The 142,941-nt window shown below is 39.9% G+C and overlaps 8 protein-coding genes and 4 long non-coding RNA genes across 23 annotated transcripts in view; 3 read left to right on the top strand and 9 right to left on the bottom strand.

Annotated features, from left to right (window-relative positions):
- The window catches only part of mgat5 (alpha-1,6-mannosylglycoprotein 6-beta-N-acetylglucosaminyltransferase), a 45,356-nt gene extending 41,579 nt beyond the window's left edge, over positions 1–3,777 (bottom strand). Inside the window, exons 1-2 of the mRNA XM_077512476.1 lie at positions 3,612–3,777; positions 1–23 (exon numbers count right to left, since the gene is read on the bottom strand). The exon at positions 1–23 is cut by the window's left edge and continues 442 nt beyond it. The gene's annotated coding sequence lies outside the window, so the exon portion shown is untranslated. The remainder of the gene's footprint in view (positions 24–3,611) is intronic.
- Positions 3,778–5,196: 1,419 nt separating this feature from the next.
- On the bottom strand, positions 5,197–15,389 carry LOC144013508 (chloride intracellular channel protein 5-like). Of its 2 annotated transcripts, none has more exons than XM_077512474.1 (6): positions 14,664–15,389; positions 8,388–8,497; positions 6,610–6,735; positions 6,416–6,522; positions 6,153–6,322; positions 5,197–6,078 (listed from the first exon to the last, which is right to left on the bottom strand). In XM_077512474.1, exons 1-6 carry the CDS (start codon positions 15,234–15,236, stop codon positions 5,914–5,916), a joined length of 1,251 nt encoding a protein of 416 aa, XP_077368600.1. In that variant the 5' UTR covers positions 15,237–15,389; the 3' UTR covers positions 5,197–5,913. The 2 variants fall into 2 exon arrangements, with proteins under 2 accessions (XP_077368600.1, XP_077368601.1); XM_077512475.1 differs by lacking the exon at positions 14,664–15,389 and adding an exon at positions 9,425–10,376.
- A 1,649-nt stretch (positions 15,390–17,038) lies between these two features.
- Positions 17,039–28,205, bottom strand: LOC144013506 (chloride intracellular channel protein 5-like). 5 transcript variants are annotated; one of them, XM_077512471.1, is made up of 7 exons: positions 28,156–28,205; positions 22,735–22,831; positions 19,378–19,487; positions 17,781–17,906; positions 17,588–17,694; positions 17,328–17,497; positions 17,039–17,253 (listed from the first exon to the last, which is right to left on the bottom strand). In XM_077512471.1, the coding sequence occupies exons 2-7, from the start codon at positions 22,771–22,773 to the stop codon at positions 17,089–17,091; spliced, it is 717 nt and encodes a 238-aa protein (XP_077368597.1). In that variant the 5' UTR covers positions 22,774–22,831; positions 28,156–28,205; the 3' UTR covers positions 17,039–17,088. The 5 variants fall into 5 exon arrangements, with proteins under 5 accessions (XP_077368597.1, XP_077368598.1, XP_077368595.1 ...); XM_077512472.1 differs by lacking the exons at positions 22,735–22,831; positions 28,156–28,205 and adding an exon at positions 21,840–22,072; XM_077512469.1 differs by lacking the exons at positions 22,735–22,831; positions 28,156–28,205 and adding an exon at positions 21,840–22,072 and having other exon boundaries at positions 19,415–19,487.
- On the top strand, positions 20,843–26,121 carry LOC144013505 (apelin receptor B-like). Of its 4 annotated transcripts, none has more exons than XM_077512466.1 (3): positions 20,843–21,082; positions 21,695–21,919; positions 24,850–26,121. In XM_077512466.1, the coding sequence occupies exon 3, from the start codon at positions 24,901–24,903 to the stop codon at positions 25,960–25,962; it is 1,062 nt and encodes a 353-aa protein (XP_077368592.1). In that variant the 5' UTR covers positions 20,843–21,082; positions 21,695–21,919; positions 24,850–24,900; the 3' UTR covers positions 25,963–26,121. The 4 variants fall into 4 exon arrangements, with proteins under 4 accessions (XP_077368592.1, XP_077368591.1, XP_077368590.1 ...); XM_077512465.1 differs by having other exon boundaries at positions 20,843–21,370; XM_077512464.1 differs by lacking the exon at positions 21,695–21,919.
- A 671-nt stretch (positions 28,206–28,876) lies between the features above and the next one.
- On the top strand, positions 28,877–36,809 carry enpp4 (ectonucleotide pyrophosphatase/phosphodiesterase 4). Of its 2 annotated transcripts, none has more exons than XM_077512462.1 (8): positions 28,877–28,996; positions 29,507–29,753; positions 31,534–31,827; positions 31,909–32,013; positions 33,299–33,497; positions 33,588–33,761; positions 33,835–34,104; positions 34,937–36,809. In XM_077512462.1, exons 2-8 carry the CDS (start codon positions 29,508–29,510, stop codon positions 35,035–35,037), a joined length of 1,389 nt encoding a protein of 462 aa, XP_077368588.1. In that variant the 5' UTR covers positions 28,877–28,996; position 29,507; the 3' UTR covers positions 35,038–36,809. The 2 variants fall into 2 exon arrangements, with proteins under 2 accessions (XP_077368588.1, XP_077368589.1); XM_077512463.1 differs by having other exon boundaries at positions 28,893–29,009.
- Positions 36,810–44,463: 7,654 nt separating this feature from the next.
- xkr6a (XK, Kell blood group complex subunit-related family, member 6a) lies at positions 44,464–55,860 on the bottom strand. The gene is made up of 4 exons (XM_077512461.1): positions 54,790–55,860; positions 48,920–49,116; positions 47,583–48,000; positions 44,464–46,003 (listed from the first exon to the last, which is right to left on the bottom strand). The coding sequence occupies exons 1-4, from the start codon at positions 55,362–55,364 to the stop codon at positions 45,499–45,501; spliced, it is 1,695 nt and encodes a 564-aa protein (XP_077368587.1). The 5' UTR covers positions 55,365–55,860; the 3' UTR covers positions 44,464–45,498.
- Positions 55,861–57,458: 1,598 nt separating this feature from the next.
- LOC144014926 (uncharacterized) lies at positions 57,459–64,918 on the bottom strand. The gene is made up of 3 exons (XR_013282646.1): positions 64,678–64,918; positions 58,063–58,168; positions 57,459–57,732 (listed from the first exon to the last, which is right to left on the bottom strand). It is a non-coding gene; the product is annotated as an uncharacterized LOC144014926 (long non-coding RNA).
- gckr (glucokinase (hexokinase 4) regulator) lies at positions 59,163–68,986 on the top strand. Its single transcript, XM_077515225.1, has 19 exons — positions 59,163–59,177; positions 59,321–59,470; positions 60,671–60,739; positions 60,816–60,884; positions 61,236–61,309; positions 61,406–61,472; positions 62,605–62,658; positions 62,737–62,831; positions 63,129–63,234; positions 63,332–63,450; positions 65,236–65,334; positions 65,429–65,526; positions 65,639–65,715; positions 66,892–66,988; positions 67,056–67,159; positions 67,312–67,389; positions 67,580–67,720; positions 68,665–68,799; positions 68,866–68,986. Exons 1-19 carry the CDS (start codon positions 59,163–59,165, stop codon positions 68,977–68,979), a joined length of 1,761 nt encoding a protein of 586 aa, XP_077371351.1. The 3' UTR covers positions 68,980–68,986.
- Positions 68,987–70,285: 1,299 nt separating this feature from the next.
- rp1l1a (rp1 like 1a) lies at positions 70,286–87,936 on the bottom strand. Of its 3 annotated transcripts, none has more exons than XM_077512458.1 (8): positions 87,775–87,936; positions 81,933–82,185; positions 81,411–81,803; positions 80,954–81,218; positions 76,914–80,860; positions 75,936–76,808; positions 74,046–74,924; positions 70,286–71,643 (listed from the first exon to the last, which is right to left on the bottom strand). In XM_077512458.1, the coding sequence occupies exons 2-8, from the start codon at positions 82,164–82,166 to the stop codon at positions 71,422–71,424; spliced, it is 6,813 nt and encodes a 2,270-aa protein (XP_077368584.1). In that variant the 5' UTR covers positions 82,167–82,185; positions 87,775–87,936; the 3' UTR covers positions 70,286–71,421. The 3 variants fall into 3 exon arrangements, 2 of the variants coding, with proteins under 2 accessions (XP_077368584.1, XP_077368585.1); XM_077512459.1 differs by lacking the exon at positions 87,775–87,936 and adding an exon at positions 84,604–84,776; XR_013282267.1 differs by lacking the exon at positions 70,286–71,643 and adding an exon at positions 71,651–73,064 and having other exon boundaries at positions 73,167–74,924.
- Positions 87,937–106,415: 18,479 nt separating this feature from the next.
- LOC144013498 (uncharacterized) lies at positions 106,416–112,157 on the bottom strand. The gene is made up of 2 exons (XR_013282264.1): positions 109,300–112,157; positions 106,416–107,196 (listed from the first exon to the last, which is right to left on the bottom strand). It is a non-coding gene; the product is annotated as an uncharacterized LOC144013498 (long non-coding RNA).
- Positions 112,158–112,431: 274 nt separating this feature from the next.
- On the bottom strand, positions 112,432–115,010 carry LOC144013500 (uncharacterized). Its single transcript, XR_013282265.1, has 3 exons — positions 114,710–115,010; positions 113,712–113,757; positions 112,432–112,649 (listed from the first exon to the last, which is right to left on the bottom strand). It is a non-coding gene; the product is annotated as an uncharacterized LOC144013500 (long non-coding RNA).
- Positions 115,011–134,581: 19,571 nt separating this feature from the next.
- LOC144013497 (uncharacterized) lies at positions 134,582–137,661 on the bottom strand. The gene is made up of 3 exons (XR_013282263.1): positions 137,589–137,661; positions 136,628–136,673; positions 134,582–136,535 (listed from the first exon to the last, which is right to left on the bottom strand). It is a non-coding gene; the product is annotated as an uncharacterized LOC144013497 (long non-coding RNA).
- Between the last annotated feature and the right edge of the window lie 5,280 nt (positions 137,662–142,941).

Raw genomic sequence — 142,941 nt, 5'->3', positions numbered from 1 at the left:
CTCAGGCTCCAACCTTCTTTATTCTGCAACAGAAAAAAACAGAAGTGCTGCCAGATTAGTTGATCGTTGACAAAACAGTGGCAATATCAATCATTACGAGGAAATTGTGTGTAAAGTGGACTCTGCTATTTCCAGGGGATAGAGACCAAGCCCGATCATGAATAGCAAATTCTGCAGATTTGACACTTATTTGCCATGGGAGAAAAAAAAATAAATAAATCTGGAGAAAAAAAAAAAAAAAAAAAAAAAAAAACGAAAGTAAGCAGAGGACTGGGTAAAAACACAAGGGTGGGGGATCCACTCGCCATCTTCTCCCCCCTCCCCATCCCAATAACATGATGATGGACATGCATGTGATAACTTGATGTGCAACTTAAGCCATAAAGGAACACTATCAGCAACACATGCAACACAGCGACATGTACAGCACGAAGATGACGTTGCTTGTCTTTCACCCATGCTGAATCCCGGGGTAACGCCCAGTCATAGCAGCCACCAATGGACGCGCAGTGAGTGTGTGCGCAAGTCAACATGATGCTATTTTCGTGTCACCAACGGAATAAAACGAAGCTCTGCGCCTTGATGGCGGCCAACTTCGTAAGGGAGGCGAAGTGCCCACACTGCAATCAAAGCGACACGCAAGTGGCTGTTTGTGCCATCATAAACTAGCAGTTGGTATGACAAACAGTACCCTAGCTAGCAAAGCACATCAAAGCTTACGTTGTGAGATAATACTAACGAGGAGAGGATACAATCATTCGTTTCATCGCCAGCAAGTAGCATACAAACAGGTCAAACAACAGTCGCAATAGTTGCCGACTTAAATCCTACGCACCCCGACTTGAAGCTGTACATCAATGAGGTGTTGAAATTGGCGAATTCTGTAACTGTGGCAGGAGTTTATTCTTATATCTCACAAAGCAGAAATTACACAACGGTAGCAACAGCATCGCTTATGACACCACAAGCTAGGCGAGTGTCGGGGCACGATACGAACTATCAGCTACAGCAAATCAAAACAATCACAGGCAAGATGGCAATGGTTGCTGACACACATTACGCACCAGTGGCATGCACAGACATTTTGGGGGGCAAGTGCTCTGGGGGGAAAAAAAGGCACTTTTGCGCAAATGGAATAACTTAAAGAAGTGTAAATTAAAAAACAAAACAAAACAAAAAAGAAAATTAGGACAAAATAATAGCTAATAATATAGCTAATAATAGCTTCATATCTGCTGATTCAGTACAAACCACTTAAAATTAAATGTAAACAGATTTAAAGATTCCAATAAAATTAACATTAAGGAGCAAATCTATATTAAAATAACAGCTTTAAAAGGCGCTAAACACTAGTTAACGTGACTCTCTCTGGCCTTGACTCTGACCTTTCATCCAAATGTGACTTTGGTTTCATCAGAGAGCAGAGAGGTGCTTCCCTTAGCTACTTGCTGTAGCTCCTTTTCTTTTTCTCTTTTCAACCTCTCCTTTCTAGGCTTTATGCTCCAATTAGTAGATAAATAGAGAATAGACCAATAAAAAACCAAACAGATCAAGGACCTGAGAATGAATAAGACTGACAGTTGTCTATTTTTCACAGGCAAGTGACAAATCCAAACATCCAGGCATTTCTGATATTTCCACAATGCAACTCAGTTCAAATACGGCTTGCTTTTGCATGTGACTACTAGCACAATACAAACCAGACACAAACAACAGTTCATTACATTTTGAAATCAAAATAATCCCCACAAATCAAATTAGAACGATCCAAAGTCCAATGCATAGTGTAAATGAAAGTGGCGCGCCACTACCTTATCTTTAGCGTAGTCTAAACAGTGCTGTAAGCTTCTGTTTCTGTCACATGGACTACCAGCACCAAGTCTGGCAGGTTCCCTTTAAGGCCTGCTTATTCTTTCACTGTTTATGTTTGAAAATGTCTGTAAACAATCAGCCAAGGTAAAGTACCTATTGTTCAGGTGTGCGGAACAAATAAATGAATGCCGAGATTTATGAAGAACCAAGCTTCTTTCAAGTTGAGTCATGGTTTACAGCTACAATACTTCACAGATAATGCAATCATCTCTTAATTTCATACCTCAGTTGAACCTTTGTACTATAACGGCCCTGGCAGTGATCACACCGAGGATAAAATCCATTTATTTAAGGGATCAGTTCACTTAGTTTGAAGGTGCAGCAGCCCCTCTATAATTATAGAAGTGAAAAACGGGTGCATTTCTGACTTAAAGTGAGAGAACAGCCCTTGAATCAAAGAAAAGCAAAGTGTTCCACATCTCTACATGGATTCCATCAGCTCAGCCAAGTCCTCTGCCCCCCTCATTTCACCATCTTACTGCTCCTTCTGCCTCACCAAGCTAGCCCACCATACACACATGCGCACCCTGCTATGATTTCTTGCCAGTGAGGCATGCCTCTGAAGCAAAGCTCCTTTTCCCCAGGATTTATAATCCCAAGTGCTTCGGCAAAAATGCCACTGAAAGAGCACTTTGTAAAACCAGGAGTGCTGGTGATGGCGGCTCACCTCTGGATGTTCATTACTCTCTGCATTAAATTCCAGCCTGCAGCTTATAGCATCTTCTGGGTCACGATGAATGATATAATAGCACAAACCATTTAACCTACAAATGCTCATGATATATCACGAGCATTTGCTCATGTTTTATTATATTTTTCATTAGATGTAGTGTGGCTAACCTAGTACTCTAATATGCTATAAACGGCTCCGAGCAGGAAAACGGTCACACCACCCGCAGTTGAGATGAGATGCAAAAATTCTATGCAAGTCACTCCACTATCTGTCTTATCCCTTTTATATGATCATGAGTTTCGTGTGTTGCTGTTCTTGTAGGTTCTCAAACACGTGGTAAGCATTGCACGCAAACCAGCAAACAAACAAAAAAATATATATATATGACTGTCATAACCTCTCGGGCAGGTTATACATGGACTAAGCTAACATGTCTAACAGCCTACCTGGATGGTGACAGCAAATACATATATCTGAACTTTCTTTCCAGTTGTGAGAAGATGTAACAAGCGAAATATTACAGGGAGGTATCACGTCAATTGGTGAATCAAATAGCACAAGCTGTGCAAAGTGTCCAAAACAGGAGAACACCTGGTTTGCTTACACTGTAACCATACTGTAGCCGTTACAGCACAGTACGGTTGGTTTCAAGGAAAACGATACTCTGAAAGGTAACGTGACATGAGCACGGTGATACAGGGCTCCCTGCGACAAGATGCTACTGCGGGTGAATCTACAAATATGCTACGTTAGCTAATACACCTGCTGTATTAAAACAACGTGAACCCTTGCGCGCGACGCCAAACTGAGACAGACCGGGAGTAAATACGAGCTGGTTGGTGTTAACGTTAGCTCGACGGTGGTGTAACCCCTAGTTGTGCCGGCTGCTGGTTACTGAAAAGGCGTGCCAGGCCAGCTACAGTACAGCCTCGTCTAGGACGACAACAGCAACGTCTGGGGCTGTAAAAGTGGCCTCGGTCGACCACCGCGTACTCCTCCATGACGAAAAAGAGTACCCCCGCAATGACAAGTCAACAAGCGCAGAAGGAGCAGGTCACGAACTTACCCCATGTGTCACTTTGTGCTGGGAGTCGATTGCAAGGCGGCTCAATCGGGAATTGACGAAACATCCATAAGGAACGTAATGAGGAATTGGCTGCCTGGTTTGTAATTCCAGATACAGCGCACGAGCCTCCCTTTACTTGCTCTGCCCACGAGCAAAAATCGAGTGGAGGAACCGTCTACAAGTGTCAACCTCCCGCTGAAGCGTAAAACGACATAAAACAGCAATAATATTTGTTTCCTCTAACATTTATTCAACCTTTATCTTTTAAAATATTTTATCTGATTTTAGATTCGGAAGAATTTGTTTACCGTGTGTATTAGAGATGCAATCTGTTCAACATAAAATTGGGGACAAAAAACAAGAGACGCTCTCTGAGAATACACTCAATAACTGCTTTGTTTTCACTGCCACCTTCTGTTAGGGAACAGACTACAACCTGCACGGAGCAGAGAAGTGGGCCCTCTTGCGTTTGAAAGCAAGGATAAAGAAATGATTCTCGACTGGTGTCGTAACTCGCAACCCAAAAAATGGGTGTCGGGGACATTTTTTGTGTCCAGCTATTAATTAATTAATTATTGTTATTGTGTTACACACAATTGTGTGTTTAAGGCTTAAAAGTGATTTTCATGCAAATATTTAGATTCTTAACTTCTTAAAAAATAGATAAATAAATAAATAAATAATAATAATAATTTTTAAAAAAAAACGTTACTGGCACACAGACTAATAGCGGGCCGGGGGATATACTGTATAGAAATATATATTGTAGTATTTTATTTTTAGTTTGTTTTCATTAGCATACTTGGTTTTCGAGTGCTGGTAATCCAAAGTAATCAAGTTAGATTACTTTAATGTTATGGTACCTGGATTACATTTAGTGCTGTCAAAGTTAAAGGTTAACTCATTAATTAATCAATCACAAAAATGATTGCATTAAGGCAGATCAATCACATTATTGATTTTGACCGCAGATGATCCTTTAGCTTGACATAACTGCATGCTTTAAAGTAAATCATTTAATAAATGTTGACATTCAGAATATTTGTTCTAGTCAAAATATATATATTTTTTTCTTTTTAAATTATACAAGTAATTACCTGATTACAAAAATAGAATGAGAGCGTACAGTGGATAAAAAAAAATAAATGTGGAAGACATCCTTATAACATTAAATGTAGCAAGAATTAACACGTAACTTTAAATGTGGCAGACAAAAATGTTGATAAAAAAGCCTTTTTAATGAAGTGGTTCTAAACTGATTAATCTGATTAGAAAATGTAATCGTTTGACAGCTCTTATTACGTTACTAACTACATTTTTGACAGGTATTTACTGACTGTTTTGGAATACATTTTAAAAGTACCCTCCAACCATCCACTCATTTTCTTAGGGTTTCATAATGAACATTTGTGGTATTTCAAAGTAATATATGGCACAGCAAACACAGTCTGACTTTAGGGGGAATGAATTTCCATTAATAAAAATGTGGCAATGCTCATCCTTAGTGTTGTTTATCTGTTTTCAGTGTAAAACAACCTCTTTGACAAAATAGATGCATTGTTCAAATATGGGACATACAGTGCACTACATTTTGCAATTTTAATGAAAAAAAGATTTATAACAAATTACAAGCATTTAGCTACAAAAATTTGTGTTACTGTTGTCATGCAGAAGTTAAGACATGCAAAATTCACATTCATGTATCATTACATAATTTGCTGTACAATAGAAAAAGGGAAGTTTGATGTCCATCCAGAAACAAAAGAGGAAAAATGTGTTGCAGTGAGAGCATGAACTTGTTCATTTGGTTGTGTGCAAATGTTGAATAGATTTATTAGTTCAAATGCAAATTTATAAGTGGCTTTATATTGCCAAGTATGTCAACTATAAAAGTGTTGATTGGGATTTGCAAGTGGAAGTCATTCCATGTGGAGACCAAAAAAACAAAATGTGCCTCATGAAAATGAGAGTGGGGAAGAAAAACAAAACAGATTAGGCTACTTTGGCTCCAGTATTTTATCATCTAGTATTAATGTTACAATTTTGCTAAATTATAAACAAAGTAGTCACAAGCTAAAAAATGATGGAATAATTCACAAAAATAATCTATCCATGTCATTGTTTAGTTTATCATGAGAGAGCAAGGATATTGTAAGTTGTTTTCTTCCACGAAATAACATGTAACAGACTTGCACGTCTGTTTTCAGAAGCAGCAGATTTACGGTAAGTACAACAAGGATTCATGTTAGATGCACAATTAATCGTTTTAACAATTAAAAAAGCAAGACGGGGATTTTGCAGTTCATTTCCCAAGTGTTTGAGCAACGTCCTTATAGGCTAGCTCGATCTCCACATCAGCTGCACACGTGTTGGTGAATTCATCTCTGCTGTAGGCGTTGTCAAGGTAACGCCACACACCTCTGTATTGGGAGGGGATGTTATAATTGCGGTATTTCTTCGCCACCACCTGTAAATTAATTGGAGAACCACATGGTCAATAATGAATGCGGCAACCAAGGTAGGCGCGTCACTACTAATTACCTTGACAACATGAAGTTTGGGAAGGAGGTTGCAGTCAGCCAGCGTCAGCTCATCACCGTCCAGGTATTTGCGTGCAGATTCTCCATCAACAAGGTGAACCTCATCGGGCAGCGGGCTCAACAGATACTCGTCCAGTTTCACCAGAGCCTTGTTGAGACTCTGCTCTAATGCTAAAAAAAAAAAAAAACACATGCTCCAAGTTGAAGAAGATAATAGAAACAGAGGGATTATCAATGCTTATAGAATTCATTGCTTCGACTTACCCTTATTCTGAGCAGGGCTTGTGTTTTTAATGTAAGCCGAGAACCTGGCAAATACATCGTTTCCCGCTGTGTTGGATTGACGGTTCTTCACTGCGAGTTTGGGATACCTGAAAAGCAGGTCGGTATGACTTGAGACTTTTTCTTTTTTACCTAGATTAGAACTTGGAATATGACCACTGTGTGTGCAGGCCTACTTGGGTGGAGCCAGCATTTCCTCCAAGTACTCCTCTATTTTATTGACATCAGTCAGCACCTCCCCCTGGAATGTGAGGAAGGGTGGATGTGTCCCTGGGGCCAGGTTATGAAGGTCAGCTGGTTTCCTAATCAGAAAAGAGAAACTTCCTTTACACTGTGTTGTTAATTGTGAGGCATATTGTTTATTGTTGTAAATACATTAAGTTCTATTATGGAATTTTGTGACCAGATACATATTTTGTGTGCATATGTGTTCATGTATATGCAGTATAGAGGGGGGAGGGAGGGAGGGAGGGAGGGAGAGAGAGAGAGAGAGAGAGAACAAAAATTATATTTTTGCTTCCTTTTTTCTTTTAGCTGTGGACTCAAGGGACTAAAACGTTTTTTTTACATACACAAAAGGCCATTTCCCTCAAATATCGTTCACAAATCTGTGTAAATCTGTGTTCGTAAACATAATCTCCCGCCTCACAGGTGTGGCATATCAAGATGCTGATTGACGCTGGTGTTCTTTGGCAGCATATCATGATCAACTGTATCAAGTGCTACACTGAGCTCCAATAAGACTAGCACTGACACCTTCCCTGTGCCAAGGTTCAATTTCAACACATTTATTACTTTAATGTGAGATTTTTGTTTGTTTGTTTGTTTTTTGTGTGTTTTTTTTTTATTTTTTTACTGTGATGAGGTCACAACCCTGATTGCAATGTATCACAGTCCATTTGCCAAAAAAAACAAAAAAAAAATAAAAAAATAAAATAAAAATATGTTGATTAGAAAACACTTCCAGTGTAGGTTTGAGATGGGTCTATATCGGGGGTCTCCTAGTTCGGTCCTCGAGAGCCCCTATCCAGCCTGTTTTCCATGTTTCTCTCCACTAACACACCTGATTCATGACGGGGATCGTTATCAGGCTTCTGCAAAGCTTGCTGATTAGCTGATCATTAGATTCAGCTGTGCTGAAGGACGGAGACATGGAAAACGGGCTCGATAGGGGCTCTCGAGGACCGAACTTGGACACCCCCATATCCATCCATTGTCTGAATCGCTTGTTCCTCACAAGGGTCGCAGGGGGTGCTGGAGCCTATCTCTGCTGGCTATGAGGCTATGAGGATGAAAGGTCAGAGTCAAGGCCAGAGAGAGTCATGTTAACTAGTATTTAGCGCCTTTTAAAGCTCTTATTTTAATATTTATTTTTCTTTTATTATTGTTTATATACTACATAATTATTATTATTGATATTTAATATTATCTGCGTAGTGCATAACCATGATAAGCCAACATTGGCGTTCTGAAGCATTTGACCCAATTAAGTCTCTCACGAGTCTGAGTTGCGATTTGCGAGGCTCCACCTCTGCATGACATCCACCACACATATCCGTGGAGTGCTGAATGTGTCTGCCAAATTCACCAAAGTCGCATCACACTACCTACGCCAATAGTCAGATGTAAAGTTAAGTCGACATTCAGCCACCAAACTGTCAAATGCACGAAGTGCATGTCAGTGGAAACGCCCTTTGGTACGCCAGATTGCCCACCATGGCCCAGAGCTGACTGCCAAATTTCCAAACAGGCAAAATGAGGCTTGCACTAACACCAAACTCATGATGTGCAAGTTTTTACGCTCAAGCGCAGCAGCACCATCTACAAATATACTGTGTAGACTAGTAGAGCCCTTAGACTTAATCTTTAAAATGCAGGAGACATTAACAATGGAGATATTTTTCAGCGCTGTACTGTAATAGATTGATAGTGTGTCATCATGACTACTTACTACCTTTTGAGGTCAACTGTGGTGACATTGAAGACCACACCTTTCAGCCATAGGACCATGAAAAGACGTTGTGAGAATGGACAATTTCCAATGCTCTCCCCATCGCTGCCAGCCTGCGCACATACACAAATGGAACTTTACAGTTACCGGTACAAACAAAATTCAGGCAGTGCCTTCTTTTCACTGATACAAACGGTTGTCGCACAGACTCCTCTTCAGGAATTTTTAGAAAAGAATCAGTGCCCTTTTTTTGCATGAGGGAAATTGAGTGGTGTGTGTATGCGTGTGCTTGAGTGTGTGCAACAGGACACGTAATATGAGCCTAAACCCAGCATGAATAATCCACATTGCTTCCATTAGTTGGCTGAATGCTCATTGGGAGCTACCACTTTTTCTTGTGGTTTTCTATTAATGACAATTTGCTACTTTTGCTATAACCTGACAACATCCATTGCTTCTTCAGTTTTCACTCAAAATATGAACTGCTGTTATATATCCACAGCATTAGGTACATAATCAAATAACATCCAGTTAAAAAACTATCAGAATAGTGATAATTATTGTCATTCATTGTTTGTAGTTTGCAGCAGTATTTAACGGAACTGCATTTTACTGATATCGACTTTGTATATAATACTTTGCCCCCTTATGTAGCTTGATGCCGTTTACTTATCTTGTCCTAACTTATTATCAAGAAAAATAATCCGTTGAAAGAAACAGGGGTCAAGGTGATGAAGTTGTTGTCTAATCATTTTTCTTTTGTGGTAAAGAGCCAAACATCACTATTTGTGGGTTTGGAATTGAAAAAGAAACACTTGCTAAATCTTAATTTGCAAAAGCCAAGGCCATTTCAAGCTGTAGCGCTCTACAAAGAAAATAGTCCGCTAATAATTCAGTGAGAGGGATAGAAAGTGATTGTCCATGCATGTTGGTGTCAGGTTCACCCGAGGGGAAATCAACACAACAAAAACATGTCCTGTACAGAGCCTACATTAGCTTTTTATTTGCAGTGTTGCACACCACACTTATCAAGACCCCACCTTGACGAACAGTTCGATGTCTGGGTCCTTATCTTCCTCTGCTGCAATATCTGTCATAGTCAGTCAAACACAAAAATGCTGCTTGTGCGTCTCCGCTCCACAAGTGTGTATTTGTTTTTGCAAATTATACTCCGGGTCCATTAAGTGTAGCCTGTTTGGCGCTATAGTAGCTCTGTCACAGTCAGCTGATAAGCGCCAGGGATGTGTGTGTGACAGATTCGAAAGAGGGCTGGTGTTTGTGTGCGTGTGCATGTGAGAGAGAGAGAAGGAGAGAGGTGTTCAGTGTGTACCCATGGGCTCAGGCTGCAGTGTGGCATGACGTATCAGTCAAAAATAACCCGGCGAGTTGGGCCAGGTTGGGCCTCAGCCACCAAAAGATGAGCAGGTGACACTGAAATGTAGTTGAATGAATCCTCATCAGACTCACGTACTGTATGCCTCACCCATCCAACACTCACCATTTTGCTACACAATGCTTTGAATTTAGCAATATTGAATTTAACGGAACGGTCTTCTGTTTTCATTCAGGAAAATGCACTATATAAATACAGGATTTATACCCATGAACTCCTTCTCAATCTACACCTCTGAGCTTCTGTTAATGTGTATTTACATGTGTGAGTGAGTGAGTGAGTGAGTGAGTGAGTGAGTGAGTGAGTGAGTGAGTGAGTGAGTGAGTGAGTGAGTGAGTGAGTGAGTGAGTGAGTGAGTGAGTGAGTGAGTGAGTGAGTGAGTGGGAAAAAAAAAATCCATGCGTGCTGTCAAGTTGCCGCGGGAGTGACGTCATGCGGCCGACAAATTCGCCCGGCCCCGTCTGCGATTGGCTGTAGGGGTAAACAGCTGTCTGTCCACAAAAAAAACATCCCGCTGTTGACAAAACAAACACAAAATGGCAAAATACAGGCTGGTGGGGGTAGGGGGGGTTTGGAAAAAATCACCACCACACATTAACAGAAGCCCAGAGGTGTATATTGAGAAGGAGTTCATGGGTATAAATCCTGTATTTATATAGTGCATTTTCCTGAGTTAAAATGGAAGACCGTGCTTTTAAGAACATGCAGTGATACCAACAGTACAAGTACGTGTAAGTCACCTTCACTCTTGTGCAATATAACCTCCTGTTATATGACTTTAATTTACAACACTGGAGCGTTCAAAGTGTGGGATTTATAAGCCCTATATACCGCGGCGCATTTGGACTTTAGCGTGGAAAGTGCTGAAGCTACAATGACAGGAATTAGTGAGTCACATGGCTCTCATGGCCGCTGAACAGGAACCTGTCTACACTCAGTCAGAACATTCTCACCAGTTCAAGTTATATTTGGACTCATCGCGACTCCCTATGATGAGAAACACACGCACACACATATGCCTCTCAATGTGAAGATGTCTGACTGGTACAAGATTAGCTACAAAATAATGAGAGAGAGTCAACCTCAGAGGTATGAAGGGTCCATTCACACAATCTAATAAGATCCAATAGAAGTACTGCAACAGTTTGCCTATCAAAAAAATAATTAAGCTTGCTTTTGATTGGCGTCATTTTAAATTATTACTGTCATTATTAATATGCATTTTATACCCAAGTCCTGTAATTGGCTGGCGACCAGTTCAGGGTGTACCCCGCCTACTGCCCATAGCCAGCTGAGATAGGCTCCAGCACCCCCCGCGACCCTTGTGAGGAGTAAGCGGTTCAGAAAATGGATGGATGGATAACTAGGTATATCCTTGCATTCATCCATTTTCTGAACCGCTTATTCCACCTAAGTATAAAAGAATTAAAATATAACAAATGTGCTTCATTGTAATTCTATATGACTGCAAAATACATTCATAATAATAAGCATATTGTTTAATATGCTGATAGGGGTCTTAATAATTGGTACCACTTAAGGGTTTATAAAACATTATACATAACTTATTAATCAATCAGTATTTTACAGTTATCAACCCTAAAAACAAATATATTGCATAACATTTAATGAACTCATAATTAATTAAACTTAATATATTCAACTTGGTGCCCTGCGATTGGCCGGCAACCAGTCCAGGGTGTCCCCTGCCTACTGCCCAGAGCCAGCTGAGATAGGCGCCAGCACCCCCCGCGACCCTTGTGAGGAATAAGCGGTCAAGAAAATGGATGGATGGATGTTCAACTTGGATTAACTTAATTTAATCGTGTGTTAACAAATGAAGCGATTTTTTTTTTTCTAAAGTTGGTGAACAATTCAATTTGTAATCTTAAACTGGTTCAACAATTCTCTTTTTAGAGTGAACTTCAACAAACCTGCTCAAGAATAGCTAGAATGACTTCTTGCATGCAGAATAGTAAGACCACATTTACTTCAAATGCTTTTCCCCTTTGTTTGAAACGGTATTTAGTAGGGGTGTGAATTGCCTCGTACCTGACGATTCGATTCGTATCACGATTCACAGGTCACGATTCGATTCGATACCGATTAATCCCGATACGAATTTATAAGTCGATTGTTGCGATTTTTTTTCATTCATATTTAGAAAATACTAATCAGTAAGCTTGTAGAGTGTAAGATTTATATGAAAATGTATTATTTATTTATCTGAAATTTCAGTCTTATAGAGGTTGTAATCTGTTTCATGTTTAAACAGCATTAAAATAAAATATTAAGGCTTAATGTTCCGTTCATATAACATTCTTCCATGCTTAAGGTGTGAATCCTAAAAAAAAAAAAAAAAAAAAAAATCGATTTTGCCTATTATTGAATCGATTCGAGAATCGCGCGATGTAGTATCGCGATATATCGCCGAATCGATTTTTTTTTTTTTTAAACACCCCTAGTATTTAGTTGCTTGAGGGCCCACATTTTTATTCCCAGCGCGAGTCTAGCGCAAAGCACGGCTAGCTATGTGAGCATGGCTGGAGTTTTCTTTCTTTTGGTGTTTTTGGTCGACATGCACATTTAAAAACTTGTGTTTGCACGTTGTGGGAGTGAACACAGCCGACTGAGGTTGCTTCCCAGCCAATGGAGGCGGCTCTTCTCATTTTGTTTAAATTCAGTGCAGTACTTGCTGGAGATTAATGTGTATAAATTGCGTTTATAAGGAGGTGCAAGAAGATCTCCACTTGTGAATGATGTAAATTCGGCTCAGCAGCTACAAAGTGGGTACTTGGAGACCGCATTCTACACTCAATTGTGCATCTGTGTGTGACAACCCCGCTCACCCTTGGCAGTGCAGCGAACAAGTCTAGTCTACTTTCAGCCACCAAATAGTCATGTGCACTGTGAGTGGGTAAAAAAACAAAACAAAAACATGCCCAGCATGGTGCAGCACAGTCTGCCAAATTCCCAAACATGGTGAAGGAGGACAAAAAATTAAGGTGGGCCTTAAGCTTATATTTTGTTATTTCCTTATAATGAATGGAATGGATGCCAATAAAGCAGGGGTGGGCAAACCTTTGTGAAGTGGCCACATTTGATTTTGAAATGATGGGCCTGGTCATTCGTGAGTTGGTAAAATAGATGAATATTGATGCTTTTAAATGGTATTATTTATAATGATTTAAATTACTAGGGGTGTTAAAAAAATCGATTCGGTGATATATCGCGATACTACATCGCGCGATTCTCGAATCGATTAACTCATTCACTGCCTTTGACAAGTATACTTGTCAATTGTATTTTTTAGAGCGGTGCTAAATGGGGGCGAATCTGAGCATGCTCCACTGTAAATATCAAACTTGGAAACAACTTTACTGATGCCCAACCACCGGTAGATGACATCATTGCCCCATTTTATAGGAAATAAACACAGTTTCAGAGTCCATGGGAGAAATGGCTGTATTTTGGCAAACCTACATTTTTCTGCTGTCAATTATAAAAGAACGGGACGGGACAAAAAGTAGGGAGTCTATTCTGTTATTTGGTAGATTCGGTTTATATATAATTATTGAATGTAATATCACGTGAGTATTGGAAATGTAAAAATTTTCTATAATGACTGGCAGTGAATGAGTTTTAAAAAAAAAATCTTTTTTTTTTTTTTTTTTTTTTAAGAGCTCAGAATTGTTCATTCGGTAGTCTTACCGATTCAACGTCTTATCATCATTGCCTTTTTTTTTTTTTTTTTTTTTTTTTTTTTGTGTGTGAATCGATTTTTAAACTTCCATTTTTAATGGAAAAATATTCAACAAAACGTCTGACTTCGGGTTAGGATTCACACCTTGAGCATGGAAGAATGTTATATGAACGGAACAGTAAGCCTTAATATTTTATTTTAATGCTGTTCAAACATGAAACAGATTACAACCTCTATAAGACTGAAATTTCAGATAAATAAATAATACATTTTCATATAAATCTTACACTCTACAAGCTTACTGATTAGTATTTTCTAAATTTGAATGAAAGAAAATCGCAACAATCGACTTATAAATTCGTATCGGGATTAATCGGTATCGAATCGAATCGTGACCTGTGAATCGTGATACGAATCGAATCGTCAGGTACTAGGCAATTCACACCCCTATAAATTACAATTAAATTTTCCACATTTTTATAAAATAAATACAAAAATATTAAATGTATTCTGAATTATTTTACTAAGAAGATAATCTATTAGTCATAATAAATAAATTCCAATAAAATAATGTTCAATCTATATGTACAATTGAATTAAATTGAAAATGTTTATTTTACTAATCATTTTATTACATTGCTTACCACGATTGACTTAAAATTCTTAAATGTAAAATGGTATATTTAACTAATGTTTTTATTGTTGTATTTTCAAGGAATCTATCAAACAAATGACTACAAAATTAATAAATGGAAAGAATAAATGCATTATTATTATTTTTCTAATGCCCACACCTGCTATAAAATGTGTCACTAGTTCCAATACAGCGAACCAACACGTATTGCTGTAACAATAATATTAATGTAACAATAATATTGTCACCCTCTTAAAATAATGGTCAGTTATTTTGTCAGATTTTTAGAAAACATGAAAAACTAAGCTATATTCTGATTATATAATATGTATTAATAATTTAATTTCAGGGATACAAGTGAATGTTCTGTTTAAACTAAGAATGTAGCTGATTTTAGCAGATAGATAGATAAACAAATAAATAAATAAATAAGGTCTAAATGACTTAGGCCATTATTTTAAGAGGCTGAGATTATAGTGGGAATCAATCTGGCCAGCCATGTGTACCACACAAGTGGCCTATACAAGTATCAAAAATCCTCATACTTACCTTAGCAAACAGGGTAATTTTATTTTTGTCCTCAGGCTCTGGGTTCAAGTTGGGTCTCGCTTGCCGAGATGAGGATGCAGATGATGATGATGACGACGATGAGTCTCTACGCTCCAAGTTCCCATGGTCCACCTCCGTCTTTGGAGACTCACGCTCCCAATGTGACTGTTTACTACTCTCTACAACTTCCGTCTTTCCCTCACTACAGCACGTGTTATCCTCGCTGTCTTCGTCGTCAGCATGTGAAGAGGAAGATGACGACGAAGAAGAATTTTTGCAGAATTCCTTGCTAGGAGGAGGGGGTGCCGGAAACAAAGGGGGGGTTGGTATTTTTCGAAAGGCCGATCCAGTGTTTTGGTAGTCTGGTGTTTGACTTGAGGGCTCATCGTAAGGCATCTCGTATATACCTGATGACTGGTTCTGGTAGATGATTTCTGGGTTCTCATATGCATTTTCTTCAGAAGGATCCATGCTGAATGACGTGGACGCAAAACAAGTTGTCCCGTGTCTGTCAAGGTCCACAATGAAGTGCGAGTGTGATGCCAAGAGTTTACCAACATTATCACATATCATCCCGGGACTTTGGACCCAAATGTAGACAGGTACTGCCAACTAAGGAAAACAGTCATCCTTAAAGGAGAATGCAGCTTTAACATTCGCTATTTCTTTTTAACTAGTGGATGGTATGTGCTGCTTTGAACACCCCCATTTTTCTTTTATCGCTCAATTCCTTTATATGTCCTCAGTGATGTGTAATGTTGCGCTTGTGCCTCTATGAGGCGCTCGAACACTTTTCTTTTATCCTCCTTTGTTCTTTTATCTTCCTTTTTCTTTGAGCCTGTAGGCTGTTGAGTGCAGACGTGTTTGTTGTGCTCCGCAAATAAATACGCCATACTTGTTCATTACTCTCTGCATTAAATTCCAGCATGCAGCTTATAGCATCTGCTGGGTCACGCTGAATGATATAGAGCATTTTCACTGACGTCACGAACTCAGCAGTAACCCGGATGCGCAGCCATATTGGAGATATTGACGTAAACAAGCTAACGCAAGCTAATGGAGAATTACAATGAGAATTGTTTGACGAGTCGTTATCGATGTCAAAACAACTTCAAAAGCTCGGCAAAGCCCACCAAAGATGCTAAGGCATATAGGGACGGACTTGGCAACAGGAAAAAGCCCGCGATTTGGAAAAAAATACGTCTTATCAGCGGTACAGATCCGTATGAGTTGGCCACCTCTTCTTGGATCCACGACGACCCGGCGATTCTTCCTTCAATTACATGCCCCGACATTGTGAACTAACTACCTGATTTTCTCGCCGAGCCTGTACACAGCAGAATACCTTCAATCGTACAAAGGTTTGGAAGCTTACAACCAAATGGTGTGTGGATGAGTGAGGGAGACACATTACCAAGTCATCAACGTACCATAGTCTGGATTAAAAAAGGAAAGAAACCTCTAAAGTATTTCAGTCAACTGTGTGAAGTTTTGCACTTCAGACGGTTTACTTGTGGTTTGAAATTATGTTGAATTAATTTATGTATATATTTATTTTTTCAATAGTTTGAAGAAACGTTTGTTATGCCATAGCATAATTTATAATACACTCTTATATACACTGTTGTATTTATAATGGCTTTCTTGAATAAATGTGTGAGCTGCTGAGTGACATTCTGTATGTTGTCTTCCATAACCATATAGTAACAATGATTACTATAAATAGCAAATCTTTTAGAAATATCTTGAGGCTACATATTTGCAGTCCAGGCAAGTATATGCAACAAAATGAATGGATGTTCTCACCACTAGAGACCGCTATTGTATTACTATTATGTTTTCATTCTGATTGTTGAATTGTAACAAACTTGTGTCATTGCCTTTACTGAAAACAGCTCACTAGGTATAGACCGGATAGTTGCTAATATTAACACAGAAACACCCTAATCAAGCTTGATGCATTTAGCATTTAATCTGTTTTTTTTTTTTTTATATATGTTTTAGTTACTAAACAAAATAATTGCCATCTATTAATGATTAATGGTATTTTATTTGCAAAGTGAATATGGAATACACTTTAATCAAAATCAACATCTGATGGACAAAGGTTCACCATTGTCCTCAACAAAGTTCTCTGTTGTGGTGCGGACTCGGAATGTGGACAACGGAGTATCTCCAAAATGGCTACTTCCGGGTTAATGACGCGCCGAATGACGTGACGTGAAAACGCTCTTATAGCACAAACCATTTAACCATTGAAAAAAGATTCATAACAAATTACAAGCATTTCCATGAAATAACATGTATCAGACGTGCACGTCTGTTTTCAGAAGCAGCAGAGTTACGGTAAGTGCAACAAGGAATCATGTTAGATGCACAATTAATCGTTTTATGAATTAAAAAAGCAAGACTGGGATTTTGCAGTTCATTTCCCAAGTGTTTTAGCAACATCCTTATAAGCTAGCTCGATCTCCACATCAGCTACACACGTGTTGGTGAATTCATCTCTGCTGTAGGCGTTGTCAAGATAACGCCACACACCTCTGTATTGGGAGGGGATGTTATAATTGCGGTATTTCTTCGCCACCACCTGTAAATTAATTGGAGAAGCACATGGTCAATAATGAATGCGGCAACCAAGGTAGGCGCGTCACTACTAATTACCTTGACAACATGAAGTTTGGGAAGGAGGTTGCAGTCAGCCAGCGTCAGCTCATCACCGTCCAGGTATTTGCGTGCAGATTCTCCATCAACAAGGTGAACCTCATCGGGCAGCGGGCTCAACAGATACTCGTCCAGTTTCACCAGAGCCTTGTTGAGACTCTGCTCTAATGCTAAAAAAAAATAACACATGCTCCAAGTTGAAGAAGATAATAGAAACAGAGGGATTATCAATGCTTACAGAATTCATTGCTTCGACTTACCCTTATTCTTAGCAGGGCTTGTGTTTTTAATGTAAGCCGAGAACCTGGCAAATACATCGTTTCCCGCTGTGTTGGATTGATGGTTCTTCACTGCAAGTTTGGGATACCTGAAAAGCAGGTCGGTATGACTTGAGACTTTTCTTTTTTACCTAGATTAGAACTTGGAATATGACCACTGTGTGTGCAGGCCTACTTGGGTGGAGCCAGCATTTCCTCCAAGTACTCCTCTATTTTATTGACATCAGTCAGCACCTCCCTGTGGAATGTGAGGAACGGTGGATGTGTCCCTGGGGCCAGGTTATGAAGGTCGGCTGGTTTCCTAATCAGAAAAGAGAAACTTCCTTTACACTGTGTTGTTAATTGTGAGGCATATTGTTTATTGTTGTAAATACATTAAGTTCTATTATGGAATTTTGTGACCAGATACATATTTTGTGTGTGTATGTGCATGAAAATACAAATGTATATACGAGAGAGAGAGAGAGAGAGAGAGAGAGAGAGAGAGAGAGAGAGAGAGAGAGAGAGAGAGAGAGAGAGAGAGAGAGAGAGCAAAAATATTATTTTTGCTCCCTTTTTTTTTTTTTTTTTTTTTTTTTTGGTGCTGGACTCAAGGATGTAAAACATTTTCTACATACAAAAAAGGCCATTTCCCTCAAATATTGCTCACAAATCTGTGTAAATCTGTTTTAGTAAGCATAATCGCCCACCTCACAGGTGTGGCATATCAAGATGCTGATTAGACAGCATGATTATTACACTATTACACTAATTAATCGCACATTTTTCTGTAATTAATCGCGATTAATTTTCTACTTCTGCTTCTACATTTTCCTTCTAAACTTGTAACAGATATTTACTTCAGTAAAGTCAAAACAGACCACCGATTCTCAGAACTTCTCGCTTACAGGTTTAGTTCTGCTCATGAGCATTGGTGTGGCCCCGTAGAGGTAACTTGAGCAGGGAATTTTGCTCTGAGAAGATGCACCAAAAGCATACAACTAATAGGCAGTTTTGGGGAATCAAGGTCCTTCGAGAGCAAACCCTGAAACAGTTTGACTTTAGCCACAAGTGCTTCTATGAGCTCGTTTACCTGTAAGTAGAAGCACCTGTGGCTAAATAACTTTAAAAGTTCTCCAAGAAGCAGCAAGCAAGTAAATCAGGAAGTAAAACTACATATAGTCCAAGTTTATTCATCTTCCCATCACTGACTCTTCCAAGTATGGCTGCACAGTGAGTTAACTGAGTTAAAAAAATAAAATAAAAATAACGCTTTAATGAATATAAATTAATCTCCAGAGTTAACGCTTTAAATTTGACAGCCCTAATTATCATCAACTGTATCAAGCGCTTCACTGAGCTCCAATAAGACTTGCACCGACACCTTCCCTGCTCCCAGGTTCAATCTCAAAACATTTATTACTTTAACACATGAGGGTAATGAAAAACAGATGGACACAATCAGGAATCAGTGTTGACACTGACACCACATGAGGAAGGTCAAGTGACCTGAAATGAGAGGAGAGTCAAGATCTTCAAAAATAAAACAGGATATGACAAGAAAAAAAACCCAGACAGGACAACCTCACCGCGGTGTGACAAAGGCTTGCACTAACACCACAATCAAGATGTGCAAGTTTTTACGCTCAAGCGCAGCAGCACCATCTACAAATATACTGTGTAGACTAGTAGAGCCCTTAGACTTAATCTTTAAAATTCAGGAGACATTAACAATGAAGATATTTTTCAGTGCTGCAATAGATTGATAGTGTGTCATCATGACTACTTACTACCTTTTGAGGTCAACTGTGGTGACATTGAAAACCACACCTTTCAGCCGTAGGACCATGAAAAGACGTTGTGAGAATGGACAATTTCCAATGCTCTCCCCATCGCTGCCAGCCTGCGCACACACAATTGGAACTTTACAGTTACTGGTACAAACAAAATTCAGGCAGTGTCTTCTTTTCACTGATACAAACGGTTGTCGCACAGACTACTGCAACGGGACACATAATATGAGCCTAAACCCAGCATGAATAATCCACATTGCTTCCATTATTTGGCTGAATGCTCATTGGGAGCTACCACTTTTTCTTGTGGTTTTCTATTAATGACAATTTGCTACTTTTTCCATAACCTCACAACATCTGTTGCTTCTTCAATTTTCACTCAAAATATGAACTGCTGTTATATATCCACACCATTAGTTACATAATCAAATAAGATCCAGTTCAAGAACTGTATCAGAATGTCTGGCTTAATAGTGATAATTATTGTCACTCATTGTTTGTAGTTTGCAGTAGTATTTAACAGAACTGCATTTTACTGCTATCAACTATGTATATAATACTTTGCCCCCTTATGTAGCTTGATGCTACGTTACAAACGTTCCGTCCTCGTCGCTTTTGTTCACATGGAAGATGACCCGGAAGTGTTTACGGCGCAGCTAAGGTGACATGGTAGGCGAAAAAAACAAACAAAACAAAACTTTGCGTTCTCTCGCAAAGATTGCGAGGAACGCAAAGATGTTTGCAAGGGAACGCAAAGTTATTATTATTATTTTTTTCTACCACGTCACCTTGGGGGCTCCGTATGTTGCCATTTTCTTATCTTGTCCTAATTTATTATCAAAAATAAATGATCTCTTGAAAGAAACAAGGGTCAATGTGATGCAGGTCTGATGCTGTCTAATCATTTTTCATTTGTGGTAAAGAGCCAAACATCTCTATTTGTGGGTTTGGAATTGAAAAAGAAACACTTGCGAAATCTTAATTTGCAAAAGCCAAGGCCATTTCAAGTACTCCGCTAATAATTCAGTGAGAGGGATAAAAAGTGATTGTCCATGCATGTTGGTGTCATGTTCACCCGAGGGGAAATCAACACAACAAAAACATGTCCTGTACAGAGCCTACATTAGCTTTTTATTTGCAGTGTTGCACACCACACTTATCAACAATCCCACCTTGACGAACAGTTTGATGTCTGGCTCCTTCTCTCCCTTTGCTGTCATATCTGTCATAGTCACACACAAAAATGCTGCTTGTGCGTCTCCGCTCCACAAGTGTGTATTTGTTTGCAAATTCTACCCCGGGTCCATTAACTCTCTCAATACACATGACGTTTATATACGTCATAAGGCTTTTTATGCAAGAGTGTAAAAGGAGGGTCTGACACAGTTTCTGAGTGAAGGATCAGGCTTGACTGCGATGTTAACTACAGCCAGCGGGTGGCAAAAACTATAAAAGACAGCCACGATCACGTAAAGATCATGTTGTAGAAGAAAACAAAACAGGAAGTGTATGCGTTGGCCGGGTGGAATAGTTCGAGCGTGGGACAGAAAAACAAAATAGTTAACAGTAGATGAGTTATTTTCGGCTGAAAAAGCATCTTTATCAAATGATGATGGCGGCGATCAAGTTTCACGTCGAAGAAACGCGTCAAATAAGCAGCCGTTGCCCACTGTGCAAAGACACGTTGAAAGGACGTCTTTTTAAGGTAATTCTTGTACGTCCAATCTCGGTCCGCTGAAGGTGCAGACTGTGACGCCAGATGACGTCTTTTTTTCAACGTCTTCTGGACGTTCCGTATTTACGTCTTTTGGACGTTTCGTATTTACGTTTTCAGGACATCCAAATGAGGACTAATGTAAGTCCAAATTAGATCATTAAAATAAAAATGATTTTAGATTGTTCTTGAAGGCTAATTTATTGCCTGACTTCATGTGTGTGACACAAACATCATCTCCCTGACGGGGAAGCGAACCCCACACCACCTGCATTGAAGGCAAGTGACGTAACCACTCCACCACCCGGAAGCACCTAAAAGCTTTGTCATGTTCTTATGTGAATACCTGCATTAGATATATAATTTAAAAAAATAAATAAATAGCAATACATTAGTTTTATCACAGAAAAAATAATACTAAATTGATTAAATAATATTGATAACAATAACATTGATATTTGTGACGTCCAAAAAAGTCACGTATGGTCCAAATGGGGTCATAATTAGACGTCCAAAAATGGACTTAATTTGCACGTCGCTTAGTAGTCCAGCACTGGTCTTCGACCAACCGACGTAATACAGACATGATCTGCACGTCCACAGGACGTCCAATGTTTAGTGGGTGAGCGACGCTCCGCCGGCCGCGTCAAGCGAGGACGACTACCGGGAAACCGGGAGGAGGACCGATCGTTTCGACAATTACACCGATTTGGAGGAGGACGAGTAAAAGCCAGATTTGGATCCTGACCTTTCAGATGAGCGTGTGCCTTCAGATTGGAGTTGAAGGCGCGTGGTAGTCTTCTCCGAACCCCGCTCCAGAACGGGGAAGTAAGGCCCGCTAACTTGCTAAATTCCCCTTCGTAGTTCATACCCCCAATGCAGTTATATGCATCATTTTGTCCTACCATAGAATAAAGTTGCCAGTAATATTAATAATACGCATGTACAAGCCGTGCATCGTGTCAATGTAGTGGACAAATATATGGGTGTATGTGTGCAGAATCGCTTGGTTGATAAGACGGACTTGTGTATAGTTGTTTTAATTATAGTCGAAGTTTTCGAGAGAGGTTGGGGAAATGTCAATATGTAGCAACAAACAACAACAACAACAACAACAGATCGACTTGTGAACCCTGTGGTAATTTTACATATATATATTTTCATTTATTGTCACTAGTTCACTTGCAAAATAGTGAACCAACGCGTATTGCTATTAATGTAACAATAATATTGTCACCCTCTTTAAATAATGGTCAGTTATTTTGTCAGATTTTTCGAAAACTTGACAAACTAAGCTATATTCTGACTATTTTATATGTATTAATAATTTCATTTCAAGGATACAAGTGAATCTTCTGTTTAAACTAAGAATGTAGCTGATTTTAGCAGATAGATAGATAAATAAATAAATAATTGTTTGAAAATCCCTACCGTTCTAGAGCGGTTGTTTTAATCAAAGGATCTGTCGGACACATAACTACCAGCTAGATTGGACAAATTTAAAGTTTTTTGAGGGGGTAAATTTGACCAATCCGTTTTTAGGGTGTAGTCAGTGTAGAGTTAATATACAGTAACAGTGTCAATTAAGTTTTCCCTCAAAATAAGTCAAAGTACAGCCATTAATGAAGAATACTCAGCCTCACCAGAGCAGGCTGGTCTGTCCTAACCAAGCCTTGTTGCATGAACTGATGACATCTTCCAAGAAAAACGGAGAAGTCCAGTTAGTATTGAGTCAGTGCCCTGGAAAAGAAATGACCAAGATGAATGCTATCCACATGCATTTACTACACTAACTTAAATTTAGTTAAAAGTTTGCCCCCAATTGGCCCAACGCTGGTAAAAGATGCAAGTTTTCTCCAGTAGAACATTCATATTTGTTTTGGTCCTGTCCCAGGCTTGCCAGATTCTGTCGTGAAATGCCTTCCAATAAAGAAAGAAAAAGAACTTTTAATTGTGAGTCACATTTATTTAGAGGAAATTGTGCTGAATCTTTCAAGCATTCTAACTAAACCTTCAAGGAACTGATGCTTTGACACATTTTCCTGTCATTACTAAGAAATGGAAATGATTAGCAGATAAGAAAAATACTTGAAACTAAAAGTGACGAAATGGACACCACAACGGCAAGCTGTAATGAATCAGCCTTGACTTGTGGTTTTGGTCACCAAAACAAACTGATCAATTCTGACCTTATTTATAGCTTCCTTTTCAAATGACCAGGCTGGGGGTAGACATTAGATTTTCAGGTTTAAGATAAAGACCTGATATCTACTTTTTAACACAAAATGTAGCAATCATAAAATGTCAAAACAAAATGAAACCACAAAAAGAATTGGCGCCGGGGGTGCAGGAATGGCCCATTTTTCACTCAAGTTTTTATACGTTTTGTTTTTTGTTATGCTAGAACAAACATAAGGCTTTGATGCAGCCTCTCAACTGCAAAGCACGGTTGCAGAAATTATAGTTATTACACAAACGGCCAGCAGGTGCCAGCAGAGCAAAGGAGATCAACTAGGGCCATGTAGAAAAAAGCTCAATTACAAGTTTAAATAGATTTGTGAAAACTGATGAAACTTAGTCTCTTCTAATGCTAATTGCAAAACGGAAACAGACAGAAATATACTTCTTTTTTTTTTTTCCTGTTGAAAGAAGAGACTTTAATCTTTCTTTTGATAGGTTCCATGCGTTTATTTCAATAGAACACAATATTCTGTGGGCCTTGGAAAATCAGTCAAAATCCAGTAAAACAGCTGGGAGCGAATGAGATTGCATCTGTGAAAATGGCTGGCAGCGAATGAGATTAAGGGGGGCATAGTTTGAACCTAGCCTAATCATCATGCAAGCTGAGAAGAAGGCTGCAGCTGGTATTCACAAAAACACAGGGAAGTGACTTCATTTGCAACAATTATGCAATAGAATCTGCCACTCCTGTATTGGACTATATAGGAGGCAGCACAAACGCACGCACGCACGCACATGCACACATACAAACTTGCACTAAAAATTAATACTACAAAGTATAAAGTCGTAAGTATGAGACTAAAAATAAATAAATAATTCCCACATTTATGAGAAAATGTAATATTAGATAAGGAGGAAAATCAATACTACAAAAATAAAGTTATAATATTATGAGTTAATATTAAGAGAACAAAGTTGAAAGCGTTCAATTTCAACATATCAGTCATGTTTCATTGTAATTTCATATACCGTGAGCCCATTGAAAAAAAGATACAATGCTGCCATCTGCTGGCCATAGCTAGTGGGTGTTTTTGATTCCACAACCCATTGAGCAGGCAGTGCTGCACAAGACGTTGCACTGCCCATTGAGAAAAAAAAACAAAAAAAACAACAACCTTAGTAAACATCAATTAATGTTTATGGCAGCATTTATTAGGATTTTAGCATACATCATTAAACGTTTTTGGCAGTCAAAGAGTTAATAACAAAAAGTCGGCGAGTGAATAAATACATATTTAATTAATAAATAGATAAATAAATAGAATAAACATCAGAAAAAAAGTCCTAAATTATACCAAAATAAAGTAATATTGCAAGACACAAGACAAAAAAAAAATAATTATGAGAAAAAGTAATACGACAGAAATAAAGTCATAACATTGAGAGCAAAGTCACAAAGCTGTTTTATTTTATTTCATACAGGTGTGGTTGCATTGGTCGAGGATGTTTTGTCATGCGTAATTCTGCAAACCAAATCAAATCAGTATTTTACAAATGAGTGAATGTGTTTCCACTAGGAATGGGGAAGTGGTGTTGCGAAAGGCGCTCAGAGGCTTGTCTCATATCACATGAGCAGCAACCCACGCAACCCCGAGCCTAAAAGAGAAAAGCCACAGAGAGCCGAGAGCCGTCACGACGACGACTACGAGATGGAGAACAACACCACATGCGATTATTCCGACGATTGGATGGCGACCCCGCCGTTCGTCCAAGTAACCTTCATACTCATCTTCATCTTGGGCCTGTCTGGCAACAGCGTGGTCCTTTTGACCGTGTGGCGGGCGAGGGCAAAGTGGCGGGCGGCCACCATTTATATTGGCAACCTGGCCCTGGCTGACCTGGCCTACATCATCATCATGCCCGTGTTGGTGGCGTACTTCATCATGGGTGGTCAATGGCGCTTGGGGTTGTTCATGTGCAAGATGACCAACTTCATGTTTCCCTTCAGCGTGCTTACCAGCGCCTTCCTCCTCACCTGCATGAGCTTCGACCGCTACCGGGCTATCGTGCGCTCGCCGTCCAGTACCCGCCCGCGCACTCGCCGTCACACACGCGCCTCCCTTGCCGCCGCCTGGACGCTCTCGGGCCTCCTGTCTCTGCCTAACTTCGTGTTCTTCACCACTTGGCAACACCCCGCAAGCAACCAAACTTTGTGCATCCCGGACTACAGCCTGGTGGCGAGCAGTTTTCAGCAGATGAGGCTGTGGTACGCAGGGTTTAGCTTGATGTTGAGCACCGTGGGCTTCCTGCTCCCCTTCCTGGTCATGATGGTGTGCTACGGGTTGATTGGCTATACCGTCATGCGCCACTTCAACATCCGGCACAAGGGGGACAAACGCAAGTGGAGACTCTTGAGGATTATCACCATTGTGGTGGTGGTCTTCACCGCCTGCTGCATGCCCTACTATGTGTACCGAGTCATAGGAGCCCTCTATGACCTGGACCTGCTCCCGTTTTCCTGCGCTTTTGAGCACTTCATGAGTCTAACATTCCCGTATGTCTTCACCCTGGCATCTGTCAACAGCTGCCTCAACCCCTTCCTCTACGCCTTTTTCGATCGGCGTTTCAGGTCACAGTGCCTGGGCCTGTTTTGCCTCAAGAAGTTCCGACAGACATCCACCAAGCTCTAGCGTTCCTGCAGGACTCAATCAACGCTAGTTGCATCCCAGATAGCAGGCTAGGGTGGCGAGACGTCCGAATTTTAGGGGGGGCAGTCCTAATTTTCAGCAGTGTGTCAGTGAAAAAAAATCTTGTATATCATTGGTTCAATAAATGTAAACAAAGCTCCATGTGTGGATTTCTGATTACATCATCTCCTCCCCGTGTTCTTTGACTGTAGCCCGCTATACAAGCAAAAAAAAAGCAGCACTAGCGAAAATGCCAAAACGCTGGACATCGTTCAATATTGAAGGGATGAAAGAGGCACGGTGGATAACTGGTTAGCACTGTCGCCTCCCAGTTCTGAAGACTCGGGTTTGAGTCCAGGCTCCGGCCTTCCTGGGTGGAGTTTGTTTGTTCTTCCCGTGCTTGCGTGGGTCTTCTCCCACATTCCAAAGACATGCATGGCAGGTTAATTGGGCTCTCCGAATTGTCCCTCGGCGTGCGTCTGAGTGTGGATGGTTGTTTGTCTCTGTGTGCCCTGCGATTGGCTGGCGACCAGTCCAGGGTGTACCCCGCCTCCTGCCCAAAGCCAGCTGAGATAGGCTCCAGAACACCCCGCGACCAACTTCCTTGCCAAATGCAGTCGAGACTTGTTTCACGATTTCTGCACGCTTTGCCAATGTGATGTGGCCGTGAGCAGTCGGGGGAAAGCAGCCATAGAACGACAATGTTGAAATCCGTACAAAAATCCACATATTATTTCGATTATTATTATTATTATTATTATTATTGGAGCAACGTTGAATCAATGTTATGTTTTCCTTCCCCAAATAACAAAGGATGTTGGATCAATGTGGAATCAATGTAAAATCAACCTTCCCCACATTGATTCAACATTGATTTAACAGCTTTTGCTATCTGGGTGACACTATTAATGCTTCAAATATGCCTATATTAACAGGTCCTGCTTTATTTACAGACATGAGGAGAAACAGCTAGGCTGACTAATAAAAACTTGGCTGGATTTCAATTTATTTTTTAAATAAATAATGATAACTGAAACCTTCATTATTTAAAACTTGAGCCTCCTCAGTCTGACGGACTTCTGTAGTGCGACCCTTATTGCCATGTAGGCCTAACGGTGCCACTTTTGCACAACAGCAGCAGGTGTAGCCTACTCGTGTCCAATGCCTCCGTCCCCATCTGCCTCTTCAGTGAATCTATACGAGCAAAACGACATTCACAATTAATTCACATAATGCAATTCAAGCAGATCTGTCTTTTATTTTAATTTAATTTAATTTATTTACACTCGATTATGCAATAATCAACGAGATTAGCGCTTGTAGCGGCAATCCATTGCCAAACTGCCATGTAGGGTTTGGAAGAGATTTCCAAAGCCTTGTGCAATGCAAAAAACATGGTCCGCCAATAAGGTGTGTTTAACAGTTTAATTTGTCAGTTGTAAAAAGCTTTAACAAACACCAACTAAAGGGTGGGTGTCAAATGACTAAAACACAGCTCATACAAAAAAAACAAAAAAGACAAAAAGTGCTTAACACTCATTCAGACAGCCACATACACGCACACACTCAACTATGTGGCTACTTGTTTTTTTTTTTTTTTGTTTTTTAAAAGTGTGTCCTCCTTTTCTATGATGACTGGTTGATGACTTTACACCCGACAGCTGTGCAGGTAACCCTAGCAACCCAAGTGCCTCGATCATCAAATACTCACACATACATCCCACACACAAATGCAGCACACATGTAAGCTAAATTGGCTACAACAGATTGGAAAAATAATTGAGTTTGCCTGAACTAAGTGCTACACAGCTAATATCCAATTAGCTAAGTAGGCTGGCCTTACAAGTAATGTCGGTCCAGCAACTTTTTACAGGTTGTGTCAGGCAAAGCGTTCTAAATACAAGTAATAATGACAAACACGATTAATTCTACTCTGCTGTTAAAAACCCCGAAGAAGCGCGACAGGCTTACCTTGAATACGGAGCCTGAAATAAAACGTTTGCAGTGGAATTCTTTAATTGGGCTCTCCGAGTTGTCTCTAAGTGTGCTTGTGAGTGTGGATGGTTGTTCGTCTCAACCAGTTCAGGGTGTACTGCCCGAAGCCAGCTGGGATAGGCTCCAGCACCCTGCACCCCCACGACACTTGTTGTTTTATTATTATTTTTTCCCCACTCACTCACACAAACACAAACTTACATGGTCTCCCAGGCGAACCCACGCCAACCGGCACCGAAGGCAAGTGACGGTTCCACTCCTCACCCAGAGCCCAAGAACCAAACTCAGCTTTATATAGAGAGCTGAACTGTAATCCCATTTAATTGAACCAAATTGAATTGCTCCACTATAAAAAAAATAAAAATAAAAAAACAAATAAAAATAAAACAGTCCTTAAATTCTTCTTCTTCTACTACTACTACTACTACTACAACTACTACTACTACTACTAATAATAATAATGATAATGATAATAAATAAATAATTTTTGATTAATATTATTCTTGTTGTTTAATATATTTGTGCGCCCGATTAAGACATTGTTCAATTTAATTAAATCCCACAAAATTTGGCTTGAGGTGTAAAACGCTTAGAAAAGTAAGCAAATGAAGGAGGTGCCTTCACTGATCACTTAGCTGTTCCACATCCAATATGGCGACGATGTCGACGTACATCTACTCCTGCACTTGGGTCTCTCTATATGTCTGTGGCTCATGAACGGCGCAAGTGCATTGAAAAGTCGTTTGGTTTTGCCCATTTTGGCTTCAGTTATCATTCCAATAATGTAATAATGTATTGTCTCGTCTTGATTGTCAACAATCTTCGGCGCAAATCTGAACTTGCGAGTATAGTTGAAAAAAACAAAAAAAACAAAAACAACGGTAGCTATTTATTCTGAAAGGTGGCACCGGAAACAATTGACGTGATTGTTTGCTTGTATCATTTCAGGAAACCCCCTCAGTCGTAGTTGGATGATAAGACAAACATCAAGAGCAGACTATTGAGCGCGTCTTTGCGGAGGACTGCCGAACGGGTTTGCAAGGTAAACTTGTGAAGTACGTCAGCAAATAGACTCAAATGTAAACAACTCACGTGTCATCGCTAATATCGATAGTAAGGTTGTTTAAATGACATGCTCCAACTAAAGGCAGTCAGTCTGTCTTGGGGCTTGCACCTTTCAGCCGGTTGATCGAGACCTGGATACGTTCATTTGTAGTCAAAAGAAGTGATGTTTGTTTAAATGGCGTAAATAATGCTCGGGAAGATTAATATTAGACGTAGCCAAAACTGATCATTTCAGTCAAGTTGGATGAGAGCCTGCAGTCTAAAGGAAGTCAGCCAAGTCACGCTATCGCTATTTGTTCTCTAATGGAATTTACTCAAATTTAATCTCCCGTTTTTATTGGAAGATTCCATCAAATCACATTTTTTCTTGGGAACTTGTTCTTTGCCGTTTGAAGAAGACATATTCTCCTTTTTTTGTGCTTTACTATACATTCCAGCCGTAGCAATGGAACGCCGTTGTCAACAGTAGATGTCTTTCTGTTTTCAGCATGTTCCCAACAAGAATATTTGTCCAGTTGGGCCTCCTGCATGGTCTTTGGGCTCTGGTTACTGGAAACACTGCATGCCAGCAGCGTCCTCCGCCGTTGCTGCTTGTATCGTTTGATGGCTTCAGAGCTGACTACCTCCAGAGTTACCCAATGCCCAACCTGACGCTCCTGTACAGCCAAGGGGTCCTGGTGGAGCAGCTCACCAACGTGTTCATCACGAAGACCTTTCCTAACCACTACAGCCTGGTGAGCTAATCTTAATATGAATAACATAATAACAAATAAAAGTGTAGTGATGGTGTGAAAGTAAGCACAGACTAAACAAATACAACAAACATTGCATGTGAGTGAATAAATGAATAATTGGTATAAGTTTATCAAAGAAAAAAACATGTATGAATTAAAATGATAAATTCATTACAAGCCAGTCTACAAAAATGTATGCCTCGCGTTTAAAAATATGAACATTCTGAGCAGCTCTCAGGTCCTCAGGAAGGCAGTTTCACAGACATGGGCTGTATATGCTATATATAACGGGCAGCTGCCTCACTGCAGGTTTTGGTTCTCATTTCTCTATCTACGAAATATTAAAAGGACAGAAGGAGGGCACCGCAAAAGGCTCACATGGTAAAACAAGGTCTGATAATTAAGGTGGAACAAAACTATTAAGGGCTGTAAAACCCAGTAAAATGTTCTAAAGTGTACAGGTTGCAAGTGCAGAAACGTTAAAGGGGACATTTGGAAGATTGACTTTTTTTTTTTTTTTTTTTTTTAAATACACATTTTTGGGTCCCTCGAACAGTGTTGGGAACGTTACTTTGAAAAACTAATTAGTTATAGTTACTCATTACTTGCTGAAAAAAGTAACTACATGCGTTAGTAATAATTGGATTACTTCATAATTAAACTAACTCATTACCAGGCAAAGTAACTAGTTTTTTAATTTATTATTATTATTATTATTATTATTATTATTATTATTATTATTATTATTATTATTACTACTACTACAAGGAATTCAAATTATGTCCTAGCTATAAAATGGTGTTTTCATTTCATTTATGTCAGTCGCACAAATCCCTCACTCCATAATAATAATAATAATAATAATAATAATAATAATTATTATTATTATTATTATTATTATTCATTAAATGTGTAGTGGTGATGTATGTTCTACGTTACTACAGCAATCATAATAATAATAAATTAATTAAATAAATAAATACTGGAAATATATGGTGATTTGTGGCACATAACGTCATCTATAGGTAATTTGTAGACAGTCCTAGCCAGTCCCTCCAGGATTTTGTGGGCATTTTTCATGATTGTTGTGGGCTAAAATAATCAATAATATATATAAGAAAAAGCCAATGCTATGAAATATGCAGTGGTTTATGCTATCATGGCCAAAATCATTGCCATAACTACAGCTTCCACTTGATCTCTCTGACAAACATATTTTTGTACACTTTCAATTAAGAGAGTATTGTGATACATCTTCAGTTTATAATTTTACATATTTAAAGACTTGATTGCTGCTTTCAGTGCATCATAAAGTAGGGTTGAGCAACTAACGGAAATGTAATTGTGATTTTGATTTTGGCTTCTCACGATCATAAAAGCATAATTAGAGAAAAACGACTAATGTGCCAAACGACGCTGTGTATATCTTAACAACTTCCTGTTGTGGGAAATAATCACATAACATGTTGGCTATGAGAGTGGGAAGTTCCATCATTTACTGAAAGCACAGGTTCTAGAATTGCCATGTGACATAGGCATCATATCATATCTCACAAGGATAGCATTTATGCTAGCAACAGGCAGCAGTCACCTTTGTGCTGACATGTCTTGTACCAGTTGGTGGCTGCTAATGCTTTTGTCAAACTCGGCCCTAGTTCAGCATTAATTCTTTCTCCATATTCACCCACAGTTTTGGCATCATTAAACCCCCAAACAAACAATACCTTGAGAGTGAGTGAGTTCAAAAGTAATTGTTGTGCTGCCCCCAAACCCCTCCCAGGTGACGGGACTCTACGCAGAGTCTCACGGTATCCTGGCCGGCTCGATGTACGACCCCATCAGCCGCAAGCACTTCCACGTGAGCAACAGCAGCGACCCAATGTGGTGGAACGAGGCGACGCCTATCTGGCTCTCCGCGCATCAGGCAGGCTACAAGACGGGGGTTGCCATGTGGCCTGGTTCTGAGGTGGCTATCCACAACCAAACGCCCACACACTTCCTTCCTTACAGCCCTGATGTGACCTTCCGGGAGCGTTTGGGCAACGTGACAAACTGGTTGCTGGGAAGTGAGGAGGTAGGCTAGCGACATGTTACTCTGCTGTAAGGAAAGTGGCACGGAAGTTCCACTTAATCTGTCGGACTTGTCTCATTCCAGGAGGAAGGAGCGATGTTTGCAGCTATCTATTGGGAAGAGCCAGACCGATCAGGACACCTATTTGGACCTGAAAATACTTCGGCCATTGGAAAAGTACTGAAGGAAGTAGGTGCCTTTCTTAATTTGCTCACGTCATCATAGAAATTCGATTGAGGAACTCGTATGTCTTTTAGATAACAGTCTAGATCAGGGGCCGGCAGCCTTTCCTGTCTTTAGAGCCATGTGAGGCCACATAAATTACCAAAAATCTGCCTGGAGCCGCAAAACAGCCTTTTCGCTATCAATGTTCTGACATTTTTCCATTTTTGGTAATTTTGTGCACATTTTATGGTAATTTGGGGGATTTATTTTTGTTTTTCGGGCATTTTATGGTTACTTTTTGAGCATTTTCTTTCTGACTTTTTTTTTTTTAAATTCAATTCTCTGACATTTTTGGAAATTTCATGGACATGTTATGGTAATTTTCCATTTTTGTAATTTTTTGGACATTTTAGGTATTCAAAAACAAAACTTTTTCGTCTACCTTTCGTCTTAACTTAACTTAACTTAACTTAACTTAACTTAACTTAACTTAACTTAACTTAACTTCTTAACTCCCAGCCAACCCAACTTAATTCACTTCCAGCCATTTGCATGAAGCAACCCCCTTCGCTCCCGGCTGTTTTACTGGATTTTGACTGATATTGCAAGCCCCACAGAATATTCTGTTCTATTGCTATAAAAACATGGAACCTACCAAAAGATCATCAGGAAAAAAAAGTTTATATGCATCTGTTTCTGTATTGCAGCAATTAGCATTAGATTATAGATAAATGTAATAAAAAAATTCACATTCCTGGTGCAACCACTGACAAAAAAAACTTGTTGCAACATGGCCCATGCTGCTCTCTTATACTCTGCTGCCACCTGCTGGTCGTTTTTTAAATAACTACCATTGCTTTAAGCCACCTATTCATGGTATAAGCTGCATCAAAAAAAAAAAAAAACATAAAAAAAATGTGTAAACATATTTGGGAGTGAAGGACAAAGTATTAAATATTTTTACATGTATGTTTTGGGGTTTGAATTAGTTAAAATCTTTGACTATTGTTTTTATATTTAATTCATTTTTTAATTTAATCATTAATTTATTTGAAGAATATTTTGTCTAAAAAAATATAAATAGATATGTTCAAAAAATCATAATAATTTCTTTTTTTTATTTTTATTTTTTATTTTTTTTATTTTTTTATTTATTTTTTTAAGAAATCCACTGGAGAGGGACAAAAGCCATATGTGGCTGCAGGACCGCAGGTTGCAGAACCCTTGTCTAGATCATGTGATTATAATGGCATGGATACGTCAATATTTCTCACATGGAATCAAATTGTGTGGTACTTCTCCCACTCAGGTTGATGACGACATCGGCCTGCTGATGTCCGAACTGAATCGGACCGGGCTGTGGGGTCGCGTTAACATCCTGTTGACCAGCGACCACGGCATGGCTCAGTGCTCGGCCGATCGCCTCATCCGATTGGATGATTGCTTGCACCCCGACAACTACACGCTGGTGGACCTCACGCCTGTCGCAGCCCTCATCCCAAACAACAGTTAAGGAGCCAATTGGCGCGTTCGACGCCACCAAGCAAAGCGTTGCGACTTGTTGCTGGCATGACCGTATCTTGTTCTTGTTGTTCTAGAGCCCGAGGCTGTCTTTGCCTTGCTTAAGAAGTGCCACCCCAACATGACCGCCTATTTAAAGAAGGCCATCCCAGATAGTTTGCACTACCGCAACAACAATCGCGTCCAGCCCATCATACTGATTGCTGACGAGGGATGGACTATAATACGGCGGGGGAACAAACTGCCGAGACGTACGGCACGATTCCAATCGCGAGGTGAGAACCTCGACTCGGCTAAGCTTCACCTCTTTGTTCCTTCCCTCAGTGGGTGACCACGGCTATGACAACTCCTTACCCAGCATGCACCCCTTCATGGCGGCTTGGGGGCCCAGCTTCCGCAGTGGCTACCGACTGAAGAGTTTGCAGAGCGTGGACCTTTACCCGCTCATGTGCCACCTGCTAGCTGTGCCCCCGCAGCCCAACAACGGTACCCTGGCCAACGCTCGGTGTATGCTCGCGGCTGAATGCAACCAGGATATGCTGGTGATCGTCGGTCTGGCCATGGGTATCTTAATCGTGCTGGTTACGTTACCTGGTAGGTGTGAGGGATGTCACGAAAGGGCAATTCTGTGATATTGCGATATTAAAACTGCCACAATATCGTCGTCGTCATGTTCACAATATTTAATAGGAACACATTTGTTAAAAAAGTTAGGTTGATTTCCATTTGTGCAGTTCTAGCACCCCCTAGTGGCTAGTTTATTAGTGCAATTTAATTTTGATTAGGTATGTTTTGGCCTTCTATGTTTAAAATCTATACTAATTGTTAGATAAAGAGGAACTTAATTTGCTTGTGAAGTGATCAATGTGTGCTTGCATTAGCAAGTAAGTGCCTCAATATTGTTATTAGAGATTGTAGGTGGTTTATATGCATTGCTGTTATGTACAAAAGCACAATATTGTGCTTTATTTTTAGTATGAGATCTCATTTTTTACAATATTGTAATCTTTTTAAATATCGCCAACGCCCCCACAATATCGTGATAATTATCGTATCGTGATGTTTGGATACCGTTACATCCCTAGTAGGTATGGGTTGTGGTGGGAAAATGAAGCTTCATGAACCACTTACAATATATATATATATATATATATATATATATATATATATATATATATATATATATATATATATAATTTTTTTTTTTTTTATTTATTTTATTTTTTTTTTACTCCTCTCAATGGTGCTCGTGGTTTAATGATACAGTGGAGATTTAGAGGTAAAAAAAAAAAGTGTAAATTGTTCATTAAGTTTCATTTTCTCATCACTAGCGTGGTTAGTGATCTCCGTATGCTACGAGCATGCTAATGAGATACTTTGCAAAGCACAGAAAGTGAAATGCCATGCATTTTTTCCCCCCATACAGTTCTGTTCAAGCTAAGTGCCCGCTTGTTTCGGGGATCTGCTCCCCAAGACTTCCAAAGACTTCAAGTTGATCCCGATGAAGAGGAATCCCTCCTGGAGTAAACTCCCTCAAGCTCTGCCTGCTCATGCACTTGACGTTACCCACTGAGGTGGGACAAGCGAATGTTTTTAGATCATGTGGCACCTCGAAGTTTTTTCTGGAGTTGTACATTGTTACTTGAAAATCTTGATTGAGGAGACCTGTTACAAGAAGGAGTTCCACCTCTGTCGGCAGATCATTTGACTCTGCTGTAGAAGCCACTTTTAAACCAGTCAGTCTTCATAGTCCAAATCCAGCTCTGTGTGCTTTCTTCTGCTTTTAATACAACCTAATTACCGTAATTATTCCCTACCCTTGTGAAAAAAGGAAGAAAAAAAAAAGATCTTGCCAAACAGGCTTCCAAGATGTAGGGTGTGACTAAAATACACAAAATGGCATGGATGATGTGATGATCAATCATCTAAAGAAACATTTGTTTTGTTTATTAATCCACTGCAAATATTTTTTTTTCTTTCACTCTGTTTCCATCTTACGTTTGTGTCTGTCATACTACTTTTAGCCAGCAGAGGGGGTCAATTCAATATCTTATTTGCACAATGTGTTGATGTATTGCCGAGTAGCTTGATAGTATTTGATGAGTTGCACACTGCAGTCATACAATAATGAAATAACCGTGGCACGCGTTAGGCGATTTTGCACAATAGAAAAGCGGTACGCAGAAGTAGCACCAACAGGACAAACTGGTGATTTGAGTGATTTTTATTTTCTATGCAAAACTCTACTCAACTAGTTTCTCAGGGTTAATTAAGGTTGTAATCGACACTGGTTACCAAAGTACATTTAGCAGGGAAAAAAAAAGTAATATTTCCTTGTGTCACAGTGGCTTTGTTTTCAATGCTTTTTAACTCTTTGACTGCCAAAAACGTTTAATAACGATCAGTAAAATCATGACGTATGCCGCCATAAACGGTAAATGACGTCAACTAAGTTTTTTATTTATTTTTTTTCTCAGTGCAACGTCTAAGTGCAGTGCTGCCTGGTCAATGTGTTGTGGAATCAAAAACACACACTAACTATGGGCAGCAGATGGAAGCATTGTATCTCTTTTTGTGAATGATGAAAGCATTTGTCATATCAAAGTTGTTTTTTTTTGATAGTTTGGCAGTAAAAGAGTTAAAGGGGAAGTCAACACAGAATTTTCCTTTATAATCAGATAATGGATGTAAAGATCATGGATGGACAGTACCGTGGTCTAAACGTAGTATTGTGATTAATATTGAGTTTGTGCAATATGACTTAAGCAGCAAAAGTTACCCATATTTTGTCCATCTCGGGGCAACCATTTTGTCACTTGCTGTTGACTGAAAATGACATCACGGTTGCTCAGGTAACGATCAATCATGGCTCACCTGTTTCCTGAAACTCGGCTGTTGTATTTTATTGTTGATTCTCCACGTGCTGCATAGAACATTTTACTATGAAGAAAAGTTTTGTGTTGACTTCCTCTTTAAGTTGAATATCATATTTGTGAAATCCTTTAAGCAGAGTCAGACACATCAAATTAGGCTTCTGGTTACATTTACCATCCTCAAGTTACTGGATGAACCTCATCCTGGTTTTGGTAAGATGGGATGGATTCGTTGGTAAAACAATAGTTTTGAATGTGTGTCTGCCCTTTCGTTTATTCTGTTGTGTCTTTTCTTATGCTGCATGTTCACACATTCATTTACATTTATTTATTTTTTCTTGGTGCGTTGGAAGGAATTTGCAGGTCTGTAAGAGATTCTTGTAATGATTTTTATGTTTGCATGTGAATAAACACTGGGATTTGTAAGTTGTTTGTTTGGTTCCAAGAAAATGAAAATAGACACATTTGGAAAAATTAATTCATAATTCTTTATTATATATATTTTTTTCTCCATTGCAGTCACAACAAACAATACTGTGTAACAAAAGGGAAGGACTGTATATAAAACAATGCTGACATACATACTCTTGTTTTAAAATCCAAGTGAACCGTTTCCGTATATTTTACATTATTCAACGTGTCACGACTTCTCTACATCATTGTAAATCTTTGCAGATAAATAGACTTTTATTTTCAGGAGGTATTGTAAGAAAAATAACACAATTTCTAACACTGGCCACGGTTGAGCCATTTGTGAAAAATATTCAACTCTTCCCAGAATGATTTGACACTATTGTAGAGACAGTACATAAGGAAACCAGCGATACACAACACATGCTTGTGTCCGGTTTCCACTGAGACATTTGGTGTGAGTTTGGGGAATTCTCCCCGAAGACAGGTTGGTTCCTGGATAACTGTGCGGTGCGCATACGTTCAACGTCCCTGGTGATGGCGACACCAGCTAAACTTGCTTCTCCATAAGTAACACTGCAGGAGGCTGTTTGATTAGATAAGCTCTCACCTGAACCCTTCCATGAAAATGGACTTGGACAAAATGATTTTATTTCTTTGCATGTGAACGAATAAACCGGCCGCCACTTTGGCAAGATGTAATCGTGTGCAACAGACACGTGTACCATCTATCATTGTGCTTCTACTTTAGGACAACACGTTGCACAGACTCCTACAAAAACACCTGTATTGTATTTTTTCTTCTCTCATCGTACATTCGGGATATTTATAGAGAACATCTACTAGCCTTGGAATGAGCAATCCAGACGTAAACTCTGCCAATATTGAGGAAACTGATGAGTTTACACAAAAAAAAGCTATTCACAATCAAAATGCCACAAGAAACCAAAAGCTACTTTAGCACAGTTTCTACAGCTAGTACTTATTTTTAAGCTAACTACCACAGTAGAAAAGCATGACTGCCCCCCACCCTCAAAAAACTAATCATTTTTACCTGATAGAAGGTGATAATACTTTCACAACTATGAAACAATCTTTCTTTTTAAATTTATCTTAATAAAATGTGATGTGACAAACACGCACACATCGCCTCATATAGGCATCGTATGCTTCGCAGACCCTGATAGTAGAACATTTAAGTACCTAAAAGCCCCCCAAAAGTTTTATCTTCATGATAGGATGCACATTCCTAAGTCGGGGGAACCGAGTCTTCTCAAAATTATGTTTCACCATTTTAACCCCCCCCCACCCAACTCATTTGAAAACATTTCAAATGGGCTCTTTGCACTAATCCACTACATTTCCTGTCTTTCATGAGTGGACGAGCTGATTCATCCAGGTGTGCCTGACCTCAGTAACCATGACGACGACAATGGTCAGACACGCCTGGATTAATCAGTTTATCCAATCATGAAAGACAGGAAACAAAGGAGTGGTGTTAAATTCAGGAAGTAGTCGAGCTGAGCAAAGAGTCCATTTAGTTAGCTGTAAAACAAATCAAATAGGTTACAGATGCACACTAATTTATCCTCTATTGCACCGCATGATTAATAATAAATAAATAAATAACTTAATAAATACATAAAAAAGGCAAACAAGTGAAATGAAAAGCGATGGTGTTCAGAACCTTTGTGTGTAATCTTGCATAGTTGTGAATGTGAAGCCATACAACAGGGGGGGAAAAAAACACACAAAAAAAACAACCCGCTGCACTGAAATGAAGCTGGGACCTTTGCACGTACAGTGATGCAGAGTCGCCTGTAGCGAGACACAAGCGATAAGGAGGAGATACCTGAGGCTACAATCAAGTCTGAGCACCACACATGCAAAGCAGGACACTTACAGTTGGTCAGAAGTATTTGGACATTGACTGTTTGTGCCTTTAGAATCCAATACAATTGAGCTTGTATTTAAGAGGTTTCACAAATTATGACATTTTACCATTGAAGGATTACATACATTTTATTTTATTTTTTTAGTTTTTTTTTTGAATGTATGTACAGAAGCGTATTGCATTCACTTGGGAAAAAAATCCTGTTTTTCTGACTAATTTTTTGGGGGAGTTTTTTTTTTTTTTAAAGTAATATTTTTTCTGTTTTTCTGAATATTTTTTAATATTTAATATAAAAATATTCCGAAAAAACAGAAAAAAAATTACTCCGAAAAACAGGGGGAAAAAAAAATATTCCCAAAAAACAGAAAAAAAAAATATTCCAAAAACAGAGCACCAAATTCTGTTTTTCCAGAGTAATTTTTTTGGACCTCTGAACTCCAAATGACTTGGTGCAGACCTGTATATATGACCGGATAGCCGATAGCTCATACACGCCAGTGCAAGCCGTTGAAGTCACAGTGCGGCCATCTTGTTACTCCCATGTCGCGAGCAGACTACTGTATAAATTATACGGTATATGTACAGGTGAGACATATACAGCAGGCGGGGTTTGGGGGTGTTGTGCCGGGGTGGTCACTAAGATGGCCGCCCTGTGACTTCAAAGGCTTGCCCTGGCGTGTATGGGCTTTCGGCTATCCAGTCATAAATACAGGTCAGTGGTCTGAAACAAGTCACTTGGAGTTCAGAGGTCCAGAAAAAAAATTACTCCGAAAAACAGAAGTCGGTGCTCTGTTTTTCGGAAGAAATTTTTTTTTTTCTGTTTTTTTGGAATATTTTTTTTTCTGTTTTTTTAAAATAATGTTTTTCCCCCTGTTTTTCGGAATAATATTTTTTTTCTGTTTTTTTAGAATATATTTTTTTATGACAGAAAAAAAAATATATTCAGAAAAACAACCAAAAAAAATTACTCAATAAAACAAAGCTCCCAAAAACATTAGTCAGAAAAACAGGAGATTATTGTCTTTTTTCAAGTGAATGCAATACGCTTCCGTGTGTATGGGACCTCTATTATACAGAAGACAACCAATGTGAATGATAGCAGAGGGAAGCAATAAACAGCAGTTGTAGATTTTTGTCAAAATGTACAATCAAGAGGTGCCTTATTGTAATTTTCCCGAATAGCGACCCTAATGTAAATAAATACAGAAATACAACATAAAACCCTCTGGAATCAGATGAAACCAACGTCAATTTGTATCCAAATGACGGGAATAGAAAAATGTGAAGAAGGAAACGATCCGAGGATCATCACCTGAAGCAGATGCCGTACCACATCCTGTTGTCGCGGCCATGTACGCTATAGCTGCCAGTGAAAGTGGGTCACTGCTGTTTACTGACGATGGGAGCTGTAGAGCGTTTATGCACCACATTACACTTTGTTCTCAAGCCATGACCGTGTGGAATGTCAGTTTTCCAAACACTTGTAAATTTGATATTCTCTCCTGTAGTTTGTGAATGGTAAATAATGATTATATTTTTGTTTTGGTGAAACCACTTAAATTGAAGCTGAAATCTGACAGTACTTTTTGGTTGCGTTTGACCTGAATTGGCTGTGAAACACTTGATTGGAACTCTGGATTGAGCGGAGTGGTTGTAAGGGCGGTTGTTTGGGATGTGAACAGAGCACCTACAACACTTAACCGTAAGCAATTCGCACTCATGAATTCCTGGCCGTGTTTTTGAGATGGCAGATTATGATGTTGGGTTAGCATACGACGACTCATTGTGTGTGTAACACTGGATTTTTCCTTAAAAAAAAACCCCATCCATATCCACTTCAGAGTGTTGCTGCTTAAATGTGGAGCGCGCAAGACATATTTGGCTCAATTCTTCATCTCACTGTTACAAAATCTTCACTTGATAGCACCATTAGAATCTTTTTTCCCAAATTGTAAAGGGGTCAGGAGTTACTGTATCCGTTTGTGTGTTCAAGTAGTGAGGCCGGGATGCATCCCCGTCCCGTGTTATTATTACACTACTGTTCACTGTATGCACGAACAAATTAGCACCCTGCTGCAGAGGACAAAACTGGAGTGAGTCAAGTGTGTTAACTTAGCACATCTCCCTGCAATGAGAGACTTGCATAGCAGTGGTCTGTCCGTGTGGCGGCAGCCTTAAATGGCCACTAACTGAAGGCAGTACTCAAGTTGCACCATAGAATCCAAAGTGACAATCTGCCCTTTTGCACCTTAATGACGCATGTGTTACATATTTGCACATGAACATATGACTCTATTGCATCTTCACACTGACTAATCTACTCGTCTGTTGGCAGCAAATGAAGTGTAGCACCACAGAAAGTAGTATGAACTAACTAACTCATTGGTAGTTTTTGTCCTTAAAATGAGTTGCGCAATCCCATCTGTACTTTTTCTTAAAAGGGATCGTTCGGATTTTTTTGACACGAATCTCTATTTCATCCTCACCTCCAGTGTGTGCGATCAGCACTGACTTATTCCTGACAGCGTTCTGTGACACGAGTTCTGGTCCGGTGTTGGACAAGAAGAAAATAGTCCGGCGAGTTGGCTGGGGTCACATAAATAAAGCGTTTTTCTTCTAAAACAATTTGCGTTCAAAAGAGTGATACATTTGCATCACAATACTCTCTCCTGAAAAAAAAACAACTAAACCTCAGACGCCATTACCACCGGGCACTACTTTTCTGTTCGTTCGTATCACTGCGCGGCGCCCCGAAAGCAGCTGATAGACGCGCACTAATCTACAAGTTGTTTGTCTTTTCGAAGGCGGAAGGCGCGAAGGGCGACGCGCAATGATATGAAGGGAGGCGACGTCGCTCGCTCTTCATTCATTTCCTATGGAAGCAAGACGAAAATCGCCTTCCTCCCTCCCCCTCGGCGACACGCGACATTCGTGCGTGAAAAATTGCGCGTGTAGGTCCGCGACACGATACTAGAGGTTTTTTTTTTAATTTGTTGAAACATTTGTCGCGTCGCCGAGGCTGTCGCTGAGGCTTCAACCAATCAGCGAAGATTTCATTTGACGAGCCAATGAACGCAGGGCATGCTAGACAGTGCGATACCCGGCAAAATGGGAGGATCTAATTTTTGCAGTGTCCGACCATCCAGTTTTGTACGATACTTCACGCAATGATTTCCGTGACGTGGACAGGACACTTGGCAACAATAGTTCAGTTAATTCAAGTAATATATTGTGAAATCTTCATCCTCGAACTATGTGTAGTGGAACGTCCGTTTACAATGATTCCCTCCAATTTAATAGCCAATCAAATCTGTTGTCAACAAGCCGCGCTAGAGGGTGACGTCAGTCGCTGCCGCCGTCGCAACTGCTTGTCGCTCCCGGTGGGCTTTTGATTACAATTTTGTACCCCCCAAAAAAAGAAAAGAAAAAAAAAGTCGCTTCCGGTGTGCGGCGACAAGTACCTCGTCAGCTACCGTGTGTGCAGTTTGACATGGGAGGCGACGCGATACGTAATTCGCCGTCGCTTGTCGCCTACCGAGCCCCTAGTCAGTGCTGATCGCACACACTCGAGGTGAGGATGAAATAGAGATTTATGTCCAAAATTCCGAACGATCCTTTTAACAATGCCCCTATAGGACATATAACCATATTTGGCAACATAAATGTATAAGGCAGTGTAGAACGGTAATAACAATGAAAGAAAAGTGCATTACATCATCATAATGAATATTGCAAATAATTACAAAAACGTTTGAAAAAAATATATAAAATCATAAAATACTACTATAATTTGTATTGGAGAGATTGTGCAATTTTCAAACTACTCCAAACATTTTTCCATACATTTGGTCAGTTTTAGTATTTGTAAGCAACACATAAGCTTCAGGTTCATCATCAACATTCCGTTTTCATTTTCTCCTCTCATTTGATCTCTTTTACGTGCAATGCTCCCCTGTCTGTATGTGTTCTTCACACTTGCACCATGTGTAATGGCGAATGCAAGAGTTGACCCTGTTTGATGCCAGAAGCACTCCCCAACCAGTCCCACCCCTCAGCGGTGGTGGCCACGGTGCGTTCATGCGGCCGGCACCCCGACCACACGTGCTCAAGAGATGACTAATATTCTGTATACATGATTCGCCCTCCTGCCAATGTAACAGCTTGGAGGAGAGGGATAAACAAACCGGGAAAAATAAATACAAATCACAGCTTAACTTGTAGGTGGCTTCGACGGTACACTCATGCGTCAAAGGGAGAACATTTATACAAATGAAGAAAAACATGCTTACATTTGCTCATGTTGAAATTCTAGTTCCTTTTGGTCATTGTCTAGCATATTCGTCAAACATATTTGTTTGAAGTGGATTTATGTCATGTCTTGTGTCAGACATGGACTACGTTTACATGCAGTCAATCAATAACCCCTTCAAAGCCTGAATAATGACAACATTCAGGGTTCGAAAGGTCAAAAACCCGAAGATGCTATATTTTTTTTTTTTTTTAAACCAGTTACCCCTTTCCTAACCTGAATATTTGGTCATATAAACATGATCTGGGTACCTCCTTTGAAGTCAAATTTGGTTTGTGTTCTGTGCATGCTCTATTTGCAAGGAATTTGATCTTCATGAACTACCTGGATATGCGGCGGCCATCTTACGTTGCCACTCGAGCCTAAAATGAATACATTGATTTCTCCACAGCATTTTCGCGTTATTCTTTTCTCTACGGCGAAGAAAGGAAAGTAAGAAAGAAGTGTGCTTTTTCCAGGAGGAGGCAATATAACTACAGATGATAAATAAGTTCGCAGATGTCTTTAGGCCTGGACTGTCACCAAGTATGTAAAATTTTGTAAAATGGCTCAAGTTACAGCAGCGTTTATTGTTACAGTGAATGATCAGAATTTTTGGCAATGTAATGGCCACGCCCTTTGCAGAAAAGTCACGATATTCGGTCTGAGGCGTGAGCAACATCTTGAGGTCTTGCTGACAAATGTTCAACTGGATCCGTTCAACAGGCCTGCCAATTTTCGTAGCCCTCGGTTAAACTTGCCGGGATTGTTTTTATTTGTCCACTCTAGGGGGCGCTATATGTGGTTATGACAACTTCATAATATCGCCGGCCTGAAAAGTGTGCAAAGTTTGGTGAGTTTTCATACATGTTTAGGTCCCCAAAAATGCGACTGACTTCGGAGAAAAATAAAGAATTTCTAACAGCCTAAGTTTGAAGTCATAACGCCCTCCAGTCACACATAAAAACAGGTTATCCCGAATGTTTCAGAAACCAGAATTTTGACCTTAACCCGAATATTGACTGCATGTAAACATAGTCATCGTCTTAAACTGACTTCTCTAAGGATAACAGAGAATAGAGAACAACTTGTCTCCCTTTCTCTCCAGTTTGTGATTATCTACAGTACACATTCATTTGCAGGAAATAAAGTATTGGCTCAAGTTACAGTCTCGTCAATGGAACTTTTCACTCACATTTTCACAACGCCATATGATTATTGTTTTTACACAACCCGATTGTTATTTTTTATTTTATTTTTTTTTAAACTATCGAGGACCTGAACCTGAATCCCTCCAACAATCCAATTCCGTCCAGCTTAAAGGGATACTTGACTCATTGAGCTATTTTCAGCAGTAAAAACTTAACATTTTCTCCAGAATTAATTTGATAACTTCATTATTTTTTCTTGTACAATTAATAACATTAAAAACACATTTTTCCATTTGCTGTCAACTGAAGATGACATCACCTGTGCTGAGGAAGTAGGTAACGACTAGGGCTGGACTGACACACACACACACACACACACACACACACACACACACACACACACACACACGCACACACGCACACACACACACACACACACACACACACGCACACAAAAATCAGCCCTGGCATTTTGACTCTTGCTTGACATGTAGTTCTGCTACTGATGTTTATTGATTAATTTTCAGTTTATCTATATTCAAAATGGATTTAACAGGCTGGTCCCTCTAAATTGTGGGTCAGTCTCTTGGGGTAAAATGTAGGAAAATAATAATTAAAAAGCACTGCATCGCCCCAAAATAGGCCGGCCCACCGGGCATCTGCCCTGTATGCCAGATGGCCAGGCCAGCCCTGGTAACGACCAATCATGGCTCACCTGTTTTCTGGGTTAGGTCAGCAAACTGAGGCATGATTGGTCGTTACCTACTTCCTTAGCACGGTGATGTCATCTTCAGTTGACAGCAAGTGGAAAAATTTGTATGTAGAGGTATTAATTGTACATGAAAAATAATGAAGTTGCCAAATTCCTTCTGGACAAAATATTTGCTTACTTTTTGCTGCTGAAAATGGCTCAATGAGTCATGTATCCCTTTAACATCAGTTTACAGAAGTGGGTTACTTTTTTTTTGTTTTTTTTTAAACGTTTCATCTTTTTAAGAGGTACCAGTGAACGTGTGCGTGTGATGCAATGTAAACAGCAAGCGGCAAATCAATCTGGTATGAAATATGCTGACGGTCCTGAAACTCTGACACAGATGAACGGCGGTAGTTGCAAAATAGAGAGGAGGCGTTTTCAATGGACTCCCACTGAGGCAGCTTGTTGAGTCATGGCCAAGGGTCTCGCAGGTTGAAGGTGCTTGCAAGGAATGTGTGTGATTTCGTGTGGGTGTGTGCATTAAAATGTGCCAGATTGCTTCACTGTCTCTGTGCTTTTACCAAGTGTGCGTTTCTTATTCCTCTCTGAATGTGTCCATGAACACAAACTCTTCACAGTGTGCGTTACGTGTGTACTCATTAGTGTGTATGTGTATGTCAAAGTGAAGACTCATATTGTAGAAGTTCGTAGAGCAGGGGCCCATCGCGGTAACGGATGCCCACCGCGGCCGGTGTGATGTACTGCAAGATGTTTATAGTCCTTCGTAGGCGCCTGTCAACATAATGGGCGTCCCATGCCGGGTAACGCTTCCTGGGCATGTCGATCTTTATAAGCGGGCCCTCAGGCTTGGAAGTGGGGGGCACTGACCTGACCTGGAAGACGGGAAGACAGGTCTCCGCCACATCCTCTTCTGTCTGGGACTTGGTCATGTGCGCGGGGGTCGGTGGGGCGGTAGGCGGCGCAGAAGGAGGGAGGGGGAGACCCCAGAGCAGCTGGGCGCAGCAGGAGGAGGCGGGGCTTGGCTGGAGGTGGGCGGTGGCAGGGTGCAGGAAGCCATAGTACAGCAGCATGACCAGGACGCCGCCGGCAAACGTCAGGTAGACGCCGCACAACGCTGGCACGGCGTACGAGTCGGTCAGCGCCGGGTCCCTGTAGGCGTACCTGCATGTGGGCACGGTCGAGTTAGTACTTTTCGTGATCCATGCCAATTATTTTGTACTGGCAGCATAATTCATTTAAATCTCGAATCAAGACTTATTTCTACACTCTTGAATTTGGTTAAACCACACCAAGGGCCCCAATTTCATAGACAGGGGCCCGTGTGTTCGGCATAAAAACGGTCGCATCTTCGTTAGCGTGTTTTTGAATTTGGGAGACTGCGATATTCTATTGCACAGCTCTGGGCTGGCACATTTTAGACAAGCTAAAAGCAGGTCTAAGTTGTGGTGCATGTGGTGTAACATGATTTTGGTGGATTTGGGAAGTTAGGTTGATGTCTGTGAACTGTGGGCCCTTTAAGATTCTTCTATGATTAAGGGCCACAGTATATAAATACATTTGACTCATTACTGCCATCAACTGGAGTTAAGTGGAAGAGCAACTAGCCTTTGCTTAAACTGTTCACTTTGATTTTTCTAATCATATTTTTATTTTTCATTTTTTTAACCAAGATTATTATAGATAATAAAAACTAATGTAGTTAAACTAAATTGATATAACAATTTCATGAACAAAATAAAATAAAAATGAAAACCCTTATAGGGTTAAAAACAAACAAACAAACAAACAAACAAACAAACAAACAAAAAAAACAGAAAACTGAAATTATAGCTTACATTTATAAAACTACCTGTAATTTTTTTTGCGAATTGTAGTTTACTTTACACAATACTTAAGGACCATAATTTTCATCTTGCACTTTGACAAATACACCACATATTAAAAACTAAAACTCCTAAAAACAAAACTAAAACTAAGCCTTACAACAAAATCAAAATGATAAAAACCTGCTCTAAAAAACAATTAAAACTAACTGAATTAGGAGAAAAAAAAAACAAAAAAACAAAAACAAAAACAAAACTATAATGAAAAAAATCCCAAACTATTACAACCCAGACTTTGGGTAAGAATTGGGGCACACCTTGGCTGCATTGCTTGCTTCCAGTATGGGTATGTTAAGTTTTTGTCCAATCAGATTTCAGACTTTGTGCTGCCTTGTCAATCCAATCTGCTCAGGGCTTTCAGAATCACAGGCCCAGCTAGCTGACCCAAAACACAGTGGCATCAGCATTTTGCCATCCTCTGATTGGTTGGTCAGAGCAAGCCAAGTTTGGCTAGCACAACACGTCAGTGGGCATCTGTTCGCATCAATACTAGACATGGGCGAGTAGCGATACCAGGTATTGTTATCTTGCCAATATCAGGCATGGAAGCCAATACGAGACGAGCTGCTCTCTTGTAGCCATGTTATGATTAGGAACTAGAAATTAGTGGAATAGAAAATTGTCATCAATTTCATGCAAATTTTAAGAAAAAAAAATGTTACATTAGCATTTATAGGACTTTCTTTAAATTTAGGTCATTTTGGGGGGGGGTTCTGTCTAAAAGTAGTGGTGATATTGGTACTATCACTATCAGCGACTACTCGAGTTGAGTACTTGTACTGGTATCGAGCATCCTTAATGAATACATTTAACAATCAGCATGTCTCGTGTGATTACATGTTCATCGTGTTACTCACCACAGGCCTGTGAGGATGGTGTTCTCAGCCAGCACCACCGTGTAATACGTGATCATTCTGTGTCGCGTCTGGCCCTCCTTCACGTTAAACCAGCAGAAGATGTAGACAATGCCCACCACCATGTTGAAAAGCACCTCCTCCCACTTGGACATGCAGAAATCGGTGCCCCCGTGCACCACCCAGAAGGCCATGGCGGACCAGTGGACCACCACAAAGATGCCAAAGTAGATATGAAAGAGCGAAGCAAAGAGGGCAAGTGAGAGGACGCGGGACGAGATGGTGAAGAGGCGCCAGAAGAGGTGCAGCAGCGCCCCGCGGTAGCTCATGCTACGCTGGTCGTCACGCGAGTCGCGCAGCAGTTTGTGGTAGGAGGCCAAGACCCAGGCGAGAGACAGCAGGGAGGCGAGGGAGGAGATGCCTGCAGGAGACATACAAGACTCATGCTTCATTTCCTCTCACTTAAATCCTTTCGGAACAAACTTTGAAGAACCTTCAAGTGAGTAGCAACAAATTTAGGTTGAGCCAGTGGGGGCTATCTTGAACTTCAACCAAAGGTAAGAACCTACTGAAAGATTTATAATAATTATTTTTGTAAATATTAATTAATAATTATATTTATAATCAATAGCAATTCACTCAAGCCCGATTCAATTCAATTTTTTGATGTATTTGTTTTTAATAACCAAAAGATGTTTTATTTTAACATCTACATTTTGTTGTTGTTTCTTTCTGTCCCTTCACAAAGTTGCAACTTATATTGAATCAAATTGCAAAGACTAAACAGATGTCTATTCAACAAGTCAGTGTAACAATGAGGCCCCCTACTGGACTAATAAGACACTACATTAGCGACACATTATTTCACCACGAATGTACCGTACGGCCACAGGCGATCATTAACAGACGATACATTGCCTCATTAAGTAAACGAGGAGCCACTTACAAAACTTAAATCATTAAATTCATTACATGTATAGAGCTAATCAAGTTTTTATTGGCGTCTACAAAGACCCGCCAAACATTACCGGATATCCGCAAAACGTGTGCGTCCCCTAAAAGGGTCCGACTAGAAACGATGAAAACCTGCGCAAGGCATAATCTATGCTTTATTTATTTATTTACTTACGTATTAATTTTTTTACTTACGTATTTATTTATTTATTTATTTAAGAATTTACATTTTAAGAACTTTACATCGATATTCAATCGAGTCTCGATGAAACGGTATATCCCTAATTTCCAATACAATAAATCGGGCCCAATGTATGCAAACTGCTAATGATCATTTCATTGTGCAGCTTTTGTTTTTTTTGTGTGTGTCCTTCTCATCGACCTACACTGCAGCGTCTCGGCACGGTTCTCCTGGATCATGATGCACAGCTGCAGGACCAGCTGAGGCGCCGACTCCAGGAAAGTCTCCAGCAGCCGAAGCATGTTGACGTCCGCGTACTCGAACATCATGGCCCAGTACCAGCGGCGCTGGTGCTCCTTCTGGCGACGCGACATGAGGCCAAGGTACAGCGTCCTGATGTACCTGCAGCGGTCGCAGGTAAGAAATCAACTTCATTAAGCCATTTATATTTGATTCACCAGCTGGTTTAAACACACATTCACACATTCTAAGATACTCTCTGTACAAAAAAAAAAAAAAAAAAAAAAAATGCTTTTACAAAGATAATAGGCTAATAGCCTGATTGTGAGTGATTAATTTTTGTGTTATTGTCTGTCAAAAGACAGTATTGATGTTATCACACTAAATTGACTTTTATTGGATTTCAGACTGCACAGTGTGTATGAGTAGCGGCTTAAATATTATGTTATCTGGTTTAGAAAATGAATGATCTTATATAAGGCTAAAATTTAAATGGTCTTGCAAACATTGTTAATGGTAATTGGTTTATAATGATAAAATAATTAATTACAAAATGAATAACTACTAAGTGGAAATGAATTCAGTTCAATTCATTTTTTTTTTTAACTTTAAAAGGCAAAATGAAACCAGGTCACATTAGATATGGTGATGCAATTGCACATTTTACATATATCCATGTAACAGGCAGAGTGCATGAACACAACTTGACCATCTGCTGGCGCAAGAGGTTTCACGTTTTATCTTTTTTTCGGGACGAACATCCTTGCTGACTTCCCTTTACTCTATTTGAAGAAGTTCAAAGATCAAGATCATTTAAATTGTAAAATGGCGTGAATTTTTGTGAACATGAGCTACACTTTTTTTTTTTTTTTAATCATTACGTCTGATGAACAAACAGGCAGATAAGTAAAAGATGCTCCACACTTTGTTGTTAAGATACAGTGACAGCTCATGTGGGTGGAATGCAGGATTTCAATTCAAATGCCCCTGAGCTCTTCATCACTAACGTGAGGATGTGTGTGTACTTTAGGCATCAGTGCGTGCTTTTAAAGCATGGCTACGGCGGTGTTGCCGTTCAAGTCCTCTGCTTTGCAAAAAGTAACAGTTACAACCAAATAGCATCAATAATACAGCATCCACAGAGGAGCTCACATAGCACGGATCAATGGGGTGACCTTTTCCATCAAAAATTGGTATGATGTTGATTTTTTTTATTTTTTTTTAACAGCATTTTTAAAACAGCTTATGTGTAAACATGACGCAACAAACTGCGTTTTGGTTTAAAGATGGAGTAGCAGGTCACCCTGACAGCTGCTTGTGTTCGATCATTACAAACCGTAAGTGTGGATCTTCTACGTCAACCCTCCCCCAAGCCCAACCATTCTCCCTTTTCTTCTCCCATCCCCCTTTTACTGGTATTGTGTGCAAGCAACCTTTTCCCACCTCTTCGACTCCCCATCTTATTCATTCCATTCTTCTTCCTCTCTCCTCCATCCACTCTCATCCACCCTTTATCCTCCCCTTCTTCTCTCTCCCCCTCCATCATTTCCACAGTCTCTCTCCATCTCTTTAACGATCCATCTCAATCAGTATGAAGGCTTTCCCCTGCCTCCTCTTGCCATGTTCCTCCACTTTTCTCAGGTAGCAGTGTGACGGGGGTGTTCGCAGTCGGGAGTGGATGGAGGAGAGGTGTGCGTATGTGTAGAAGTGTGGTCCATTTAACTCTTGAAACTGACCAAAGCTGCATTTGTGTTTCTCCTCTCAGCAGGATGTAAACAAACACTGAGCGCACGCACGCACGCACGGACGCACACATCAACAACAATATAGTTGCTACTCGAGCTGCTGTCTGCCCAGAGGCAAGTGGACACCATAAAAGAATCTTCTCAGAGAGATGAGCCAGGAAGGAAATGAGAGAGTGAACAATTGTCTTTGCAGTTAGAGCTCAGAGGCTCACGAGGCGACCCAATGCAACCGAATTGTGTTAGTAGTCGATTTTCCACATAGGATAAAGAATGTATGATTGTAATTGTAAGTATTGTTGTATTATCTGTCTGAATGTGTTGAAACACTGTTTGTGTTTAAATATTCATTGCTTCAAGTATTATAACACCACCATACAGATGCGTTATAGCATCACCGTATGGCCCATCAATGGCAACAAAGGTGCACTCATTTACCACTGTGCTTACTCTTCTTCATGTGATAACTTTATATTTATAACCTAGAGATGTTGCTGTGACCATATTTACTTTAATTATGACATTCGAGGTTCCGATTGGCAAGCATTGAACTCTGTGTTTTGGCGGTGTTCCCCCCCCCCCCCCCCATCATTTTGTATTTTACGGCCAAAAATATTTTTCATACAAATAATTACTGTGACTAAAACTTCACTAATACATTGGAGGTTACTCCGCCATATACAAAGAACCTTTTGAGTCTGTAAACGATCAGTGATAATTTTGTCGCTGAAAAATCTGTCACAATTTTTTTTTTCCAGATGAAAATGAAACGAAAACTAAAATAGAAGCCATTCATTGAGACGATGACGATAACTAAATTGACTGCCAATTTCATCAATGACTAAAACCAAAACAACGCAGTGATGAAAATTCACAAAATGCAATCAGAAGGAATGAAATACAGGTGGGAGAAAATAACCACTCAAACTGTTCACTGCAGTTTATTTAATGTTCAAATTTGTTACTTTCGTTGTGCAGCAGCTGTAAAATTAATCTCAGGAAATTATGCAGTTTGTTTTATTTAGGTGAACGCTTAAAAACAAAAATAGGTGAAAGCTAACCTTCAAGACGGCATATTGTTGTTAGTTCAACATGTTTCATTAAAATAAAGTTCAATAAAGACGCTGTTGTCTTAAATGTGTCTTGCGTAAGTTGCGTCTTAAACTACAGTTACAAATAGGTTTGTTATAATTTTAATTTTGGGTATAAAGTTGAAATGCATGATGAAGGAAAACGACTAACTTGTCAATTTAGTCAACTAAAATTGCCCTTTATTTCGTTGACTAAAATTCTCTCTAATTATGTTGACTAATAAAAATTTAATTCTGTTGACTAAAATTCAATCAGATGACTAAATTATGACTAAAACTATAATAAATTTTGGTCAAAATAAATTTGTTGTCAAAATTAACATTGGTATCTCACAAAGATGTACACGCACACTCACGCACACACAGTGTACATTATATACTCTTACATGGTGCTTCAAAGAATTTGTAAACTACTATACAGTGTTTTGAGGTGATTTGTCGGCACACATTATTCTCTTTTGGGAGTTTTCCCGCTGACATGGAATTAGTATCTACTAAGTGAAGCGTGAGGGAGCCTGCAGAGAGGCTTGCTCATCGAGCTGTCGTCGTGAAGCAAGCTCTTCTTCCATTCAGCTTTATCTACTCGACACCACATTTGCCCTTTAGAGTGGTTGACCAATGAGTGGCCCAATTTATGAGAATTGGTCGCCTTATTGATTTTTTATTTTATTTTTTGCATTGTTGTGAGCATAATTTGAGTTACGAGCAGGCTTCAATTATCCATGAAACTCTGCTTGAGTGAAGTGGGAAAAAAAATCATTGATTTGCAGCTCCGTGCCCAAGTGCTGTTAGCAATAGTGGGTGGTGTGTCTATCGTCTACGATTTGAGCCCACAGTGTAATTTAGTGACCAGGCGAGCGCCATTTGCGGTAGCAGTGTAGCTAGCAATCCGGCGAGAGTAGAGCACTTATGCGCAAAGCAGTGCTGGATGAGTGAGATCGTTGAACAAATGTATATTGTACATCAAGAGTCCACCAAGAGTGCAGTTTGGTTTGGTGTCAGTCGACACTGGATTCTTGGTTCTGGGAGCTCGCAGGGATTTCGAAGTAACGTTTCAAGGGGTGAGTTGTTGACTGTTACTTAAAGTGCAACTCACCCCTCAACCAGACTCTTGGTTCACCCCTCAGAACATTTCCTGGAGGGCCATTGGGCTTGTGAATGGGGAGAGGGTTGGGCGTGATCTGGCTGTGATTGACAGCAGCAGTGACAACTACAATCTAAATGATTTCTATACTACCATAACTATCTATGCTAAATAAACCATTGTTAGATTAGGGCTCTTCATGACTAGATAGATGACTTGAGCTAGGCTGTTGTGTCGCTGTTATTTGTCCTTGCTTGGCACCTTTCCATCTGTCTGCATTCTGACATACATATCCAGTAAAAACCAGTTAAGGCCATCAGGCCACACATTCTCACATGGGGAGGCTGAGCCGTTCGCCCATGTGGGCGGGCGGCCTAGACAGTATAAGTGCAGGGACGATTCTCAATAGATCAGTTCCTCTTCCGCATACTGGTTATTACTGTTAGTATAATATCGTGAGCATTAAAGATACAAGAACCAGTGTAAGTTCCCACCCAGAACTTTACACGATCCACCCATCCATTTTCATGACCGCTTATAGGAATAAGCGGAACCAATCCCAGCCGGCTTCAGGCAGTAGGTGGGGAACACCCTGAACTGGTTGCCACAACTTGCCAGCCAATCGCAGGGCACACAGAGACGAACAACCATCCACACTCACAAGTACACCTTGGGACAATTTAGCGCGCCCAATTCACCTGCCGTGCATGTCTTTGGAATGTGGGCGGAGACCGGAGTACCCGGAGAAGACCCTAAATAAACTAACCAAATGCTAATAAATTACTAACCTGAAAATCAATTTAAAGATGTCCGCAAATGCTACAGTTCTAACTCGCTAATGAGGCATGTACGAGACTGAGCCGGTGGGTGGTAGACACGGCAGAGTGACTAGGACAGTCTCACAGAAGTTACGTGGGTAGTATGTGCTTGCCCAAAGAGATGACAAACAGCCAAATTGTGTTTATCCCTGTGTTTAACCTGAAGATGGCCCCCCACACAGACGCCCCTCCCCCCCAAAAAAATTCACTAAAATGTCAAAGTAATGACCAGGTCATATAAACAGCATTAGCAAACACCCATTTACACAGTTTATCAGTAAAAGAAAGTTGATTTGGTGTGCATTTGCGCTTTAAACAGCAGTCAACTGGTAAGTAGCTGGTAAATTACCAGCCAGGAAAATATTAAAAGTACAGATTGAGCTTTAATAAGCATGCACATCATAACATGCCCACCATGTTGTTGACTTTCAACTTGTCCAAATATAGTCAGAAATTTGAAAATATGCTTCTGGCATATATTGAAACTAGGCCTACGGGGGCATGGGTGAGAATGAATGTAGGCCTATATCAGTGTTTCTCAATGCTGGTTTTCGGGTCACACTATCCAGACGGTTTTCCATGTCTCCCGATTCTAACACAGGTGAGGATCGTTATCAGGCTTCTCCAGTTTGCTGATGAGCTGTAATTGGAATCACCTGCGTTGGCAATAGGGAGACATGGAAAACAGGCTGCATAGTGTGCCCAGGCTTGAGAAACACTGGCCTACATCATATGCTACAAAAAAAATTATTAATGGAGAACAAAAACACAAAAAAAAGCGCCCCAATACCAATGACCACTACTGGGCCACGGACCAGTGGCCGGGGAACCATGTTTTAAACATAAGTGCTATCTTCCTTTATAAAAACACATACAAATATTTTTTTTGTGGTGTTTTTAGGGGCTGGAACAGATTTGGGCATTTCAATAGAGAAAAAATACAAATCATTTGAGTCACAAGCTTGATCAACGAATTCATGTATGCCATGTGAGAGTAGCTGTTTGTGTGAAGGGGTGTTAGACTGAGTGCGGGTGTTGTTGTAGCATAATGTGTGGATATCAGGTGCCGTTGCACCCCCCGCACGCGCAAGCCCACTTACCTCCACACTTGCCCCAGCTGGAAGATGTGGATGGTTGCCTGCCACAGCCAGATGGTGGCCAGCTTCAGGCGGTCCTTGCCGGGATAGTGGCACCCCACAGCCACCGCACCCCGCTTTGTCAACCCCTCCACCTCCCCGAGCCCCCCGCCAGTGTAGTCTTGCACAAACCAGCGGAAACTCAAAATCTGGACCAGCACCGAAGGCACCAGCACGAAGAAGAGCGTGAGGCCAAACCACAGGTAGTCCTGCCTCTGGTAGTAGTCCACCGCGAGGCACAGGTCCGTGCCAACGTCCCAGAAGAAGACGAGGAGGGCCAGTATGATCCAGAGGCAATCCAGCCACAACTGCTCCCGGGGTGGGCAGTGAGTCTCCCGGACGCCGACCCCCCCGACGGCGGCGGGTTGGCCCCCGCCGAGCAACGAGCCGAGGCAGGCGGAGCGACAGCCCCAGTAGCACGCCGAAGAGCGGCAGCACTGGCAGATGTGGATCGCGGCCGAGTCCAGCGGCTCGTCGCCATCGACGTCGTAAAGCTGGGCGAAACCCACCCCGGCTTTACCGTCCGACTGCGCGGCCATGTTCCCCTTGCCGCTCGTCCCCTCCGGTGAAAAGCACGACAGCCGCACCGTGGTGCCTCTTTTTCGCGGGGTGCGGACACCGCGACGCTTCCCAGATACCTGCTGCTGCTGTACGCTTCCCTCGGTGTCTCCTTCCGGCCCGGGCCGCGGAGAGCCATCAGAGTTCCCTTCCCCGGTCCATTGAAGACCCTGTCACCAGAACCGGAGACCTTGTCCACGAGCCCTGCATCTTCTGATCATATCGGTCGACAGGAGCCTATGACGTCATTCACCGCGGTTTTTTTTTATATATTTAAAATAATAATAATAAACAACACTCTACGCCTGAGCCTGAATGAACGCGCTCGCGCCCCCGCTTTCTAAGTTCGTCTCGGTTACTCTTGCATGGCTTCGCCAACTTGCACACGGGAAGCCAGTGCAGCCCCAGTCCGTGTCTCCGCTGCCCCGGCTGACCTACCCTTTCTTGCGCTCCCCATCACCGCTGCCACACTCCATCTCTCGCTCCACCCTGTACCGGAGAACCACACACAGATTTCAACATAGGCAGTGGGATGTCTCGTCAGCGCGTCCGCCATATTGAATGTGGCAAAACTGCTCGAAATATTTGCGATGGACCTCACTTCATGAAAAGCGATGACAACATACAATGTATGTGGTTGACCACCTTTTCGTAACACCAGCACATTACAAAAATAACAACAGTGTGTCTGTGTGTGGCAAAAAAAGAACAGAGGCATTTTGCATATTTGGAGATGTATGAATGCCAACTTTATTTGTATTACTCAATAAAAAAAATCTTCCAATACTTCACCAATATAGTAGCTCATAATCAGTATCTTTCTATTAACATGACAACACCTTAGAAACTGTAATGTATGAGAAACGCGTTATATAAATAAAGTTGGATTTGACTTTAAACACTATCAGAAGCAGATGAATTGTATTTATTAATTTCCAACAGTGTATTTCATTTCATAGCTTGTGTCTTGGCCTTTCAGCATCCAGATGTGTACACTATATGTATATGTTTTTGTCTATTCATTTTTCAGCTGCTGTATATTGCCATGTAATTCTTCCCAAGGCCTCCAGAATCCTCAGTGCTGGAGTCAAATGGAACATTTATTTATTTATTTATTTATTTTTAACCGATCAATCAGTGTTTACATTCACCACTCTGCACCTTCACAAAGGCAGAGAAAGTGACGGAGTGATTTTTCCCTCCTCTGGTTGGCTAAGCTAAATAGTCTGCTGTATTCACACCTCTGGTTGTGCTACAACAAACATTAATTGATGGGGGAAGTCGGAGGGTGATGTCAGACATCGCAAATAAAAATTAATATTCAAGGTGCACTTTTCAAGAAAAATGGGTCTTTGTGAGGATGGATCAACCATTGCTGGCTGCTTTGTTGTAACCCAAAAAATAATTTTGGTGCTGGGGGTGTGGTCGAGTAACAGGTATGAGTGCTTCCACAGCTAGGAAGAGCAGGAAAATGAAAAGGTCTGCATCAGTGTCTCTGATGAATATGATGTATTTTATTCAAAATGCAACTCAAAGTGCCGAGTGATTAACATCCATTGCACAATAGAAAGAAAACCCACCACTTCCCCCAACATTCCCATGAACACGCCCACACACAAACACACGCAGCTAAAGAACTATGTTTAAAAAAAACATGGCAGGGCACAGAGAAACCTTGTGAGGAAAGGCACCCAGGTGGAGTTCATCCACACTGAGAGGATCACAGCCCACGACCACAGGAAGCAGTTCTACCCCAGAGACTCCCGACCAAGATTGACCGTGGTGAACCCCACGCAAATTGAAACCCGCATTACAAGCTGAGGAGCCTCGAGGATAACCTCCCCCCGACCCATGAAAAGGCCAGTCACCCCTCCCAGTGCGGAGGCCACCCCATGCGGAAACAAATGAAGCTCAAAACTAAAAGGCAACTGAATAAAAAAGTTAAAAGCTCAAAGTTGAACAGAATAAAAGCTAAACCGACAATATGATAAAAGGAGCTAAAAACTAAGAAACAGTAAGATTAATCAATTAAAAGGATAAAAGAGACGAGAGAGAGAGTGAGAGAGAGAGAGAGAGAGAGAGAGAATGGAAATGATTCTGTGCATATATGAACATGTGAATGATCGTTTACAATAAGTAAATGGGAGTAGCTAGTTGTAGACTTTTCATACATACATTCCGTGACATCCATTTCAACTCTGTCCGTCTGATACAATCTCTTCAGTAATCCTTTTCTCCCTGCAAGCAAGTTATTCATTTCCCCCCCTCTGCTTGCATTGGAAATGAGTCTTGCTGTTGTCATGGCAGCCGTAGGTGTGTAGTTGACGATCTCGGATTTTCATCTTGGATCTTGGAGTACACGCAAACGGATTTGTTAGACAACCTTGAGTTTAATTTCAGAATTAATATTTTCCATTGTATTTTCTATTCTCCAAAAATATTCCAAAATGTTCACTACACAAGTGGAAGGATGTGCGCATTTTCCAGTTCAGAGTCAGGTAATGGTGTATAAGTGACTTGTGAGTGAGAGGTGGTGAGCTGGCCACCTGTCAGTCAGAGGGTGATTGTGAATGAGCCACTATGCAATTCCATAGTTTTGCATGACCCCCATGCCCCCCAAAAAAATCAATGAAAATCATGCTCCAAATCAAGACTACAGATCTATAGCTTCATGCTCACTTGCTGACTTTTGCATTGGGAAGCTGCAGCAAAGTAAATCCTACAAGATGAAAAGGACCAACTCGTTCTTGATAGGAATAATCGGAAGTCTTCATCTGGTCTGTGACTGTAGAAACACAAAAGATGCAATTAGTCAAATCTAGGAGGGTAAATCTTTGGAACTGATGGCACTCTGCATAAATTAAGATGACCTGATGTTGGTCAAAAAGTGTGTTGATGCTACATCTAGATATGTTGATTCTTCCATATTCCAGTACCCGAAAGGCATCGTTAGACAGTTAGTAAAACTTAAAGGGCATCCTCAGTTTGTGACGGTCCAAACAAATGACCTTGCAAGGTTACAAACGGTGTACAGTGAGCTGATTTGCAGATCAGCATGAGAATTTGTGGTCTTGCCACACAAAAAAAAGCATGTTTCTGTTACTGCCCCACTGATGTGCCACAGATGAGGCAGAGCAGGCAGCGCCACAACTGTATCAAGAAGAGTAAGAAGTAAAAAGTTAATGTTTAAGTAAAATTGTGTTCAATTGTAGGTCTGTGTCTATGTCTTTATTTTGATGTTCTTTTTGAATCCATCAGAATTAGCTCATAGCTGTTGAAAGGTGTTGCATTTAAGGCAGCGTGGTAAAGAAAATGCATGTTTGGGCGGTTGGGATTCGTCATGTTCTGGGAGATGAACCTTACTCTGTTCTTTCAGACACTGCAATTACTACCTCTATTTAATTGTTTTTTTTTTTTGATTGGGTTAAATCAAAAGATTTGCATTCAGGGTGCATCAATCATAATTTACTGTCCGATCACCGATCTTTAAAAAGTTTGACCTGCTGATCGCGATTCTGCAGATCCCGTTTTTTTTTTTCGTGACAAGCAACATATTCTCATGAGATCATGCAGAAGGTGGATCTTGTGTGTGATCAGTGAGGGTGATCTAACTGGAGAACTGTACACTGGAATTTTCCAAACGTCCTTAATATGTCACGCTTATCTCAAAGGTCTTTTTGTGGACTTTGTCACTGCAGAGAGACAGTAGCCGGCTACTGACTTGCTTCCATTGCAGACAAAAGTGACAGAATTTGGTCGATTCCTGTTTCCTCTCAACAATGCATGAATGGAAGGTAGGAATATTGAATCTCCAAGAGAAACGCCAAAATATTAATTCTCTTTTTGTGTGATGGGATTCTTCTTAAGTAGCAGGTCCTTCAATATAGAATTCCATGAACAATGAAAAAACATGACTTGTTGCAACTATTGTCACCAGTCACCGGATTACGAGCCCTCACTTCCTGTTTCGGAGAAGTCAAACCCCCTGACGCGGGACATTGACCGAGCTTCACCCAGTCGCATTGTGAGGATGTTGCAAAGCTGCGATGCCGAGATGTTTCTCCAAGAGACAGGAAGCACTTACGAGGTTAGTCAAGTAACAAGTGTATTGCTGTTATGGTTTGGGGTGGAGTGAGAGAAGTGGACCCAAATGTGAGGTGACTGATCAGACAAAGGAAATTAGCGACGTAGGGTGATTTATTGACAAGTGGACAGGAGGAAAATCGACTACACTAGACGGAACTGTGCTTGACGTGACAGAAATGGACGTGACTATAGCTTGACTTGACAGAACTGGACGTGACTGTAGCCTGACTTGACTTGACGTGACAGAACTGGACGTGACTGTAGCTTGACTTGACTTGACGTGACAGAACTGGACGTGACTGTAGCTTGACTTGACTTGACTTGACTTGACTTGACTTGACTTGACAGAAATGGATGCGACTGTAGCTTGATTTGACTTGATGTGACAGAACTGGACGTGACTGTAGCTTCACTTGACTTGATATGACAGAACTGGACGTGACTGTAGCTTGACTTGATTTGACGTGACAGAACTGGACGTGACTGTATCTTGACTTGACTTGATGTGACAGAACTGGACATGACTGTAGCTTGACTTGACTGAACTGGACGTGACTGTAGCTTGACTTGACTTGACGTGACAGAACTGGACGTGACTGTAGCTTGACTTGACTTGATGTGACAGAACTAGACGTGACTGTAGCTTCACTTGACTTGATATGACAGAACTGGACGTGACTGTAGCTTGACTTGACTTGACGTGACAGAACTGCACGTGAATGTAGCTTGACTTGACTTGATGTGACAGAACTGGACATGACTTTGGCGTGGCATGGCGTGGCGTGACTCGACTCGACTCGACTTGACTTGACTTGACTTGACTTGACTTGACAACACAGCTCAAAGCTTAATGGATGAGACAACATGACCCACGTAACACCACCAATGCACCCACACCATCTTGACAAACACAACAGATTAAATACACCAACACTAATGACCTAAAGAGACACACCTGGGGGGAAAACAAGTGGTTGAGGGAACTGATTGGTCACACACAGGGAAGGGAAAACACACTCAGGTGGACGTGGTTATACATAAACGAGGCAAGGGAAGAAACCAGGAATACATGACAAAAACACCAACCACAGACAAACACACCCAAAAAACACCGAGAAAACAAAATTCCAACCCCACAGAACCAAAACATTAAAATTGCAAGTCTTTGAAATGGTATAAATGTGTTTCAATGTTGTTTTAGTCGCTTATGTGTGACAAAGTGGTGAAAACCATGTTGGAGGTAGCTGGGATAGTGGAGCTCATTCTCAAGGTATCGCCCGCCTTGTGTTCCTGTTGCATGCTATATGGTTGTGACGTGTACAGTAAGTTCATCCTTTGTTTCTTAGGAGCCAAAGGACAGTCTTGTTGTCTTGAGTGGTTGCGGAACTTCAGGTCGCCTGGCCTTCCTCGTGGTGGTAAACATTCATGAGTCGACATTTGTGTGAATTGTTATTAGCCAGTTACAGATGAAAAATTGTCATTACTCCAGTGTTGTGCCATGAAAAGATATAATAAAATATTTAACATAAATGTGAGAGGTGTACACACTTTTATGAGATGTTAATAAGAGACTGACTTGTAGTTTGACGCCAACTGCTCAAGAGTATTGGCAGGAATTAGCATGCTAGCTTAAAACAGCTATTATGCACTGTGATGTATTCATCTCCGTTCCTTTATTTGGCATTCAGCATCTGCTGAGGGAAGTGCAATTTCCCGTTGGAACTTCACAATGGAACAATGCTATCACGTTGTTTGTTTGTGTGTAGTCAGGGTTCAACAAAGCACTGAAGGAGATGAAACACAGTCAGGTTTATGCATACATCATCGCAGGAGGCGACAGGTGGGCGCCACTCACTCACTCACTCACTCACTCACTCACTCACTCACTCACTCACTCACTCACTCACTCACTCACTCACTCACTCACTGTTTTCAGAGCACTGCTTTCCTCCCAAGAGGCCCCAGAAGATGACCCCCACCTGGGCATGCTCTGTCTTAAGAAGGTGAAGATTGTGATGGAAAATGTGTGCAACGTGTCTGTCTTCTGCTTCAATAATGAGTCGTTGCACAATGTTTAAAAAAAAAAAAAAAAAAAAAAAAAAAAATAAAAAAAAAAAATCTGTTGTTTTTATGGGAAAAGAACGGGCAGCTGTGGTTGCCAGAGAAATTCAGTTAAAAAAAAAAAATACAGTGCAAATGTAAACAACTTTACAGAACAACTTGTACATTTTACAGGTATTTAAATAAAAAAATGAAAAATGTTAGTTATTTAAATAAATAGTAACTGCTTCTAAATCTTTACCGGAATTCAATGGACAATAAACAAAATCTGCAGGTAAACTTTACAGAACAAAATAGTGTAAAAGCAGCATGTTCTTCATTTGTATAGCACTTTCCCACTTTACAAAGGTGCTTTACACTTTGACTACGCATTTGTCTACTGATTATTCAGCATCAGGAACAACTGGAGTAAAGTACAATTGAATCTACAAGTTTGAAAAGATTTAGGATGTACAAGTTGTTTTGTAAAGTTGTTTATTTGCGCAAGTTTTTTTTAATTTATTTTATTTTATTTTTTTTACAAAATTATTCTGGTAAAACAACAGAATTTTTAAAAAGCGTACTAATAAATTAATAATTGGGTCTACAGTACTGTATATCAATTTTAAATAAACATAATAGTTTAACCTTTTATATTCACACGGTTTTACTGTATATCTAAATATTCTTATCTGTAATATGACTTTGTGAAATGCATGTGTCTTTTGGCATAAACAAAATGGACCAAAGAACCCACTGACAAAAAGTGTTGTTCGAACTGCTATGATATTGTCTCACAAAGTTTTTTTTGGTTTATATTTTATCTGTATTTAAATTACAGTAATTTGTGAATTCTTAAAAAAAAAAGGTGATATTTTTAACATTGTCTTACTGTCATATCAATAGTTGTCTTTTGTTCAGAGTACAATGTATTAATAATGTAAATTACACAATCCTTCATTGTTTTTGTATTTACAGTTTTTTAATGTTATAATTTTACTGAAATTCACGGTTAATTCTACAGACATTTTTACAGTGCATTCTTTTATTTAAATTATTATTATTATTAATATTATTATTTTACCTCACCTGCAGGTGTGTGAGGGGAAGAAGAGGGTCTTGTTCATCGGGATCTCTTGCGGACTGTCTGTGAGTCTCACTCTTAAGACATCCATTACAGTAAGAGTTGAATCCATCTTGATCTTTTTGTAATCAATGTACCTGCAGGCTCCATTTGTGGCCGGTCAGTTGGAGTTCTGCTTGCGGCACCTGGAGGTTTTCACTCCTGTTTTGATTGGTTTTAACCCTGCACACCAGGCACGGTGTGTATGCGTCACATTACGTCCACATGTGCAATGACTTTCAATGTGAGAGTTGTATCCAAAATTGTGCAAAAGACAACAATGCTAAGTTTGATGCTTTCAGACATATAATATTTTAATATGTGTATAGTTTTCGTGGTATTTTATTTATATTTATCTACATGCATGAAGCAAAGTGCATTCTACAGCTCTGTCCTTGATGTAGTTGTGGCAGTATAGGTCTTGTGAGTTTCTGGGACGTGTCTTCCCTTGTCCAACGACATCTTTATGAGCAATCCTGAAATAATCTCTGCGCAGGAATGAACCCACTACAAACTGCACGTTCACTTTCCTCACTGTGGTCCAAAGAATGCAGGTGCTTGCCAAAAGTCATCAGGCCTTCCTCATCAATCCATCAGTTGGAGTGAGAGCTCGTCACTGATACTGGTAAACTAAACACCATATTCTCTTGTCAGAGGAGTTAAGGGTTGTGTGCGTGCCTTCTGTATGTTTAAGTTCAGCCGGAGGCCATCAGTGGTTCTTCCAGGATGAAAGGAGGTAGTGCAACTAAGATGATCCTGGAGGTCATCCTAAGTGCTGCCCATGCTGCCGCTTTCTCGCATGCAGCCGCCACACACCAGTAAGCAAGTGTCAAGCCGCTGCCATTGATTCACTGCCGCGCCTTTTGATACTACGGCTCCAGTTATAAACATATTAAAGTGATTCAAGTGTCACTTAAATGACATTATATAGTCAAGGCAGATTTATTTTTGATTCCGTCCCTTTATGTCCCTAATTCTAGTTTGAATGTGAATGAATGGCCTAATGCGAGTGAGATAAGGACTAAACTGTGTTATTTGGGGGGGAGCTCATTTGTAAGTGCATAACAGAAGGTCATGAACAAAAATATTACATGGAAAATACTTTAACTATGCTCAAGTGGCGTAACACTCTCTTTGCATGCCGTGTTGTGGTTCTCTCTGTGGAGTGTGCAACATAAAAAAACATGTAGAGTGGAATGTGCATTGAATTTCCCCTTGATGGATTACAAGTTAAAACAATAAAAATAAAGGTAAATAAAGTATTTAAAAAAAAACTAAGATAATTGAGAATTAATGCAGTGTTATCTTAATGAAACAAAACAACAACACACATTTGGACTGTGTTTTGCATTGCATTATTTACACATCATAGATCATTGAAATGTGCCAAAAGCATGACCTTTGCACTGTGACCGCAAGCAGCCTTGTAGGTTTTTGCTGCGTTCGAGAGTGACGTCACATTGTAGTCCGCCGGTGAAGTCGGGGTCCTGGGTTTTTTCCGACTTCGCCAGTGGAATTTCCGAGTTCAAGGGGGCGTTCCAGGACGCACTTCCTGGTTTGAACAAGTTCAAACCTTGAATTCGGAAATTCCACTGGCGAAGTCGGGGAAAAAACCCAGGACCCCGACTTCACCGGCGGACTACAATGTGACGTCACTCTGAATGGCAAAACACAATTTACTCGAGTATAAAACTAGATAGCTTTCTTCATTCATAAATATTCACCATTCATGTAACGCAACGTACGTGACAGTATATTGCCGCTATATCCCTGCATGAAATTATACGGTAAACTATGGAATGCTTATGAAATAAGATTAAAACAATAAATGAAGCAAAATTGCAAAAAGGTAAGTTGCCTGGACCTGGAGGCCAAATTTAGTTTTGAGGACCAAAATAAAAAAACAATTCATCACTATCCGCCATTTTGATTGTTTACTTTCACCTCAAATGCTTTGAGGTCGGAACTGGGAAGTTTCAACTCGGATATTTCCGACTTCCGACCATCCTCGAATGCAGCATAAGTGCAATGTCGTGAGTACTCACTGTGAAAAGTTCCATTCTGATTCATTCTTAATGACAACACTTTGGTGCCTTGTTTTCCATTTTTATCCCAGCTTTAATGTTTCAGTGAAACTTGTCACGAAAGGGAGGGAAGGAGCAAGGCACTTGTCGCTGCATGAACCCCTTGGTGAGGTTGTTTGTGCCCTGAGAATTGTTAATGCGATACACCTAAATAATACAAACTACAAAGTTGATATAATCCGTTTCATTATCAAAGCGCATACATGGCCTGTGTTTTTGTCGCGGTACTGCCCTCTACTGGTTAGGACATGGCAGTGTCGTTGCCCAATATTTGTATTTATTTATTTAACAAACAAACTCACGAGCGCACCATCAAAAAAGAATGTCACAAAAAGTGGATTCTCAGGCTAATTGCCATCTAGTGGAAGAGTAGTAAACTTTGTTCAATTTTCCATGGCACACCTGATGAAATTGAATTACACACTAAATTACTAACGTGGCACAACACAGTAGTTGGGAATCACTGCTGTAGCCTGCTTTTATGTGTTCACAAGTGAGCAGTTCTTCTTTTTCCATCAGAGTCATCTCGCAGCACCTGAAAACCTATGAGAACACAGTTGAGGTCACATACTCTCATAGGACGGCCATTGCCGGTTTGGTGGCTGCAGCCGGGCAGAGGTCAGTCAGTCAAGTCCAATTCTCGAAACAGTACGAAGGACTGCATATTTCCAACTTGATATGAAATTTTGCTATGTTATTGTACATGTTCCAGTTTACTCTGTAAGAAACGTGTGTGCTACCTGGGCTGGGGCAGCGTGGCTGTGCTGGGCCTCGTTGATGCCAGTGAGTGTGAGCCAACATTTGGGGCAGGTGAGCAGCATCGCCACAGTCAAATATTACAAGTTAATCACAAATGTGCATTGGATTTGGGAAAATTGCATGCTACTATATTGACTTGTGTTCGTGTGTGTCATACTCGTAGCCTACAGAGACATTCAAGCCTTCATAAGTGGAGGATACAGAGCGCTCAACAACAATGAGGGTTCCATTGCTTTGCTGGTATATATGAGGGGCAACCCGACCTACAAGTCAAATTATACAGTGTCTAAATCAGGGGTGTCCAAACTTTTTCATTTGAGGGCCACATACAGAAAATCAGAAGGACACAAGGGCCACATAATGTTATGAATAAAAATTGTGTTTAGTCCTAAAAATTGTACAAATAATTTATTTATGCTTTTGCATATTTTGCATATAAAAATGCTACAGTGTATAAACCAATTTATTTGTAATATGGCAGTAGGGTTATTATAGTTTTGGATTTTTTTAAAAATTTTAGTTAGTTTTTATTTTGTTTTGAGTTTTGTTTTTAATAGTAATAGTTTTAATTAGTTTTAAGGGTAGTTCTGTAGGTTTTTATTAGTTTTAATTCTTTAATACATGCTTAGTTTTAGTTTAGTTTGTTAGTTTCAGAATTAGTTTTATTTTATTATTATATATTTTTTAAATGTGTACTACTTGTGCGCAATATTTAAAAAACACCAAACTTTCAAACGTCATTATTCCGGTTTATATCAAAATAAATCTACTAAAAATCACATTTAAAATCATCCCCAAAGGCTCCTGCATTAAATTAAAAGACTAAAATGAAGGACATTTTTGCTATAATTATAGTTAGTTTTAGTTAGTTTTGTAAACATAAAATGTAATTTGAGTTAATTTTCATTTTTTTAAAAAGCATTTTCTTTTTTATTTTAGTTTGTTAATTAAATTGTTTTTGGATTTTTGTTTTAGTTATTTCGTTAGTTTTAGTTAACTAAAATAACCTTTAATAGCACCCGTGTATTTCGACACCTTCCCTTCTTACTTTGACCATCTCCAAACATTTTTGTTTTATTTTATTTGATCTGAGTCAAATGCCATTTTTAGCATATGTCGCGGTCTACTGAAAAATGGACGGCAGGCCGCAAATGGCCCCGGGCCGTAGTTTGGACACCACTAGTCTAAATAATAAACAATAGATATAATCCAATACAATGTAATGTCATATGGCAGTAAAAATCACACAGTTTCAATCACGCCCATGCTGGATTTAGTCTTACAAAGGTTTAGAATATTTGAAATCCTGTGAAGTCAGATTACAGTGAAATATAGCTCTTATTTTGAAATGTCACGACACACATCATTGATGATTATAATAATAATCACATACATTTCTGTAATTTCTTGATGAAGGGTCCCCAGTTTTGCATTGCACACGAAGATTTTTTGCTTGATGTCCTACCCACTCTGGATGACCAAGACACTGTCATTCTCATCTACACACATACTGGTGAGCGACCATGATGCAAAGCTTCACACACATTGTCTTCATGCATCGCGATAACTTCTTTTCTCAGACAATATGACTGAAGTGATGAATGTCGCCCACCGAGTGAGGGAAAAGATGTCGAACCTCCACGCTATTTATCACCAGGCTGACGGAGATGATGCTGGTTTGCAAGTTGGTTACCTTAAAATCAGATTTACTGACATGTACAGTACACACTGTACCTGCCCACGGGTCCGCCTGCCTTGCATTGCTTCCTTAACAATCTTTCTGCAGTAACTTAATGTCCACCATTTTCTACCTGGTGTCGTTTGTTTTCTTTGCAGGATGAAATAAATAGATTGTGTACGTCCACGTTAACATTTTCTTGGCCATTGCCTACTTCTGGAAGTCTACAGCACATGGTAACAGCACTCACTCACTTACTCACCCTCACTCACTCACTCACTCACTCACTCACTCACTCACTCACTCACTCACTCACTCACTCACTCACTCACTCACTCACTCACTAACTCACTCACTCACTCACTCACTCACTCACTCACTCACTCACTCACTCACTCACTCACTCACTTTCTGTTTGTTCGGTAGTGGGAGCTGTCCACTAAATTGGTGCTGAACGCTGTGAGCACGGGAGCGCACATCCTAAAAGGCAAGGTTTACCAGAACCACATGATCGACGTGCAAGTCACCAACAGCAAACTTTACCGCCGAGCAACACGTTTAATCCAGGTATCAAATTACATCGTCAGTCACACCAACATGGTTCATTAATATCTAGTTGCCGTGACTCGGGTCAGTATGTCTTCTTATTTTGGGTGTAATTTATCATTTACCTTTTATGACTTTTTTTTTTTTTACATTTTTTTTAATTTTATGAGTAGAGTTTTACAATTTTATTTTTATTTTTTGGGGGGCTTGCACATGAATATCACTTCAGCAGACTGTTGCAGCAGCTTTGACTCATGACTTTATATTTCATTTTGTTGTGTTTTTCTCCTTTTAATTTTTTTGATTGATTTTTTTTATTTTATTGAACATATAAACAAGCAAACAGCAGAAATTAAAAGAAAAGAAAACCCAATAATATCATCAATCAATCATAGTTTACATGTTCAAAAGGGAGTAAGGAAGAAGTTAAAAACTTATCTAGTCATACCCCTTTTACTTTATATATTTAAACTTATTTCATTATTAGTACAACACTAATTTACTATTTTTTTAAATAAAATGTGAAAATAAAAAAAATAAAAATAAAATGTATTTTCCATGCTCATCCTGGTCTGTGTAGACTTCACCCATGTTCTTGTCTGTTATCTAATAAAAATAAAAATAAAAACAAAAACAAAAAAACAGCAAAAAGCGCAGTTCTGAATTGACTCCCACAAAGTTGATTTTAGCCATTTTTCAGAGTTTATATAGGACTTTCTGTATTTCAATGTAGGAAGCATGTCCAGCTCTTTGTATTTATTTTTGCACAGCACGTTCTCATGACTGCATTTTTCAAAGTTTAGTTGAGTGAGAATGTGATCAGTGTCATCTAACCCTGCTGTACAAAAGAAATTGCACAGTTTAATTATCAGTCGTGCGCAGGTTTGCATATATTTTTTTTCACCACCCAAAATCTAAGGAAGAGTATATGAAAGTAGCAAATTCAGCCTGTCTGCCTGTGTTAGAAATTGTCTGGTCATTCTGAGGCCCAGTGCGAGGAGGCTCTCCTGAAGGCTATCTACCTGGTTGACCACCTGACTGAGGACATTACCTCCTGTCAAATGAGCACCCACACAGCCACCGGCAGAAATAGGACGAAGGTAATTGAATGACAGAAGACCAGAGAAATGTTGTGTGTCGTATTTCCTCCCTTCTTTTGTGAGCAGGTAGTGCCTCTGAGCTTGGTCTCGCTTCTGACTGGTTGCTCAATTGAAGATGTGAGGGCTCGCCTGGATTTGCAGCCAATTATACGGAAGGCTGTGGAGGCATGTCTGCAGTAATGACTAAGATATAATATTCAGCAATAAGTTACAAGAGACACACTTCTGTCCGCAATGACGATGTGCTTTGTGTACAGCCAGACCTGAAGCAACAATAAAAATATGACAATACGAACAATAAATCTCTATAAATGTCTTGTAAATTTGTCACAGCACAGACACTGATCAATCAATAAATCAAACTGTCAATCAAATACCTCTACGTCTATCTTTATTCTGCGTCCATGTCTTAGCTGACAGGGACTGGAACATTCTGTTGTATAAACAATCAGCATCTTGATATTCCACACCTGTGAGGTGGATGGATCATTTCAGTGAAGTGCTCACTCGCACAGATTTAGACATAAAAAAAAAATTGGAGAAAAAAAAAAAAAGTTGCATCTACTGTTACGTGTATATAGCCTCCATCCATCCATCCATTTTCTTGACCGCTTATTCCTCACAAGGGTCGCGGGGGGTGCTGGCGCCTATCTCAGCTGGCTCTGGGCAGTAGGCGGGGGACACCCTGGACTGGTCGCCAGCCAATCGCAGGGCACACAGAGACGAACAACCATCCACACTCACAAGCACACCTCGGGACAATTCGGAGCGCCCAATTAACCTGCCACGCATGTCTTTGGAATGTGGGAGGAGACCGGAGTACCCGGAGAAGACCCACGCGGGCACGGGGAGAACATGCAAACTCCACCCAGGAAGGCCGGAGCCTGGACCTCAGAACTGGGAGGCGGACGTGCTAACCACTCATTCACCGTGCCGCCCTGTATATAGCCTATTTCAACTAATTTCTTATTGCCAATTTGTTGTTACGCTTTTCACATTCCCAAATCCTTTTATCATGCCACTCAGTCAAGTCTAAAATATAAATAAAATGTAATTGTCATGCAGGGGTAATGTTTGGGTCATGACCGTGTGCTGTGTCTGTTTTGAGCTGATGTAACAGCATCTGGTTTCATCTGGTGAAACGCTATGTGATGTCAAGAATATTTAATGTCTTTATCTGGGCAACAGCCGACCAGATAATAACACATCAGTACTGTTACCCACATGTCTAGCCACAACCAATCAGATTGATTTACTGTCGAATAAGCTGTCTGAGAAATGTGTGTTTTGTCGGATTATTACCTCTGTTCCTCTGTGCAAGGGGGCTTGGCGTCTCGTGATTCTCGATGCATTCTCGTTGAATAAAGAGTTAAATTCTATTTGTGTCTGAGTTTTGGGATCCAACCTGAGTACATAACAGTAATATAATAATCCAAAATCCTTTTGAAGTTGAGCCTTTTTTGTTCACATTAAGGGAAAAAACAAATTTTGTGCATTTCTTTTATTTATATTAAGATATTCATATCTTCATCACTTTATGTACTTTGGGCAAACTGATGGGTACACAAGCAGCCCACTCATCCACCCCCACGGCAAGCTCAGACGCCGAGCCACATAAAGAACGTCTCTGCGGAGTTAGCATGGAGTCCATCCACTCGAGCATGGCCCGTGTCCTTGTTTCTATGGATCCACACTCAGACTGTATAACCATGGATACGGTAAGGCATCAGTAATCAGTAATACGCGTCACGCTGCTTGTCCACATCGCTGCTTACGCACACCCCATCTGAATATACAGCATGTGAATATCTCACAGTTCATTGAACCCATTCGTTCACCGAGAAGGGAGAATCATGCCACTCAGATTCTAAAGCACTGAAATCAGAAAACATTAGGCTTAATTGTATTAGTCTTGCATGCACAGTACTAAGTTTACAGCTGAGGTGATACTATAAGATCCCGGCCTCAAGGTGATGCCGCTCTTACAGAAATGATACGTTATTAAGGCTTCTAACTGGTTTAGATATACAGCATGGAGACATAAGCGTGACTCCATATAAAAGTGAATAACTACACTGTGTTGAATGGCTTCTGATCAGTTTAAAATAATGAGATTAGATTACGCTCATAATCTTGAGTGTGTCATTTTTTTTTTTTTTTTTTACATCTAAGCAGCTAGTAACAGGGTAACAGTTCAGCTTTCAAAAGCAAGAGAAATATTTCACAGAATACACTTGAAAAAATAACACATAAAAAGAATGAATAGAAGCTATAGCAACTACAACCTTATCTAGAGGTCTGCAGGATCATCATATAAATGATTAAATACAAACCTTTAAAAAAAACAGTCGTATTCATGAAACACTAATTCCTTCGAAATACAATTTAAAAATTTACAAATAATTAGTATACTTAAAGATTTGTATGGTAGATAGTAGTTTCAAGTTTCATTTCATGTCACGACTCCAACAGCAGAGAGATAAAGTGCATCAAGTGTTCTGGTCCTTCCACTTGTTCTAATCGGACTGTCAATGAGAAAAAGCCAAAAGTCACAGATTCCCAGCGCAAAGCATTGTGTCACGTTCAGTGTTTCAGGTGTGGGTGGGATTAGGGGTGGCGGTCTCAGTCTTCCAAGGAACCCAGCTGGGACTCCACCGAGGTCCTGGTGAACTGAGGCCGCAGAGCAGCATCTGCTGTTGAGCTCCCGCCCACTTTCTCCGTCTCCTTATTGTTTCCCGACTCCTGTTCGCTGGTGTCACTTGGACGTTTCGCGTCAGCGTCGGAATCTTCGGCATCGGCTTCCTCGTCTTCGGCTACACATACATCACCGGTTGAACTTCGACCCTATCATTTTAACAAAAACAAAAGGTAGTCAGCTGAAAAGTTCAACATCAGTGTTGCTCCAATACGTTCATTAATAAATACCATAGCTACATTTTAGAGACCACCTCAACTTTGAACATACAGCGAACCGCTGCATATTTGCAGTTCAGCATTCAATTTGCAGATTTTTGTATCAACCGATCTTCACCTACTCTGTTTCTTATGGAGCCACAACACTGTCAATAAGATTTGGTATTGAAAAAAAAAAAAATGTAATTGTGGAAAAAGCTGCATTGGCATTGAGTACACATGTATTGGCATTGTAAAACAAGAATTGGCATTGTAAAAGGTTGTATTGAAAAATAAAATACAAACATTGAAAAAACACCATTTTCTTTAACGATATATTTTTTTTTATTATGATGTCTTTTTCAGTGCCGATCTGCAGATTTTTTTACGCTTTCTCCTTTTTTTCCCCCGAGTTTCACGGTTTTTCAGTTTCAACTCACTGGGTTTCAGTTTCACTTCTCTTTTTTTCAGTTTCAACTTATTGACATTGTTTTAACGTGGAGGGGGGAGGGTTCGGGGGCGGGGCTTTGAGCGCGTCACGCGCTTCGAGCCTGCAGAGAGGAGGGGAAGGGAGAGCGGCCTCTGTCGGCTAAAGGCAATACTGTACCGAACTCCTTGTGGCAGATTGTCCGAAAGACTCATGCATAAAAGTTCACCAGGAACTCCTAAACCGCTCTGTGTTTTTTCTACATATAACGCCTGTAAGTCTGTTTTTTTCTCCATATAACCTTGTGGCGTTAAAACAGCCATGTTTGAAATTACTTTATGCATCATGTCATGCTAATTTAGCTAACGTGCTAAGTGGTTTTCGACAGAAACGTTAACACTGACGGGAGGGATTCTTCATCATAGCTCCATAGTTTCTGTGCCTAGGCCAAAGCCATGTCGAATATAAAAACGTTGCTTTATTTATATTTTCATCTTGTTGCATCCTGGGGGGAAAAATATGTTGATGAGGGTGCTTCCTTTAAGAATAGCACAAATACAGTAGTTATTCACTGTACTGCTTGGTTCTGATTATTTTGCTTTGCAATCAAGTGCAATTGCAATACCTAAGATATAATGTTAATTATAAGCCTGATGTTGTTTTGCCAATTAAAGAAAGAAAAGCTTTTAGTAGAAGAGACTTGAACCACTTTTCTGTTTTAATTGCAAAAGACCGCCCTTGAAAAGTACTCTTCATGTTGAGCCCGAATTCAAAATATTTTTTTTCCATATTTCTTTGACTTGAGTATTGCGACATGTGACTGTAAAATAGTACTTTTACCTGAATACAGTATTGTAGTACGTACTCTTCCACTAATATTGCAAAAAGTGGCATCAACAAAAGACAAGTTGCAAGTCATACCTGTAGCAGTAGAGGCAAGTCATTGCTGTGAAACAAAACAGATTTGTTCAGTCCGTCTAATTGGATAGCGAGATTAGCTTGCCCTGCTGGTTTAGAATTAGCATTTAGACTGCACTAGGTCACATACCTCGTTGCCGTACTTGAACCCCTTGGTCAAGCTCATAAATAGGAGTGGATATATTCACTCGTGGCAAGTCATTTTGGACTTCACACGGATTTCTTGGTTCCCGCCTGCTCCCTGTCTACAGACAGGTTTTTAATTGTGTAAAAAAAAAAAAAATACATGATGGCTCCTTTACAAGATCAAACAGTAAGAGACAATAATATAATTTTCCTGGTCGTTCGACTGTCTGTTGTTGCTCCGCAGTTTTGTCCATAGAAAAAACAGACTCAGTACCATGCACAGTGTAATTCAATAGATCAAATAATATAACTATTATAAAATCTGCTTAAACAAAATGCAAAATGCTGAGTTTAATTGTACAATGTATAATAAATGTGTTTTTCCAGTATTTATAATTAGTATTGTTACGATACCGTCTTTTTGGCCCACGATACCGATGCCGATACCCAGCTTTGCAGTATCGGTCGATACCAGTACCATACCGATACCTACGTTTTTTTTTTCCTCAACATGAAAAAGCTGTCCTGTCATTGGTTCAGAGCATTCAAGGGCCAATAGGATATCTTAGATCGGCATGCAGTGAACATGTCATATATCAGTGAATGTTGAGCAAGACACAAGATGCTGCATCCAAAGTCCTATATTAGCGTTGGAATTAATGGTATCGGCATGTTACTTGTGAGTAGTCACCGATACCGATACCACTGTTTTAATGCAGTATCGGCGCCTCTGCCGATACTAGTATCGGTATCGGAACAACACTATTTATAATTAATATAGTAGTCCTTTAATAATTGTTCGTAATTGATAATTGATGTCGTATTGAATACATAAATGTGTTTTAGTTTGTCCTCATTACTTTAACACCAAGTGTGTCCTGACCTTTGTTGAGGCTCCTTCTTGCTGCGCCGACTCGCCTTCTCCTTGAGAATCTCCAGTGCGATCGTCCTCCTCTTCCTCCTCCTCAACATCGTCATCATCTGCTCCCGCTGAAGCGCTGGCATTTCCCTTCTCCTCCAAAAGTGTTGATTCCTGAAGATCTTGATTTGGAGAGTCCTCTGTGACCTTGCACTCATCCTCCTCTGCATCCACGCCATCTTCACTTCTTTCAGTGGTCTCTCCTCCATCTGCCTTGTTGCTCTCGCCCTTGTCGTCATCATATTCCGTTCCAGCCACCTTCTCGTCTGTCCTGAATTCATCAACAGCATCCTCCTCCCCTTTACCTTCCATGCTGTTAGTTGGTTTCTCCTCTGTTGTTTCTTCCCTCATGCACTGGCAGCACTTTCTCACCCCGCTGATCTGTGAGTCCCCAGCTTCCCCGCCTCCTGTTTCTTCCTCATCTTTCCCCCCATCACCCTCATATTTCACCTCTTCACCTGTACCCTCCTCGGGAATTTTCTCCTCAGTTATGAAATCGTCGCTTGATTCGTTGTCCTCCTCTTCCTCCTGTACAACCTCTAAACTCCTTACTTCCTCTTCTACGACCACACTGTCAACACACCTATCTATAGGCTGTGACACGGGTGTAGGGAAAGGCGCTGGGGTCTTTCTGTGTTGAAGTATCTTAAGGAGATCAAACTCCATCATCACTGGAGCTTCAGCTGCTGCCGGGTTCATTTTGAGAGGCCGTGCTGCCAGTCTTTTGCGCACACAAGCGTCACAGGGGCAGTAGTCGTCGTCACTTCGTTGGTCGCTGAACTCGGGCGTCATCTCACCATCGCTGAAGGAGTCGGCAGTTTTGACTGACTGGTTCTTCATGACCTAACAATTAAACAATACAATAATGTCTACCTTTCTGCAGAAAAATCCTGTCAAATCTAGCATTTCAAACATTTTCATCACAAACCATGTCAGCTAGTTAACTGTAAGGCTTCACTTACGGGCAACACCATAACAACCTCTTGCAATGTGATCTGCATCAAAAATTTTGCCTTTACAAAGGTAATACTGCTTCATGTTGATTGTGAATGTTCAGCTACATATAAGCATAAAAATTGTCAGGGCCAAAATTTGAACGCAGAACTCTCAATTGTAATGAAGACCTGGCAGATGTTGATAGATGAAGCTTATTATCTCTTTGAAGGCAGAATTTTTGTATATTGGCCACATTAAAATCCAAAAATTTGCCTCAGGCAACGAGTTTGATTTGTACGGAGCCCCTAAGGTGACAAGGTAGAAAAAAACAACAACTTTGCGTTCCCTCGCAAACATCTTTGCGTTCTCTCGCAAAGATTGCGAGTCGCAAAACATTTTGAGTTCCCTCGCAATCTTTGCGAGAGAACGCAAAGTTGTTTTGCGAGGGAACGCAAAGTTGTTTTTTTCGCCTACCATGTCACCTTAGCTGCGCCGTAAACACTTCCGGGTCATCTTCCATGTGAACAAAAGCGACAAGGATGGAACGTTTGTAAACATGAAACAAAACAGTGAGAAAGCTTTCCCAAAGCGACTAGGATGGAGCATGTATTTTTCCACTGCTTTGTTTACACGTCGCTTTTGGTCACATGGAAGATGACGCGGAAGTGTTTACGGCGCAGCGAAGGTGACATGGTAGGTGAAAAAAACAACTTTGCGTTCCCTCGCAAAACAACTTTGCGTTCTCTCGCAAAGATTGCGTTCCCGAGAGAACGCAAAGTTTTTTGCGAGGGCACGCAATCTTTGCGTACAACGCAAATCTTTGCGAGGGAACGCAATTTTTTTTTTTTCTTTCTACCATGTCATCTTAGGGGCTCCGTAGATTTGCATTAATGGAATGTTGAATTTCGTTGGATTTACCTTCAGCATCCGTCGACGTTTCTCTGTCATGGTGGAGTCCCTAGACAGGTTTGCCACCTTTGGGGGCCGTGGTGACTTCCCGCCTCGGCCAGATCGACTCTGGATCTTGCTCATTTCACGTTTAATGCTGCTCTGAATTCGTTGGCTCACCTCATCTCTCAGCTCAGAGATCATCGTGTCCAAGATGAGGCTGTCGTCAAGGTCCCAACGGACTTTCAATTCTGCCATGGCATCAATGTAGTGGTTCATAAATTCCTTCTCCAGATTCTTCAGAAGGTGCAAGACCCACACTGGATCAGGATCTGGGGATGGTTTATTTGACAATGATGTCTGCAAAACTGTTGGTGGTGTTGTTGAGCTGGAGTTGGAGCTATTACTGACAGAGCTTTTATCAGATGATGACGGGTTTGCATCTTTTGGACTCTCCAAGATTGGAAGGACTTGATTTTGGTTGTGACAAGGTTGTTCTTTCAAAAATACCTCATCCTTAATTTCTAGGGTGTGTGGTTCTACTCTCTCCTCTGAAATCTTCTCCACAGCCTCATCATGTGAAGACTCTTTGGGGATGGTTTCATCTCCTACTTGATTGTCTTGGTCCTTCCCCGAGCCACCTGAGCCACTGCTCATGCCTACCCCTGATGAGGACCTTGGTGGGGTCCCTTGTTCGATGCCAGTGTGCTTGGTCTCAATGTCTCTCGGTTCAGTGAGCCAAAGTGATTGAAGAATGGCTATAATGTCCCCATACTGTTGTTTTCTCTCGTCATGTTTGTTGCAGTCTTTACCTCTGACAGGCTCAATCAGCTGAAGCTGGGCCAAACAGTCCAGCAGGCCCCTGGCTGATGTGCTTAGTCTGCGGCCATAAACTGGAGACACCTGTAGAGCACGTCAAGTGAGAATGTATATTATTTCGTGCATTCTTACAAACAGATCTACACACTCCAGACAAAACGATATTTTGTGCTATTCATCTTACTGTACCTCAGGCAAGCTTCTACATCGTCCCAGAGAGGAGCTGAGAAGAACCTTCATCACTGCAGCTGAAGAGCGCCAGTCCTTGGGCAATGCCTTTCCACTAATCCATAGAGAGTTGGGCTGGGGAGAAGCTACTACTGCGCCATCACCCGAAGCCGGATCCATATTTTTTCCTTCATCTACTGTAGCGCATTCTTCTTCTTTCTGGTCATCCCCAACTTTCTCTTCCCTGTCTAACTTCTCATCCTCAAGCTGTTCCTTCGTTGATTCTGTTGCTTCTGCTTCAGATTTAACCATCTCTTCATTTCCTTCCCCTTTCTCAACGGGCTCATCAAGAGTGATTATGTTGCTGTTAGAAGGAATCCTGCGCAACCAATCACTGACCACTTCATTGGGGGAAGCATTGGGTAGACATGCGGGAGTCACTTCCGTCCCTTCACACTGATCCTTCTGGCTCCTCTTTACCTGATACCTCGTGTTTTTCTCTAAATGTTGTTTGCTGCTGGCTTTGCTTGCTTTACTTGACTGATGACAGTGTTGATGTGTGGCCTTAGTGTCCTTGAGAAAGTCAGCAGCAGACATGGCGCTTTCACCACCCGTCTCTTTACTGCAAGGTCCAGAATTGCCGTGCCTTGAGGACCTGACTGACATCTCTTTATTTGCAGAACTTGATGTTTTGACAGATTGGACACTGCTACTGTCACATGCTTTGACAGTACCTTGTCCTTTCCTCTGCTTCAAGCCATCCACTTTTGCATCAGCTGCCAAGTCACTCGTGAGGGAACAGAGTCTGCTGGAATGTGCACTAGGTGCCTTGTTGATGAGGCTATTCTCTTTTTCATCTGCTCTACTTTCTGTTTTTTTGGATCCACTGTTGTCAAGATCAATAGCTGTCACATCTCCATCAAGTTGGTGCGTAAGCTTAGAATTTTTAACAGTAGCACTAACCGATGACAGAGAAGATGAGGTCCTGTTGTCATTGATTCTTTTGATGTTGGAGCTTGAAGCTGAGCTGACACCAGTATCTTCCTTAGGGTGGGTGTCAACATCCCCATCAGATCCAGGTCCATCAATAGTAGGGATATTGAGTTCTCTGGGGCTCTCATTGACTTTGGAATTATGAGACAATATTGAGTGGACATTTGGAGTTGCTGTCCTGTCGCCTTCCTTGTTGTGATTGTCCGTCTGAAATGAAATGGAGGACTTGCCGGTTTCCGTGTCACACAATTCCTGGTCATCTGGTAGTCCAAGAGACACTGACCTAGATGACATTTGACTTAGTTGCTCGGTGCCTCTTGAGTCCTCCACTTCATTTAGTTCCATATTTTCACCCTCTTTATTTGCTTCATTTTCCTCCCCCAGGTCTTTTTTCTTTCCCTCTTCAAATGCTGAAGCTACAACACATTGGCATTTAAAACTTCCAGATTTAGAAGAAATTACTGACTGAACTGAGTGTACACTCTGGCCTCTTACGTCATTAGAACTGCTCGGTGATGCAGCTCTAACTTTGTGCAAACGGGACCGGGATGAGCGTATTTTCTTGGGTGACAACATTTGACCATAAGAGTGGTCTGAGGTTTTACTTAGGGTATTTCTTTCTTCTACCTCTTCCCCTTCAACAGATTTTTTTGCTGTCTCTGTTGCTTCACTTATCTCATCAACTCCATCTGGTGTTTTAATGGTGACTACATTTGGGCTCTGGGATGCTGATTTTTTATTCTTGGTAGAAACTGACTTTTGAGAGGCAGAGGTGCCGAATGAAGAGTTCATACATATGGCGCTGGCTCTATCTTCATTTGACTTATTTCCTTTCACCTCAATAGTGGAAACATTGGCTTCCTTAAGATGGGGAGATTCCTCAGTGCCGTTTGACACACAGGTTATAGGACAAGAGGTTGTTGATTTTGCAGACAAAGCACTGGTTGCCCTTTCTTCATCTGTATTACAGTCTTGTTTATTATCTTCAGTATCTGGACTTTCCAGACACATATCGTTCTCTTTTTCATTAGGCTCTACCAACATTGTGTCATCTGCTGGACACTGACTTTTTGTGGACTTGTGGCAAGATATTTGTGACTTTCCTGATATATTTGACCTTGATGATTTAGTTGAGAAGACACTATTGGGTTGCTCTTCCTTGCCAGACTTGATAGAAACATGAGAATTTACAGAACAAGTATGAGATCTATTGTCATCCAATGTTGCATTGTCAGCTGGAGAGTTCATCTTGACACACAAGACAGTCTTAGAGGTTCCTTCCACTGCTTCCTCTGTTGTTATGACATTGGAACTTTCAAATGTGCCACTCAAGTTGGACTGAGCTGACACAGCACTGGAGCTTCTCTGCATGTTATTTTCAGTTGTGGCACCAGTAGAAACAGAGTTCTGTGGTGTGTTGGATTTGTGGGTTATAGCTGAGGTGGAGCTTTCTTGCTTTTCTGTTGGCTCTAGACTGGACATTCTAGAAATGGCACTGGGTGTTCCACTTTTCAGGACATTAGATATGGCAGATCCATGTCCTGTGAGATTGGTTTTGTTGGATTGTGTAGACAGAGCATCATCGTCCATACAGTTATTCGCATTCTCTTCTTTTTCGAGAGATGAAGTCGGTTTTGAAGAGGCTTGAGGAGTGTGACGTGATCTCTGCGAAGCTCTGCTAGTGCTATTGGAGGTGACTACCCATTTGTACCCCCCACAATTAGGACAAACACTTGACATGCCAGATGGGCCAGAGACGCCAGATGAAGCTTTAACAATGCTCTTTATCTCGTCACTCTCATTTGTTTGGTCCACAAATTTGGTGGACCGACAAGTGGCTCTACTTACATTTGAGCTAAATCTGAGAGTTTTATCTATCATCTCAGATTCACATTGACAAGAGGTGGCAGCAGATGCTCTTCCACTTTCTTTATTACTCGGATCATCCGGCTTTTCAAGCTCAGTCGAGTGGCTGATTGGCTGATTGTTGTTAAATTGAGCATCCGGGGATGGCGCAGATGTATGGGAGCACTGTGAAGCGCTCGGTGGCAGATCATCATCAACATCTTGGTCTTCTTTTAATGACTGCAATACATGCGAGGAGCTGCTTACTCTAGACAGTGGGTGATCCACCTCTTCCTCCATCGGCTCATCCTCGACTGACCTCTCACTAGGAGATCTTGCATTGCCGTTCAATGTGACTACTTCACTGAGACTGGAGCACCTGTTCATCGTACATATCTCTACGTTAGTGAGTTCATTTTGTACCATGTCTAATCTGCGCTCAACCTGTTCCACCACACATGTTTCCTCTTGGACAAGTTGGCTCTGCTCTGAATCGGACCCTCTTCCACAATTGGAGAGTTTTGCCCGGCAACGCACTACTCTCATTGAGTTACAAGATGAGGAGGAGCCAGAGGAATGTGTGTGTCTTACCGAAGTGTGGGTGTGACTCGCTATGTATGGGGGTGGGACAGGTGGCTTCTTATGACTGTGCATTGGGTTTTCCCAGAGGTTGTACTGCTGTTCTTGCATCTGGTAGCAGCAGCTGCACTGGTTCATATGCAATGCATGATGAACAGATTGATTGGAATAGTCCATAGAATCTGGGTCCACAGTTACACAATCGGAGCAGCTTTCGGATTGGCAGTTTTGTAAGTAAGGGTGGTGGGCATGGCTTGGAGGGCAGCAGTCGTTTGTCAGAGAGGGCGATTTTCCAATCTGCGTGGACCACTGCAAAGTCTCATCGTTGTGGAGACGAAAACGCACCCTCATTTCCACGGAGAGACTGCCATCCTTGTTGACTAGGACACGCTTTTCAACGTCATCATTCATAATAGTCGGTCTCTGTTGTAACTGTGCTCTTATACCGTTGCCAAAGGACTTCTCTGAGGACAAAGACAATCGAGTGGAGCGGGCAGATGAATCAGACCGAGGGTGGATGATGCTCTTTTTAGTTTCCAGACCAAAGTTAACTGAAAGCAGAGAGCGAACAAAATCAAACAGTAATTAGCCCTATGTTGTAAATTCAAGTGTCTGCATTTGCATGTCAATAACTGATAACCTACCACTTTTCCTGCTCTCCTGTCCCTCACTACACTCACTGGCTCTGGACTGAGCTCCATGAGGGGATGATCTTGCTTCTTGGATACCAGCGGATCGAGCCCCATTTCCAGGAGTCCTAGGACCAAGACCAGGCGACCTGCTGCTCAAACCTGGCAGTTTTTCCTCTGAGCTCTTCCGCAGGATCTTCAACAGCAAGGGACTGAGGGCCTCTCTGCCGACACACACCAAAACTCCAGGGCAGGCCATCAGACTTTGAACATTGTCAACCTAGAGACACATTTAATGTGTTTAGTCTTCTCCAAAATTTAAACCAGGTAAGTTAAAAGCTGAACTAGTAATACAACTGTCAAGGGTGTTATATGTCTTACAGTGTCTCTTTGTTAGCATACACAGTCACAATACATGAAGCTGGCTGATTTAAAAAAAAAAAATCTTATATAAGCAGAAATAATTTCTCACCCTGCGGCCCTCTGCAGTATAAATCTTTCGGACATGGAATTGCATCACCTCGGACACCTCTTCAAGAAAGGCCCTCATACTTCTGATTGACCTCCTGCTCAGTACCACACTCCTTCGCATCCCTGGCTCAGTGTTTTTGATCAGAACGATCCGGCGATGCCTGTGAGGTAGATGGCCAGATAAGGATGTGGGCACGGGTTCTGGTTGAGGGGGTATGCGGCTATGATGCTGCCAAATGCTTTGGCGTTTGTTGGCATGCTCCATTTTGATTGGTTTAGGCTGACGCTGGTCAGAGCAGAGGTAACAGCCCCCATCCTGGAGTTCCTCCAGATGTTTGATGATGTGTGTGCCACGGGGGGTGGCCACAGTCCGAACACCAAATGGAAGGGGCATCTATAGAGATAAATAATTTGTACGTTAGAATTTTTTAACTTGGAAAATATAACTCAAGCCACATTGCCTTGGGGGGAAAAAGGTAATCCTACCATCCCTGTTTTAATACATGACACCTGTCCTACTAACCTTTTGTGAAAGGTCATCCAGCAGGGCATCAAAGCATTTGAAGCTGCGCTTGTGGATGGCCATCTTGACACCCCCAAACTGGCTGTCCCCGCTTCTGTAAAAGGTGATCCTCTTGGCTGGCGTGGCTGTCTCCACGTAGGCGAGGCGAGAGCTGGTAGGCGGTCGAGGCCTGTGTGCCGAGGCATGATTAGATGTGCGCGGAGGGTCCCACCTCCCTTCTTGGGCATTCTGCATGCTGCACTTTCACACACACCTGAGGGTTGCAATAAAGAACAACACTGAATGTAGTCATACATTTGAAGATATTTTTTCAGTCACATTTCCTCCTTTGCATATACAGTAACCATGTCGTTAATCTGGTTGTTTGACTGCGGAGGATTCAGTTCAGGGCATCCACTAATAAGACTACCTGTCATATAAGAGTGTTACATGTGTCATTTAGCCATGACCAATACTCTATGATTTTCCCACAAATTGTCTTACACAAAGCTACCAATAGTCATCAATGTGTATTTGACACTGCAATGTACTATTTTTTTTTTTTTTTTTGTCATTAGGTTCAGACAGTAGAACAAGTGACTACAACATTATGACCACTTGCGGTTTAATTTCATAGCTTTATTTTAATAATGCTCGGTTTATACTGACATTGTTAATGTGGTGTTCATCCAACAATACATTTATTATTGGGGGTGTACTTTGCACTGTATCATATTAAGAACCACATTTACTATATTCAAAAAATTAAAACATAAGATAAGACGCCCTTCACAGCAAAATTGCCAGCGTTAGATTAACACTGACAGTGTTAAATCTAACACTAGAAAAGTGTTTGTGTCCACACACCAATGAGTGTAAATCTTACACTTTTCAAAGTGTTACTTTTTTCACTCTTCACCAACTTCTCCAACACTGTATCGTGTTAAAAAAAAAAAAAAATCAACATTATTCTTTATTATTTAAACACTTATGAGTTAGGGGTGTGAATTGCCTAGTACCTGACGATTCGATTCGTATCACGATTCACAGGTCACGATTCGATTCGATACCGATTAATCCCGATACGAATGGTCACGATTCGATACCGATTAATCCCGATACGAATTTATAAGTCGATTGTTGCGATTTTTTTTCATTCATATTTAGAAAATACTAATCAGTAAGCTTGTAGAGTGTAAGATTTATATGAAAATGTATTATTTATTTATCTGAAATTTCAGTCTTATAGAGGTTGTAATCTGTTTCATGTTTGAACAGCATTAAAATAAAAATATTAAGGCTTAATGTGCCGTTCATATAACATTCTTCCATGCTCAAGGTGTGAATCCTAAAAAAATAAAAAAATAAATTCTGCCGATTATTGAATCGATTCGAGAATTGCGCGATGTAGTATCGCGATATATCGCCGAATCGATTTTTTTTAACACCCCTATTATGAGTGTATCGCACTAGTGTCAGTGTTAAAGATTTATGGTAATTAATTTATATAGCGTTTTTTTCATCAAGGCCCTCAAAGCGCTTTACAGCATCAGGAGCAACTGGGAGTTCATAATCTTGCTCAAGGATACTTCTCCATATTCACACTGGGCTGGAATCGTACTCACAATCTCAGTGTTGCGAGACCACCACTCTACCCACTGAGCTATGCCGCCCCAATAACAATACCCGGATGCTATTGAAATAAAACACTTTTAATTAAAACGCCACCTGTAGACAGCACCCTGGAAAATTGGAGTTTCTCCTTCACCGGAAATGAGGTTGTGGTCAATTTAACACTCAAGGTAGCAAGTTTTTATCCTAACAGTGTTAAAATAACACTGCTTACTGCGTATTCGATCGAGCACTGGAAATTTACAGTTTTATACAATTTCAAACTACACACACATTAATAACGCCTTGTAAAGTGAAGACAACAAAAAACAGAAGTATTACAGGTTATGACACAGCTCTGTGTATTAGTGATCTTAACCGTCCTTGGGTGCAATAAGAGGGCAAACCACTTCTCTTGGCTGTAGACAGCCTCAACGTGACACTCAGTATCCTAATCCCTCCTAATAACCTTACACCTAAAACACCACCAGGCTCTCTTTTTCAAGGGAAATACTCTACCCGGTTAAGTTTGCCTACAAATGTTTTAGGTAGTCACTACTCAGTTGTTTTTAATCTGTGATACACACTAAAAATGCTGCTCATGAGGGACATTTGGAACTCTTCCATTTTCCTTTGCTTGTTAACAGATCTGCCTTATGAAAATACAGGTGAAAGAAAAGAAGAAGATGATGATGATGATGATGAAAAAGAAATTCTGAAAAGCATCTGAAGTAGAACACTGTGTATTGTATTACCCAATGTTTCCATAGCATTCATCTAAACATATACAGTAGCTGTAACAAAGCTAGTCACAGTGAGTATAACCCTAATTTAGAGAAAGAAAATGTGTGACAACTGCATGGATGTTCAAAAATATTACTTGCAATTTACATGCACCACCCCATTACTACCACAGTATCAACACTTCTTGATTAAAAAACAAAAACAAAACAAAAAACAACAACATTATCTTACAATAAGAGACTAATTTCAGTTTTTACTAGTTGTAGCTACTCGTTATGCACTCACACACATTTAGCAAAAAATATGTTAATAACTACAATAATAAAATGGCACTCACATTTTTAGGAAACATGGTCCAAAGAAAATTTGAAAATGCCGTAAGGGAAAGCTCTTGACCCTCCGAGAAATCTCACTAGTTGAGTGAGACGGTAAGTTTTAACATGTCGATGTTCAAGCTACTGTATCACTGCACTTTGAGTCATGAGGTGAGACGCTTCTTCAGCCTCTACATTGAAATGGCACTCACTAATGGCGAACTTGGAGGAGGGAGGAGGAGGAGGACAGGGAGGCGGCATGGGAGGAGGCTAAGGATAGAAAGAAAAGCCTGCTTAAGTACCTGTGTGTGGAGGGAGGAGGGAGGTTGCTATGGTGAGACCAAGACGGCGGAGAGACAAGTGACGCTCCCATGTGACATGATGTGATGCATAAAATGTGCTATTTTAAACACATCTTTAAAAAAGTTTCTTTCACATGAGCCGCTCAGCAGAAATGATCTGAAAAGTAAGATTTTTAGTCACTCCCCAGTGGACAGAAGAATTATTTTCAGATTTTTTTGATGATGAATAACCCATAGATTTTTATTTTTTTGTGCATATTGGCAAATCTAATTTGCAATAATTGGCCCACATTCGTCGGAGTATTTGTAGTATTGTGAGCCAGGAAAAGGAAATGTGGCGTTATCTGACTAATGGCATCTACTTATTTATGTTGTGCAAAGTTTAACAAGTAACTTCCTTGCATGCACTGTACAACCCCGCCCCCTAAAATAACAGAATTTTGATGTATATTTTATTCAATTTTACAGATTTCCCCTATATTTCTAAAATGTCATTTAATTTTCAAAAATAGACTGAGATCTGTTATGCTGAATGTAAAATAACATGAAATCAATGTAACTTTTACTGAGAAAGGCATCACAAATACATATATTTAAAATATGTTCACAAACAGGCCCAAAACTGCACACGTAGTCGCTCGCACATCCATTTTGAAATCAGCAAATAAAGCCTCATTTTTAATGTAACTGTTGTACTCTCAATTAACTGTGGACAAAAATTGATAGGATAGGCCATTACATTATATGTAGCACAGTCTTTTTCTTTTTTTTCTTTTTTCTTTTTTTTTTTTTACTCAGGTACCGCCAAGTTACAATAATTTCATACTAAAGGTAGCAAAACTTTAATCCACTAATAGAAACAATAACACTGTAATTATATTACACTTTTTCTGTTCAAAAATAACACATTAAATCACAAGTATAGTTATAGTTATAGTAACAAAGCATAATGGGAAAGCCTGCTACGATTGCTGTTGCTGTCGTCAAGATAGCGTCAGTCAGCTCAGTAGTGCACCAGAAGTGATCATAATATGTTTTTTTTTTTTCAAAATAAGAGTACTAACAGGAAGTACAGTGTCAGCTGCCTTAATATTGCTGGTTTAGCCTTGTTAAGTCTTGTCACATTTGCTTGTTGGTCCCTTTTTGTCCTTTTGCCCATTTTATGTTCACATACTTGTTCAAATAAACACTGCTCGTGCTTTTGTAAGAGCATTCAATTGTAAATTAGTTTTTATTTTATTTTATTTTTTTATCAAATGCAATGGGGCATCAGCACTACCACGTATACATTTTATGTGATCTAAAAATTGCTAAATAAAATTAAAAAAAAAAAAAAAAAAAAGTGGTTCAGTGGTAGTGTCCCTCCCTAGTATCCCTGAGGTTGTGGGTTTCATACCCTTTGTGACCATGTCAAAGTCTCCTTGAGCAGGATACTGAACTCCTATGCTGTGTCATCAGAAGGTGAATGAGTAGTCAAAATGTAAAGTGGGTTGAGGACCTCGTAAGGTGGAAAAGTGCTATAGGTGAATTACCATAACAGTAATTTATCACAATTTTAAACCCAATACAGTACCTATTTTTTTACATGTTCTGAAAGATGAATCACATTTTTTTGTGTCATATACTACTACTTTCTGGTTATGCGAAAGAGGGGTTAGGGACTAGACCCACTGATAGAGCTATATATTTCTCTGTGACACCCCTTCTTATTTCAGCCAGATGATGCAAAGTCACATTCTGCACATGTTACAACGGTGTGACTTTGTAGTAAAAGAGTACATGTACTAGACTGGCCTGCAAGCAGTCAAGACCTTTCTCTCATTGGAAACGTTTGATTCCACTAAATAGTGTCGTATGTGCCGAGTTTACTGTAGATAGAAGGCGTCTCCTGCAGCTTCCCTCATGAGGCCCCAAACTCAGTTGCTACAGCCACCAAGCATGCTTGAACATAGGCAAGACACTATTGTCGTAGTACTCATCCTGGGTACTGGCACACATGCTGGTCATCATCTGAGCCAAACCATCCAGACCACAGGTCAGGTAATTAATGCGCTCGTGCTGCTTGTGTTTAGTGCAAAGTTTGCATCTACGTATCTTGGGAGTCGATTAAGAAGGATGATGACCACTCAGACCGACTTGATGTAGTCTCGCACTGACAGGCTGACCCGCAGTTTATTCAACCTCTACAGCACTCGTGCTTGTTTTTCGAAGCACAGCAAGGACTCAACTTATTTTGGTTTTTGGGGTTAGCAAGTGTGTTTTATTTCAGTTTCTGAGTGTTACCAGTCTTCATATAGCCATAGGCAATCATTGTGAATCGCAACCATTCTGAAATGCTCTGAGAGTTCTTGGTGAACATCTATGTGGACGGAAGGAGATAATTCTTCCCAAATCACCAATTATCAGATGTAAAACACATTTGTATATCTGACATTATAAATACGACGGGTGCCTTTGCATGAATTACTTGGGGTGTACGCATTTGAGTTTCCAGTTATTCATGACCATAATGGCTGTGTGTAAAGTTGCTTTTCAGTGGAAAATAAATCAATGCTGAATACTAGCACTACACTCTTGTTATATTATATGTAAGTTCATGTCTACAGTAGTGTCCCTTATCAAATGGTGTACCGGTATGCTGACTTTAATATTTTGCTTGATAAGTAATTCTTGTAGTTCTTTTTGTCAGACAAATGCAGACAACAAAATAACCAGGCCAAGGCCGTTGTGTTCATGAATAAAGCAAATGAGATTAAATGGTGCCTCTTGTCCCTCCATCTCCCTCAGTCAGCCCTTATCCCTTATAATAAGTGCGACTGACAACTCAACTGATTGTTCAGGCTTTGCCACGTTTCTAAATAAATAAATACAAATAAATAAGGGTTTCCTTACCCACATGGGCGCATCCCGACCGCAAAGGTCAATTATGACCTAAAACATTCTATAGTGACCATGGAGAGAAAACAAAAACTAAAACAAATGGAGCTTTGGACCGCCGTACATTCTCTCTTGCATTTGAAGATCGCAGATAAGGGGAGCACCTGAGATTGTCAAGTGCACTGGTGCATAGACAGTCATGCCGGAAGCGCATCCATCTAGCCCTTCAAAATAAAGCGACACACTTTATTCGAAAACAAAAGAAATACATACATACATACATACATATATATGTAAATAATTGTACATAGGCGCTACACAACAAAATAAAATAAATAATTTTAACTATGACATTTTTGTTCTACCAGCATTCAATTTCAAAAACAAGATTCTGTTCGAAAAGGATGTAGGAAGAAGTAAAACGACTAATCTAGTCCCACCCCCTATTCCTTGCCAAAAATGTACCACTGAAACCCTGTTCAGGTCATAACAATTAATTTAGATTGCAAATGCAGTAACATAAAAATCGGGCACATAACATTCAACACTTATGGCTTTCATCGGAAGATACCATAATAGGATCTTGCCGTTCAGAGATTTAAATAAAGTAATACAGATAATTGACACACTCTGCCATTATTGATTTAGTTTAATTAAATGTGTGGTGCCGAAGCCAAGGAGACGCAGGAGGTGTGTCGCAAAAGACTTTACTAAACATTCCTCAAACACCCAAACAGGAAAAAACTCAATATACGTCACTCTAAATCCTTCCCCCTCAACCCACTTAAAAAAACATTAGTTCCATGGGGGAATTATGTCACGAGCACCACAAATGTAGATTTCATTGAGAGATCAAGAACAATAGATTACTGTTATTCTGTCTTTGTTGTATAACTTTTCACTAAAATGATCAACATAATTATTCGAAGAATGTAGAAGAACATGGGGGTGGGGGTGGGATTCAAAGAGGATTAAGTTGTTACACCATCTGTGACCCTCAGACAACTGTCGTCTGCAGGTCCCTTAATAGTGTTAAACTGTTAACCCAAACAATAGGAATTCTCAACTCCATGAGGATGTTTGGGTCACTGTCTGTTTGATATGTACAGTTTTTGATGCGCAAGTCTTGGAATCTTCATTGTATGATGGCTACTGTATCTTGGCTACAGGTTTCCCACGACTAGCTCAACATCTTCACTAGCCACAAAACCAAGAAAGAAAGAAAGAAAGAAAGAAAGAAAGACACTACGCTACACTAATTGAAACATTTTGAGGTCCAGACCTTTTCCATGAGAAATGTCTTAATAGAATAACCTTAATTGGTTTAACATATGTGCAAACTAGAGACAATTAAAATAATAGTACATTCAACCTAGGCAGCATTTCTGAGCTCTTTTATGCTGTTTATTTTTTGATAGTGACAATTAAAATGAAGGCGATACTCTGGTCGTTAAAAATAACATATATTCACCTATAGCTATTTGCTGTTTTTCTTGTGAAGTCCATCCCGTGTAGTATAGCACCACTTTGTGGCCACATCGAAAACAGCAGTAGCTAATATCTAACAACAACAACTACTACTACTACTACTACATCAACAATAACAACAACAACAATAATAATAATAATAATAATAATAAGAATACAAAGACTATAGCATTTGTTTTTAAATACTGCAAATCGCCATCCCATTCCATTTATTTATTAATGTCCCCTGATTGAAAAGCAAATCAATCTCGGTTGTAGTAATCTATTGTAGGGCATTCTCAGCCAAGTTAGCGACAATATGTTCCCGCTAAACTAACGAATGATCAAATGTCCCCGCTTTAATTAAGATGGAATTTCCGTGTCAGCTCTAACCTTGTCTCTGCAAATGATGTCCAGGTGATAGATTCTGTGAGGCTTGAGGGGATCAATCTGTGTCTTACATGACTAAATCAATGTTCACACATCCGAGACGAATGGGGAAAATACTCTTCATACTTGTTCAGTTGATTCTCCATTACATTTTTGTTTCAGGCATACAACAGATTTGCATAATGGCTGAAATGAAAATCCTCTCGTGAAATTGCATTAATCAACAGCAATCTTATAAAATGTACACCATTACATGAGCTGATAAACTAAACCAAGAAGACACTGCGTGTATGTCCGTACATATCCACTAGATGGCGGGGGAAGCAAACAATTGACAACAACAAGAAAAGAAAAGAAAAAAAAAAAAGAGGAAACTGATCATGTTACTTATATAATAATTATACATGTTTCATTGTCTTTGCTTTGCTCACTGCCTTATTTAAATTAATTTAACGAGTTTTCAGTAATGTACAAAATATTTAAGAGTCTACCTATTTGTTCATAACATTTTAAACGAACCTATTGAAATTCAAATGCACACCTTATTTTTCATTTGGCTATAAAGGTGAAAGTCTGGGGTGGAAATTAATTGGATGACATTAACAGTTCACGGTCACCATTGTTGCCACCTTCTCGTTTACCACCACACATACTTGGACATGAACCAAATTCTCCAGCAGGAATCGGAGCAGAATTTGCTTCAATAGATGATGTATGTCCTATTGTCTTGTGTTTAAATTACCCTCTGTTTCTTTCTTTCTTTTTTTTTGTTGTTGTTGCCATTTTGGACCTCTGCCAGATACCTCAATATGTGGCGCATTCAAGGCTTGTTTTCCATTATTGTGTCTGAATTTACACACACTCAAAGAGAAGCTAAAAAATGGAGAGCTTGCATTGTCTGGTGTTTCCACTATATGCTATATATTGCAAACATTGACATTTTTGAGTGGAAATAAGTATTTTGGGGATTTTATTGTTGCCTGCAGACACAAAGTTGATTTTTTTCCCCCTCTTTCAACTCTTTGCTGTTATGCAAAACTATTAGCATAAGCTCTGTCTAAAATTGAGCTGTTTTTGATTTTCCTTTCGCAACTCACTCATTTCCCTCAGCAGTTGCCTTCAATGTGACAGTTTGAAAATGAGCAAAATAAAGCCTTCTCCGAGATAGCACATCTCTATTAATTTGAAATGTTCATTATTTTCCGTCTTATCCACTTTGTCTTATGAGGAACGCATTCAGATGTAAGATCTCCACAGGATGTAGGACGCCTGCACGCGCCATCCCCGCATTTAGTCGGCGTCCCTCTGAATTCACCGTCGCGACCGCCTGTCATTTATCACCATTAGGGAATTGAGGCTAAATGTAGTGTGTGAGGGGTTAATTAGACACAACAGAGGAGGTCAGAGGTGTATGTGTCGCCCACATGTGATCATGAGCATGCTGGACCTTTTGGAAATGGGGGGCGGAATTAAATGAGGACCCTCCAGAGATGATTTATCCGTGGGCTTGCGATACGCAGACAAATAGTGGTGATAGGTGAAGGCCGTTGGTGTGGAGGCCAGTCAGAGAGATGAATCGGTTGTGTGCGTGTGGAAGGAAGCACAGGCCTAAATAGGATACCGGGCCATATTCACTTATCACCAAGCGAGTTTGCCGCTCCCTGAAATCTGCTCTTGACAACCAACAGGGACCCCCGCTTGCCTTCCTTGTTTGGTCCATGCTTCTGTCTTTCACCTTATCGAGCTCCCCTCTTTTATATCCCCCCCATCCTATCGGCCTTCAAGCAGCACATCCCCCACCCTAGCCTACCTCCTCCTCCTTCTTTAGTGCCCTCAGCAATATCTCCCCAGCCTCTCAGCTTCCCATATTACACTGCTCGTGATAAGAGCGCAGAAGGGCCCAAGTGACAGCAACTCCAAATTAATTTACAAGCAATGATGCCATTCCCGGGCTGATAGAACAGTCTTTCGACAATATCGAGGGATGGCCACTAGGCTCCTCCGGGTGGACCGTGCTATCTTTGTAATTATAGGGAGGAACCTGGAGCCCGCTGTCTTTTTCTGTCCTCCCTTGGTTTCTCCCCCCCCCCCCCCTTGCGATAACTACAGAAGAAACTCCAGAGATAAATTCAAGTGCACGTAGTATCCTATGCAATGAAGAAATCAGACATCTACTATAAGTTGTTTATAAGTTTTCCTTATTTTTGGGGCTTCATCACCTCACGTTCACAGCGTACAAATATTTTCAAGACAAGTATGATAATTCAGTTGATCTTTTTATTGTCAAAAATGCTGTTGATGATGTAGAAATAGAAAAAAACAAACAAACAAAACAATAATATTTCAAATTGGGTTGCACAGGTGCACATTGTAAAGCAGTTGAGGCACACTCAAGTTCACTACTGTGCAGAAACTGGTCGCACTAACCCTGAATTACTTCAGACCCAGCTAGTGTGCTGCCTAATCAAGTTGACAAAGATTTCTTTTGGGGTAGTACAAAAACAAAACAACCCCCCACCCCCCATTCCCATTCTTTTTTATACCTGTAAAGCAGACTGGTGGAAAGTGAAGTAATTTTGTAACTTTGTGAATTTGTTTGAGAGTTGATTTTGCACTTTATCTTCCTTTCTTGGCCGGTGTGGCAAACATAGTCTCAAGTATAGAAAACACTCTGCTAAAAATGCAAGTATGGATTCAGCACCTTTACTTACTAAGAAAAGGATAAAAAAAAAAGAAAAAAAAAAGAAAAAGAAAAAAAAAAAGGCCAGGTTTTGACATTTATCATTTGTTGTTCTTACTGTCAATTATGTGATTGATCAGGTGGCAAAAACTGCTCACAAAATAGTTTCCTTCATTTATTAACTTGCACAGTGCTCACACTAAGAAAAAAATAAAATAAAAATAAAATAAATAAATAAAATTGAGTCCTGCAACTACAACAAGGGAACATTTACGGAATTATCTAATAATACATTAAATTAAATAATACCTTGTGTGTGTGGAGAGGGGGGTTGGGATTTTTTTTCTTAGGTAGATGAGAAGTCTTTAATGCCTGAAGGTGCTGTTTTTTAGGCTGGCCATAGATCGGAAATATCTTTGTTCCCTGAACCTTGTTGCATCATTGTCGTTAATGTTCTCTACTTCACGTTCCTCCATCCATCCATCCATCCATCCATCCATCCATCCATCCATCCATCCATCCATCCATCCAACCAACCAACCAACCAACCAACCAACTTAGATCTTTCTCTTTTCATGCATTTTTATTAGGGATGCACGATACCACTTTTTTTCAGACCGATACTGATACTCAGACGCTCAGTACTCACCGATACCGATACCAACTGCCGATACCAGTAGTACATTTTGACAAAAAAATAAATAAAAAAAAATCAATAAAAGACATTTTTAAGCAAATATATTTCCTTTAATTCTGACAAAAAAACAGCACAGTCACTCTTCAATAGTCTTAACGCTCAAAATAAAACACAAAAATGGTCTTTTAGTTTAAGATTCACAATTTTGAAGTATTTCCAAACCGGTGAAGTTTTGGTGAAAAACTGCTGCAAGCTAGCGCCAGCTACAGGCAAGGAGGACTCACTTAACGTCTTCCCCCTCTGCCATCGGTCGCTTGTACTCGTCTGCGTCACGAGTACTCGAGTACTTGAAAAAAGGCTGGTATCGGCCCGATACCGATACCTGGTATCAGTACTCGCCCATCCCTAATTATATTGCGCTGTCATCCCTGGTGGTTGAAAAAAGGAAGCAGCCTATTCTAACAATACAAGAAGCACAAAGTACATATATCATTAAAAAAAAAAAAAAATCTACTTCAGTACTGTAATACTATTTTTTACTTTGTTTTGTTACTTTACTTCCCACCATTGTTTCCTCATTCTTCATTTCTTTGATGATTCTTTTCGAAATTGCTCCCATCTGATGTCAAATAAAACGGGAAAAAGAATTTGTAACGAACTTTGCCAGTCGTCAATCAAGCGTCGTTGGATTGGCCGTCCCGACTGCAAACTAGCTCCGTGCTCGTCAGCCTCCCGCTGCTTGTATTTCAACACTCATTGCATGATTTGCCACAGCTCTGTGGTCTAATAGGCTTAGTGTGCCATCAAATCCAAGTGGATTAAGGGAATCAGTTTTCCAGGCTGCATTCACAAGCTGCATGTTCTGCCAACACTTGATGATGAACAGACTTTCTGGCCAGTGCGACCATTCCGGCGTCCCCTGACAGTCCCGTCAAAATGAAGAAGTAATGCAGGAGGTCTGGATCCAAACTGGCACTCGGCTTGCTCCCACACAGTCTGGAGCGTCTCCCTTCTTGTTTTGGCAAAACTTAGAGGAGCAAACTAGTCAACAAATGCAATTCTCGTAGTTTTTTTTTTTTTGCACATGGCAAGACCTGATTGGAACATTCTGAGGACTCTTGCATCATGTAGGTTGTTAACAGGATGCACAATGCCACCATTCATCACTTGCCAGTCAAACTGAGGTGACATGATGATGAGACTTAAAGAAATAGCCGGCGATGTTTGTGCTGGAAGAACTGATCGAAATATCACAATCACATGTGAGCGAGTCTCCTTCCAAAAGCAAGAAGGGATCGGTTCTCATGGTTTCGGAGTGGCGGTGATTTGCGAGCTGTGAAATGGGTCGTTTGTTGAAGCCAGCATTCGGGGGGCAGTTGTGATGGCGCTCCAGCGATCCGACACACACGAAACCCGTTCAGTCCTCGTTTACACGTTGCCGTGGAGTTCCCTCCCAGCTGTAGCTGCTGGCGAGGGTTAATGCATCAGGCATGTTGTTGCGGAGTTAACACCTTCTCATATCCGCTTTGGGATAACTCGAGAAGTCTGCCTTGTGTGGCTCTTTATGCTTTAAGAGGTCTTTTTTTTTTTCTATGTTTTTCACGGGCTAGTGGCACAAGGATGAAAAAGATAACAAGCTAATGCTACGTCTGTTGAATTGCATCTGCGGTGTGCTAACCTCAAGCTTCCCCGCGACGACACTGTGAGAATTACGGCACGAAGAAGAATGGCTTTGAGGTTTGGCCACCGAGCAAACACTACTTAGCAATAGTTGCGGGAGGAGATCAGCACACTGACATGCTCGCGAGAGCCAGATTGCGCTCATGTATGGTGGCTGCTCCTCACACAGCGGCACAAGTGTACTGTAAATCCAAAACTGAAAACTCCATTAGGACAAGTCAGTCATGCATCCATGTGCTCCAGTGCCAGACAGCTCTGTAAATCGGCTTTTTTTTTTTTTTTTTCTAGCTTCACTGAAGAAAACAATATGGGTCGTGTCTGGGTACTGAGTACCGCTTCTTTGTATTGGACACACGCACACACTCACATCTAGGGATTTGGATTTGTCAGAATGAGACCAAATGCTGTGATCCAGGTTGAACTAGTGACATGTGCACCTGTCAAACATGAGCTACTAAAGTTGTTTTCTTCTGCATGTACTACAATAAGTACAATGTTTTGAAGGCCGAAGTTGGTTTGTGTTTTTGTTCTGAAGTAAAGACAAAATCAGGATGCTGCCTTGACTAATAGTTAAAGGGGCTGTCTGCCGGTTTCTCTCAGGAAAATGCACTTTTTAAATACAGGATTTAAACAAATTAACTCATTCTCCGCCATTGACGGAAAAAGATGTCAAATGATACATTTTTGCTGGGCTGGCAGTGAATGAGTTAACTACTTTTCAATTTATAGATATGGGCTTTTCATAACGTGTGGGAGTGATTTTGTCCTAAACCCCCACGCCCCCAGCCTGTATTTCACCATTTTGCGTTTGTTTTGTAAACAGCGGGACGTTTCTGTGGAAAGACATTGTTTACACCCCTCCAGCCAATCGCAGAGCGGGGGGTGTGGCGTGTCGCAAACGGGGCCGGGCGAACGTGTCAGCTGCGTGACGTCACTCTCGCACGAATTATTATTACGAATTATTATATTTTTTTTCACTCACTCACTCACTCACAGAAGCTTACATGTGTGAATAAGTGAGTGAAAAAAAAATATCCGTGCGTGCTTTCAAATTGCCGCGGGAGTGACGTCACAAAGCCGACACGTTCGCTGTTCGCTGTTCCCTGTTTGTGACACGCCAACACCGACCCCCCCCCCCCCCCCCCCCGCTCTGCGATTGGCTCGAGTGGTGTAAACACTGTCTTTCCACAGAAACGTCCCGCTGTTTACAAAACAAACATAAAATGGCAAAATAAAAAGTAGTTAGTTTATTTAAATCCTGTATTTAAAAAGTGCATTTTCCTGAGTGAAACCGGCAGACAGCCCCTTAAATCAAAACGAATTGGCCAACGAGTTAATCAGTTGTCTAGAAATATGCATCGCAAATAAGCACGCTAACGCTAATTTCTATGACAAAGTTTTTGTTATTGTGCTTCGGAATGACGGGATGGGCTCCATCTGCCTCCGAGTGACTATAAAGTCACTGGGCTGCGAGTGAGCGTGTTGGCCAGTAAAAGCTGACTGAGGCAAAGCAGGTGCGAGACACTTGTCTGAGGAATGTGGAGGGCCAGACCTCGGACCTCCCAACAGGCCTGAGCTTCCTCCATGCTGCATATTTGCGTGTGTGTTTGTCTATGTGTTATGTATGGAAGATGCATGGGTGGCGGACACCAGCTGCTCTCAGCCTCATTTCAGTGTTTCTCAGGACCCAAACATTACATTGCACTGTTACAGGAGCTCCAGGAGGCGGGTCAAATATCAACAATTGAACTTTGAATAAATGCTTCACAATTATGCTAATGCTACACTTGCGTGTATAGTCGTAGCACTGTGGTGTCTGTTGGTGGTCTGTGTGAAAAATATTGATGGACAAGTCCAGACAGACGAGCTAACCTTACATCTGGTGTACAGTTGGTGCTCAAAATGACAGCATGCTCGAACACTGAGAAAATATTTGTTTCAAGGCATCCTGTTCCAACACACACAAGCAATGCCATGCTAATCACTAACACACACAATCACACCATTTAGATTCTTTCTTGAGCCAAGCATCAGCTCAAGTTCCAATATACATGTCCCAATAGATTGTATCAGTTAATCCCCAACGGTCCATTCTCTTAATTTTGTAGCATTAACATGATTGCACTGCTTCCACTACTTTTATGTGGATGTTTTTGCCTCTATGTACTGCCATGTCAAGTTAATCAGCCCAGGGTTTATTTTTTAGCCAATCAGATTTCATGTTCACGATGCCAGCCTGATGTGTCTGGGTCACTAGTCCGCTAGCCAACATACAATCAATGGGAGACACCATAGATATTAGGGGTGTGCTCAAAAAATCGATACGGCAATATATCGTTGCAGGCCTCATTACAATACATGTATCGATACGCAGGCGTCAGAATCAATATTGCTCGTTAACTTTAAAAAGGCAGTTAACGTTTGCCTTTGCAGCTTGTATTGTACCTAAAAAAAATAAAAACCAGCAGCGTCTTTGAAGTTAACTGCCTTCAATTAATGCAAAGGAAGAATATCAACATTTATTTACTTATAAACTTAACGTGGCACGTCTTAATATACCAGTTTTCCTATATTTTATTTAAAAAACGAAATAGAATGTGTTCATGAAAAAAAATGCTGTTTTTATATCCCCAAATATTAAAAATAAGCACATTTTAGAGCTGTAATTTTAATACTTATCAACTCTCCAATTCAATGACCATTTTTAAACTATCTTTTCCTACCAAGTATAGTGGCCACCCTGAGACTGGTAGCTTGTGGGTTCAATCTCTTCCCGAGTCATACCAAAGACTATAAAAATGGGACCCATGGGGGGATGGGGGGTCTTCGATCAAATGCAGGGAGCAAATTTCACCCCACTCAAGTGGGTGTGACAATTAAGCGGTTCTTTAACTTCATATGCTGAAAAATTATACGCTTTTGGGTGGTTAGGACAAAACAATAACTATTGTTTTGGCGCACCTTTGTGTTCTGAAATGAGTTGAGGAACTTCAATTAGACTAACGTAGTCCTTTGCTACCCTCTTTTGGCATTTACAGCACAGTAAGAAGTAAGTAAAGTAAAAAAAGATTTATTTCATCAGGGCACGTCAATTATTTGTGGATTTTCATTATTTGCAGCAGCGCTCGGTCCATGCCTCACACAAATAGTTAGGGTTGACTGTTTAGTTGCATTAATTTTTGGAAATGTATCATATTGTGATTAATTTTATCTGAACTTTTTGGAATAAGCAATAGATAAGGGTTTATAACGTACCCTAATATTAGTGCATCCATCCATCCATCCATTTTCTTGACTGCTTATTCCTCACTAGGGTCACGGGGGGTGCTGGAGCCTATCTCAGCTGGCTATGGGCAGTAGGCGGGGTACACCCCAAACTGGTTGCCAGCCAATCGCAGGGCACACAGAGACGAACAACCATCCACACTCACAAGCACACCTACCAATTCGGTGTACCCAATTAACCTGCCATGCATGTCATTGGAATGTGGGAGGAGACCGGAGTACCCGGAGAAAATCCACGCAGGCATGGGGAGAACATGCAAACTCCACCCAGGAAGGCTGGAGCCTGGACTTGAACCCGAGTCCTCAGAACTGGGAGGCGGACGTGCTAACCTGTCATTCACCGTGCAGCCCTCTTTTCTATTTTAATGATAGATTATTAAATATAAGTTATTATAAATTATAAGTTATAGCGGGTAGGACTAGACAAGTTCTTACTTCTTCTTACTACCCTTGAACATTTAAATGCTGACTTTACTAATTATTTTCCTTTTTAACTTTTATTTTCTTTTTTTTTCACTTTTATTTTATATTTTGTATTGCATTTATATGTTCAACAAACCAAAGCAAACATCCGCAAGCTTTGTGTGTGTTTGATCCCAGGGTGAGTGTCCAGGAGAGTGAACTTAAACAATCAAGCTGTGGACAGTAAGATTAAAAAATAAATAAATAAATACATAAATAAAAAAAAAGCTCATCCTAAAATCTTAATCCTAACTTAATGAATCTGAAATGTGCATTTAGACCACATCGTGTGTCATTTGCAATTCATCGCTTGTTGTCTGAGAATTTGAACTATATGTTAATTCATCAGATTTCCAGACTGATGCGGATGCCTAATAATTAGACAATGCAGTAATGTGGAACCACTTAAGGGGTAGATGACTCCTCCATATTTTACCTGTATCCTTCTGCTAATTTAGCTATCGAATGATTGCATCTTTTTATGCATTCCAAGCATTTCCCCATCCTATCTCACGGGCCTGTGTCAGGTGCAGACCCCTGAGAAAACTGCACAGTTTGTTGCAATAGTTGAGAATTAAAAGTGTGATGCATTCCGGCTTATCAGGGTAACAAACAACCTTAAATTGTTGTGGCTCAGCAGACATGTCTCCAAGGTCTTTAATGTAGATGAATGTTACCTGCTTGTGTTTATTCATCACATTTACATGGTCTAATCATCACCACGAGGGCTTGGGCAAAATATCGATATCACGATGTATTGGAGTTATTTCTTAGCTACAGTATTGATACAACACAATAGACTGTCAACCCACTGTAGATGTTTTAATATGAGGTCTTTCATATTCAACCACATATACTTTATACATATACCTTATTTATTGATTGATTTAATTTGTATTTTTCTTCTTCTTCTCATTATTATTATTATCCATCCATCCATCCATTTTCTTGACCGCTTATTCCTAACAAGGGTCGCGGGGGGTGCTGGCGCCTATCTCAGCTGACTCTGGGCAGTAGGCGGGGGACACCCTGGACTGGTTGCCAGCCAATCGCAGTATTATTATTATTATTATTATTATTATTAATTCAATCTCTGGTGTAATAACCTTATGTATTGATTGATTGAATTTTTATTTTTCATGTTATTATTATTATTATTATTATAAATAAAATTAATTCAATATCTGGTGTAATAACCTTATTTATTGATTGATGGAATTATTTTCTACTTTATTATCTGTTCTTATTGCTGCTGGACATGTAAATTTCCCAGAGGGAGCCATCCCAAAGGGATCAATAAAGTCAAGTCTAAGTCTAAGTCTAAGTCTGAACAGTGGTTCTTTGACTTATTGTATGAAATTTAATTTGGTCAATGACCAAGCTTGTACCTCAATTTAACCGTATATAAAATCAATTATCTCCATTGAAATTAACTGAAATTCCATGCAGCTGTTGAATTCTTGCAAAACATTTAAACATAAAAAAAACGACATATTTGATAAAGAAAATACGACTAGTTGGGTCCTGAGGTACAGATATTGACTTAGGATTTTTTTTTGTCAAGATACAAACTGCCATTCAGCCAATTTCTTTCTTTAACTTACAAGTGCAAACTTGAGATACCAGCACCTAATTGTGGCAATGAACACAAGTTTATTTACTTCACGATCAGTAGCAGTTTGGCAAATATTGAACAATTTATCAAAAAGGAGACTTCAAAGTACTGTTCAGTGCCGCTCTCAGTTGAAGTTGAAAGTTGCCACACTAAACAGAAAATAAAAAGATGATTACCTACTGTATGTAAAACAACATACTATTACTTTACCTTATGGAGAAGTATGCATAACTTAATGCTAACAAACAATACAAAACTCTATTGCCATGCTAATGGTTAGCAGTCAAAGTTAAAGCAATGGATATATGAACCAAACTAACCAACTTCCTGGTTGCCAAGATGGGCACACCAGAAGGTGAAGTACGATGATTTGGGCAGCAGCATGAAATCATGATGAACACAACTTTTTATTTCATTACGTCATTAATCTTTGATTTCATCAAATACAATATTACAGAATGCATTTTTGCCTTATTTAAAAGTAGTATGTAAAACATGTGTTTTTTTGGGTGGAATGAATGAATAGAATTTCCAATCATTTCAATGGGAAACGATAATTTGAGATATGAATGTTTTGAGTGATGTGAACACGCAATGAATTATACGTATTTCACATTTTGTTTTAATATAATAAATAATAATAAACGAAAATTAAAAAGAAAAGTTATGGCATAAATTATTGTACCTATTGCAGTTACAGTAGATATGTGCCATTAAGAGGCGTAGCCTAGTAAGTGACATCAATCAATTCAGTGTGAGCATCAGGGTGTGAGATGCGGTCTACAGCAGATCCTCACTTTGTATGTGTGTGTTTAACTGCTTTGTTCAATAAATGGCTACACGTGATGGCAATGGGAGGGCATTGCAGTACTTTAATTAGTCCATTTTTTCCCCCCCTTCCTTGACATTGGTGAAATTTTCTATTGTGTAAATTATAAGTGTGAACATTTTTGACTCCTCTAGATGGCACTCCTGGTTTAAAGATGCAATTTCAATTGCCTAGCCTTTATTTTTGAAGCAAGAGCACCATCTAGAGGAGTTAAAAAATATCGCAGGCGCTTCATGAAACTTCATGAAACTTCATGAAGCCTCATTTTACTATCACTAATTTTAACAGTAGTAAATCTATCGTATATATTTATTAGGGGTGTTAAAAAAAAATCGATTCGGCGATATATCGCGATACTACATCACGCGATTCTCGAATCGATTCAATAATCAGCTGAATCGATTTTTTTTTTATTTTTTTTATTTTTTTTTTTTTTTTTTTTAGGATTTACACCTTGAGCATGGAAGAATGTTATATGAACGGCACATTAAGCCTTAATATTTTTATTTTAATGCTGTTCAAATGTGAAACAGATTGCAAACTGTTTGTGTACAGTGGCTCACGGTTATAAGCCTCAAGTTTTAGATAAATATATTCATACAAATCTTACAGTGTACATGTACAAATTTACTGATAGTATTTTCTAAATTTGAATGGAAAAAAATCGCAACAATCGACTTATAAATTCGTATCGGGATTAATCGGTATCGAATCGTGACCATTCGTATCGGGATTAATCGGTATCGAATCGAATCGTGACCTGTGAATCGTGATACGAATCGAATCGTCAGGTACTAGGCAATTCACACCCCTAATATTTATTATAAAACACTTTGGAAAAAACGAATGCTACTGGATGACAAACAAACATATGAATCAGCTTTTCATCTGACTTAATTACCATATATTATATACTGTATACATAAAGTCTATATAGCGTATTCTGTCCACACACATTCCTGTCTCAAATCATCCCCCCCACCCCAGTTGAGCCACAGCAAGATGCCGACCGCTTGGAAAGCGATTATGTTGTTTGGTGCCTTTTTTTTTTTATTCTTGTAAGCATGGAAATGTTGCTGCAAACTGAATATTCACTTTTCGGATCTCTGCTGCCACTGAATGAAGGTGAGGGGTTTGTCCAGTACATTTATTTATCCACCTCTCTTCTCAATTCTTCCTCTCGCCTTCCACTACTTGTTCTTTCCTGGCGCATTTTTCCAGGTGTCAGGATGACTGATGGTGACCAGCAGAAGCGAGTGTCCGGTATTATCACTCCAACAAATGGCTGCGGCCTACTCGGCCTAGGCCTTGGACCAGACAGAAATCAATATTTCACCATTTAAAATCTATCAAAAGAGGATTTCTGAGCACGTATTCCCTTTCCAGCCAGCACCGACCCCCGTAAAGCTCCCCCCATCCCCCCACGCTCACACACCTCTCCCGCCTTGCCACAAACACTGAATCAGACACTTTGTAGTTACAACTAGTAATCAATAAGCCAGCACCTTCACAGATCTTAACCACGGTCGCCTCGGAGTGGTGATGGATGTCGAGGAAGGCCACGATTCATTTTGTCAGGCCATTACGCCGGCAAATTCTGTCCACTTCATCCTGCGAGCGATCATTTTTCACACTTCATAAGAGGCAGAAATGGGTTGCGATGGTGGTGGTGAGGGAGGCGGTGGGGAGGGGGGGCACTAAGAGAGGGTGACCAGAGGAAGAGAAAGGAGGGATGAATCATGGCAAAAGATGGTAAGGAAAATAGAGAAGCAGAGGGAAGTCATTGCTGGCTGCTATGAGAGGGAACAAAAGAACGGACAGCAAATTCAAGCGCTTTAGCCTTTTTGCATCGCCTGCTCACCAAAAATCCAAGTTTGGTTAACATTTCACATTTAACACAACATGAATTCCCTTCATTCATCAACAAGCAAAGTCAAAAGACAACGTGTGAGTGTGTCAATGCATGGATGTGTGCAACTGAGTCAGTCAGGGGGGAAATTGATTTTTTCCCCCCCCCCTCCTTCTCACTGAGAGCATCCTTTCCCCATAAAACACACAAGAGCAAAGTAACCATGAACAAGTCCAACGTATTGTGTTCACAACAACAAACTGGTAAATTAGTTGAGCTACAGCGCTTCCGCTCGCTGAAATATGCTTCATTTAGAATGCTTTGTGTCTAATAGGGCGGCCGCAGGAAATTGTCTTTAGCATCAATGCTCTCCCCTCATCCTGGCTGCTCGTACCTTTCCTTTCCTCTTCTTGCCAAGGGCACCACGGTGCTCTTGTTGAATCCGTCTCGTCTTGGAAAACAAGTGACAGCTGCTGTGTGTGTGTCCCTTCGTCGTGGTCTCGGCCCATATGTTGGCCCTCACCTGCTGATAGGCGAGGATTATGAACTACACGCAGTTATTAAAACCGGATTTGTTTACCCACCCGCTTGCATGCCGCGACAAACAAAAACAGTCTGACCTGTCCGTTAGTGGGCATGTTGAGCACATTTTCACAACACCAGTGACCGGATGAGCTGATTATCTCATCTTTTGAACGGCCACTTTTGTAATGTTGCTGTACTTCTTTCTGAAACTTGTTGAACGTTTTTTTTTTTTTTTTGCTCAGTTTGACTCTCAGTTCCATTGATAGCTTGTAATTTCAATCTTTTTGATTGAGAAAAGTAGTCAAACCTCGGTTTTCGAACGCTTCTGTTCTCGACCAAATCGGTTTTCGGCCAGAAAATTCGAGAATTTTATGTCTCAGAACTCGTCCAAAAAAAATCGGCTCTCGAACTGAAAAAAGCCGAGCGTACCTGAACGCGACACAGTCGCCGAGTGCAGAAAAGGCTACAAAGCTGTCTATTCCTTAAGTCTGATATGTTCAACTTTAACTGCGTAACTCTGACGAATCCTAATTTGCATAATTTGTAGTCTGTTCATTGAAAAGCGAGTTCACGTGACACAACTTACCCTCGCGTTCGTGCGTGTGGCCACTTGAACAGAATCAGTCTTCGCCAGAAGCGATAGCAGCAAGAAGTCTGACGCTAGCGTGTGCGTCAATGACTGGTGGGTCCTGTTGTTCTTATTTCTTGTCTGTAACCTTCTTGCCAGAATCAGCTATAGCTTGTTCCTTCTAAAATGTTTGTTACGAATGTTTGGGCGGTGTTTCCTCGTCCGCACAGTACCACATAGCACTCTTAAATTGATGTTGCGCTGCTAAGCCCGAAACAGAAAGTGTCACCATTTAGTTTCATAATAAGAGCGCTTACCGGAAGTGATGTTCTAAATGACGCTAGCTTAACTGCGCTAATTTAATTTGTGTAAATTGTTTCGGATTTCGAACAATTCGCTTTTGGAACAGCCTTCTGGAACGGATTATGTTCGAAAACCGAGGTTTGACTGTACTTCACAGTGAAACCACTATAGAGTATGTTGTAATAATTAAAAAAAAAGAAGAAAAAAAAGAATATGAGGTATGTTTGAAGATGCACAAACAAACCCACAACTGTAAATAATACCACCTGTCTAATTAGACACAGTCAGTGAGTGTAATTATTCACCATTGTTTGAAGGTGCTGGAAATGCTTAACAATGGATTTGTTTAATTTGCCCACATTCCCTCCTCACCATCACTTTCCTCCCTGCACCCTTGAGTCAAACAATAAACATTGATGTCTTCTCTCGTCTTCAGTCGAGGTTCCAGTGTAATGTGTTGTGTCACGTCTCACTGCCCCCTTGTGTTTGTCTCTCCGCACATGAGGACAACTGTCTTTTTTTTTTCTTCCGACCTCCATATCTGCTCAACATTTTCATTCTTTAGTGCGGGGTTGCTTTTTTTCCCATTTTGGTTTATGTACATCTCTTCATCTTATTGTCTACTCTTTTTTTGGGGGGTGAAAATATTCCCTATTGTCACTTTCGCGTTGCCTTTCAATGTGTTTATCATTCCTCAATTATTTGTCAGCTGGAGTAGAATATGAATGTGGTACATTGGAGTATAATTCCCTTCAAAATGATTGACTTGTTGAGCAAAAGTACTGAATTTATCTAAACGTGCATAGGTTTATTAATAAAAGGATACTGATTTTTCTGTCTCACTATAGGGTAAGTTATGTATATCACTGTGAAATCTGTTTAATGTAAAGAGCTTGCACAATGCAGAGCAAGTGCTAATCCTCATGAGTCTTACTTGTTATAATTATCTGTATACGCTGCAGGCTGTTGGCCCTGTCGCAGCTTGAGAGCGGACGCAGCTACAACAAGCCTTGCATCTCACTCTTCTATCACATCTGCATCAGCTCGACACTTTTCGGCGTTCGCCAGTAGGGGGCGCAGAGCCACTGTTATATTGTGTTTCACAGGCCAGCTAGAGAGTAACGAAAGGCCGCAAGCTCCTGCTGGCAGGCTTTTATTTATTCCATTTATTTCGGGTCACTTATTAGCCTTTAAACACACATCTTTATACTTTTGAGGTTTTTTTTGTTTGTTTGTTTGTTTTTTAATTCACCTCTGAAAATATAGCAATTGTTTTTAGTTGCATTTATGAATAATGAATAAGTTAATTAAAATGTCCTAGTCTAAATATTACAACAGATTAAAATGTATGCTCCTTACTCTTTATATCACCCCTCAAAAAAATAATAAATACAAAAATCACATTTAGAATACTTTATTTCCTATAATCTTATGATAAAAAAATAATTTCTCTCCTAATGAGTCAGTAATACTAATTACACCACTGTGGTGCATTTGTTCTCAGTGTGTAAGGACTGTTTTAATAAATGAGAAATCAGGGCAGGTTAAGTAGCTCAGAGGCGGGGACAAAAGCCAATTTCCTATCAGCTTGTTGCCTTTTGTGCCAAAGCACATTGGAGGATTGAACCTGTCAATCAAGAATGGAACAGGCATGTTGCCATTGCCGCAGGACAAAAAAAGCCCCAGCTCACATCTTGGCGCGGCTTTTAAAGGCACGGAAATAAAAGCGTAAACGTTTAGTAGTAGCTACATGTGATGCCATCGTAAAAAGTGACCTCTTGAATTCACTTTTGTCATGTTTTACACATTGTGCACTCTTGGGTGTCACCCTGTCCACCTTCACAAATGTAAACCTGATAATGAGGATGCAATTGAAATTTTTAGAGCTTAGGTATCGCTAAAGACACAAGCAGAAAGGGGGTTAAAAAAAAAAAAAAACAGCAAGTGGGAATTGGGTGCACAGATTGCAAAAACCTCCCCTCGACCGGCCAAGCGTCACAGGCATCAAAGTGAAGACATTGTTTGGGAGGAACAATGGCTGCAGTCACAGTCGAGGAGTTTGTGTGTCGTTGCATGTTTGCGCTCCCAGAATCCCCCCGCGAAAGTGAAATCACTGGATTATCAAAGCAGCAGATGCACATCACGGGGAACAATATCATTGGCAGCTCTCAGAGGGGACTCTTCAGAGGCTTCGGCTCTTGGAGATGCACAGATAACTTCCAACAAAGAATAAAAAAAACCCGCTACAAACACACCGTTTGCTTCTCTTACGAATACTCACATTGTAAAGTGCATCGTGGAATATAAGAGTTACATTGTAGTTATTTTGTAAATAGAAGTTTTAGAGCAACAAACAAACAAAAAACAGGCTTTAAACTAGGATTTTTAATATTTGTATGTTTTTGTTGGCTTCCATTGGTGTTTCCCTGCAAGAACAAGAACAACTTTTTCCCCAGAATAAAAGAGCGACTACCAATGGTTTAAAATGATAAGGACGCTCTGGAAGCATATGTGAATGTCATTAGAATGACATCCATACAACTTTTCAGGATGAATTAGCCGAGGAGGTCTCACAACCACAGAAAACAAGAGAAATGATGGTGGGAGAAAAAAAAAAAAGACTGGAAAAGTATATCTTCTCGGACCCCTTCATAGTCAGTCCACCTATGCACATCTTCTGGCCAAATAGATCATCTGTAATAAACAGTATAGTGGCAGGAATCATCGATTAATGATCATGTGAGCAAATAGAAAAAAAAGATGATGGGCATAGATCCAAGCTAGAGGAACAGTAAATATGGTAAATGTCAAAATTGCTGCACTTACCAGCAAGTGACCTTTACATGAGTGCGCCAGCCACAAGTTAGCATGTTGCTTCTTTAGCCTAAAGTGTGGGAACAGAGCGTCTTTTTTTTTTGCTATGGACCCAATTAAACCTCCAATCTTTGATTTTGTGAGTGTTTTTCTGCACTCACATTGAGTCATGATTGAAGTGGCGCTGGGGTGCGTGCCAACAGGCAAGATAAATGATGTGCGTAATAGTTTTCCATCTCCTGCTGATGGGCTGTTTTTCACCAATATACACAGCGTATTCTCCTGGACGGTAAAGCCGCTGCTGTATATGCGGGGGGAGTGTTTGCTGATGACCTGTTCATCATTTCATCCGGTAATGAGTCCTAATTTATTTCCATTTCAAGTGAGACCATTGTTATACTTTTGACCACAAACAAGCAATCACTTTTCAAGATGTAAAACATAAATCAAAATGAGTCAAGATATGTCAGTTTATTTCGGTATACTTTACAACACGGGTGTCCGAACTTTTTCATTTGAGGGCCACATACAGAAAATCAGAAAAGGACGCAAGGGCCACATAATGTTATGAAGAGAAATTGTGTTTAGTAATAAAAATTGTACAAATAATTTATTTGTGCTTTTGCATATTTAGAAAAATGCTAAAGTATATAAACCAATTTATTTATATTATGGCAGTAGGGTTATTATAGTTTTGGAATTTTTTATTTTAGTTTTTATTTAGTTTTGAGGTTTTTTTTTTTTAATTTAGTCAAATTTAATTAGTTTTCAGGGTGGTTCTGTTAGTTTTTATTAGTTTTAGTTCTTTAATAAATGCTTAGTTTTAGTTTATTTAGTTTCAGTATTAGTTTTAGTTTTTTTAATGTGTATTACTTGTGCGCAATATTTTTTCTTTTGTTTTATTTTAGTTAGTTTTGTAAACCTAAAATGTAGTTTCAGTTCGTTTTCTTTTTTAAAAAGCATCTTCATTTTAATTTTATTCTGTTAATGAAATTGTTTTATTGAATTTTAGTTTTTTTTTTGTTAGTTTTAGTTAACTAAAATAAACTTTAATAGCACCTGTGTTTTTTGACACCCTCCCTTCTTACTTTGACCATCTCCAAACATTTTTGTTTTTATTTTATTTGAACTGAGTCAAATGCCATTTTTAGCATATGTATTGGGCCATTAAAAAGTGGACGGCGGGCTGCAAATGGCCCCCGGGCCGTAGTTTGGAATTCCCTGCTTTACAAGATATGTAACAACCTTTTTGAGACTGAGAGCTAATTTTTAGGTAGTGATTAATGCAAAGGGCTACCTGTTTGATACACACCTCTGAAATAATGTTCATATTTCATTTAATAAGGATATTATTATATGCCATTAGTCATACTTAATTATATTCATATACAGCATGTGATGACAATTGTGTTTATTATTTCTCACAATAATTAGGAAACAGATAAATATTGATATGCATCACGATTTCTATTGCATGCCAGTGTTTACATTTTGAATAAGCAATTCTACAACATTCCTAGAAAATCCCAATGTTCCAACTCGGGATGTTCGAGATCACTTTTTTTTTTTTTTTTTTGACAGATGCAGAGACCTCTGGAGTAGTCTGCATTACAGAACCAGTGCCACTAAACCCTAAATTTCTTCTTCAAAAAAAAGAAAAAGAAAGAAAAAAAACGTACGTTTTTAGTCCCATCTAAACAGAGTAAAATTTACAGTTTGAAGAAATTAAGATATTCAGAGGAAATTTAATGGAAATTTAATAGAAAAGTGTCAATTTTACTCTGTTTAGACTGGGACCAAATATAGTTGTTGTTGTTGTTGTTTGTTTGTTTTTAAAGAGTAAATTCTACTCTAAAAAAATGACTGTGTAGTACTTTAGATAAATAAAATGACTGACATTGACTGACAAAAAACTGACATTTATCATCATGCATTTTCCCTTCAAATTTAATGTATTTAATGGCCATGTTTAACTCATTCACTGCCTTTGACAAGTATACTTGTCAATTGTATTTTTTAGAGCGGTGCTAAATGGGGGCGAATCTGAGCATGCTCCACTGTAAATATCAAACTTGGAAACAACTTTACTGATGCCCAACCACCGGTAGATGACATCATTGCCCCATTTTATAGGAAATAAACACAGTTTCAGAGTCCATGGGAGAAATGGCTGTATTTTGGCAAACCTACATTTTTCTGCTGTCAATTATAAAAGAACGGGACGGGACAAAAAGTAGGGAGTCTATTCTGTTATTTGGTAGATTCGGTTTATATATAATTATTGAATGTAATATCACGTGAGTATTGGAAATGTAAAAAATTTTCTATAATGACTGGCAGTGAATGAGTTTTAATGACTAGTTCCTAATTTTAAAATAGGCACAAGTACAATACCTTGAAATAATAATAATAATAATAATAATAATTGGTACTCACCCACGCTGGCAACCAGTCCAGGGTGTCCCCCGCCTACTGCCCAGAGCCAGCTGAGATAGGCGCCAGCACCCCCCGCGACCCTTGTGAGGAATAAGCGGTCAAGAAAATGGATGGATGGATGGTACTCACCCACCCTTGTCCGGTCTTCCGGTGTGAGTACCAGGTGTGATCGGGCTGCCAGATTGTACCAGTGCCCTGCGCGCCTGTTAATGACGTCAGTACAGCAGCGCTACTTAAACGAAACGCAGACGTCAGATGTTTTCACTTTGATTCGGTTTTGTTGTTTCTTTTTTTTAGCTGACAATACTTGCCCCATCTCAGTAAATTAATTTGAATGTCTAACTTGTAAATAATTAATATTTTACTTTTTGCATTTATGTACTATTTTATCTCCATAATCTTATTTATTATTTATTCAATCTTAAGTAGCCTGCTTTTACATTCTTAGTTTTATTTATGTTGTCACAATTTCAGTCCAGCTCCATACATTTTGTTATTTAAATTACATCTTTAATATTTTCTGTCCAATGTTTCAATATCAATGGGCTAATTTTCAGACAATCCTGTAGCGTGACATCATCAGTACGCGGCCCCGATACGATCTGATCACATCAGGTGCCGCCATCGGCACCATGTTGGTGACCCCTCGTATATAACAATGAAAAAAATTCACCGTGATGTGTAATTTTCAGTAGAGTCCAGTGTCCGAATACAGCATTTAACGCACGTAATCTGTAATCGTGGTTTATGTTGACTTGTCATTTGCTTCAAAATGGTCACAAAATAGACATTCAGTCAAATCACTGTGATTTCTTGTACAGTATCAGTGAGTTCGTTTTTGTCCTTGCCGCAACAACCTTTTCCTCATCCATTACATTGCTGCTACACTCAAGGTCAGTGAGCGTTAAAATAATCAAATGAAAGCCCCCACCCTAAAATGGCATCCATTTCAGCCTCGTGTGGCTTCCAACATTGCGCACACGCAATGTAAAGCAGTCCCTCTATTGCTGTCAGGGAACAAGTGGCAACCTGCTGGGTGAAAAAGGGCACCGTAAGAAATCTTCAATCACTCTCAATTAATACCCCCACCCCCTCTCTTTTTCATGAAACTTAAAACTGTCTCCTGGCTGTGATAGCACACACAGATATGGATTTATTACCCCCCATAACAATATTTATGGCGACCGGTCCTGTCTGCGTTGTCTTTGAGCAAAGGTGCAGACAGCAGGTGGCAAAACGATATTGCACACCCATTTTCGGACTCCGTTTCCACAATAATCTGTAAACAAGGAATCTGGCCTGTTGCGATTTCAAGACAGTGCTTAGCGCATGCTAATAGTCGGGCTAATGATAATAAAAGAGCGTGTGTAGCCGTTGGTGAGCGATCTGGAGCGGCCCTGCTTGAAATGATTAGAAGGTTGGAGCCATTATGAGCCGCTCTCTGCCTTTTGTATTCGCCGTAATGAATATTGAGGGGGGTATTTGGAGCACTTTGAGGAACTAACAGCCTTTTTAATCCTTTAATCCTGAGGAAAACCAATTTCACCCCAACACACGCATGCACAGGCAGTTTGAAAGCGGTGTCAGTGAATGTACTGTGTGTGTGTTTAACCTGCTCTCGTTAATTTCCCGGCCCATAGACCTGGTGATTCTGGAGATTAGGTTCATTAACATCGCATATTGTGTGTGTTGGGATCAATGTGCAGATAGGGAGAGGCGAAGGCTGTCGGGGTTATCGCATTTAGGTCCTCACACGTAGGCACGCACGCATACATCCCCGCACACGCACACACGCTCGCAGCCTGGAGCGGCTGCTGTGGGCTGTGCCTGACCCCTGTGGCAAAACCTGCTGTGACAAGTGCTACCGTGACCTCCAGGAACGTTTAGCCCATAAATAAAACCTTTGCATTCGGAGCTAATGGGGAGAAGCTTTTAAGTTTGTCAAGCGATTGTATGTTACAGAAATGAATGAAGTTTTAAAATTCCTCGTGACGGGTATTTCTACTATTTTGACTCATTATGTTGAATACATTTAGATGGACAGGTTAGCAATGCCAAATGGAAACATCTGTAAAGCATCTGCGTAAATAAAGTGGTAATGTCATTTATAAAGTTGCACTATAAATAAGTGATAGTATTGGCCGGGCTAATTATTGGTATTGGCCTTTTTTTTTTTAAACGCTGACGGCCGATAAAAGATCAATTTCAATTCAATTTCAATTCAGTTCAATTCAATTCCATTTTTCTACCATTCCTTAAAAAAAGAGAAATGAAAAGGGACAGAAAGAAGTAAAACTTATATTATCTGCCCCTGATCAACAACAACAACAACAAAAATAATCAAAACAAAATAAATTACAGCGAGTGGTCAAGACGCTTTCAATGTAACAATTCCATAAAAATTTTTTTTTTAAAAATCAGCATGTCCATGTGCTATATGTATTATTCCAGTAATTGAGCTTTTGTCAAGTTTTTGAAATGCAGATAGACTGAGATGATTTTGTTTTACAATCCATATTGTTCAACAAGCTGCCGAGTTGAGTTGAAATACAGCGTTATTTTTGTTTAGTTCTATATTTTTGTTGTGGAAAAAATATCTGTTCCTCTTAATTTATACTCACTTTCCCTTTTTTTTTTTCCTTTTTTTTATTATTTAATTTGTATATTAACTGGTAACATTTCACGATGGGCTTTAAACATTATTTTGAGATGGTTAGACTCAATCAATTCATTTAATACATACAGATACATATAGTTTTTAATTGTATAAATAATGGATTAGTGTGGTCTCTGTATCCGCAGCCGCAAATGACACGAATTGCACATTTCTGTAAAAGAAATTTAAAACTGTGTTAAACTCAGGCATTAAATTTATTTAAAATTTCAGTTTGTAAGAAAGAGATGCTGCTGACCCTGGGAACTCGCTGCATCTTTTGTTTTCTCTAAAAATTAAACAAGATATGTGAAAGTTTAACATTTAGAAATTTTGGAAAATGTATTTTCTATAGAAAATTATAGGTAGCTAAAGTATTTTTTTAAGTTTTCTTCTAACTTTTAAGACATACTGATGACCTTGGCAGCTTCCTGAACTTTTTGTTTGAATTTTAAAACAAAGATGTCTATTGTCTGAGATTTACCAAAAAAAAAAAAGAAAAAAAAATCATTTTGTAAATCTGAAAAGTAGTTCAATAAACATATGGTTTAAGACATTTCAACAAAATTGAGTTTGTGTTTTTTAAAATGATTCATTTTTAAAAATAATTTTCTACCTTTCACTGGAAAATGAATTCCGGCTCCAAATAACCCGTTATTGGTGTTCTTGACTGCTAATAATCTGTATTGGCTAGGCCCTGGAAAAATAAATAAAATGTATTAGTCTATCTCTAATCAATAGTTTTGTGCTTACATTATTAAGGATACATTACATCAACCGTTAGACATTTTTACATGCATTACTTTTAAAATGAATGACAAAAACAGCTACATTTTTAGGTTGTTTTGAGTCGTCTATAATGTAGCTACACTCTTAGATAATCACTTGCAAGTTACAATCCATGGCAGCACTCATATCAAATATGAAGTACAATTAGGGTAGAAAATATAAATTGTTTTTTTTTCTTCTTCTTCAAACACACAAATATTTTAAATTTTATGTACAATTAATTGTATGTCCTTTTTACATGAACTGCGCTTGTCGCAATGAGGAGCGCAACGAATACTGCTTGTAGATTTCACACATGCTTGCTCTGCAACACCAGTTGTGTTTGGGCTGCATAGTAGGAACAGTTTTGGAACAGTATTTTGTAATACCGTCGCAGTGCTGAGAACTGGAATGTAAAGACTGACATTACAAAGTAATATCACATTTTGTCAGAGTGTTAAATGGAAGTGAACTGCTGGAAGTGGCGTCGGTAGAAACGTCGCAAGCAGGCGGTGGGGGGGGGGTTGAGAAGAGGCCATGCGGCTCATGCAGTGGGCTGATAAGGCAGCAGGGGAAGCATTTCTATGCTGCAGCTTCCTTCAGATCCCCTTTTCTGTATTTGTATGTATTGGCTAGCTTGGGAGCATTAGCCCAGGCTGCAGCATAAAGGAGCAGCGTCTGGGGAGTTTTATCACTGAGTCGGGCTGTCCGGGGGACGGGGGAATTGTGCTCAAAGAGCCCCCGTGACGTTGAATAGGTGTCGATGTCAATAGGGCAGGACATGGGAGGACCAGAGAAGAAAACGATCCTGCTAGCATGGCGCAGGGGCCTCTCGCAATCCCTCTGTGTAGGTGAGCAGCAGCATAATTAATAAGGTGGAAAGGAAAAGGGGAATGTGGAAGCACAGATAAGGTCTCATAGAGGAGGAGATACGAAAGAAAGGGACAAGGCGAAAGATGAAGCACGCTAAACATGACATTGGCATACATACCAGCGAGTAAGGCAAAGAAGAGGTTCAACGGTTTGGAGGCTTTTCACTGGAAAAACAAATTACAATTCAAATCCAAATGTTTTTTTTTTTTAAATTCTATTTAAAGTATGTGAAAGCAATCCCTCATTTGACTTTGTTTTTGGGTTTGTTAGTAGGCCAGCATGAGATCCCGAAGAAGTAATGGTATCGATTAACGACCTCAAGCTGGATGAATAGCCAGCAATAAGATGATCAATCATATCTTCGGGAGTCCCGGGCCACATGTTTGAGCCTTCGCATTAATTCAATCTCCATTATATGAGGTAAGAGGAGCTCTGTAATGGATTTGTGCACTCTAACAGAAAATGACTTTTTTGCAAACAACGTACAATTAGCACAAAGGGTTTTGGCAAACCATACTTGTATTGTCAACTTAATGGGAAATAAACCCTGCAGCTTTTCAAATCAGTTAGAAAATGTGGGGTTAATAACGTGTACCAAAACTTTGCGCCGTTAATTCATTATTATTTGAGAGACCATTGATCAAAGCAAGCTTTTCCTATCGATTTTAATATATATTCAATCTTGCTAATTTCCTCTGTTGTTAATCTGCCTTTCTGCATTTCGCTTGCTGCTGGCATGAAATTGGCAATAATGATACATTTTAGATTGAATTCTGCACTGTGACAATCCACATGTTGAAGGCCTCCCACTGCACGCAGTTGCAAATGTAAAATGTGACAAACTGCCTACTAGCAAAGCCCTGTGCAAACATAACAATCAACATAGGACTAAAAAACAGATTTTACTGTACTGCTTTCATGACGTTTTGCTTGTGGTTACGCTAAAGCACTTATTACCTTCAATTCAAGGTATTTTTCCCCCCCAGCAAACTTGATGTCTCGTCTCGTCATGAAGAACTTTATTGTATGGTACCACATTCCTGTCAAGGCGCGACTCAACACGGATTAATGGAGCTTCAATGCCACTCAAGTAAACCAAAGTAAAAGAGTACTTACACGAGAGACGAGGAGCAGAAAAGAGAAGAAAATAAATAGAGTTTGGATGGTTTTTTTCTTCTTCTTAAAAACATGATGACTTTCCTGTTAGGTAAACAAAGCTTCCTCGCCTGGTAGCCTAATACTCTGAAAAAGTGCCAAATCAGCCGGCAAGGATTCAACGCGTGTGGGGATTAAAGCTCAACCTGCAAGGCCGTGACACCCCTGTATGCAAACACAGTCGACTACGTTAACCCAGTCTGGTATCACAATGCATAATCTGCTTTTCATGCTTTTTTTTTTTTTTTTTTTTAAACACACGCGCACACACACACACACACCGGCATAATCTCTTCTTCCGGCAACTATTGGGGTGTGACCTCCATGGCCAGATACCTGCTGAGTGACAGGCAGCTCATCTCCGGCACAGGAGCAACACACACATATTTGCACATGCACGAGTGACGTCTATTTTTTTTGTGATAGTGTGTTTGGTCAGTGTGCATTCAAAGCACAAAGTATACATTTTTAGCTGTAAAACATGACCTTGGCTGTCAGATTAAAGCCTCACTGACGCTTATCAGTCCCGACCTGATGTGACACCTGCTTACCATGATACAAACATTCTGTCCATGCTTCTGTAATGACCTACAAAATTGCACAACAACTAATACAAACGTACATTCAGGAGCACAATTTGTGTCTTGTTGTCGCTTGTTGACTTGTGTTGCTTCGAGTCCGGGGCTGCTGTCATGCATGATGTCACACAAGACCTCCTCGGACTTCCGTTCAGCAACTATCAAAGGATTAACTCTGGGCATGTTTTTTTTTTTGGGGGGGGGGGCTTTTTCCTAACACTTATTACAAAAGGTGTCTTGCTGTCATGCAAGATGTTGATTCCAAACACAAGATACAAGAGTGTACCTCAGGAGAGGTCAGATCAGCAAGCGTCAAAGGATTAAATGCTAATTTGTAGTTTGTATTTGACTTTTTGGCAACACCTCTTCCAAATATAGGAGAAGAATGTGACGAGAGAAGTCGAATATCCAGCAGAAGCCACATGAAGTAAAATGACTCACGTTCAAAGCAAATCCAAGTTTCGTTTCCTCTTCCCATTTTCAATTGGTAAAGAAAAAAATGCACTGTTATCTTGTTGTTCAAAACTCTGTTAACTTTAAGCGGCTGTTAACTTTCTGTTCAAGTTAACACACCGAGGGAGCGCCGCTAACTTTTTAACAGTGTGGTTAACTACGCGTTCGTGGCTAATGCTGCCTTCATGATGCCCACTGAGCGCACGAAAGAGAGTCTATGGAGGGCTTGACTTTGTCGTTGGTGATTATTCTGATGAAGAGTTAAGCACACGTTACCTCTTAGCAGTAATACAATTCCAAGTCTCATGCTGAGTCAAAAGAGAAAGAATAAAAATGCGATTTTTTTTTAAGAAAAGTTCTAAAAATGGACAGAAAGAAAACATAAAGAAAGAAAGATGAATTAAAAATAAATAATGTCACAAAAACTCCAAAATCACTTCAACAATTGACTGATTAACGTTTTCTTCGTCAGCAGAAAACGTATTCTTTTTGGCGAATTGAAAATGGTAAGAATGAATGATAGGTGGATTAAAACAGTGAACTCCAGCACCGCACCATCGCTTGCCCTCTCGGTGAAGGCAGTGATATTTATATTATGCTTTAGATTTATTTTATTTTCAAAGTATTATAACTATTAAATGGATCCACAAATTTGATTTATTATTATTATTATTATTATTATTATTATTATTATTAATGTTATTATAATTATTATTATTATATTTTTTAATGATTTTTTGGAAGGCAGTGATATTTATATTATGCTTTAGATTTATCTTATTTTCAAAGTATTATAACTATTAAATGGATCCACAAATTTGATGTATTATTCTTCTTCTTATTATTATTATTAATTATTATTATATATTTTTTTAAAGATTTTTTTGGAAGGCAGTGATATTTATATTTTGCTTTAGATTTATCTTATTTTCAAAGTATTATAACTTTTAAATGGAACCACAAATTTGCTGATTTATAATATTATTATTATTATTATTATTTATTTTTTTTAAAGATTTTTTTTGGTGGGTTGGGGCTGGGGTTGCATCAATCATACATGGATTTCTGCAATTCCTGGGCTGACCCATGAAGCCAACAGAGGTGATCTTGTTTTTAGGGTACAATGGCTGTGAACTTTGTAACTTAAAATGTCTGTTTACAGTTAATGGTTTAAACTGGGGAGAAAAAAAAAAGGTTCTCCATGACCAAACTGAAAACAATGTTTCAAAAGTTGAACTAACACATTTTGGTCAACCTTAAAGGTTTCACGGCATACATTAATATGTATGCAGGAGTTTAATTTAACGAATTGAAATAAAAATATAGGGGTTTGGTTGATTCTGTCACAACATACATTGGGGACATTTTCTGCTGTGTGTTCAGTCCTTTTGCCCTATAGAAGAATTCTAGTCTTCCATCTTGAATGTGAGAAACTTGTACAACCTAATTAAAGGTGCGGTGAAGCCAAACACTTTGCGAAAACAATTTGCCGTTGTCTGCATGTTTGAGCAACTGGCAAAGGACGCACAAACTCCCCATTCACAGCATGTGTTCTGCTTTGGGCATGTTCAGGGTCAGGCTGACCTTATATCCCAAATTGCACAACTCTCAAACGCTTCACCAACTCTGTGCTTTCTATCTGCACCTGGCACACGCCGGACCTGTGGACTCAAGGCAAATACCCGTTGGTTGATATTTACGCAGCATTTACAAAGCCACTTTTTTTTTCAAGCCATTATAGGTGCGGTGCCGATGTGTATCATCGTGGGCATTGATCCATGTCCTTCCGTGGAAAGGTTGGACCCTTTTAAAGGTTAATTGGAACACACAAAATGAACGGAGGGCTCTCTGTCAAGCTTAAGTATTAAGTTTGTAGATTTAATTTGCTTTAAAATGAGTCACCGTGATGTCATCCATTTCTGTCACTTGTGTCCATGCACAAAATAATGGGCAGCACGTTTTTTTTTCTTTTTTTTTTCTTCTCCCTAATATGTGCACTTGGGAGCTCAAGGCCCACAGAAGAATCTTCAAGATTGTTTGAAAACAATTCTATTTACAGCTTATCATTTTGTCAGTGGCTGGCCATGGAGCCAAAATGGGGAGTAAAGAGGCCCCTTGAGCTGAAGATGACCCACTTTAACAAGCAATACATCAACTTGCTGTCGTCTTGACTTGTATGAAAAGCCCTGCTCGATATTTAGGTCTCTGTCTAATCCTAGAAGAGTGCGAGAGCGAGAGAGGGAGAGAGATGCGTTTCTGTTATGGCGTATAGATATCGGACCACAATATCGCCACTAATCCGGCTTAGTTGACTTAATGATGCCACTTGTGGCGCGGCGAACGCCACCGAGAAGTCTATAAAAGCCTTCCATTAAAATGCAAATGCGACCCGGTGGAGAAAAGCTAAGCGACAGAAACGCAGGAGAATTTGACCCCTCTTTTCACCGCACGGCGTTGCTCCCTCAACTAATAACTGATTTGGTGATTAGGAACCACTGCTGCAAGCTGTCCATGACGCCTGTCCTCCGCAGAACAAAACGGGAAGGTGAAAACTGGGCATAATTCCATTTCGGCCGAGCCTTTTTGCACTTTTCTCCCTGTTGTTGTCAGGAAATGAACAAATGGTTATCAATGTTAGAGGGGGAAACATCCCATCTCGGAGCCAGGTTTTCTCAGCTGATACTATTTTTTTGCGTACAGAGCAGGAAATGAAATTTCTCTGTGCCATATCTCCTCTCATCCTACACCCGCCTCCCCCGTCTACTCTACCTTTTTATCAGGATATCCCTTAGTGTGAGCGTATGGGGCCGCCTCGCCAAACAGTGAAGTCCTCTGCAGCAATAAGACGCATACAGATGATACACACACCAATAGTGCAGTTTCAATTTACAGTATTATTTTGGTACAGCCAGAAGGATTTTTTTTTTCTTTTCTGGAGAGGGATTATACCGTATCGTGTCTGTCACACACCACTGTCTTTGATACACATGAAATGAGGCCATCATAACATTGTACAGCTCTGCTTCTAGAAAAACCTGTGACCTTTACAACAATTGAAGTGCATACATGAAGGAAGTGTATTGAGGTGCAAGGGTCTCGGTCAGAAAGTCCCGACAATAATCATTGATGTGAGCTTTGAAATGCTTCAGAGCAAGTTCAAGTGATGGCGTAATGGTTCCTCTGAAGTGTATGTCTCCCAAAATGCTTTAGCACCCCTCAAATAATTTTTTCGGGGGGCATGCCATACAGATTTTTAGAATGTTTTGATATTTGACAAACCTAATAAAGTTGTTGTTAAAAAATATTATAAATACTAAATATTATGCATTACTGTAGTGCTCATAATTCTTTTATATATATATATATATATATATATATATATATATATATACACTTTTATTTTTTTACATATCGTCTCTGCTTTGTTTAAAAAAAATTACGTAATTTTTTTCCCTTCTAATATTAACATTTCTGCGTTTTTGGGATGCCTGCATTCAGTTTGATCCCCAAAACACAAAAATGTAAAAAATGACAAAAATGGACTTGTTTTTCCACATAGCATCAATGATATGACGAAAGACAAGATGTATAAGTGTATGTTGGTGAGAGAGAGTATCTACTGTTGTTTATTTTCAAACAGGAAAAAGAAAGAAGATCAAGAGCTAATACAAAGCAATTTTGTATACTTTGAACCTCATTCACAACCTATTTAAAGAGATACTTGCTGACCAAACCCAGAAAACAGCTGAGCTATGATTGGTCGTTACCAACTTCCACAGCACAGGTGATGTTATCTTCAGTCCACAGCAAGTGGAAAAAAAAAAAAAAAAAAATATACTATCTTATTAATTATGACTAAAATATAAACTTTTTTTTTGTGCTAAAAATGGTTCAATGAGTCAAGTATCCCTTTAATTAAGAACGAATCTGGCACTTTTTAGTGATCACCAGTATTGTAAATATTTTCTAAGCGCACTGCAAATATACATATTAACATTTAAATGTGTTCTGATTGAGCAAAAGAATTGTTTTCCATGTTGTAATATTACCGTACATCATTCATCATGATGACTTCATTTGAACTTTCTATCCCATCTTTCCACTGCAGCCTGGTCATCCTGGGAGGGGGATTACCACATCTGCGGCCCCTTCTCAAGGTTTCCTTTTTTTTTTTTCCCCTGATGTTTTTATTTTTTTTTTTTATTTTTTTTTTTTAAGTTTTTCCTGGCCCTTTTTTGTGGTTTGATCAGGGGGTGTCGTTGCTATTTGTCAACTGTGGGCATGTGAAGCCCTTTGAGACGTTTGTGTGATTAAGGGCTATATAAATAAACTTGACTTGACTCCTCACTGGTGTCGTGGGTGAGCTGAAGTCTCGCCCAGCTGACTTTACTAGCTTACTTCAAGGCCGTATTTGTGAAATGAGTCCTCTGCTTCTGTCATACTGCACAGGTCAGTCGGGTCGAATTTCTCCGAAGTCATTTCATACAGTAAAGAACAATATAATCTACATTAAATGCATTGAAAAATCAACGATTGTACACCTAAATTAATGAATTTATTGATGAAATGGGTCCAACCAACATGTTTGAATGCCTCAAAAAAAGGGGGAAAGCAAAAAATTTGTTGCATGTTATATGTTAATTATAACACAACTAGTGACAGACCGATATGCTTTTTTCAGGGCCGATACCGATTATTAGTCATCAAGGAGGCCGATAACCGATATTTCAAGCCGATATTCATTTGCAGTAAAAGAGAAAATAATAGCATAAAAAAAATACTTTTCTTTTAATTTTAAACATATTAAGAACAGACAGTTTTCTTTAATTAAAAATTAACCGAAATTGTAGGGAACTTCCAGGGTCATCAGCATGTGTTAAGCTAAATTCAAAACTAAGCAAGTAAATAAATAAATAAATAGTTTTCTACTGTAAATAATGTTTTCCAAAATTCCAACATAATTTCTAAATTCATTTTATTTATTATTATTATTATTATTATTATTATTATTATTAATTATTTATTATTTTTTTATAAATTAAAAAGTGTTGGGACTTCACTGTTTGCAGCGAATAAATAAATAGTTTTCTAACATGTTCTACTGTGAATAAAGTTTTCCAAAATTTCAACGTAATTTCTAAATTTATTTTTTTTTATAAATTAAAAAGTGTTGGGACTTCCCAGTGGCAGCAGTGACAAATGTATACAAAATTAAATGTATCTAATTTTGGATTTTCGTCAGGGTTCAAAAGATCTTCGCAGATAGTGAAAAATTGTCTGAATATGTTTGCAATGTCTTTGAAACAACTAAAAAGTGTCCATCAACATCTTACAAATCCTTATGGATAGCACAAAATTTGCTCTACGTTCGCAAGCATTCGCTGCTCGGTGAGATTCCAGCTTTATCGCCCTTCAGATTCGTGAAAAGGCGGATGCCGATATTTGTCAACATGCCAAATATCGGCACCGATAATCGGACCGGCCGATAATCGGTCTATCCCTAAACACAACATCAGCATGTACTGTATACTCATTGAGCAGTCCACTTTTATGAGATTTGATTTGCCTCAAGTGAACTTATTTGTTGTAGCAGCGAAGAACTATTGAAGAGGATATGGCAAATAGTATTGAGTTTTTGAACAATTTCTTGTTTGTTTCAACATATAGAACTGGAATGCTAAATGGAGATAAGTGAGGTTTGAATAGTGTGGAATATTTTAGATCCTTATTCTGTCTAATGAACTCTTCCAGAGGTCTGAAAATGTCCCATTTGTGCTAATTTGGCCACCAATTGGCCAGAGGGAATTTGGAGAAATGAACAAATCACAATTCACTCAAATATGTTGAAGTTGTACACCAAACTACACGCACCCAATGTTGAAAATAGTATCAAAACTTTTACCTCACAAGCCTTGGAATTAAGTCCCGATCAAATTCAAATTGTTTACACCCTAAAAACAAGACGAAGTCCTCCCAAGAACGAGCTGACGTCTTGTTGTAGCAGGAGTGTTCAGTTAGCTGAGAGAAATGGAGGGTGTAAAGTGGGAAGGGTGTGATGAGAGGGAAGAGATGTGAGGAGCATCTGCCTGCGGTCACGGTTCACTCACTTTGGCCATGGCTTCCGAGCGCTTTGAGAATGCCCCGTGTGCAAAGGAAAGACAACAGGGGGCCAGGAGTTGATATAGCAAGCCTTCTCCTTAGTTTTCCTTTCTAGTCTCATCAGTTGTCGCAGGAAATGGGTGCTTTCACTTTTTAAGTCACCATCAGATCCCTCGACTGCTTCATGATCTCTGTTGGGGAAGTCAATAAAAAGAAGGAAGCGACACCACAGTCAGGAATGACGAGTGTCATCTTCCAGCACGCTCAAAGCACAGAACAGCGTTCCGACTGCACTCATTCTTATTGCTGGCTCCCTGGGAATTTATATGGTGTAAAAATGTGAAAAAGGTCCCAAGCCACTCGGAGGGATTTCTGTGGTCTAGACAGAGGGAAAAAAATAGCACATTCACATGCACAAGCCGTCCTTAAGTCCTTGTTGCAGTTGCCAAGGAAATTATGTCTTTGCCAGAGTTTGCCTGCTTGTCTGTCAGCGGAATAACTGAACAAAAACTACACTGAGAGAGCAAAGGTGGATTTCTTAACACTGGTCATTAAGTTACACACACACAAAAAAAAAAGTCTGTTGTGTGTGAGCTTAAATGCATTAAAACTAGGGGTGTCAAAATTGGTGCGTTAATTTTGAGTTAATTACAGTTCATTTAACACCACTAATGTTTTTTTTAACGTGCGATTAATGACTGTCCCTACGCAGGAGACACTTCCATGTCAAAATTTAGCAGTAATAAATTGAATAATAATGCATATATTTGTGGAGACTGGGGTCAAGTTGTTTTTAAAAAAAAATAAAAATGTGCAGGATTTCACAAGTTACTTCATGTTAAAGATTAGATAGCTCTTAATACGAAAAGAAAAATGCACTGAGCTCTCACCAACGTATTACAAAAGCAATTATGTCATCTAGTCTTTATAGATTTTATTGTCTATCTAGAATCTCTCTTTCCCCCCTCCAAAATTTTAAATGACCCTTTAAGCATGGAGTGGAATCGGGTATAATACATTTCAGCTACATTCTCTCCTATCACAGTTTTTAAATTGTGCTAAATAAACTGAAAATGAAAATAGTGTCAGAAAAATGACCTCAACACAAATCAATATAACATTACATCATTTTAATTTTAACTCAATTTTGTGAAATATTATCACATTACTTTAACAATGAAGATGCAGCCATATATCTATTAGTTTAACTTTTTTTTTTTAAACACTTATTTTAACGAGAGTAAAAACTTAGGAAAGATATTTTATTGTGCATTTAGAACAGCTATAAAATTTGGGATTAATTGTGAGTTAAACTGTCGAAGTCATGCGATTAATTACAATTAAAAAAATATATATTTGCCTGACACCCCTAATTGAAACAGGTGTGTCAAATTTCATGCAGAATCTCTCTCAGTGAAACCATCACAACCCGGTCAAGGAGCTATTAGAACAATCTGTAAGGCACTTCCTATTTTGAAAATAATTGTGATTTATCGGTGTTCTAAAAATAAATTTAAAAACTAGCTGGATGAGACAAATCTACTTTAGATAGATAGCAGACGCTTCGGGATGAATGCTCCAATCCAAAGCGACTTCATCACAAGCTGTCTGAGGTTCCCCACTCCCAGGGCAGGGAATTGATTCATGTATTCAGAGTCACAAAAGCTGAGTGTTTGCATGCTAAAGCATATTTCTTTAGCTAACCAGAAAGCGTCAAGGTCACATTTTCAGTTGTTTCGGGGGCCTCGGGCCCGGCGATGATAAGCCAACCCAAGCCAGAACGTTTGGCATCTACTTGTGATATCACGACACGCCTCCTTCGACCTCACATGCTGACTCCGCCTCCGCGGACCTTAAATCTATAGTGTCACAAAAACAAGCTTATAATCACAAGTCGACCTCAATACAAGTGTGGCATCGGTTTACGTTCATTCATGTTGCTGTGACTTTCAGTCACTCACATGATTTGTTTGGCGCAGTTTTTACTTTCCTTCCTCACACATTTTTTTTTTGTTCTCCTTTTCTCTTTGAAGACAACACTCTTTAATTTGGTAGCCCTTTGTCCTCTTGCTCTCCAATTGGTCCCATTAACTCAGACGTGTCAAGGCATGCCCATCGCTCGCTGTCCCTGAGCCAGAGCCATGGCTAAGTAGGACAGATGGTTGTTATGGAGGTTGCCAGGGCGGATCATTACACCCGTGCGTGTAATCTCAAAGCCACAGTTCACCGTTGGAAAATGGCCTCTTTGGTCCACGCCAGGATTGGGTCATAGCACCAAGCGGCGACACAATAACGGCGGCGCCTGTGAGGGTTGTGACCTGGAAACCATCACGGATAGCAGCTTGGCCTCACAGTGGGGAGGACACCTTGCCAGTGTCACCACGTCGCAACGCGTGAATGTCACCGTCGTGCTTTGCCCGCCTCGCGCACGCCGCTCACTCCTTTCTTTCGACTTCAGAAAAACAACATGAAAAGCAGAAAAGGAAAGCGAATAACAGGATTCGCGCATGATTTACCGCACTGGGCTGCTTTCATGAATCTTTGTGAAGTCTCTTGTTATGGTTTATGATTTGTCACTTTTGCGTGTCTTCTTTGAGAACGGGCTGTTTTGGCTAGACGCTATTCTAAGATTAGAGGTCTGTATTTAGCCACTTGTGGTACATCTACCTACTCCACACTGAGTCAGAAAAGCAGGGACGGTCCTCATGAAAAGAAGTAAACGGATATAAGTGGTGACTCATAATTTATTTTTGATAGATGTACTTTACAGTGCATTTACATAACTTATTTGGTCTCTGGATGAAAAAGTATTACCTCTTAACGACTTGTTGAAGCAGCATCAGTTATCAGTTTTAGCCGCTCATCATTTTGAAGAAGAATTGAGACCTTTGTGTGTATGTAAATTCAACTTGGCTTAATTTGAACAGGACAGATTATGCCCAGCAGGTGAGTCTGTGGGTAATAGTGACAGGTTGCAAGCATTGGCGCGACATCCCGACAGCAATAACTCTAATGGAGCACTTTCAAGGCTCCTGGGAGGGGAATCAAATGCTGTCAACCATGTCATCATTCAGTCCTAGCCTTGCGAAAGACACTAAAATGTACAAGAGAGCGAGGGTGGGGAATGGTTAGGGGGCTGAAATGTAGGAACTAAGAAGCGTGCAGTCTCTTGACCATGACTTGGGGAAATTACGGGGAAGCCACACAAGTCGAAAAACATGACACGTTAACGTTTCACAAGTGTGGACACTACTACAATTCCTGTTAATAAATGCTCATAAGTAAGTAATTTAACTATTCTGGGGGGAAAAAAAAGAAGAAATATACTCTTATTTATATCTTGGAGGACATTTTCACCACCCGGTCTGCTTTGGTTTGGCTTGCCACTCATCAGGCTTGTGTTTCAGATTGTGTAGGCGGTAGGCCAAGAGCCGTGTCAGCTACTGTAAATAGTGTGAAACCATAGTGGCAACTTCACTCGCCAATTAATTACAGAAAGAGCGGAGACTCATTTTGAAAAATACCTCTCTTTGTTGTAATTTTTGCTGTTGACATAGGAAGGGCATATGATCGATGAGTCAATTAATTGATAGCTAATAATTTTGTGGAACCCGTTGATTCTTCACAGCTTGAAAACAATGTAAGCAACACAGATGGAGCTCTGTAAAGTGAGTTGGATACCGTGATGGGGTAGATACAGCACTATCTATATCAGTGCACTCCATTTACAATACTTGCTGCAGCCATCCGCTGGTAGTGCTGTAGACAAGACAATACCAACCGAGACCAAGACATTATCGAAACTAGAGAGTATCGAGACCTAGGCAAGACCAAGGAAATTAAGACTGAGAAATCGTGGTGAAATGAATAACGTTTCAATTGCATAAGAACCTCCCAAAGATTGTAGCTAACATGCTCATTGTTTGCTTGTCTGTTTACAACTTGGCTCAATAACTTGCTAGCCCATACAGCTAGCCACCGTCAACGTTAGCCAGCTAACAACTGCCATCTTAAGGACAGGCTCAGAACTATAGCGCCATTAAATTGCAAACTTCCAGGAAAAATAATTCATAACTCACCAACATGATTATCCACAGTACACAAATGGTGAATGACGTTTACATCCCCGGTTGAGCTGCATCAGTCACATTTTGCGAGTCGTAACATTTCCAACTCTACTTCCTGATGAACTGGTAAAATGTTTCTGCTTACATGTCACAACTGCAATATATAAGCAGCTGTATTTCAAGCTGATTGGGCAATGCGGCAACTTGTGCATGTCTGCCGTACTATTGTTTTGACCAATCATGCCAATGGATGCAAATGTCGTCGCTGTCGTAGGTGTAAAAAAAAAAAAAAAGCACAAACAGCTTTCCCAGTTTAAAATGGACAAAGCTCTCGCTGTTCTTCAGTCAACATGGAAACTGTGAGTAAGCCTTCGGGAACAGAATTAATTGCAGCGTCCATGCATTCGTCCAAGTTAGGTTTATTTGTTTCTCACGGCCTCAGCGGTTCTCGTTTTCATCACAGACGCATATCCCGCCCCCAAACGCAATTTTGCTTTGTGATTGGTCTGAACCACTGGTGAATATCAGCGCGCTCGGTACAAGATGGATTCTTGGGGGTTCGTGAACTCACAAATCCCGCGGAAATTCAGCTTGCAGCGCAAGTTTAACGACACGAGACACTGCAATTCAAAATCAACCCGTTTGTGATACAAAGAAAAACCTTAACGCTTACATAGCATTTAAGGCTATTCATCCATCCATCCATTTTCTTGACCGCTTATTCCTCACAAGGGTCGCGGGGGTGCTGGAGCCTATCTCAGCTGGCTTTGGGCAGTAGGCGGTGGACACCCTGGACTGGTTGCCAACCAATTGCAGTAAATGAACTTTAGTGAGGATTAATTAGTTCATAATTCGTACTTGGTATTTGTGAACTGCAATTCTTTGACCCATGTGGAACGCCTATTATATTATGTTTTCATTCTGTTGGTGACTGGGCAAGACTTTACGTACAGTAGTGATTTGCATGAAAAGTGATTTGGTGCTAGGGGCCAAGGAATAACCCACTCAATTCAATTCTAGTGAAACTCCAGGAATTCTAGGAGTTTCTCTATCTAAGTTCAGTTTGACTATTTTTATACTTATCTAAATTAGGATTGTTCTGCCTTGGTAGAGGTCTGCCCTCTGCGCTGTGTCCTTTGAGATTAGCAATTAAACAATGTTTTCTATTGTTTGCCCAGAGAGTGCCAATGTGCCATGTGCACAATGATGGAATCGTTGTGGTAGTTGAGTTTGCCATTGGTGGCACCATTAGAAGCTTCCAACTTGAAAGATGATGTCGCTGTGTGTGCGTATGAGATGGTCCTCCAATTTGGAGCATTCAGCAGGCTGACTGATGACTTTCCCTCCAGTGTGCTGCGACATCACAGCACAAAAGAGCACTCTGTGTGAAACAAAAGCCTCTAATTGTGTCTTTTCAGTAAAAAAGCCACTTGGTCAGCTTGCTGGTGGCCTGTGACTCCACCGGCTGCTTAAGCAGGAATAAATCAAGAAAAATAAGGTTTGCTTCCTAATCAAGGTGCAACCCCACCTGGAGATGACTTTTGCAGCCATGTTGTCATGTGTTTTACAGTTACAGTTTACAGTTGAATTGCAGACAATATGGAGAGCATGAAAGCTGCTCCAGTACCACACCAAGCGCCATGATTGACTACATAATACGCGGTGGCAAAATGTGGCGCTCAAAATAGTGAGTTGTGTCGTCCAGATCATGCGGGGCACCAGCAGTGTTGTGACTGTGATGGATGGTGGATGCTGGTGGTCTGTTGTTGTGGAAGCAAACAGCCGGACCATTTGGTCCTATTGTTAGCCTTTGTTAAGGAGGGCTATTGAGGACCAACCCTGGCTCTTTGCCTGGGGTCAATGAGGTTTGATGACGTTGTAATGGCTACAAAATGACTATTTAAAGAGCTGAAAAGAGATTGGCCTGCCGTGTTTTCACATCTAATAAACACATTTTACAAATGGGGAAACCTCTTAAAAGTATATACAGTATCTGCCAAGGCAGCATTCAGTCACTGCGAAGATCATGTCAAAGCAATGTGAGCTGATTGTATTTATTCTCTTGTTATTGTTATAGCAGAATATGCACAAACGTCGTGACAACCTCACCACATCAAAAAATGTTTTCTTCAAAACCAGGCAGCTATTTGTGTAGCGGCATGTTGCAAGCAGAGTGCCATCAAGAGAAAGCCAGTTCTCAAAGGCAGATATGCATGCGTGTGTGTGTGTGTGTGTGTGTTTTGCTTTGTTGGTGTTTGAAGCGGCGACAGACAACAGAGCGAGAGATGCTCGCTCCCGTGGAGGCTGCACTGTTGTGCTTACAACGCACCACTAGAACGTGCCCTTCTGCAATTTCCTGAGTTGTGCTTCGCTCCGATTTCACACGCAGCAAACACATTCAGTCAGCAGTAGCCTACTTAAATTATAAACGTACAAAATAAAGTCTAACTTTAATTAAACCAGTTGATTTATTTGAATAATATATTTACAACTAATTCATTTTTTTTTGCACTTTTAAGTAATATCCTTCTCTATCCACTTTTAAAACCCATCTTAAAACACATCTGTATTCTTTGGCTTTTGACTCAGCATGAGGCTCAGGATTTCAGTGTTTTATTTATTAATTTATTCATATTGATATGAACTTATATACGTACCTACTTCTGATATATAGTCATTAATTTATCTTATATTCTTCTTATTTTATTTACTTACCTACTTATGGCATTTATTTTATCTTATTAATCTGTTCTTAGTAATTTTATTTATTTATTTATTTATTGACCTACTAATTATTAATTTAACCCTTGTTATTAATTTATAATTATTTATTTTCTTGACTTACTTATTTGTAATGTTTTTATTTTTTCGTTATTTTGTTTTACATGCTTTTATTGCATTTTACTCCATGTTGGTTCTTTTAAAATCTTTGAAAAAACAACACACACTTTCCTATTGTAAGTTAACCCACAAATTAGAAGCCAAACTATTTAACATATAACATAAAAAGGACATTTGCAATTGAATCTACTAAGATGCTCGACCAAATATTCTGACTTTAAAAATGCTCAATTTTGATTGTCTCTTTGATGAAATATGAACTTAATGATGGCGGAGATGCCATCGTAGAATTCTGCTGCATCATACAGATCTGTGGCACATCCTGATGATTTCACATAGCGAGATGAAGTCACCAAAATATTCGAAATACTGCATGCAACTACAAACTGCAATTAACCTAGAGTGTTGTTCTGCTGAAACAGCTAGTCAGTCAAAATGTACTTAATTCCATTTGTGAAGGCACAATATTTGATTGGATGTCATCAGAATGTACAACTGGCCATAATTTGTGGCCGGTCGGTGAAGAGCACATGTATATGCAATGTAGCCAAGCTGCGTATTGATTTGACCTGTCAGTGAAACACACATTTGTTGGACGAAGGGGATAAGGGGCGGAGCCAAATTCATCTAAAGGCAAAAAGGGTTGTGTCGGGTGTCTGTGTGCGAGACGGATGAAGGGAGGGAGGGCTTCCATCAACTCCATTCTTACAAAATCTGTCTCTGTTCTTTGTCCACAGTTCATCAGCAGCTTGCCGCCTGTTTCGCTCGAAGTCCAATCAGGGTCAGTCAGGACTCAAAGTACAATTCATGTCAGGAAATTCTGCACTAATTTGTCTTATATTTGCGACAGGCTTTTGTGTGACACATGCACTTGTGCTGATATATTTATTAGTAGCGTACCGAATATAAATAAAGACAAAGTGAAATCCACTGACGTGTCAAACTTCTTCAGACAGCAAGTGACCATTTATTAACTGTTTAACCGCCAAAAACGTTTAATGACGTATTCTAAAATCCTAATGAATGCTGCCAAAACATTTTACGTTTAAGTTTTTTTTTTCCTCTCAATGGGCAGCGCAACGTCTAGTGCTGCGTTGCATTCTCACTAAACAAAAAATATTCGTGTCAAAGTCACTGTTGTACAAAAAAAAATCTTTTCACAATAAGCTTGCTTTTCTCTTAATATTTTTGTATTTTCGCTTATGTCACTCAAATCACCTAATTTCAAATGGTGATTACTAAAGAACGGAATAAGATAGAAAATACTTTTTCTCTCTCTCTCATGAAAGAATGGAATCCAACCTTTCATATGGTATTCACCATATTTATGTCGTCATACCGCACAATATACTGTTTGCTTTGAAAGATGAGTGAAAATGCTCCAAATCGGCTGGCACGTTGGGATTTTTTGGATAACGTTTGGCAGTCAAAGAGTTAATGACACAAATAACGGAAATTCATAGACCAGAAAACTGTACATAATCTTAGGTGTGCCTATTTATTAGATTTGTATGAAGGTTTATATGCAAACATCTCTTCATGGAGCTAACGGCGCAAAGCCCCTCAGAAAATCACAAGCATGCCCATGAATTTTGATCTCATTGGGTGCTAAACCTGCAACAATGGAGGCACTCCCAGTGGACCTCATGGTCCCTTAGGATTTGCCGAGAGTCTCTAGTGTGTCCTCCATCACTCTTAAGACACTAATTATTTTCACGTTTTCAATTTGCGTCTGTCACCGTGTGTCCAAAGAGGATGTGGCTATCTCCTTGCGTAAGATGTTTGTCTCTTTCAAGAACGTTATTTTGGATCAAATATTATTGGCGGTTTTGGCCCACATTATTCTCCTGACAAATCCAATGATGAGATTAATATATTCCTCGTATCATTACAATCTATTATTTACAGGAAATGATTTGTTGTTGTGTTTCAGAGCCACATGGCGAGAAACATAAAAGTGCTTTGGGCTGCGTTTCCCAGTGTCAACAAATAAAGTCTAAATTGTTTATCTTGAGAAACTATTGTCATCTCAGATAAGCTGATACATAAAGCAAAGTTGAGCGGCTGTGCTGCTGCCTCAGACTTTAAATGGCATTCAAATGACCATCGTCCTTCATGTCAATCTGTTTCGTTTTAACCTCGACACTGTTTTGTGGCAGCCAAATTTAGATGTTGTTTTTCAGCTCACTTTGCATAAACAGAAACAAAGACTTGGGAGTTGGCAAGCTCGGCGCATGCGAAGAAAGACAACAGCACCTCAAGTTACTCGATAATTACAAGACAAAAAATCCACAACACTGAACAAATAATGAAGAGGCACGCTCTGCAGCGTTGCTCTTGTGAAGCGAAAAGTAGGCCTACATGTGTTTCCACGGAAAAGCCTATAAGGTGAAGGGATATAAAATGTGAGAGTCCAATTTTTCCTTCTGATGTTACTGCATGCAAGACATTTTATTGAGAGGCTATTTTGAGTAGCAAATCTCTCATCCAGATCATCATCTATCTGTCAAGCATGCATGAATTCTGCTCTTAATGTAGTCGATCAAAAACAGGACCAAATGTCAGACTGCATTTACTGGAGCCAAAGTGATTTGATTGAGGTCCCATGTGCGGCAGCTGTGTGTGAAACATCAACAGGAGGCCTCAGCACATCAAACACAAAGTCTCCACTAGGATAATAACTTTAATACTGCGTGCACAACCTTACGACTCAATGGAAGTTAGTTCAAGCCTGGAAAGACAATACAGCATATAAAGACTTGGCATAACCTGGGGATATCAGTCCTCTGTGAATACGAACGCGCTCTTACGGGAAATGTTGCCGGCTTCATGTTTAATTAGCTTTTTCGTCGAGCGTCAATGAAGAAAACAATTGGTCTTAATTAAAAAATCCTCATGCCGCGGTGTGGTTTCATAGCAATAAACCCATAGCGCCACTACACGCATAATGAACATACATTACCTCAATTTCCCATCCTTTACTGCAGTGGGAAATAAGCTCTAGAAAATCATCCTTACTGGCTAGAATAACCTCAATATGTTGCGTGCTGAGGAAATGGCATTATTACAATTGGATACCTAGTTAATCTATAGAATTCATTTAGTCTATTGCAGTCAATCGATTGATTGAAAAATTGCTATAAATATAAAGGACATGAAAATGTGTGGAAATGTTGATGAACCAAATGGTGATAAAATGAGACAGCTAAAATCACATTAGATAGTAATTGTAAATGACTCTTTTGTCATGGTGACACTTTAAAGTAGGACAGTCATTACTTTCCTGAGAGCAAATGTGATTTTTTTTTTTTTTTCTCCCTCAGCGTGGGAGTCCTGGCTGCACAACAGCAAGCACAATAACAGCACAGGCGTGTGACAAAGGGGAAGGGTAAATATTGCGTATATTTGAGAAGTGCTGAGGCGAGGCAGTAGCCTAAAGATGTGCTTCTGAGGACACACACACACACACACACACACACACACCCACACACACACAAATTCAGTTTAATATGTAGCTTTTCCAAATGGGAAGTGAAGCAGAACCCTTGCTGTTCTCCCAACAGAAGGCTTGTGTGTGTTTGCAGATGTGAGTATCTGCGTGCGTGTGTGTGCGCGTGTTTGTCTCTGTGACCACAGTTGACTCCATTATTCAGCCTCTTCATATTCATATTATTGCTTCAGAATGAAAAACACATGGAGACCCTAGAGGACTATAGGCGCTGGTGATCATTATTGTTGTTGTTATTGAACAGTAGAAGCTAGCAACATGGGAAATAATTTAAAATCAGCATGTAACGGACGCCGTCATTGCTCCCCCTTATATGGATGGTTTGTTTTGTTGTATATTGTATTTTTCCAAGAAACATATTTTTGCATAATTAATTAGGTAAATGCTTACCATAAACAAAACAAACAAACACATTAATAAATAAATAACCTCACATTAGAAGCACATTGTTGGCGGTCTAAAAAACGGGAAAAAAAACAGCACTTTATAAATCTTAGATTAGCTTAGCAATTAGCATGCCTTCTTCATTTTTCTCAGCATTCCTTTGTGAGAAATGAAGATCGACATGGTAAAATGACGTCATTTCAGCAACCACGACCACATTGCCCACATTTTCCGCACGGCACACCTATGAGAATTTGGAAGCTACGCGGATAGTCCGCACGGAAAATCACGGAGGATGAGCGAACTCGGTCGTAGACAACAGTGTTTTCTGCTACCCAATTCTTTGTTTTCATTTATTTGGTTAAATGTATGACGACGATTCACCTCAAACTGCAAATAGTTTATTAAAAAATAAAACTGTTTTCTACTTCTATTGTGGTGAAGTGTTGTTCATTGCCGTAGACGCTCTTCACTGCCCCATATAGTCTGGGAGAAGATCGACCACAGCGGGGGCAAGCCACATTGAGTAAGAAGGCTGCAAAACATGTTTGCCGGATTACGCAGGTTGTTACAATCTGCAGTATGGCAGTATTTGTTTTGTCGTGCCAAGGGGTGACTTTTTCATTTTGCCTTTCAGAGTATTTTTCCCACGGACCTGAGCGGTCATGTACAGAACTGTATGCTTTACCATGACAAGTGATAGCCGTGCCCCTGTCATATAGTATTTTAAAAACTAATTTTTTCCCCAGTTGTTGTCCCAGGTCTTGTGATGGTACAGGCCAAGTTTGAAGTCAATCGGATGAATCCTCGAGCACAAGGGGGTAAAAGAATGACCCTTGTTAATGTGCAAAAATGGGGCAAAATCGGACATCAAAAATTCATAGATCACTTCCTGTTCATTACTTTGCTTCAAAAACAAAAACAGTACTTGTATTAGTTCAACCCATTTGTATTATTTCAATCACTTCACCCAATACAAATTGTTAAGAGAATTGGTAAGAAATCAGATTGATTAGCAGTATTGATAATGGATTGGAATCTCTGAATTCTTATTAATTCCACCCCAAGTCGCCATGAAAATACTTATGATTAACTGGCCGAAAGGCATATTCTCAAATAAGACCATGATAAAGCAGGACAACTAAAAATAGCTTGAAATTTTAATTTAAAATTCAATGAAAAATTAGCAATATAGATTGAGAGTAGATTTGTGACAATTATTGGAGGCAATATATTTAATTAACCACCCACAGCAAAACAATATTTTTATTACCCCTACAAAATTGAAACATTAGCACTAATACAAACACCCGGATGATCCATCGGTATCTTCGAGAAGTCATTCTCAAAGTGTGGTACTCTCTTGGTACAAGAAAGTTTTTATTTGATACATAAAGAAACCTAAAATGTACAAATAGCATAAAATACATGAAATAAATTCAGAAAAAATGAAAACTTCTTTTCAGAAAATATCCATTAAGTTAAGACTGAAAATGTCGTTCTGGATAGTCCTGCATAGCATTTAAAAGTATTAGATAGAGTGGCCAGTCGCAATGTTTGAACAAAATATTATCATAACTACACTCTTTAAAGATAAGGAGGACAAAAAGTGGGGAACAAGAGACTGCTTTAAACATTAAAATTAAAACAGGATGAGATGAGGAAATAAGGACTCCAACTACATCAAATGTGTTTTTTAGAGTGGAGATAAAGTTCTTGAATGAATCCTGTACCGCAGAGGTCATCTTTCAACTCCAAACTTTTTCTAAAAACTGAAGCAGTCAACGTCGACCATTCAATCATATGCTACACCCACAGCCAAAGCAAAACGGAGCTAATTATTTTAAAGAAGTGTAGCTTGTGAAACATTTATTAATTGTTGTTTAAATTTAAAGGGCAATACATTTTTTATATTTTGAATTAATATTCAATAATTAAAATTTGAAGTAATAAAAAAAATCATATATAATCAACACAGTGTTGTTTTTAAAATAAATAAAAGCTAACTGGTCTACAGATGATTTGATATTGGGGGGAAAAAAAGCACCAAAGTTGCACATATAGATACACATTTAGCGAAACTAAGTTTCACTAACAACCCAGAATAAACTTAGTATTTCTTTGACATACAAAGATTTTTGTCTCTCAGTCGAGATTTATCACTTCACAAAATGTCATGGACATCAATTATTACTTTCCTATTAAAAAGGGGGTTTGGTTCCATCTTGTGGCATCTTTAGGAATAACATTAGGAGCACAAAAAAAAAGACGAGTTATTGGGTAGGTTCCACAGATGTGGATTTGTAAAAATTAGGCGGGTTCATCTCTCCAAAATAGGCCCATTCGATACGTATCTTGATGCATGAGTTGTGATACGATTCAAGGATGGTACATTTGGAAGTGGAACTATTCAATTCAGCTCGATTCTTTCAATTCAAAATTATCCGATTAAAAATGGCTTTCAGCACCCCTTCATCCCAAGCAATCATTCATGAACAGCGTTCAGTGAATTGGCGCTCCAATATACTGCAAAGGTTTTGGTCTGAGTGTAGCTTTTGGTGCAGAAAGTAGTGAGTGGACCAAATCATTTAAATTTCATTTCCCAGTATAAACTCATGGCTGTACATGGCTTGCTTCTCTTTTGTTGTTTGGAAGTTGTCGTCTACTTTGTAATACATGTTACCACCACCTAAACATTATGCCAACTTTTGATTTTTCAAAATTACTTTAGTATGTTAAAAGCAGCCTAAGTTTTTGCTGTTTTTTCGGTTGTTTCCTCACTCCGCTCTACTGAATGCTGTTGTTCCAAACCAGTGTACCCGAAATATAATTGGTACCTGTATTGAAAATTTGACTTCCTTAAGAACGCTACCTGTATGCTTCATATTCAAAATGTCACTTTAGTTTAATCATCTACCACTCAGTATTCTGGACCTATTCAAAAGTGCTTAATTGAACTAATTATCCAACCAAGTGTAGCTTAGATAGTCAAAGTGATTGTGTTTAATAGTGTATTATCATCATTCTCTCATTTTCTCAGTAATTTAGAATTAATTGGAAATTATATATACGGTGCATTGGGCACATGGCCTTTGTACATGGCTCAGATAAAGCTAACCTTTCTCCTGCAAATTCAAGTTAATTAAATCTCTTTTTAATTGTATTTTTACACAAAACGCACATTACTGCCATAAATGTCTCCTAAGAAAATCTGAAAGAGAGTTTGAATCAAGGAAGAGAGAAAAGCCTAAAAATAGTAATTTTGCTCCTCCATTTTCTAAGAGAAGTGAAGTGTCAGCGAATTAGAAGGGGCGAAGGCAAAATTAATTATTTCAGCTTGATAAAGCTTTTCATCTGCCCGACTCAGTGCACTGAAAAAGCCAATTAATAATGTCAAACATGCTCTCCCTCTCTGAGGACGGCCTCTGCTCGAAAGAGTGTGTTTGCCGCAGTGGGATAGGCGGCGTGTGTGTGCGCATCTCCCAACCCAGAACAGGACCTTCCTTCCTAATCAAAGCCCACCTGTCAGGCCTCTGTCTCATTATCTATATACAGGGAGAGTGTTTTGTCAGGGCAGCCTCTCCAGCCGTCACACTGTCCTCTGGCAGATAATTCACTTAATTATGGGCTGGAAGTAACCCGCAGCAGGAATAGGTCACCGCAAACTGACACGGAGCTTAGTGCAGGGCTCACACGCACTCGACTATCTGCCGCCGGAGACGACACATTTTTCCCATCTGAGGAGCGATTAGCTTTCTAATTAACTGACTCGTATCTGATGCTCCTCTTGATCTGTTAGGTCAGAGGTCGCCATCGGCTCCGACGGGAGCCCATTGGATAAGGTGTTCGGTCGCCAGCTAAAGACACAGAAGCGATGTCATTTTTTTTTGTTCATCAACACTCACATTATCCTGCTATGACCCTTCAAGATACACGATGGAAAACTGACCATTTAATGACTTGTATACACTCAGTTCTCTGGTGGGTCTGCCAACCTGTTAAGTGTGAAATTGAAGAGATTTGAATAAACTTAATGTTCCATTAGGCCTCTTAATAATTAGGTGACTTGAGTTGGGCTTTTGTGTTGCTGTCCTGCCTCAGCATCTTCCCATCTACGGTATCTGCACTCTGGCACACGTCTACTTGTAACCACCAGTAAAGGCCAGTGGATTACACATTGTCACACGGGCTTCAGGGGTGTCAAACTCATATGAGCGCAACACACCACATATCAACAAAATACTCATTTCAGTACATTTCTGCCCTTTACTTTATACAGTCTCCTAGGTGCTTTCTCAAAATTCACCTCTTTCAGGTTTCCATAATCGTCAACATTTCCAATTATAATATTAATTTCCCAAAATAAATGAAAATGTCTTCTAAATGTTCACTTCCCAATCTAATAACTTGACTTTGTAATTAAATTACATCTATTCACAGTACATCACTGTCTAAATAAAGTTTCACATTTGTGTAAATCAATGACATTAAATGTCTTGTTTCTGTGGTATTCTATACCTTAAATGCACCCATCCGTAATCAATACAGGTAACTGAAATGACTTGTGAAATATTTGTTCACGTTTCAACATTTTAGCTTAACAAAAGGGGAAAAAAAAACAAAAAAACAAAAAAAAAACTACTACATTCTCAACAATTCTTACTCATTAAATCCTAATTCTTAAACATTGTAATAAAAAGGGCATATCTTCACGGTATACAGGAGTCACGTCGAGCTGCATTTCACGCAAATGGCGCCGATGCAACAGAATAAAAAAAACGAACTTGCTATTAAGTCTCTCTATACAATGTTAAAGTTATCACAGCTACGCTAGCACCTCGTAGATAACTACACATTCAAATATAGCTTCAAAACAGAGGTAAGTTGGACTTTATCTCGTGTTTACTGACCTGTATTTGCAGGTAGAAAACAGAGACGAGTGAAGACGATGTGCCTTGCTCTCTCCCAGTCCCCAGATTCCGTCTGAGGAGCGGGAGGAACCTTCCGCCTCCGCACATGTCCTGACCCGGAAGTGTTAAACCAACTACTCTCTCGTTATCTTAAATTAAAAAAAGAAAATATTCCGACCATATTAAGGAAACAAAAACATATGTTGTCCATGGAAACAACAGTATAAAAAAATAATATAGAAAAGAAATTCGTTTTTTTAGTAATTACTCAAAATTACATTTTCTTCATACAAATGTGATCACCGTACTCTAGGGGGGGTCACACATGCATATTTGAAACATATAAGCAACACATTTTTGTGCCATTTCAGTTTTCCGCGTGATTGGGTGGTAAGAGATATTCTGATGCTTCTTATCCACTCCATCCATGGTGGCATTGTAGCCCAGAACACACACCGGTTTCTCGAAAGGCACTCTTTTTTTCAGTGCCTTCCGCCACACATCCACTGCCCGCATTTCATCTTTGTGAAACGTAGTTACCATCGTCAATAAACATTTGTCAGAAATATCCCATTTGGGAGTCACACAGGATGTATGACTTGATCCCATATTTTATCGTTTTTTGGGGGGTTGTATACTTTGAATGAAAAACGTCCCTGAAAACTCATCATGCCCTTATTAATACACACTTTCCCCTCGGGTTGGAACAGTTCTTTGAATTTCTACACAATGAGGTTGAAAACAGGACGGATTTGATATATTTTGTCATCTGAACTCCATGACTCGTTGTTATTGAAGTGAAGGAAACTCCAGATGAGCTGGTACCGGTTTCGAGACATCACTTGACTGCAAAATGGTGTTGTTTCTATTTCATCTTGAGTCTAAAACATTTCTACACTGGGCTTGTTTACAGAGGTGAGCATCATCATTGACTGGAATTGATGATTGATGGAAGTGCTCACCTTTTGGTGTTGTGCTTCAGCACTTTCAGCAAATGATCGATAATGCGAAACCTTGAAAAACATGCACAGACTGAGCACCGGAGTGAAGCAGGATTACTTCTGTCGATTGCCATGGTCCTTCTCAATCCGTGTATTTGTGTGAGGATTTTCATTATCAAGCATTCTCTGAAGGTGCCGAAGCACACGCCAAAAGGTGGGCACTTCGATCAATCATCAATTCCAGTCAATGACATTGCCCATCTATGCTTGTTTATAGACCCAGTAAGAAATTGAAGTCCAAAATTTTTTTTGAGTTCAGAGACAGACACTGGCTTCCAAGCACGGCTCCTGCTGTGTGGCAGACTGTCAGTCTGCTTCTGGATGGACTCATGTGCATAGAGGTTTGTAACGCATATTAATCGCACTATTTATTTGGACCGCACTTGAGCCTTGAACGTAACCGCGGATGGTTACATTGAAGGCTGCGCAGGTCAGTGATTAGGTCAATGCACGACATTTCCTACGCCTGTTGTTCCAAAATGAGCGGGGTGACTCCAGTTGATTTGCTCGGTGGTAAATTTTGCTTTAAAAGAACACCCTGACGTGGATTTTAAATACAACAAAAGTACACAATCTCAATTTTAATGAAGGGCTCATCCCATGTTGATTTGTGTCAATGGTATCTCTTTTATGTTTCACTTTTTTAGCATTTATAATCTCTATTAGTATCTTATTTTAGATTGATAACTAGGGAGTGCACATACATGAAGCTAGGATCATGCAGCTTTGTCCTCTTCTTTTCTTGCCGCTGTCTTTTTGAGGTTGGTCCTTCCTCCGGAGTAAGTCTCCGACTAAATTTTAAAACCGATTAAACGGAAAAAGATATCACATGCACAAAAGTTTTCCTAAGTATGTTGATGTGGATTCGACATCTTGTTATAAACCGAGGAGAACGAGAACAAAAAAAAAAAAAGAGGACGGTTTGTTGGAGAGGAGCAGCAGAGAGATGATTGTTTATCCTTCGAGGGAAACGAGTGTCCAAAAGTGCATGTCGGGGAAAATCTGCCCAATATCTGAGAAGATATTTCAATCCTGACTTCCAAGGGGAGGCCAATGATTTGACAACATTCAGATGAATGACAATAGTAAACTCTTTATTGACATATTGATAATGATGTGTGTAAACTAGCTGGCATCCTGACAACATACCATGGTGTCATGTGAGACCAACTTCTAGAAATGGTGTTTCTTCATGTGTACTGAACACGTTCTGTTGGACAGGGTGAGAATGACATATACACAAGACGAGGGTGTTGGGGCTGTTCAACCAGGACGTACGTAAATGCAGCATACACGCTGCAAAAACACGTCTGCTTAATATGAGATAAAATACACTTGTTCTTAGTGTAAATTTACTAGAAACTAGTGAAATTATCTGCCAGTGCAGTAAGATAATTTTACTTACTTAGATTTCTTGAAATAAGAAAAATGTGTAGCTCTATATTAATCTTAAAATTAGCTTAAAACACTTATTCTAAGCAACAAATCAAGGAAATTAAATCTTAAAATAAGCTATATGTACTTATTCTAAGTAACAAAACTAGCAATTAACTCTTAACATAAGCCATAAACACTTCATTTTTTAAAAGCGTGAATCACTACTGAAACAAAACATCAAGTGTCACTTTTTATTTGTGCTATAAGTTGACTGTCAAAGTGGGAGATTGCACCATTTTTAACTGCATTTGGTTTGATTCAGCCTGGGATCGAACCCACAAACTTCCGTGTATGAAGGTAGACACTCTACCACTAGACCACAAAGCTGTTAGTCTGTTCACTGGAAAAGAGGGCAAATGAGCTTAGTAAGTATGACCAGGAATTTCACTTAGAATAAAATGCAACAGTATGTTGTAGGGTTGTTTTAGCTTATTGTGCATAAAAATTAACCAATTTTAAGATTTACAAACTACGTGAGAAATGAGAAAAAATAATCTTAAAACAAGATTAATAATCTTGGAAATTCTGCTCTTGCAAAGTATGTAATTCTCAAAACAGGACAAAAAAAAAAAAAGACTATGGGCTTGATATAAGCATTCAAGTCTCGTTTAGATAGCTTAAATTTGCAGTGCACGTTTGAGGCTTGGAGAAGTATATCTACCGCATCCCTGCCTGACCTCCCAAACATTTCTGAGAGATTATGTGGAGTTGTGTCACTCATGGAACAAACATATTTGATGTCCACATGCTGGTGGACACACAACAATGTACATATAGGAACCATGTGGGCCAGAGTGCGTCCGACATTACCATCATCATTTTAATCTCCTGCCCAAGGCTCCCTTCATTATTTCACCGCGGTTGTGTGCGTGTTTTGTCAAACGGCTGCCTGTCAGGCTCCAAGCATACTGATAAAATTAATTCCTCCTTGAATTAAGTCTCCCTTTTTAACATCTCTGCTTGCCTCGCAGCTGATGTAGTCATCAGTCTGCTGCACTACACTTTGCACGTGTGTTTGTATTTGAGACATGCGAGTTATGTCTCAGTCTGGGGATGCGCTATCAAAATATCCTTCTCCCTTTCAAAGGAAGCGGAACCAGATGTTGGCAAAAATAACTTTTTGACATCAGTGGAAAGACGGCATTGGAGCTCTTATGAGGTGCGCTTGACGTGTTTGCTCTTGTTTCGGTCTTGTTCGCAGCTCTATGAAAACAAATATATGGCAATGGGAAAGAAGTTTGGACAAAGTCTGTTGAGTGAAGCGTTGGCCGTGCGACAGCAGTCCATGTTATTAGGTGTTGAGGCATATAGACCCTTTCACGTTACGTTTGCACCTTCTGCAAAATGTGAAGTATACAAGGGGCTCAGAGATTTGATTGTTTACAGAAATTCAATCCAAATTCCCCATTCTGGAGTCGTCTCCTTAGTACAGTTTTGCAGTGAGGGTCCTGCTATCTTCTCACTCGAGTTTAATAGTGCCGACGTGTCTCACATGAGTTTGTGATATTTACTCAGTGTGTGTTTATGTCATCTGTTGACATATCGTTTGATCAAATAGAGTGTAAGATACTACCGGTGGAATTTCAAATCCCTCAGCAGAAACATGAGCCGTCTCTAAGCTGTACTACATTTCCTTACAAAAAAAAGAAAGAAAGAAAATAAATGAAACAGGTTAAATATTTTACACACACGGCATATAGAGTAACCACAGGAAGGAGTTGATTTATTTGCATCCATCCCTCTGAATTTCAAACTGCGACCACATGCAAAGGTTTTTATGACACAGTCTTCGCATCCTGACGACATTTATGATGTCAGGTTCGGCTTTGCCAAGAAAGTTAGTCTTTGGCATGTTTCAGAGGCTCGCACTCATGCAGGCCCCCATGCTGAGTCCTCTCGTTATCACTGCAACCATCTGATCAATTACTTAATACAGCACACATTTGATTCCAGTAGGTGTAAACTCCCTGAATATTAGTACATCATATAAATTGAGTAGCAAAACTTAACTTTAACTTCCTCTCCACTTAGTTGTCATCACATCACATAAACAACTAAAGAAGCCAACTTTCCCACAAAAAAAATAAATAAAGCCATAATTGTAGAGTAATGAGCGCTGGAAAGAATGCTTTTTGCAAATCATAAATTCCGCTAAACTAATGTCTGATTTGTCTTTTCCATGCTGATCCTCTGTTGATGGACGAGGCTCTCTCCACTCTTTGTGTCTCGGCAAATGGTTTCAATTGAGAATTAGCTTTTTTCACATGACTGGAATTTAACATATTGGCAGTGTGGATGGAGACCAAATGAAATATGAGCGAAATAAAAATGAATTATCCAAATGAACATTATTCACCAGCCATTCATTCGACCTGAACAAGCATGTTGGGGTTTTTGCCTTTTTGCATGGGATAGCATTGTTTGTCTTAGTTTAATTCCGACGGTTTACATATATTTTGGACACTTTTGACAGCAAGCAGTACTTTTCAACAGTGATGTACTTGTTTAAGTCCAGAAAAATGTCCTATTTTACAAACCGGTGACGTCCATTTGTGCTCGCTCACAATAATAAAATTATCATGACTTGATTAGGAGAAAGGCGGCATTGTGGATGACTGGTTAGCACGTCTGCCTCCCAGTACTGAGGACTCGGGTTCGAGTCCAGGCTCCGGCCTTCCTGGGTGGAGTTTGCATGTTCTCCCCGTGCCCGCGTGGGTCTTCTTCGGGTACTCCGGTCTCCTCCCACATTCCAAAAACATGCATGGTGCTCCAAATTGTCCTAAGGTGTGCTTGTGAGCATGGACGGTTGTTCCTCTCTGTGTGCCCTGTGATTGGCTGGCAACCAGTTCAACTACTTTTTGGCCCCCGATTCTGATATGCAGTTTTGCAGTATCAGCCAATGCCGATACCTCGTT

The sequence above is a fragment of the Festucalex cinctus genome, chromosome 2 (genome assembly GCF_051991245.1).
Source record: "Festucalex cinctus isolate MCC-2025b chromosome 2, RoL_Fcin_1.0, whole genome shotgun sequence".
Lineage (NCBI taxonomy): Eukaryota > Metazoa > Chordata > Actinopteri > Syngnathiformes > Syngnathidae > Festucalex > Festucalex cinctus.
Note: the sequence above shows the minus strand (reverse complement) of the source record. Positions and strands in the feature narration are given on the sequence as shown.

Bases quoted from the DNA above. Each gene is read 5' to 3' on its own strand.
- LOC144013508 (XM_077512474.1), bottom strand. From the start codon at position 15,236: ATGATATGTGATAATGTTGGTAAACTCTTGGCATCACACTCGCACTTC. The intron at 6,736-8,387 runs GTAGTAAGTAGT...TTTTCTGATTAG, and splicing joins ACCACAGTTGACCTCAAAAG to GAAACCAGCTGACCTTCATA. The intron at 6,079-6,152 runs GTAATTAGTAGT...ATTAATTTACAG, and splicing joins CCAAACTTCATGTTGTCAAG to GTGGTGGCGAAGAAATACCG.
- LOC144013506 (XM_077512468.1), bottom strand. From the start codon at position 20,721: ATGACGTATATAAACGTCATGTGTATTGAGAGAGTTAATGGACCCGGG. The intron at 17,907-19,414 runs GTGTGGTTTTCA...TTTTCTGATTAG, and splicing joins CATGGTCCTACGGCTGAAAG to GAAACCAGCCGACCTTCATA. The intron at 17,695-17,780 runs GTAGGCCTGCAC...CCTGCTTTTCAG, and splicing joins GAAATGCTGGCTCCACCCAA to GTATCCCAAACTTGCAGTGA.
- LOC144013505 (XM_077512464.1), top strand. From the start codon at position 20,948: ATGAGTTATTTTCGGCTGAAAAAGCATCTTTATCAAATGATGATGGCG. The intron at 21,083-24,849 runs GTAATTCTTGTA...TGTTTCCACTAG, and splicing joins TGAAAGGACGTCTTTTTAAG to GAATGGGGAAGTGGTGTTGC.
- enpp4 (XM_077512462.1), top strand. From the start codon at position 29,508: ATGTTCCCAACAAGAATATTTGTCCAGTTGGGCCTCCTGCATGGTCTT. The intron at 32,014-33,298 runs GTAGGTGCCTTT...TCTCCCACTCAG, and splicing joins TTGGAAAAGTACTGAAGGAA to GTTGATGACGACATCGGCCT. The intron at 33,498-33,587 runs GTTAAGGAGCCA...TTGTTGTTCTAG, and splicing joins AGCCCTCATCCCAAACAACA to AGCCCGAGGCTGTCTTTGCC.
- xkr6a (XM_077512461.1), bottom strand. From the start codon at position 55,364: ATGGCCGCGCAGTCGGACGGTAAAGCCGGGGTGGGTTTCGCCCAGCTT. The intron at 49,117-54,789 runs GTAAGTGGGCTT...CGACCGCTGCAG, and splicing joins CAGCTGGGGCAAGTGTGGAG to GTACATCAGGACGCTGTACC. The intron at 48,001-48,919 runs GTAGGTCGATGA...TGTCTCCTGCAG, and splicing joins CCGTGCCGAGACGCTGCAGT to GCATCTCCTCCCTCGCCTCC.
- gckr (XM_077515225.1), top strand. The intron at 60,740-60,815 runs GTATCGCCCGCC...TTTGTTTCTTAG, and splicing joins TAGTGGAGCTCATTCTCAAG to GAGCCAAAGGACAGTCTTGT. The intron at 67,160-67,311 runs GTTGGTTACCTT...TTTTCTTTGCAG, and splicing joins GAGATGATGCTGGTTTGCAA to GATGAAATAAATAGATTGTG.
- rp1l1a (XM_077512458.1), bottom strand. From the start codon at position 82,166: ATGCAGAATGCCCAAGAAGGGAGGTGGGACCCTCCGCGCACATCTAAT. The intron at 81,219-81,410 runs GTGAGAAATTAT...ATGTGTCTCTAG, and splicing joins ATACTGCAGAGGGCCGCAGG to GTTGACAATGTTCAAAGTCT. The intron at 74,925-75,935 runs GTAAATCCAACG...TTTAATTGTTAG, and splicing joins AACGTCGACGGATGCTGAAG to GTCATGAAGAACCAGTCAGT.